We start from the raw sequence: 144,179 nt of genomic DNA, 5'->3' as shown, positions 1-144,179 counted from the left end.
AAATACATCAATGCTTCATGACTGCAACCCATACCTTAAAAACTTTAAGGGCTCAGTCAGACGGGCGTTTTTTCGCACGATTTGCGCATGCGCATGCGTCCGGCGATTTTATAAAACCATTGCTTTGCAATGGTATCGGACACATGAGCACTTTTTATGCGCTCGTCCGATAAATTATAGAACAGAAATCGCAGATCGCACCTATCTGCGATCCTCGATTCCTGTTCTCTTCTCTATATGCGCTAAATGGGGCCGGCGGCAGCAGCGCCGACCCCATTGAGAACACATAGTAGACAAATCATTCTCCTCTGTCACAGCTGTAACAGCTGTGGCAGAGAAGAATGATGTTTGCCAATTGAATTCAATGGAGCCGGCAATACAGCCGGCTCCATTGAAAGCAATGGGCTGCCGGCAAGCGCAGGATGAATTTTCGGGAAGGGCTTAAAAATATAAGCCGTTCCCTGCAATTCATCCAGAAATGTGTAAAAAATATATATATATATATATACTCACCTGGTCCCGGCAGACGGAGTTCAGCCGCGGCCGGCGGCAGTTCTCCTGAACTGCTCTGAGTAGTATTCAGCAGCCGGGGATTTAAAATCCCCGCCTGCTGACTGAGCTGCCTCTGATTGGTCACAGCCTCACCAATCAGAGGCAGCTCTCACTTGCCCATTCATGAATTCAGCTGAATGACAGCTAAGAGCTGCCCCTGATTGGTCCCTGCGCTGAGCCAATCAGAGGCAGCACTCACCCATTCATGAATTCTGGCCACTACGGATTACTGGGTGTACACACTGCTCGGCCCATGGTATAAGGAGAACCTTTCCACTCTCATTCCCGAAGAGGAAAGGGGTTCGAGAGTGATGCTATACCACAGGGCCCTGGTGGACAAACTGATGGTAAACTTCCCATCTGACAGTGCTAGCGGCAGAAGGCGCAGTTCCAAGGGCCAAGTAGCAGGGGAGACGCGGAGATCAGGCAGCATGGTTAGCGCAGGCAGGGGAACACTCTCCAAGGCCTTTGCCAGCTTTATGGCTCCCCAGCAAGACTGTGTCACCACTCCCCAGTCAAGACTGAGTCGTAAGGAGCACTGTAAAAAGATGGTGAGGGAGTACGTAGCCGATCGTACCACCGTCCTCCGTGACGCCTCTGCTCTGTACAACTACTGGGTGTCAAAGCTGGACACGTGGCACAAACTCACGCTGTATGCCCTGGAGGTGCTGGCTTGCCCTGCGGCTAGCGTCTTGTCAGAGAGGGTGTTCAGTGCAGCTGGGGGAATCATCACGGATAAGCGTACCCGCCTGTCAACTGATAGTGCTGACATGCTTACACTCATAAAGATGAACAAAGCCTGGATTTCCCCAGACTTCTATTCTCCACCAGCGGAGAGCAGAGGTACCTAAACAATCTTTTCGCTGCAACCGCAGATAAAAGCACTCTTCTCTATCACCGTAAAAAAAGGGACATTTACCTTTGTCAATCTGTCTATGATATTAGTCCTCCTCCTCCTGCTCTTCCTCCTGAAACATCCTTTCAGCACGCTGAACTGCCAACTTTTCTGCGGCCCAAAAGGCTCATATAACTTTTGTCTAACAATATTTCAACTTTTCTAACTGAAGCATTGAAACGTCAACATGAACCAATTTTTTTTAAACAGGGCTGCCTCCAGGCTCAGTTACAAATTAAGACACAGTAAGCTAAAATATTAATGGGTTTCACCTGCCCTCTCGGTTGAGCAATTTTTCTGCGGTACATTTGTACTGTTGGTACAGCAATTTTTTGGGCTACACTGTAATCCAAGTAATTTTTCTGGCCTTCGCCTACACTCATGGTACACCAATGTGTCAGGGGTTGGCCTACACTCTTGCTACAGAAATGTCACCCGGGACTGCCTACCTATACTTCTGCCACAGTAATGTTACAGGGGTCTGCCTACACTGCTGCTACTGAAATGTTACTGGAGTCTGTGTATACTGCTGCAAACGAAATGTTACTGGGGTCTGTCTATACTGTTACTACTGAAATGTTACTGGGGTCAGTCTATGCTGTTGCTTTTGAAATGTTACTGGGGTCTGTGTATACTGCTGCAAATGAAATGTTACTAATGCTGGGCTATGCCTATACTGCTGCTACGGAAATGTTACAGTCGTCTACTAGTACTACTCAAATGTTACTATGGTCTGTCTATACTGCTGCAAATGAAATGTTACTGGGGTCTGCTTATGCTGTTACTACTCAAATCTTACTGGGTTCTGGTTATACTGCTGCAAATGAAATGTTACAGGGGTCTGTCTATACTGTTACTACCGAAATTTTACTGGGCTTTGCCTACGCTGCTGCTACTAAAATGTTACAGGGGTCTGTCTATACTGTTACTACAGAAATGTTACTGGGCTCTGCCTACGCTGCTGCAAATGAATGTTACAGGGGTCTGTCTATACTGTTACTACTGAAATGTTACTGGGATCTGTCTATACTGCTGCAAATGAAATGTCACTGTGGTCTGTTTATACTGCTGCAATTGAAATGTTACCGGGGTCTGTCTATGCTGTTAATACTCAAATGTTACTGGGTTCTGGCTATACTGCTGTAAATGAAATGTTACAGGAGTCTGTCTATACTGTTACTAGGGAAATGTTACTGGGCTCTGCCTACGCTGACGCTACTGAAATGTTACAGGGGTTTGTCTATAATGTTACTACTGAAATGTTACAGGGGTCTGTCTATACTGCTGCAAATGAAATGTTACTGGCGTCTGTCTATACTGCTGTAAATTAAATGTTACTGGGGTCTGTTTATACTGCTGCAAATGAAATGTTACTGGGGTCTGCTTATGCTGTTACTACTCAAATTCTACTGGGCTCTGGCTATACTGTTGTAAATGAAATGTTACAGGGGTCTGTCTATACAGTTACTACCGAAATATTACAGGGGTCTGCCTACGCTGCTGCTACTGAAATGTGTCTGGGGTCTGTCTATACTGCTGCAAATGAAATGTTACTGGGGTCTGTTTATACTGCTGCAAATGAAATGTTACTGGGGTCTGCCTATGCTGTTACTACTCAAATGTTACTGGGCTCTGTCTATACTGCTGTAAATGAAATGTTACAGGGGTCTGTCTATACTGTTACTACGGAAATGTTACTGGGGTCTGTCTATACTGCTGCAAATGAAATGTTACTGGCGTCTGTCTATACTGCTGTAAATGAAATGTTACTGGGGTCTGTTTATACTACTGCAAATTAAATGTTACTGGTGTCTGTTTATACTGCTGCAAATGAAATGTTACTGGGGTCTGTCTATACTGCTTAAATGAATTGTTACTGGGTCTGTTTATACTGCTGCAAATGAAATGTTACTGGGGTCTGTCTATGCTGCCAACTACCGACCCATCTCAAACCTCCCCTTCATCTCCAAACTACTAGAACGGCTGGTTTACTCCCGCCTTGTAAGCTACCTATCAGAGCACTCTCTCCTAGACCCCCTACAGTCTGGCTTTCGACCTCAACACTCGACAGAAACTGCCCTTACTAGGGTATCCAATGACCTACTGACAGCTAAATCAAGGGGCGATTACTCCCTACTGATCCTCCTCGACCTCTCCGCAGCATTTGACACTGTTGACCACAAACTCCTCCTCAGTTTGCTACGCTCCATTGGCCTAAAGGATACTGCCCTCTCCTGGTTCTCTTCCTACCTATCTGACCGCTCTTTCAGTGTCTCCTTTGCTGGCTCTACCTCCCCTCCTCTTCCCCTTGCTGTTGGGGTCCCCCAGGGCTCTGTCATCGGCCCCCTTCTTTTCTCTATCTACACAGCCCCTATTGGACAAACCATCAGGAGATTTGGCCTCCAATACCACCTCTACGCTGATGACACCCAGCTATACACCTCTTCCCGTGACATCTCTGCACCTTTACTCCAAAATATCACTAACTGTCTGTCCACTGTCTCTAACACCATGTCCTCTCTCTACCTAAAACTAAACCTCTCTAAAACTGACCTGCTGGTATTTACACCCTCCACTAACCGACCTCCTCCTGACATCTCCATCTCAGTGTGTGGCGCCACCATAACTCCTAGACAACATGCCCGCTGCCTTGGAGTCATCTTTGATTCTGATCTCTCTTTTACCCCCTACATCCAATCTCTGGCCCGAACATGTCAGCTGCACCTCAAGAACATCGCAAGAATCCGCTCTTTTCTCACTGTGGACATGCTAAAAACGCTTACTGTCGCCCTCATCCACTCCCGGCTCGATTATTGCAACTCGTTGCTGATCGGCCTCCCCTGCACCAGACTCTACCCTCTCCAATCCATCCTGAATGCGGCAGCCAGGCTCATCTTCCTGTCCAGCCGCTACTCGGATGCCTCTGCCCTGTGCCAGTCACTGCACTGGCTGCCCGTTAAATACAGAATTCAATTTAAACTCGCCACCTTCATCCACAAAGCCCTCCACAGTGCAGCGCCCCCCTATATCGCCTCCCTCATCTCAATCCATCAACCAGCCCGGGCTCTCCGCTCTGCTAACGAAACCAGACTGAGCGCCCCTTTAATTCGAACTTCTCATTCCCGCCTCCAAGACTTCTCCAGAGCAGCACCGGTTCTCTGGAACGCACTACCAAAGGCTACCCGAGCAATCCAGGACTCACAGAACTTCAGGCGTGCTCTAAAAACGCACCTCTTCAGGGAGGCATACCGAATTCCCTAAACAAACACCTCTGTACTCCGCCTGATAACATGCTCCCTGACCTACTGACTGCAATCCCTGCTAGCCATCTTAAACCGCTCCTGCAGTCATACTGTTTCTGCCGTCACACGGCTAAATGTCTGACCATTGTCTATGTGTATAGCATCCCTCACTCTGCACCTTGCCATACCGTGCACACTGCCAGCCCCTTTACCTTCTGTATCATCCCATTACTTGTAGTATATAAGCTCGTTGGAGCAGGACCCGCATCCCTATTGTTTCCATCAATTGATTACTATGTAACCGTGGTTCTGTAATGTTTGTACTTTTGTCTTTCTGTATCCCTCGTCTATGTAAGCGCTGCGGAATATGATGGCGCTATACAAATAAAGATTATTATTATTATGCTGTTACTACTCAAATGTTACTGGGTTCTGGTTATACTGCTGTAAATGAAATGTTACTGGGGACTGTCTATACTGTTACTACCAAAATGTTACTGGGCTCTGCCTACGCTGCTGCAAATGAAATGTTACAGGGGTCTTTTTATACTGTTGTTAGGGAAATTCTGCGTACAGCACCAAACAGGCCCACCCCAATGCCCCGCTGCTGGCGGTAAAGAAGAGACACCACACACGGAGGTCTTTTATAGTTCCTCACACGGGGAAATAACTGTGCACTTTATTACAGATTACATGGGATTTTATACCCTTTGGTCACATCACTCGGAATAGGTAATGGTCTCATTGGCTCAAATTCACCGCATAACCATATATGTGAAGTCCGCATTTCCGCCTGAGCCAGTGATAGTTATATACGTATTTAAACAGTCGTTATCTTGATATGGCACCTCTGGGAAAACAGCCAAGCACATGGCCTTCGTATCCAGTTCTGTATCATCTCTGAATTTCTGGACACATCTCTCTCAGCCTTGCAAACCTTTGGAATATCTGATGTAAGGCGACTTATTAAGTTTTTCTCATTTTAGCATTGCATAGAACTTGCATACAGGTTCAAAAGCATAAAAAACATATGGAAATATATACATATACCCTCACAAACCCCCCTAAAAACTTAATATGGAGATCAAGCACCAGACCTTGCACTCTTCCTCGGTCGCCTCTCCCTTGCGTCAGGGTTTCCCCACTGCCCGTAAGGCCCTACTCCTAGGAGGGGGGACCCCTACCTCACCTCAGAAGGAGGCCATGGATTCCCTGGGCTCATTTCCGGGCATCCATACCCTCTATCTGTACAAGTTAACACCCCACAGAGTGCGCCCTCGCCGAAACCTAAGGTCTTCTGCACTATCCCTAGGCAAATGGGAAGTCCACTGACAATCCATCTTAGGAGATCATGTAATGGCGAAGACAGCACTCCAGGACTCTAGGATAAACGTACAATAAGTTCTTTTTAATCCTCCATAACAACCGCTGCTACGTTTCAACCTGTGTTAGGTCTTTGTCAAGCATGCAGCTCAATGATACAATACACATGTATATACAAGCCCATAACCAATCAGATGCTACAAACAATTAGAGATAAATAACATACATATGTGTCCATGATAGATCAGAGGCAAGGCTAATGAGAATAATGTTCTGTGATAATTTCTTGTAGATGGAATTTACATTCACATTTACATGTTTTGACAGGCATAAAAAATGGCTTCAGTTAGATTCCACATCTTTGGGAATGGCATATATGGATTAATAAAGCATGAATATTATACCCAATTTTTTTGATTGTGTCATGATTAGATTCTTTGTTTAGTATATGGGATCACTATATCCTTGGTCCGCTAAAACACTATTATGCACTGTTTGTGCTATGCATCAGGAGCACTGCGTGGGTTAGTATTATCACCAGGCGCCGATAGGATGCTATGACTACGCGCCCTTAGTCCTATCTGGCTTCCTCGCATGCGCGGGGACCCGACTCATACACTTCTAATGGCGAGTTAGGCGCTGCTTACATGTGCGCAAGCGCAGCGGTGATTATGCGTTGTTTTAGCTACGATCCTTGCGGGATCTATCTTCGATTGATATTTGCTGGGCCTGTGCAGTCCCATGTAAGTGGGCTGTACTGTCATGGGCAGATGACATTACAACTTCCTGACATGCTCAGTGTGTTCTGGCTATACAGGATGGGTATGCAGCTGATTGGCTGCATGGACCCTGACACGGCAGGACATTTGCATTATATGACAGCTTCCTGACTCAGAGAAGATGGCGGCGTCTAGAGGACCTTATCACTGGATGGCAGCTGTGCAGCGGAGAGCCTTGCCGCTGATCTATCATGGACACATATGTATGTTATTTATCTCTAATTGTTTGTAGCATCTGATTGGTTATGGGCTTGTATATAGATGTGTATTGTATCATTGAGCTGCATGCTTGACAAAGACCTAACACAGGTCGAAGCGTAGCAGCGGTTGTTATGGAGGATTAAAAAGAACTTTTTGTACGTTTATCCTGGAGTGCTGTCTTCACCATTACATGATCTGGTGTCTCTGCTGTGATTGGGTCAGTGAGTCCAAACCCAAAACCTATAGAAGTCTGTGCACCCATCTGTTTCTAAAAGCTCCCCCACTAGGTGGTTTACTGTGGTGTGCTGCAACCTTTCTCTTTCAATTTGAATCCATCTTAGGAGATCGGGGCGGCGCAGTACTAGTACATTTCTGCATTCTTCTGGTAACGTACCTGGTTGGCATTATTGGAACTGGCTCTTCATCTTTCTCAAACAAGGGAAACGTTGGTGTCACATTGTCCAGTCCCTTACTCATACTCTTTTTGATCAAAGGGATAATACACATACAGGAAATTACATACCCCACCTCTTTCTGCTAAAATCATATCCAGGGCCACTCTATTTTGAAACGCCATGGATGCAGTGGGCCCTAACTGGTCAGCTAACCCTTGCAAAGCATCCCTGGTGTAGTTTACAAACCTCTGCTGATTGTAATAGATATAATTCATCCAATCTACATTATTATTAACAGTGACAATAACAAATAAGGACTCAAAATCTGCTTTAACCTGATCTCTAGAATTAAATTCATCTGGCACCCCCCTTGGCACTCCTATTGCATCTATGTATGCATGTGGATTAAAGTTACCACCTGGAGCGTCAACTTCTCTCTTAGCACGATGCGGTGTTGGATTCTTACCCTCAGTGTAGTCTTCATATTGCACATTTGATTGTATTACTTTGTTCTGATCCCTGAGCTAGTGTACAGTGGTCAAAGGTATATGGGGCTACGTGTATGTTTGAGAAATTATACCATAATGTCACTTCCCCTTCATATTCTCTAGACCAGGGGTTCCAGTTCCCCTCCTTTCCTGCCCCTGAACGTGTGACAGCCACTTCCACCCAGGTCTCCCACCCTGCCCATAGCATGTAAAGGATATGCAGGATCATGATTTTTTGCAGTGAGAAGTGTGGATCCAAGTGGGCTTTCCTTCGAGCTTGACTGCAGTTGGGGTGGTGAGCAACATCTGGTAAGGACCTTCAAACCGGGTTTCTCTCTCAAACTTTTTTACATAGACCCTGTCACCTGGTTTCAGATTGTGACACTCGTCTGTAGGACCTGGGAGAAAAGCAGAGACTGCAGAATGCGTTACTGACAATTCCTTGGAGAGGCCTATGACAAAATTAACAAGAAAATCAAATTTTACTTCTGCCCTGTTGCTTACGGCAAAGATCATGCAAAATTGGACAAATAATGCAGCAGCTACAGAAAACCCAGGAGCCACCCGTCCTCGTTCAAGCACTGACATCATTGCTGCTTTGAGAGGTGCATCTTTCCGTGCATCAGCTGGGCCATCATGGGGCACAGGGACCGTGGTAGGCAAGTTCTGTTGACTGGTCTGTATATACTGCTGTAAATGAAATGTCAGTGGGGTCTGTTTATACTGCTGCAATTGAAATGTTACTGGGGTCTGTCTATGTTGTTACTACTCAAATGTTACTGGGTTCTGGCTATACTGCTGTAAATGAAATGTTACTGGGGTCTGTCTATACTGTTACTACGGAAATGTTACTGGGCTCTGCCTACGCTGACGCTACTGAAATGTTACAGGGGTCGGTGTATACTGCTGCAAATGAAATGTTACTAATACTGGGCTATGCTTATACTGCTGCAACGGAAATGTTACAGGGGTCTATCTATAGTGTAAGTTAGTGCTACTAACTTACTACTGAAATGTTACTGGGGTCTCCCTAGACTTCTTCTGCAACATAACTGTTAGTGGGGTCAGCTTATACCTTTGCAACAGTAATATTACAGGAGTCGCAGCAGGCAAAACATAAGAATGAAGCCTTTCCATATTTCTGATTGAGATGAGGAGGAGTGCCGACCTTTAGTTCCTAGAATATCCTTTTCATTGCTATCAAATGCCCCTCTTGTCTCAGAAAATACAAGCTTTTCCACATGGCTGTTGTTTAGAGATGAGCGAGCATACTCGTCCGAGCTTGATACTCGTTCGAGTATTAGGGTGTTCGATATGCTCGTTACTCGTAACGAGTACCACGCGATGTTCGAGTTACTTTCATTTTCTTCCCTGAGACATTTGCGCACTTTTCTGGCCAATAGAAAGACAGGGAAGGCATTACAACTTCTCCCTGCAACGTTCAAGCCCTATACCACCCCCCTGCAGTGAGTGGCTGGCGAGATTAGGTGTCACCCGAGTATTAAAATCTGCCCCTCCCGCGGCTCGCCACAGATGCATTCTGACATAGAGGAGGTAAAGTGTTGTTGATGCCGGAGCTGCTATAGGGAGAGCGTCAGGAGTGATTTTAGGTTTCAAGAACCCCAACGGTCCTTCTTAAGGCCATAGAAATCGCAGATCGCACCTATGTGCGATCTGCGATTTCTGTTCTCTTCTCTATATGCGCTCAATGGGGCCGGCAGCAGCAGCGCCGACCCCATTGAGAACATATAGAAGACAAATCATTCTTTTCTGCCACAGCTGTAACAGCTGTGGCAGAGAAGAACGATGTTTGCCCATTGAATTCAATGGAGCCAGCAATACAGCAGGTTCCACTGAAAGCAATGGGCTGCCGGCGATCGCAGGATGAATTGTCGGGAAGGGCTTAAATATATAAGCCCTTCCCTGCAATTCATCCAGAAATGTGTTACAATAAAAATATATACCGGTGTATAAGGCGACAGGGCGTATAAGACGACCCCCCAACTGTCACCTTATACGCCGGCAATACAGTGGAGCAAAGAGTAAAAATCATTACTCACTTCTCCTGGTGTTCTGCGCCGCTGCTGCAGGCTGTCGCTCCCTCCTGGTCCACGGCAGAGCATTGCTTTCTTTACGAAGGGCTTTAACCCATTCCCGCTGCAGGGCGTAAGTTTACGTCCTGGGAGGGGGGTACTTCCCGCAACAGGGCGTAAACTTACGTCCTGGAGATAGCGCGGGATCACATATGATCCAGCGCTATCCCGCAGCGGGAGCCGGCTGTCAGTCACAGCCGGCGTCTCGTTGCAACAGCGGGGGGACATCAGAGATGCGCCCGCCACTGTTAACCCCTTCCCTGCCGCGATCTAAGTAGACACTGGCGTCCTGTATTGCCTATGCCTGAGATCGCTGTATGAGCGATAAGGCATGGGAGAGCAGTAGCTCTGCCATGCCTTATGACAGCGATCATAAGGGCAGTGGTTAAAGTCCCTCAGAGGGACACAGTGTAAAAAAAAGAAAGATTTAAAAAATGAATTAAAAAAATGTAAAAAAAATAAATAAAAAAACCATTTTTTTATGCTTTTTCTCAGATTAGCATACAAAAAGGTAAAAAAAAAATAAAACCCCACATATTTGGTATTGTCGCGTCCGTAACGATGCGTACAATAAGTTGCACATGCTTTTGACTGTGCACGGAAAAAAACGCTAAAAAAAAAAGCTAAAAAACTGAGGCAAAATGCTCATTTTTAGCATTTTGCCTCACTAAAAATGCAATAAAAGTGATCAAAAAAGCCGTATGTACGCCAAAATGGTACCAATAAAATCTACAGCTCGTCTCGCAAAAAATAAGCCCTCATAGAGCTCTGTACATCAAAAAATAAAAAACTTACGGGACTTTGAATGCAGCAATTTAGAATAGAAAAAAGATTTCCAAAAAAAAGGGGTTTTATTGCAGAAAAGTGGGAAAACCTAAAAAAAAAGTTAGAATTTTGGTATCATTGTAACCGTACCGGTCTGCAGAAAAAATGGAAAGTCTCATTTATGCTGCATGATTAACGGTGTAAAAATTGATGCATTTTCTCTCTCTGCTATCATTAAAAAGAAAAAAAAAAAATTTACAATATAGTCTATGTACCCAAAATTGGCATCGATAAAAACTACAGTTCGCCATGCAAAAAACAAGCCCTCATACGGCCGCGTCGACGGAAAAATAAAAAAGTTATGGCTTTTGATAAACGGAGAAGAAAATCCGCCAAAAATTGTTGCGTCCTTAAGCCCAAAATAGGCCATGTCATGAAGGGGTTAAATCCCAGCCTCCAGAAACACATGTGCCTTCAGCCAATCACAGATAATGACAATGATGTCATTGAATGGCTGTGATTGGCTGAAGGCACGTGTGTTTCTGGAGGCGGGGATTTCAAGCCCTGCGTTCAGAAAGCAATGCTCTGCCGGGGACCAGGAGGGAGCGACAGCGTGCAGCAGCACCGCAGAACGTCAGAAGAAGTGAGTAATGATTTTTATTCTTTGCTCCACTGTATTGCCGGCGTATAAGGTGACAGTTGGGGGGTCGTCTTATACGCCCCGTCGCCTTATACGCCGGTATATATTTTTATTGTAACACATTTCTGGATGAATTGCAGGGAAGGGCTTATATATTTAAGCCCTTCCCGACAATTCATCCTGCGATCGCCGGCAGCCCATTGCTTTCAGTGGAACCTGCTGTATTGCTGGCTCCATTGAATTCAATAGGCAAACATCGTTCTTCTATGCCACAGCTGTTACAGCTATGGCAGAGGAGAACGATCTTTACGCTGATCGTGCGGGGGGGGGGGGGGGGCACTCTTGCCGCTATTGTGGCTTAATAGTGGGACCTGTGAACTTGAGATGCAGCCCAACATGTAGCCCCTCGCCTGCCCTATCCGTTGCTGTGTCGTTCCCATCACTTTCTTGAATTGTTCAGATTTTCACAAACGAAAACCTTAGCGAGCATCGGCGATATACAAAAATGCTCGGGTCGCCCATTGACTTCAATGGGGTTCGTTACTCGAAACGAACCCTCGAGCATCGCAAAAAGTTCGTCTCGAGTAATGAGCACCCGAGCATTTTGGTGCTCGCTCATCTCTACTGTTGTTGCTTCCGCTTGTATTATGTCGCTTTACTTTTGCCCAGTGGCTCTTAGGCGGATCTGAAGGTTTGATTTTGCCCATGGAGGCAAAATCCACGGTGGAGGCCGGGAACCCAACCTGAACCTGGGCCCGCTAACGTGGTTCCCACCAAGACTATAGCGGGTCCTAGTCATGCTGTCTTGGCCTTTTAATGCCACCTCCTCCTCCCGCTTGGGGTCAGCAGTGCGCATCATGTATTGGGATAAAGCAATATACAGTCGGTGGGTTCCAGGGAGCCGCTCGTGCTGTGGGTGCACACAGAATTCCCATAGCTGAGTAGTACCTGCCTGTGACTATTAATAAAACTAAAACCCAGTCTGACTGGGGCATGCAGTGTGGGCCGAAGCCCACCTGTATTCTATCTCACATTAGCTCTGCTGTCCGGGGCACTGCAATGGGATTTATTTATGAATGGTCGGAGGCTTCCTGGGACCCACCCATGCTGTGGGTGCACACAGAATTCCCATTGCAGAGTTGTACCTGCCTGTGTCTATTTATAAAAAACCTCAGTCTGACTAGGGCATGCAGTGTGGGCCGAAGCCCACCTGTATTCTATCTCACGTTACCTCAGCTGTCTAGGGCACTGCAATGGGATGTATTTATGTACCGCCGGTGGGTTCCAGGGTGCCACCCATGCTGTGGGTGCACACGGAATTCCCATAGGGGAGTTGTATCTGCCTGTGTCTATTTATAAAAAACCCCAGTCTGACTGGGGCATGCAGTGTGGGCCGAAGCCCACCTGTACTTTATCTGACGTTACCTCAGCTGCAATGGGATTTATTAATGTACTGTTGGTAGCTTCCTGGGACCCACCCATGCTGTGGGTCCACACAGACTTCCCAGAGTGGAGTTGTACCTGCCTGTGACTATGAAAAAAGGCCAGACTGACTAGGGCATGCAGTGTGGGCCAAAGCCCACCTGTATTTTCTCTGACGTTAGCTCTACTATCCGGGGCACTGCATTGGGACAAACTAGAGGAGCAATACAGCGCTAATGAGACGTTCACAGCCAAGCTAGCAGTGGAGTCCGCAGTAGGCCCGAGATCGCTGAGGGTTTGTGCAGAGGCCTATGTCCTGGGTGCAGTGAAAGTCCGCTTCCTGCCTAGGATTGCTGAAGCTGTGGGCCGAGGCCTATGTCGTTGGCGCGGTGCAAGTCTGCCATAGTTGGCCGTTCTGATTTATTTATTGTTCATGTCTTGGAATGCCTAGGACCCACCTATGCTGTTGGTGCACACTTAGTTCCCATCGCAGCATGTAACCCAGAAGAAGAGGCAGCGGTGTGTCCCGCGGGCAGTGCTTGTGCTTGGTTGGAGGTAGTGTGGTGCTTAGCTAAGGTGTGCCTTGCTAATGAGGGTTTGTCTGAAGTAAAAATTGTTAGGGTGGGGGGCCCACTCTTGCCGCTATTGTCTCTTAATAGTGGGTCCTGGGAACCTGAGATGCAGCCCAGCATGTTGCCCCTCACCTTCCCTATCCGTTTCTGTGTCGTTTCCATCACTTTCGTAGGTTTTGAAGATTTGCACAAATGAAAACGTTAGAGAGCATCGGCGATATACAAAAATGCTCGAGTCGCCCATTGACTTCAATGGGGTTCGTTACTCGAAACAAACCCTCGAGCATCGCGAAAAGTTCGACTCGAGCAACGAGCACCCGAGAATTTTTGTGCTCGCTCATCTCTACCCATCACCCATGTCCCCATGGATGCAAGGCATTTTTTGTTAAAACCACCTCACATTACTTCAGGGAATTAGTGATCCTCCACCATGGCTTCCAGCATTCCCTCAGAACACTTCAGCCATTGTTTTCAATGGGTAAACCTCACATCACACTCGCATGCAGTGCCGGCCCCATTGAAAACAATGGCTGAGATGTTCCGAGGGAACGCCGTAAGACAGGACACACCACAAATTTTCCCACACCGTGAAGCGGGAAAAAATCACTCATGTGTATGACCCCATTCAAGAGAATGGGTTCATATTCATGCAAGATTTGTGCAACTAGCAATGTACAAATCCCGCTCGATTTTAATCGGCTGTATGAAAACAGACTAATGTCCAATTGATGTCATATTCTTTTTCTCACTGTCTTCTGGCAACATGTGTAAAAAAAGGCAGTGAATACATATGAAATATCTATATTCACTGTGTTGTTTTTATATGCACCCATAGACTTAGACTCTGTGAATACAGACTAAAAAGAAAGCATGCTGCACTTACCTGTTTTTCACAATGAGTTTCCTTTCTCATGCATTTAAAAAGCCTCATACTTGGACTTAGTTTGCAGCTCTCCTACATTCAAGTTCCTAGCTCAGGGGTGTTCGCAGCACTAATCAGTAGGTCTGTCTCATGAATGCACACAAGCTCAGCTCTTTCTCACCTCTCTTTTTTCATAGGTTGTAGCTTAACCATACAGACTCAATACAACACAGCTATCTCTCTCATCCTCTATCTGATTCTGCTGATTCTCCCTCACCGTTGATAGAAGCAGAAAATTAAAAAGTATAGCTGGTTTTGCATCTGCGTTAGAAACTCTGATCGGAGGTGCCGTTGTAGATCTGGCTCAAAATACAGGTAGAAAAAGCACTGCATGTAATGCTTTTTCCTCAATCAAAAAGCCAGACAGCTGAGCAGAAACTGAATGGACCCCATTATATCCAATGGGGTACGTCCGGTGCTGTTCAGTTCATCTCTGAGCCGTTTGATCATGGGGATTCTTTTTCCCTGCTTCTCAAACAAAGCATGAAAAGCAGAACCCTGAACGCAGATATGAAAACACCCTGAATTAACAGCTTTCTGTGCTCTCTATCTTCACCTCCTCCACCTACCTCCAGCACTATCCTACAGCTCTCTGTAATAGTAGCTTTCTGTTCTCCCTATCCTCACCTCCTCCACCTTTCCCCAACAATGTCCTACAGCCCTCTGTAATAGTAGCTTTCTCTTCTCCCTATCCTCACCTCCTCCACTTTCCCCCAGCACTATCCTACACCCCTTTGCAATAGTAGCTTTCTGTGCTCTCTATCCTCACCTCCTCCACCTTCCCCCAGCACTGTCCTACAGCCCTCTGTAATAGTAGGTTTCTGTGCTCCCTATTTTCATCTCCTTCACCATTCTGGGGCAATGTCATACAGCCCTCCATAATAGATTAGTGGAAAGCAGTGAATGCAGGTTCACAGCAGGGAAGCGGGCTAGGAAGATTCTGACAAATAACCCGTCAGTGTACAAGGTTTGGCTGACAGAATTTGCAAAGATTTCAGTCTTCTGGTTTGCAGCACCTTGTGAAACAATACAAGCATAGAAATCAAACAACCAAAAACATTTTAATGGAAACCAATTACAAAAAGTATTCATTTTCAAAAAGCACATAGCCTATGTCTCCTTAACGCTAGATGACATAAGTTTACGTCCCGGATGCGAGGTGCATAACACACCAAGAACTAAACTTACGTTCTTTGGATGACATGGGATCAGTAGTAGAGCCCGCGTCATGCAATCCGCAGTGGGAGATGGCTGTGATGGACAGCCGGCCTCCTGTCGCAACATTGGAGATCAATGAGAACATCAATCTCCACTGTTAACCCCCTGCACGCCGCAATCTATTTAGATCGTGGCATGTATAGGGATCTCAGTGGAAGTGCACTCCCTCTGTGATGTCATTGGAGCTCCACAATGTAATCGAAGAGAAATGATGGGTTGCCATGGCAACAGGACGCTAGATACTGGTTTCCTGGCTTGCCATTGCCTATGATGACTATTGTAAGGCTGGTTTCACACGGGTGATAAAATCGCACGATTTTCCGGCGATGTGAGAGCGCTTGAAGTCGCTGTAATATGAAGCCCAGGTATTTCAATGTCTTTCCTCACATATGGGATGCGTCATGAGCTAACTTGCTGTGATGAGCTTTTTTTTATCTCGCCCATGTTTCCCTGTGGGGCCTCTAAAATATTACATCACAACGCATGAATTTGTGATGTTTGTGTAATGTGATGCGTTTTTAACATTAGCAATATCCTATTGTCTTTATGCAAGAAAATCGCTAGCGGCAGCGATACTGGGTTATTTGCAGGAAAAAGCATCGTTGACACTCAAAACACCTCAAATACAAAAATGTAATATTGTCACAATTGTTTTGTGGTGATATCGCACTCTCCCATGTGAAACTAGCCTTAGTGATAAGACATAACAGTACAGAAGTCCAGCAGTGCAACTCATAATCATAGCGATTATAGCTGTAACGGTTCAAGTCTCTGGCACCCCTGCTGAAAGAGAATGCCAGTCAGCCATATCAGTTGTATACCAAGGGGGAAATTTACTAAGCCGAGCATTTCCTATGCCGGCATAGTACAGTTTCCTCAGGCTTACGGCTCTTCGTGTATTCAGTGCATCCAGGGCAGCTCTGCGCACTTAGAGAGAAATGTATGCCACATCGGACCTGGCATACATATCTGGCATAATTTACACCAGTTTAAACATAAATTTATTGGTCTAGGGCAACCACACCCCCTCTGCAGCATCCAAGAGAGATACCCCGGACAGTTGACACATGTAGGGAGCTGGGAGGGTTAAGTGATGGCTTGTCATGGCGGCACTTACCAGGCTCCTTTCCCAGTGGGATAACACGCAGTCAAGGCCAGAGTATATCTGCAGGTCACCAAAGACACTCCTAGGATAGGGAATGCCAATCAACAGGAGGATGTGGGTAGTAGTTGTCATTGGTGACACCACCATTCCTATACACTGGTATGCTACATGACAGGGAATAATCACAGACAGTCTTGTAGTACCTCAGGTCCCCTGGAACTGTTAGGGCCCAGTATAAACTTTACTTGGATAAACTCGTAGCAAGTAATTATTACAAGGCAATTTAGGTACAGTCTTCACAGTTCAGGCAACACAAGAGATAATAGGTCAGGGAGGAAACACAGGATAACACTGGTCCTGCAGTCTACTTTATCTGTCAGGAACCACTCCTGGTAGGGGAACACTCTGGAGAAGGAAAGGGGTAGGAGTCACTCCGCAGACACTCTGGCAGTAATTATTGACTCTTAGGGTTGATACCCCACTCTGGAGACGTGTGGGTGTACCTTGGTAGCGTACTTCTACGCAGTGATCTCACTCTGGATGGCCACGTAGGAAAACTGGTAAACTTGAATTAGTACCTCTTCACTGGCCTCTCTTACAGAATTACTTACGAATGCTCTCTCTTATGCTTGGGGCTCACTCCACTTACATCCAAAAGACATTCATCATGAGATATCTTTTGTCCTCTTCCATCTTCACCAGAATGAAGCTGAAGGTGCTTCCATGTGGCTCTGTGTTTGACTCTCTCAGGTGGCAGACAAGATGGAAGCTCCTTCACACTCTCAAACACTCCTATTTATACCCTCACTTATACCACATGACATGACAAACTGATACATTTACATGCAGGCAATGATTTTATTAGAGTTAACCTCTGAAGCGCCACAGCTGTGCAACACACAAACTAGATATGACAAGACAAGCTTTGCACAGTGGATCTACATAAGACAAGCATGTATGACATTTATGGAGGGAATCAAGATGATGTACTGGGCCACTACACCTCCCTAAAACCCCACCCAGTTTTTAAAATAGTGGCCGGGCTGGCGCAGAAGGAATAAAATTTGCACATTTTTGCGCAAATACATGTTTGCACAATAATTTGCAACTTTTTTTATGCCAGAAACTGGCAGAAAACCTTTCATAAATGTGCAAAGGTCCTGTCTTTGACAATTATGAGATCGATTATAAGGCGATCATTAGATAGAAGTGATTACGGTAGGATGGCTTCTGACGCACCACATACTGTTGGAATTAAACTATTTTCAGACTCTAAGAATCAGGTGGAAGATTGAGCTGTTATAATCATGGAGATCCCAAAGCAATTCAATTTTTGCTTTTAATTCTGAAGTTTACATTTTTAAAGGGTGTTTCCGGCCTTCTAAAAGGTTCAATGATATTATGCCTAAACATTGGTTTAATCTCAGGTTATACAAACAAGCAATGAATAGCTTAACCCCTTGATCGCCTGCCCATTTTAGGCCTTAATGACCAACTAATGTTTATCCTAATCGCATTCCTAGAGCCGTAACTTTTTAATTTTTCCGTCAACATAGCCATATGAGGGTTTGTTTATTGGTGGGTCCACTTGTATTTTTTAAGGGCATCTTTTTGGGTTACATATAATGTATTGTATAAAATGTATTCATTTCTTGAAGGGGGGGGGTATGGAAAAAAAATTCCACCATTGTTTTTTGGATTTCATTTTTACGGTCTTCATTATGCAAAATAATTAATGTGATAGCATAATTCTCTGGTTTAGCACGAGTGCAGGGATACCAAGTTAACTTTTTTTATTTTTCCCATTGTACATTAAAAACCCCTTTGTTTGTTAAATATCTGCTTTTGTGCTACGTAATTTTTTTTATTTTCAAACCCCTTTTATTGAAAAGTAAATGAACTAAAACATATTTTGTAGCACTGTAGTACATCAAACGGCATGACAGATTAATGTACAGCTGAGAACATGTGCTATTTGGGTGAATTGCCCCCTTTGTCATAAGTCTTTACACAGAGGGAAAGCGAAGGAGTTTAGACATATTATCAGTGGGCCCCGAAATGTGCGTCTGAAACATTGAAGTGGAGAGTAGGATGTTAGTGGGAAACCACATCACAGATCCCATACCTTGTCAGAACTACTTGGGCATCTGTGCCCTTTATAAGCTATATAATTATATGGAATAACGGAATTGACCAATTTCCTTCACATTGACACTGGGGGCTTCCTGTGATCCATCAAATGTAATTCTGGGTTCATGTAATGTATAAAATAGCTTTTATTTAGTTGTGGCAGCATCATGTTGTGTGGGGCTCTGCTGCAGGAAAGACTGGCACACTTTACAAAATAGATGCTGTTATGAGAAAAAAAAACTATATGGGGATATTGAAGTAACATCTCAACAAGGAAGTTGAAGCCTATAATAACCCTTAGCATACTTCCAAGACTATTGCAAAGGGAAGGTAATGGAGCGGCCATCACAAAGCCCTGACCTCAGTCCTTTAGTTTTCGCTGCGGAGCAATGGAATAAAAGCAATTTCATCATTGTTTTTTGCAATTTATTTATGGGGAGCTCACCATGTGGTACAAATATTGTATTATCTTTGTCCTAGAAGTCATTATGATTATGACTAGAGATGAGCGAACATACTCGTCCGAGCTTGATGCTCGTTCGAGTATTAGGGCGTTCGAGATGCTCGTTATTCGAAACGAGCACCACGCGATGTTCGAGTTACTTTCAGTTTCCTCTCTGAGACGTTAGCGCGCTTTTCTGGCCAATAGAAAGACAGGGAAGGCATTACAACTTCCCCCTGCAACGTTCAAGCCCTATACCACCCCCCTGCTGTGAGTGGCTGGCGAGATCAGGTGTCACCCGAGTATATAAATCGGCCCCTCCCGCGGCTCGCCACATATGCGTTCTGACATAGCTTAGAGAAAGTGCTGCTGATGCTGGAGTTGCTATAGGGAGAGTGTTAGGAGTATTTTAGGCTTCAAGAACCCCAACGGTCCTTCTTAGGGCCACATCTAACCGTGTGCAGTACTGTGGAGGCTGCTTTTTGCAGTGTTGCATATTTCTTTTTTTTGGTATATCGGCCTTGCAGAGCATTGCGCCCTGCAGTAATACTCCAGGGACAGAAGTGGTGGTTAGGCAGGGACAGAAGACATATATTGTGAGGCAGGGACAGAAGACATATTTATTGAATATAGGCAGTGGGCCTTTGCAAAAACATTTGGGGAAAAAAATCTATTTGGGCTGCCTGTGACTGTCCTCAGTGTTCTGGGTCTCTGCTGCGTGTAGTAGTCCTCCTAAATCATACGCAGCCAGCTAAGTGTTACAGCAGGCTTGCGCAAAATTATTTCCTGGCTCTGTGTTGGCTGTTAAATCACCGCTGTATTCCAGTTCACAGTGCAACACTCTGCAGTTATTTGACATACTCCAGGGCCAGTAGCGGTGACGCAGAGAGAGAAGAGATATATTTATTGAATATAGGCAGTGGGCCTTTACAAAAACATTTGGGGAAAAAAATCTATTTAGGCTGCCTGTGACTGTCCTCAGTGTTCTGGGTCTCTGCTGGGTGTAGTAGTCCTCCTAATTCATACGCAGCCAGCTAAGTGTTACAGCAGGCTTGCGCAAAATTATTTACTGGTGTTCCGTAAGCGAAGTCAGCCTCCATCCACAGGCCAATAAGCGGCATATTTAATTACAGGGTTCTGTTTCTGCACTACTGGTAATACACCATGCTGAGGGGTAGGGGTAGGCCTACAGGACGTGGACGCGGGCGAGGACGCGGAGGCCCAAGTCAGGGTGTGGGCACAGGCCGAGCCAGTGCGGTGGCCAGGGGTAGAGGCAGGGCCAGACCGAATAATCCACCAAATGTTTCCCAAAGCGCCCCCTCGTGCCATGCCACCCTGCAGAGGTCAAGGTGCTCAACGGTGTGGCAGTTTTTCACAGAGGCGCCTGACGACCGACCAACAGTGGTGCGCAACCTTTGTCGCGCGAAGATCAGCTGGGGAGCCACCACCACCAGCATGCGCAGGCATATGATGGCCAAGCACCCCACAAGGTGGGACGAAGGCCGTTCACCGCCTCCGGTTTGCACCACTGCCTCTCCCCCTGTGCCCCAACCTGCCACTGAGATCCAACACCCCTCTCAGGACACAGGCACTACCGTCTCCTGGCCTGCACCCACACCCTCACCTCCGCTGTCCTCGGCCACATCCAGCAATGTCTCTCAGCGCAGCATCCAGACGTCGCTAGCGCCACTGTTTGAGCGCGAGCGCAAGTACGCCGCCACGCACCCGCACGCTCAAGCGTTAAACGTGCACATTGCCAAATTGATCAGCCTGGAGATGCTGCCGTATAGGCTTGTGGAAACGGAGGCTTTCAAAAGCATGATGGTGGCGGCGGCCCCGCGCTACTCGGTTCCCAGTCACCACTACTTTTCCTTATGTGCCGTCCCAGCCCTGCATGACCACGTCTTCCGCAACATTGTACGCGCCCTCACCAACGCGGTTACTGCCAAGGTCCACTTAACAACAGACACGTGGACAAGCACAGGCGGGCAGGGCCACTACATCTCCCTGACGGCACATTGGGTGAATTTAGTGGAGGCTGGGACAGAGTCAGAGCCTGGGACCGCTCACGTCCTACCCACCCCCAGAATTGCGGGCCCCAGCTCGGTGGTGGTATCTGCGGAGGTGTATGCTTCCTCCACTAAAGCACCCTCCTCCTCCTCCTCCTCCTCTGTCTCGCAATCAAGATGTGTTAGCAGCAGCATGTCGCCAGCAGTCGGTGTCGCGCGGTGTGGCAGCACAGCGGTGGGCAAGCGTCAGCAGGCCGTGCTGAAACTACTCAGCTTAGGCGATAAGAGGCACACGGCCCACGAACTGCTGCAGGGTCTGATAGAGCAGACCGACCGCTGGCTTGCGCCGCTGAGCCTCCAACCGGGCATGGTCGTGTGTGACAACGGCCATAACCTGGTGGCGGTTCTGCAGCTCGGCAGCCTCACGTACGTGCCATGCCTGGCCCATGTCTTTAATTTGGTGGTTCAGCGCTTTCTGAAAAGCTACCCACACTTGTCATACCTGCTCGGAAAGGTGCGCCGACTCAGCGCACATTTCCGCAACTCCAAGACGGACGCTGCCACCCTGCGGACCCTGCAACATCGGTTTCATCTGCCAGTGCACCGATTGCTGTGCGACGTGCCCACACAGTGGAACTCTACGCTCCACATGTTGGCCAGGCTCTATGAGCAGCGTAGAGCTATTGTGGAATACCAACTCCAACATGGGCGGCGTAGTGGGAGTCAGCCTCCTCAATTATTTACAGAAGAGTGGGCCTGGTTGGCAGCCATCTGCCAGGTCCTTGGAAACTTTGAGGAGTATACCCAGATGCTGAGCGGGGATGCTGCAATCATTAGCGTCACCATTCCTCTGCTATGCCTCTTGAGAAGTTCCCTGCAAAGCATAAAGGCAGTCGCTTTGCACTCGGAAACGGAGGCGGGGCAAGACAGTATGTCGCTGGATAGTCAGAGCACCCTCCTGTCTATATCTCAGCGCGTTGAGGAGGAGGAGGAGGGGCAGGAGCATGAGGAGGGGGAAGAGACAGCTTGGCCCACTGCTGCGGGTACACATGCTGCTTGCCTGTCATCCTTTCAACGTGTTTGGCCAGAGGAGGAGGAGGAGGAGGATCCTGAAAGTGATCTTCCTAGTGAGGACAGCCATGTGTTGCGTACAGGTACCCTGGCACACATGGCTGACTTCATGTTAGGATGCCTTTCTCGTGACCCTCGCGTTACACGCATTCTGGCCACTACGGATTACTGGGTGTACAGACTGCTCGACCCACGGTATAAGGAGAACCTTTCCACTCTCATTCCCGAAGAGGAAAGGGGTTCGAGAATGATGCTATACCACAGGGCGCTGGTGGACAAACTGATGGTAAACTTCCCATCCGACAGCGCTAGTGGCCGAAGGCGCAGTTCCGAGGGCCAGGTAGCAGGGGAGGCGCAGAGATTAGGCAACATGTACAGCGCAGGCAGGGGACCATTTTCCAAGGCCTTTGCCAGCTTTCTGGCTCCCCAGCAAGATTGTCACCGGTCCCCAGTCAAGGCTGAGTTGGCGGGAGCACTGTAAAAGGATGGTGAGGGAGTACGTAGCCGATCGCACGACCGTCCTCGGTGACGCCTCTGCCCCCTACAACTACTGGGTATGGAAGCTGGACACGTGGCCTGAACTCGCGCTGTATGCCCTGGAGGTGCTTGCTTGTCCTGCGGCTAGCATCTTGTCAGAGAGTGTGTTTAGTGTGGCTGGGGGAATCATCACGGATAAGCGTACCCACCTGTCATCAAGATGAACAAAGCCTGGATTTCCCCAGACTTCTCTTCTTCACCAGCGGACAGCAGTGATACCTAAGCAATACGTAGGCTGCACCCGCGGATGGAAGCAAACAGGGACCTTTTTGCTTCATCAATCTGTGTATAATATTCCTCCTCCTGCTCCTCCTCCTGAAACCTCACGTAATCACACCGAACGGGCAATTTTTCTTAGGTCCACAAGGCTCAGTCATATAATTTTTCTAAACAATTTTTATACGTTTCAATGCTCATTAAAGCGTTGAAACTTTCACCTCAACCAATTTTTATTTTAACTGGGCTGCCTCCAGGCCTAGTTACCAATTAAGCCACATTAACCAAAGCGATTAATGGGTTTCACCTGCCCTCTTGGTTGGGCATGGCCAATTTTTCTGAGGTACATTAGTACTGTTGGTACACCAATTTTTGGGGGCCCTCGCCTACAGTGTAATCAAATTAATTTTTAGCTCACCTGCATTACAGCTGACGTTACATCAGCTGTGTCGGGCACTGCAATGGGATAAATTTATGTACCGCCGGTGGCTTCCCGGCACCCACCCATGCTGTCGGTCCACACGGAGTTGTAACTGCATGTGTCCACTTCTAAAGAACCCCAGTCTGAATGGGGCATGCAGTGTGGGCCGAAGCCCACCTGCATTAAGCACGACATTACCTCAGCTGTGTTGGGCACTGCAATGGGATATATTTATGTACCGCCGGTGGGTTCCAGGGAGCCACCCATGCTGTGGGTGTACACGGAATTCCCATTGCGGAGTTGTACCTGGCTGTGACTATTTATAAAAAAAACGCGGTCTGACTGGGGCATGCAGACACCTTGACAGAATGAATAGTGTGTGGCACATAGGTTCCCCATTGCTATGCCCACGTGTGCAGCTCCTGATGGAGGTGGCACAGGATTGGATTTCTCATTGCTTCTGTACAGCATTGTGGGCTATCGCCCCACCCCTTTTAAAGAGGGTCACTGCCTAGCCGTGCCAACCCTCTGCAGTGTGTGCCTGCGGTTCCTCCTCATGGCAGACGCACTTATAAATAGACATGAGTGTGGTGTGGCATAAGGGCAGCTGAAGGCTGCGCAGGGACACTTTGGTGTGCGCTGTGGACACTGGGTCGTGCAGGGGGGGGGGGGTTAGGCAGCATATAACCCAGGAGAAGTGGCAGCGGAGTGTCATGCAGGCAGTGATTGTGCTTTGTTGGAGGTAGTGTGGTGCTTAGCTAAGGTATGCATTGCTAATGAGGGCTTTTCAGAAGTAAAAGTTGTGGGGAGGGGGGGGGGGGCACTCTTGCTGGTATTGTTGCTTAATAGTGGGACCTGGGAACTTGAGATGCAGCCCAACATGTAGCCCCTCGCCTGCCCTATCCGTTGCTGTGTCGTTCCCATCACTTTCTTGAATTGCCCAGATTTTCACAAATGAAAACCTTAGCGAGCATCGGCGAAATACAAAAATGCTCGAGTCGCCCATTGACTTCAATGGGGTTCGTTATTCGAAACGAACCCTCGAGTATCGCGATAATTTCGTCCCGAGTAACGAGCACCCGAGCATTTTGGTGCTCGCTCATCTCTAATTATGACAACACCAAATCTATAGAGATTTTTTTAATGTGTTACCAATTTTTACAAAAAAAAGACCTAGAAAATTTATCGGCAAAACTGAAAAAGCATGTGCAAACAAGGATGCCAAAAAAATTGACTCATTATACCAGTTCTGTCAGCAAATTATTGTGAGAAGTATGTGGAAGGCATCCTAAAGTGTGTGACCCAAGTAATACTACCAAATACTAACCCTGTGTAAGCAGGGTTAGATTGAAAACCCAAAGTGGTTCCGGAAACAAATTATAAAGTGGTCTTATGTTGTAGGGGGCCTAAACCAGCAGCAAGTGGGGTGAACACAAGTAGGTAGGAGTAAGTGAGGATAAGATCTCATCGCCACACAATTAAACAGAAAAAGACAGAAATACCTGTGGCTGAGCACTTTTTTAGTCATGGACATGACATAAAAGATATGAGAGTTATGAAACTAAAGGGCAGTTTCAAGTCACAGAGCCATAGAAGGAATATACATTTATAACAACTTTTGACACTTTCAATACAGGGTTAAATTCTTTATGAGGATTCATGCATAAAAGGGAGGTATGAGAAATGTATAGCACAGATAACACTGCTGGCCTGGTGACCCCCACCACCACCCCAACAGTAATTCAGGGACCATAAAACTTTCACTCCCTTATCAGTGTCCAGTTAAAAATGTTTCTGTTTCTGTTGCACTATTCTTTTAAGTGCAAACCAATCACATCCACGTATGTGCCCTGTCATAAGTATGTGTGTCATTAGTGTGTATAAATATGCATGCCTCTTCGGATCTATTTAATTTAAACCCGAAGAAGAACCCTGTGTTAGTTCAGAAGCTCGCTATAGTGTTTTTATTAGCCATTAAAAGATATCATACCTACAAGATTACTTGGTTTCTCTTGCTGAGAAAAATCACATTTTGCTCTATAGGCTAACACGGTGCCAAACCTTTGTTTTCTTTTCCATAGTGGCGTGCGAAGATAATATGTGCGACGATCATTTTCCTTAGGAGGTATTTCATTTCTCCACTGTTAGGCCTCAGTCACATGGGCGCCGATCCACCCGTGTTTCTGCAGGATAAGACCATTGCACTGAGAGGTGCAGACGACTCTCCACACCAGCCAGAAGAAAGAACACATGGCCGGCTATGGAGCCGGTCATGCAGAGAGTCGTCCGCACGTGGTGCAGCCTTCTTATCGTGCAGAAACATGAGCGGATCAGCACCAGTGTGACTGAGCTCTAAAGCAATGAAATAGGATGCCATCATATAAATATGGTCTATGATTATTCTTTGTAGCTTAGGTGGACCCTCCAAGTTCAAAAGTAGAAGAACATTCTCTGGTCGTCTGCTGACATTGGTATTTGAGATGTCCTAAGTCATAGAAAATGTCTCCCACCAATAATCACTTAGACATGGGCATTCCCAAAAAATGTGGAGAAGTGAGCCTTTATGACCACAACCTCTCCAACACGTATCATCCTCTCTCAAGCCTCTGTTTTTAAGGGCCACAGGAGTCAAGTACCAACGCATGATAATTTTTAGATGCATTTTAAGTATTCCTGCTGCTTTCGTTGCCTGTGTTGCGATTTTAAATGCGGCTTTACATGTTTCTATATTTAACACTGCCTTCAACTCTTTATCCCAATCTCACACATGAACTTTTTTACTTGGTGTGCAATTACTAGTCAAGCAGTGCTATATATCACCTATGTGAGATTTGTTTGTTGGGCGATTTATCTTTAAGAATTTTAGGGCCAATTTAGTAATCTGAACTTTATGTATGTTGGTTGAGCATAAAAAGGACCGAACTTGGAAGTACCGTAGCCTTTCACCCTTCGAAAGACCAAATTTTTCCTTCAGGGTATCAAAAGGCACGACTTCAGATCCTTCCAACAAATCAGCTTAGTGGGATATCCCTTGGTGTGCAATTACTAGTCAAGCAGTGCTATATATCACCTATGTGAGATTTGTTTGTTGGGCGATTTATCTTTAAGAATTTTAGGGCCAATTTAGTAATCTGAACTTTATGTATGTTGGTTGAGCATAAAAAGGACCGAACTTGGAAGTACCGTAGCCTTTCACCCTTCGAAAGACCAAATTTTTCCTTCAGGGTATCAAAAGGCACGACTTCAGATCCTTCCAACAAATCAGCTTAGTGGGATATCCCTTTTAATTTCCATATGTTTAGAGACATATCTTTAATGTAGAATTCTAATATTCCTATTGGCGGATTAGTTTTGACTCTTTGAAAGATGGCCTTGGATTAAATATTTACAATTTTCCATAGAGGCCAATATTGTAGGGCATATAATTGGGTAGCCAATTTTGAGTGGTGGAGCATTTTTGGAAAGAAAAATAGTGGTTGCCCACAATACAGCATTTTAAGACCTTTAGCCTACCATTGTCTCTTTATTTCCTCGCCAATCTTTATTTTTTGTTGTGGTAAGCCAATGTTTAGTTTGATTAACGATTGAGGCCCTGTGGTATTCCTCTAATTTCGGTACACCTGTTCTTCCTCTGCCCATACGTACTGCCCTCTGTCCATAGAACCTCTGCCCATTGAATGTTTAAAGCAACGTTGGGTTACTTTCCTTCCCATATAAAATCTATAATCTACCTTAGAAATTTTTTTAATAATCTTTTGGGTACTACAATTGCGAGGGTCTTGAAGACATATAACCATTTGGGAAGCATCATCATCTTTTACACTGAGATTTTGCCTAGCCATGATGACAAAAAGTGAGATTTATACAAATTTATCTCTTGCTGCAGAGATGCTAATAAAGGATTAAAGATTTTTTCCAACAAAAGTTTAAAAGGGTGGGTTAAAATAATGCATGTTCCTTAAAGTAAGGAGCATTAGCAACCTGCCAGTCAAAAGGGAATTTCCCCTGTGAGGCCTCTTTGTGGTTAGGTAAGATATTAATCTGCAGAATTTGGGATTTGCTAGTATGCAGACTGTAGTATGAGACTCTACTGTAGTTTTGGATAACATTCCACATTTCCAGTAAAGATTAAAGACATTGGACAATGTTAAAATAATGTCATCAGCAAATAAACCTAATTTATGATCACGTAGGCCAGCATCAATACCCTGCACATTAGGGTTAATTTTAATTAATTCTGCCAAAGGTTCGATAGTTAAGGCAAAAAGTAGCGGGGATATTGGGCAGGGGGGATGAGGGGATGATTCTTAGATCATTCTCTACTTTTTGGATTTTATTGGTAAGATTGTCTCTCTTTTGCTTTTTACTTTCTTATATTTGGATCCTAGTTTTATGAGAATTCCTCTCATGTAAGCTTTGTGAGCTAGCCAGACCATCATGGGATTTGACCCTGAAACAGCATTTCAACTAAAATAATTTTTCAATTCTACTAATAGAATTTCTTTGTACTGTGGGTTTTTATTAAAAAGGTGTTCATTCTTCACGCCTTAGTAGGGGGTTTAGATGCGACCAGAGAAAAGGAGGTGAAGCAAGGTGCTTGGTCAGACAATGTAGCTCTGCCTAGTTTAGAAACTAGTACATTTGGGAGTATAGACCTATTTACCAGACACAAATCAATTTTAGAAATTATTCTAGACCTATGATGGGCAGAATAGAATGAGAATTCTCACAATGAAGCATTGTTGCATCTAAAAGTATCATATGGGGGGGGGGGCGTGGCCAGCGGGCAAGATGGCTGGACGCAATTAGCTGGAGCTCCTATCAGTCGGGCATAAAAATATCCATTCCCCTGTGGAAAAACACCTAGAAGAGTGCCAAAGAATAGAAGCTGCATTACCTGGGCAGATTCTGCGGACCTGGTGACTTGAGGAGGCGGCAGGACGCGGGAATAAGCTCCGGTGACAGCCTGCTCGGAGACCCGCGAGGACACTGACTGCACGGCGCCTGGGACTCAACTGCTGCCGGACGGCCCAACGCTGAATCTCCCTGTCGCCTGCCGGAGGGAGAAGCTCAGAGCAGGTGAAAGGAGCGGTTTGGCTGAGGAAGCAGAGCGGAGGAGACACCTGCAGTGCCGATAGCTGGGGAGACCGGAACGCGGGAGACAGTGAATGGGGGAAGTGAAGGAGGAGAGGGAGCCCGCAGCAGCCAAAGCCTCTGCACGGCTATGGTTAATATAAAGAACGGGAGCAGGGGGAGATCGGAAGAAAGAGAGCAGAGTGCCATAGTCTCCCCTCTGCATGACATCTGCAAAACATCTGTATTAGATGGTGCAGAAGGAGACAGCCGTCATTTGCTGTGCCCCACGTGGAGCCGCCGATTACATAGGGCACATTCCTCTGCTCTGATCTGTCTAAAACAGTAACAAGCCGAAACACAACAGCCAACAGCACACTAACCCTGAGGGGTAAGACAGTCCCTGGAGACACCTGCAGCACATGCAACTCCTTTATAAATACAAAGGCATAGTACTGTGCGCAGTCGCACATATATTAAGAAAGAGGAGTCGCTCCACTGGGCACGGAATTTTCTCGCCCGGCGCTAGATCCTGGCTGCCATTATTAGCTTCAGATTGGCGAATAGACACTAGCAACCCGACCGTTAGAGCCAGCAGAGGTAGAGGCCTCGCCAGAGAGGGGAGGTGACGGGATCTCTGTGAGATCTGTGCTATATAGAAAAGAACCCCGGTCCCAAGAGTGAAAGAAGGGAAAAAGAGGGGGAAAAAAAAGAAGACAGCTTCATATCCAAGCATTCATTTTGAATAGCTTCTCCGTACCGTTGAAGACTATCCTATTGCCCCATTTTACACCTGAGCGGCTTTTGTTGGCAATACTAATAATGGACTTTTGCTTCATCTAGTGGTAAAATGTAATAAAACCACATATATCAGCTTCTCAAATGCAAAGACCAGAAAAAGCTGTGTCTATAAAACGTAATATGTGTATACCCCTCTCACCCTATTTCTTTCAGCGTAATTGTATTAAGACAGGCAAAATGGGGAAACCCACAAAATCTTTAGGCAGCAGCAACGCCAAGGATCTCAAAACACCTAAAAGATCTCAAGCTTTAGTGAAAACCTTCGGGTCTGCTTCACAAGATACTCCTCTCACTTTTCAATCCAAGCAGATGACATTAGATAATGAAGATAACCAAAACCACGCTGCCTCCCTGCAAGGCTCAGAAAGTGAATCAGAAGACGACTCACTAATGACCTCCAATTCAGACATAAAAAAATACATCAAGGCGCTGCCAACCAAGGAGTGCATTAAAGATCTATTTAAAGAAGTCACCCAAACGGTGAAGGAGGAGATCTCGGACCTAAGGAAAGACGTTAAAGTACACGCCAAAATCAATACCCTTGAAGATTCTTGCACAAAGATAATCAACCGCACAGAAAGGGTTAAAGATATTCTGATTGACAAACCTAAAGAAATGTACTTCCAACGTTTACATATAGACGATCTGGAAAACCGATCAAGACGCAACAACATCCACGTACGCAGCATTCCGGAAAGCATCTTCGACAAAGAGATCTCCACCACTCTCTACCGAATTTTCAACAGCCTCCTGGAAAGGGAAGAGGACGCACACCTCAGTCTGGAAAGAGCCCACAGAGTCTCCAGGCCCAGATCAGTGAAATCAGACAAACCCCGGGATATCCTCTGCTGCCTTCAGAGCTTCAAACTCAAAGAAGAAATCATCAACAAGGCCAGATCCGCAAAGAAAATAGAATACAACAACAGCGAAATCCAAATTTTTCAGGACCTTTCCAAACTTACTCTAGACCTGAGGAGGCAATTACAACCACTCACAAGAGAATTGAGAGGCAAAAACATCTCCTATAAATGGCTTTTTCCATTTGGACTAGCAATCTCAAGCCCAAACAGAACCTGGGTTATTAAAACCCCAGAAGACCTCCCCTTGGTTCTCAACAAGCTAAACCTCTCCCATATTCAAATCTTGGATTGGACATCAGCAGAAGACTCATTGGCCCTTCCTGCTCTTCCCAAAATAGTATCTTGGACTCAAGTCACCCCAAACAAGCCCAGGAAGTCGAGGAGAATAGAGAAGGACTTCACAAAGTCCCCTAGAAGAGGCCTCCTACCAGACGCCACCTGACAAGATGGGACTCTCTACTCCACTTCGCCCCCTTCTCTCCTCTGAGGAGATAAGTATAGGCCTCGTGTTTTTCTCTTCATTTGCACTTGCCTGTTTTACCTTTGTTTTTTCTTAAGTTATACTGATTGCGCTGGGAGATCTGATGGGAACAAACCCAATTTGGTCTAGTCAGCTCCTCCCACCGGTCTTTGCTAAAGTTGGATCCTACTTGATCCCTCTTTGTTTGCGCCCCCCCCCCCCCCACAAACTTTGATTGTTTGCTTTTGAACCTGAGTGTGAGTGGACACTGTCTAAATACTCGCGCTCAGCTGCAAAACGTTACCAATTGTTTATCTTCTTTTCTCATTTTCTTAAGAATGATGAAACATTGTTGTGTTTACCCCTTTGTTGATTCTCTCACCCTAAGTAGCTCTGCCGATCCTACCACATACCAAACACCCATTACAAGACCTAATGGCTAAAATACAAATTACCACCTTTAATGTCAAAGGTATTAATGTCCCCCATAAGACATCCCAAATTCTCCACTACCTAGAGAAACACCAAACTGATATAGTTTTCTTTCAGGAAACGCATTTCAAAAAAGGCTACACACCCTTATCCAAAAATAAAGTATTTACTAAATGGTATAACGCCTCTTCCCCACTTAAACGACACAGAGGAGTGGCAATAGGTCTAAATAAAGATCTACCATTTCAATTCATCAATGTTCAGCCTGATCCAGAGGGAAGATATATCTTCCTTAAGGGCACTCTGTACAACAAAATCTACACGCTGGTCAATATCTACGCTCCAAACAGCAACCAAGTAAATTTCTTCCCCTCGGTTTTCGACCGCCTGGAAAAATTCAAAGAAGGGCAATTATTTATAGGCGGCAATTTTAATGTTCCACTCCAACCCTCCATGGACACATCAAACGGAACGTCTTCAATTTCCTACCTTAAACTCAAAAACATTAAAAAATTACTAACTGACCTTAACTTAGTTGACCCATGAAGAATACACAATCCCTCTACAAAAGATTTTTCCTTTTATTCACCCGTAAACAAGAAATACTCTAGGATAGACTACCTATATATTTCGCATCAGTTATTGGGTTTGGTGACCAGGTCTGCCTATGATGTAATCCTCTTTTCAAATCATGACTTCTTTTACTTGAACTCTCACTAGCAACAAAAAAAGATGTCCAACCAATTGGATATTAAATGATAGCATCCTACTTAACAAGGAGGATGTCTCCTCCATTAGGCAAAATATCCAATTATACTTCACTGATAACGCCCAACACTCCTCAAAGCCCTAAATTCTGTGGGAAGCCCACAAGGCAGTAATCCGAGGTCTCCTCATACAAATAGGTTCTAGAAGGAAGAAGGAAAGGGAGAAAGAGAAAACCGACCTTATTAAACAAATCAAAAAACTAGAATTACAACATAAAAAAACAATCTCGCGCGCCCTGGAGAAAGACCTCTTTTAATTACGCTCCAAGCTAAGACAATTGCTTAACCTAAACACGGACAAATATCTATATTACACCAAATTCAAGCACTATTCTTTAGCAGACAAATGCGGGAAAAGATTAGGCTCCTTAATTAAAAAACAAAACTCCAGATCTTTCATCACGAAAATTAAAGATAGGAACGACCAACTCCATCATACAACAGACGCTATAGCTAGAATCTTTCAATCGTATTATTCGGATCTATAAAACATAGATAATCTGGAGATATTAAATACACAGAGAACCAAGCATATTCAGAGAACCCTAAATTCTATCAATCTTCCACAGGTTTCAGACTCCCAGAAACTAACACTAAGCAACCCAATCTCCCTAGAAGAAATAGAGGACTTTATTAAAGCCCTCCCCAAAGGCAAAAGCCCAGGTCCAGATTGGTTTAGCTCCACATATTACAAAACATTCAAGGATATCTAAACCCCGGCCCTGCACAAGTACTTCAATCATATCAACGCCACAAACGACTTCCCAAAAAAAGCACTCACTGCCCACATTTCCTTAATTCCAAAGGAAGGAAAAGATAACTCCCTTTGTAGTAGTTATAGGCCAATTTCATTAATCAACAATGACATCAAACTTTATGCTAAAATTCTAGCTAATAGAATCAAGCCTCTTCTCCCAAATCTTATCAATTCAGAACAAGCGGGTTTCACGCCCTCTAGAGAAACAAAAGACAACACCACCAGACTGATCAACGCGTTACACCAAGCGAAGAATACCAAATTTCCCCCAGCGATCCTTACAACTGACGCAGAAAAGGCCTTTGATAGGGTTAACTGGCTATTTCTTAAAAAAGCCCTTTAAAAATTCGGCCTCCCTGACAATTTCATTGACAAAATTATGTCACTATATAAAAAGCCCTCAGCTAAGATCAAAATAAATGGAAGCCTTTCCTCGGCCTTTAACATTAGGAATGGCACGAGACAAGGCTGCCCACTCTCCCCCCCTTCTATTTGTATTGTCAATGGAGGTGTTCCTGAAAAGAATAAGGCAAAACTCGCGAATTACAGGCCTCCGTTGCGGACAGATTGAGCATAAAACAGCTTCCTTTGCTGACGATGTTTTGATGATAATATCCCAACCACAACAATCTCAGGTTAGCGGATACACGCCCTTTCTGAATCTATTACCAAACAAACTAAAGAGGCTTAAAAATTATCTCTCACAACACTCTAACCTGCACATTATGCCTGCATCGAAATTATTTCATAATGACTCGTTCACCACTTACCAGGAGCTCCAAAACATACTCGGTCTGCCGCAACTTCATTCTAAAGACTACAAGACCATCAGGGACACACTGTCCCTCTTTTAACCAGACATTCTGAGCACTAATCACAACCTACTCTCTCATAAACTTCTCAGGACATTTCGCCCCTTTAAGGGGATCACCTCAAAAATCTACAATACTCTCATTCATAATAAGGAAAACCCCTCTTATATCTCCAGCTGGGGAAAAGATCTCTGCACCACATTCTCCCAAGAGGAAACGCTGATCATCTTAAGTAATTCGCACTCAAGCTCGGTTTCAACAAAATACCAAGAGCTGAACTACAAAATAATTTCCAGGTGGTACAAAACTCCAGAGCTACTCCATAGAATAGATTCAAAATATCCCTCGACCTGCTGGAGGTGCTCTAAAGCAGAGGGATCTCTCTCACACATTCTATGCTCTTGCCCAGGGCTGACCCCCTTCTGGCAGGAAATACAAAAGACGCTAAAATCAATCCTGGGTTATGAAGTAAATCTCACACCCAAACTGCTCCTCCTAAATATATTCCCCCAGAAGGCATCAGGAAAAAAAGACCCGCTGCTCCCTCTTCTACCGGACGCAGCGAAAATACTAAGTCCGAGACATTGGAAAGAGGTAGACCCCCCCCCCCCAACATCCATGAATGGTTGAATGAGGTTAAAGGGGTTGTCCCGCGCCGAAACGGGGGTTTTTTTTTTCAACTCCCCCCCGTTCGGCGCGAGACAACCCCGATGCAGGGACTTAAAAAAAAAACAGCACAGCGCTTACCTGAATCCCCGCGCTCCGGTGACTTCTATACTTACCAGTTGAAGATGGCCGCCGGGATCTTCTTCCTCCGTGGACCGCAGCTCTTCTGTGCGGTCCATTGCCGATTCCAGCCTCCTGATTGGCTGGAATCGGCACGTGACAGGGCGGAGCTACACGGAGCCCCATTGAGAAGAGAAGAAGACCCGGACTGCGCAAGCGCGTCTAATTTGGCCATTAGACGGCGAAAATTAGACGGCAACCATGGAGACGAGGACGCTAGCAACGGAACAGGTAAGTGAAAAACTTTTTATAACTTCTGTATGGCTCATAATTAATGCACAATGTACATTACAAAGTGCATTAATATGGCCATACAGAAGTGTATAGACCCACTTGCTGCCGCAGGACAACCCCTTTAATTTAATAAATAGCTATGAAAACCGAGACGCCTACAAGAAGGAGAACCAGAAAAGTACTTCAGAATCTGGAATAAGTGGATCTCTTATGGGAACAAAAAATCCTCCACTTAGAAATACACTAGTCAGCCTGCCCCTCGCATCAACACAATAAACCTATTCTATTTCTTAGAACGACCTACAATTTGGATCATAAAGCAAGGTACTAGAAAACCGATCCTGTTTTTTTCCCCTACTCCCCCCATTCTTATCTACCTTTATTCTTTTACCCTTTAACCTCTCTTATAATATGCAACTCATTTACAAGGTTTAAATGTATATGTGAACAAACCTCATTGCATTTTATCGCTGTACATTCCCCTCCCCCCTTTTTCCTTTCTGTACCCAAGCGAAAACCAAAATAAATAAAGAATTTATAAAAAAAAAAAAAGTATCATATGGCCCTCATTTTGTAATCATTGGCCAAGAGATGGACTATATCTACTGCAAACTCCTGTGGTATCAATGTCTGGCATTATATTCAAGTCCCCAAAAATAATTATGCCACCTTTTAGAAAGCTTCCCCACCTTCCCCATCACCTTATTTAAGAAGTGGATTTGCGCATATATATTAGCTAATGTCACCGGGACAAAATTGTTAGTAGAAGATGAAATGATATAGCGCCCCCTAGGTTCTACTAGTTTTTCTTTAAATGAGAATTTTAAAGGGTCTCTTATGGCTATAACTACTCCTGCCTGTTTTTTGTTGGCATTTGCGGTAAGAATAATTGGGAATTTCAGGTGTGACAGAATGGGAGGTGCAGAAGCTTTAAAGTGAGATCAAACTACATCTGCTCCAAATTTTAAAGCTTCTCTCCACGCGGATCTTCTTTTAAATGGAGAGTTCAGGCCCCTTGCATTAAAGGATACAATAGTTACTGTCATTTAAATGTACATGTACAAAGCATCAAAATGAGGAGCAGCTTTGTTACTGACATTGAGAGCATAAAACAATAAAAAATAATCAGAAAACAATTTGTTTAGAGGCCCACCTGCCTACCCTTAGAGAAACCCGGACCGAGGTCCGATGCTCCAGTAGTAGACCCGCAAGCCTCTCAAACCAGAATGGCGTAATAACATGGCAGGCTTAAAACCTGCAATCAGTCGGGGATGGAAAGTCTCTCACATTGCGGCAACTTCCTGTAGTATAAATGACAGTTAACCCCTTAACGACCAGCCCATAGTGTTTTTACGTCCTCCCGAAGTGGGCTCTATTCTCTGAGGACGTAAAAACATGCTTCCTGCAGAGAATAGTGCCCCTCGGGCTGTGGACGTCACAGCTCCATGCTGTCGGTGTCCGCAGGTAGCTGACAGCATGGAGCTGTCATCCCGGGCTGTTCGGAGCCCCCCCCGGCATTGCGATCGGCGCTATGCAATGTATAGCGCCGATCGCAAAAAAGTAAACAAAACTGCAAAAAAAGTGACATATTCAGCTGCTCTGATGGATCGGATCCATCGGAGCAGCTGAAACTACTTACCGAGGTCCACCGCACGGCTCCCCGCTGTCCCGATGCTCCGGGCCCCGCAGCCGTCCTTCTGCGCATGCGCGCCAGGCGGCATTACGTCAGCAGCATGCGCAGAAGGCCCGGCGGCGCGGGAAATTTAAAATCTCCTGGCTCCCGGCTCCAGTAGGTAGCCGGGAGGCAGGAGATGTCAGCGGGGACTGCGGTGAGCGGTCCCCGGTACCGCGATCACCATTATCCAATGGATAATGGCGATCGCGAAAAAGTTAAAAAAAGTTTTAAAAAAGTAAATGTTTCAGCTGCCATCATGGATCGGATCCATGAGGGCAGCTGAAAATACTCACCTCCATCCTCCACGATGTCTCCGGTGATCTGGAGCCGCCACGGGCTTCTGCGCATGCGCGCCGAGGGGGAAATGGCGGCGCATGCGCAGAAGCGCCGAAGCGGCGCGAAATTTTAAAATCCCCTGTCTCCCGGCTACCTTCAGTAGCCGGGAGACAGGAGATGTCACCGGGGACCGCGGAGTGCGGTTCCCGAGCACGCGATCGCCGGTATCCAACGGATACCGGCGATCAAAAAAAAGTTGAAAAAAGTTGTAGTTTCATCTCCCCTCATGGATCCGATCCATAGGGGGAGATGAAAATGCTCCCCCAAGGTCCCCAAAAGCCCCCCCAAAGCACAGGGCATTACCCTCTACTGCGCATGCGCAGTAGAGCCTAAGGCAAAAATTGCCTTAGGCATAGTTACTTGCAGGGACCAAAGTAATTGGTCCCTGCTGACATGGGTGGCTGTGATAAACCTATCACAGCCACCCATGTCTTTTGTTTAATAAATATGGCACACAGTTAGTCCTGGTATCTCTCCCCTGTCACTGAGAGTGATTTGTGACAGGAGAGAGATAGCTGAGAAAAATCGTGTGCCATATAGAGAGTTAAAAAAAGAAAAAAAAAAACCCGTTATTGCCCGCCTTCACCTTCCCTTATACCCCAATTACCCTATTTTATCCCTGTCCACTTTTTTGGGGGCTATTTTTTTTTTTTTTACCCCCCATTAAATTTTTTTTTAATAAAATGGAGCGTAGGCGCTACACCACCGAGCAAGCGTACGCGCTGCTCATCGCTTCAAGCTCCGGTAGCGATGCTACCAGCGAGTCGGAGGAGGAGGAGGTTTTTTTTGAGAGTGACAACTCTGCCTCCAGCGCTATGGAGGTAGAGGAAGTCGTTGGGGCAGCGGGGCCAAGTTATGCGGCGCCCACCACTGTGTGGAGTGCCGCAAGTTTGTTTGCGCCCCGCATCCCAGAATTTTTAGCGGCTCCAGGCGTTAATCTGGACGTCGCAAATTTCACCCCGTATCATTTTTTTAATTTATTCATTACTGACGATGTGCTGCAGTTAATTGTCCAGCAGACAAATATATACGCTGGACAATACATGACCGCGCACCCCACGTCGGTTTATTCCGTGATGTGGACCGCTGTAGATGTCCCTGAGCTAAAAAAATTTTTGGGACTTATTTTACTAATGGGACTCGTAAAAAAGTCATCAATACGGTCCTATTGGTCCACGAGCGCCATTCACGCGACGCCCGTATTTGCGTCGATAATGCCCCGACGCAGATACGAAAACATTCTGCGTTTTCTTCATTTTGCGAATAATACGCAAATCCCCCCAAGAAGTGACCCAGCATACGATAGACTGGGCAAATTAAGGCCCCTTATATCGCTATTAAGGGACGCCTTTAAAAACATTTATACCCCCAAAAAAAATCTGGCGGTGGATGAATCTCTGATGAGTTTCAAAGGGCGTTTATCTTTCCGCCAGTTTATTCCCTCAAAGCGCGCAAGATACGGCGTCAAGCTGTACAAAATCTGTGAGAGCGCCACAGGTTATACTTGCGACTTTTTTATTTACGAGGGCAGGGATCGCCAATTAAACCCCCCCAACTGCCCTGAAGACATTGGCATCAACGGGAAAATTGTGTGGGAGCTCGTGGGCCCTTTTTTAAATAAGGGGTACCACGTATATACTGACAACTATTATACGAGCGTCCCCCTTTTTAAAGCGTTACACGCTGCAGGTACAGGGGCCTGCGGAACTATCCGTAAAAATAGGGTAGGATTCCCACAGCCCCTTGTTTCCAGGCGTGTCGACAAAGGCGCGTCTTACGCACTGGCCTATGACCCCTTGCTGGCAGTTAAATGGCGTGACAGAAAGGACGTCTTTATGCTGTCCACTGTGCACGCAGACACCTCCGTTACAGTTAGGGAGAGGGGGGCTGCAGCGGAGAAAATTAAACCAGTCTGCGTCACAGATTATAATAAATTCATGGGGGGCGTCGATCTGTCAGACCAGGCGCTACAGCCCTACCTTGTAAAACGTAAAACGCGAGCGTGGTACAAGAAGGTAGCCATCTACCTTATACAGATGGCTACATATAACGCTCACGTGATTTATAAATCGTCCGGGGGCACGCTGAGCTTCCTCCAATTTCAGGAGGAGCTCGTAGAAAATCTTTTATTTGGGACCACCGCACCACAAGACGCATTGCAATCGGAGGAGGTGCGGAGGCTAACGGAGCGTCATTTTATGAATCCCATCCCCGAGACTGCGAGCAAAAAATACCCCCAAAAAAAGTGTCGCGTCTGCACTAAGCAAGGGAGGAGGAGAGATACGCGTTTTTATTGTCCCACGTGCCCATCCCACCCTGGCCTTTGTAATTACCCCTGCTTTGAAATTTACCATACAGTTTTACATTATTAATTTTATTTCACATATAAAAAACGCCAAAAGGGTGTGTGGGTGGGGTGGGGGTCTTTTTAGGGAATCAGTTTTACTTTTATTATTAGTCCGTCTCCCCAGTTTTTCCTGCTTGAAACAAAAAAAACGGTCCTAAAAGTGTCAAATTTGGTGAAAAAAATGAAATCACATTTATATTTCACTCACATTATAATTATTTTAAAAAATAAAAATGTAGCGTCAGAATGCCCAGTACACCCCTAGATAAATTAACTAAGGGGTCTTGATGTCAAAATTGGGTCACTAGTGAGGGGCATTTTATTATTTTGGCAGTTTACTATCTCTACTAGTGTGCAATGGGCCCTGTAAATTATTCAGTTGCGCCCTAAAATCAAACGGGTGCTCCATACACTATAGGCCTAGCCATGCGCCCTCTAAGAAAATTGGGGCTACAATGGGTATGTTTCTGAGCAAAGGACAAACAGGGGTACCCATTTTGGGGTGCAGGTCTTTATTCATATATGTGCTGTACAAAAAAAAATTCGCTTTTAAAATGACAGAATTACCAAAAAAATGAAAATCGTAATTTTTTTCTTCTGCTTGGCTTAGATTCATACAAAAACCATGAAGTCAAAAAAGACATTGTACCCCTAGATAAATTCGTTAAGGGGTCTAGTTTTCAAAATGGGGTCACTTGTGGGCGTTCTCCATCGTTTTGGTCACTCAAGGGCTCTACAAGTGTACAATAGGGCCTAAATCTCATTCAAGCAAATTTTCTGTTCGAAAAGTCACCGGTTGCTCTTTTCATTTTGGGCCCCATTGTGCATTCAGACATAAGATTAGGGCCACAATGGGTATATTTCTGAAAACAGGACAAACAGGGGTATGCATTTTGGGGTGCAAGTCTTTATTCATATATGTGCTGTACAAAGAAAACGCTTTTAAAATGACAGAATTACCCAAAAAATGAAAATCGTAATTGTTTTCCTTATGCTTGGCTTACATTCATTCAAAAACCGTGAAGTCAAAAAAGACATTGTACCCCTAGATAAATTCTATAAGGGGTCTACTTTTCAAAATGGGGTCACTTGTGGGGGTTCTCTATCGGTTTGGTCACTCAAGGGCTCTACAAGTGTACAATAGGGCCTAAGTCTCCTTCAAGCAAAATTTCTGTTCCAAAAGTCACCGGTTGCTCTTTTCATTTTTGGCCCCATTGTGCATTCAGACATAAGATCAGGGCCACAATGGGTATATTTCTGAAAACAGGACAAACAGGGGTATCCATTTTGGGGTGCAAGTCTTTATTCATATATGTGCTGTACAAAAAAAAAAAAAAATCGCTTTTAAAATGACAGAATTACCAAAAAAATGAAAATCGAAATTTTTTCCTTCTGCTTGGCTTAGATTTATTCAAAAACCGTGAAGTCAAGAAAGACATCGTACCCCTAGATAAATTCGTTAAGGGGTCTAGTTTTCAAAATGGGGTCACTTGTGGGGGTTTTCCATCGTTTTGGTCACTCAATGGCTCTACAAGCATACAATAGGGCCTAAATCTCCTCCAAGCAAAATTTCTGTTCCAAAAGTCACCGGTTGCTCTTTTCATTTTGGGCCCCATTGTGCATACAGACGTAAGATTAGGGCCACAATGGGTATATTTCTGAAAACAGGACAAACAGGGGTATCCATTTTGGGGTGCAAGTCTTCATTCATATATGTGCTGTACAAAAAAAAACTGCTTTTAAAATGACAAAATTACCAAAAAAATGAAAATCGGAATTTTTTCCTTCTGCTTGGCTTACATTCATTCAAAAACCGTGAAGTCAAAAAAGACATTGTACCCCTAGATAAATTCGTTAAGGGGTCTAGTTTTCAAAATAGTGTCATTTGTGGGGGTTCTCCATCGTTTTGGTCACTCAAATGCTCTACGAGTGGGCAATGGGGACTAAATCTACTTCAAGCAAAATTTCTTTTCGAAAAGTCACCAATTGCTCCTTTCATTTTGGGCCCCATTGTGCATACAGATGTAATACTAGGACCACAATGGGTATATTTCTGAGCACGGGACAAACAGGGGTATCCATTCTGGGGTGCAAATCCTAATTTTCATGTGTACTATAGAAAAAAGTCCTGTCTTTAAAATGACATATTTGCAAAAATATGAAATTTTAGTTTTTCTCTTCTAAATTGCATTGACTCCTGAAAAAAAACTGTGGGGTTAAAATACTCATGGCACCCCTCAGTGAATACGTTAAGGGGTGTAGTTTTTAAAATGGGGTCACTTGTGGGGGTATCTATCATTTTGACTCCTATGAACCTTTCCAATCTTGGCTTGGTGTAGGAAAACAAAGTGTTCCTCAAAATGCTGAAAAGTAATGTTAAATTTGTATGTCTCCTAAATGGTTAAAAAAAAACAAAAGTTTTTCCAATGTGCACCCAAAATAAAGTAAACTGATGGAAATATATATCTTAGCAAAAATTTCTATATTATGTTTGCACATTTTTGAGATATTGCAGTTGGAAATGTGAAAAAATGACGATTTTTTCAAAATTTTCCCTATTTTGGCGCTTTTAATAAATAAACACAAATTCTATTGGTCAATTTTTTCCGCCTAAATGAAGTACAACATGTGGCGAAAAAACAATGTCAGAATCGCTTGGCTATGCAAAACCTTTCTGGTGTTTTTCCATGTTAAAGTGACACATGTCAGATTTGCAAAATTTGGCCTGGTCATTAAGGCGCAAACAGGCTTGGTCACTAAGGGGTTAATGTGATCAGCGGGTTTGTTACTTGCGGTTCCAGTCATGATTACGCTTTGAGGATTTCGATTTTGAATTTTCTTGAGTGACTGAACCTAGTTTTAAGGATTTCTTCTGTAGCTAGATTAGGAATGACATGTACTTAACAGTCCTTATTTATTGTTAATTTAGTAGGGAGCCCATGTGCACTGTCATTAAAGGGGTTCTGACACGAATAAGGTTTTTATGCTTTAACAGCCATTGTTCTCTGGTCTGCCTAATGGACACAGGGAACCCACAATTAATGGCTGCTAAAACATAAAAACTTAATAGTTACCTTTTCTTCTGTTGTTGTTGTTGTCATCTCCCAGCGGGCTTTCTTCTTCCTTAAAAGAGCCAGGATGGGTCGCCCCCTCTCCGGGATTGCGCGCAGGCGCAGAAGACAGGTCGGAAGTCAGGACAGGCCACCTCTCCACTGCGCACGCGCAGACCTTTCAGCTCAGCCAGGACGGACGGCTGACAGCAAGCACTGCTCGTGACATGGCGCCCATCCGTTCACCTCGGATTTAGCTGATGGACGAAGCAGTGCAGAAAGCGGTCATTTTGACGGCTCCAGCTTGGCTTCAAGAAGCTAAAGAAGAAGATGCCCGAATGAGGGGAGATGCCTGACGATCGGTCCTGGCCAGGCAAGGTAAGTTAACTTTTTTTTGTCATGTCAGAACCCCTTAGGATTAGGTGTTTTATATATTCCTGTAGATCGGATGCAGGGATGGACTCAGGGATGCTACGAGATGTAACATTGTTGCGTCTGCTGCGATCCTCTATATCTGCTATTTTTGCTGTCAGCAGCTAAACCTCATCTTCTAGCGAATAGTTGGCATCAATTAAGTTGTAGTGGGGTTTTGTGAGTTCAGACATTTTATTTTCACATGGTCAACTCTTTCACCCAGTTCCCGAACGGATCTATTAAAGGTAGAGCACATGACCTTCATATCTGTGTGAATAGAGTCATTTATAACCAGTATAATACTCTTAATAACATTTTCAGTGGCCGGCCGGTCTCTAGAGGGCATTTTCTCGATTTGCTCTTTTGATATTTGAGCCACAGAGTCTCCTGTTAATATATCACAGTAGTCCCCTTGCCTCATTGTGGTACATTGTGTTATGGGGAATGTACTGCCAAGAGGAACTATCTCAGCCAATCCTGTGGCTAGATAACTTAGAGATAGGAGCTACACAGTATGTTCCTTTGATGTTGGAGCCACAGTGTCCCTTAATAGTGCTGTGCCAGAGTCCTCCTGCCACCCTGCAATAAGTTGCGCTTTGGGGAAAATGTTGCCAGTAAGGACTACCTTAGTAGCCCCTTCAGATGCACTGTCAGATATTATTTTTACAAGACTTTATTGCTTTATTGAGGCGGTGGGGAGAGCCGCGGCCGGTGCTGTAGAAAATGAAAGTAACATCTCAGCTGGCCGTTTACTGCCAGGATTCCCCCTCTGTTCCATTGTGCTTTAGAGGGGGATCTGTCAGTAGGAGCTATCTTGGCAGCCCCCTCAGGTCCACTGTCAGGCACTATTTCTGCAAAACCTTGCTGAGCAGAGCTGGCAGCAAGAGCCGCGGCCATCACTGTAGAAAGAGAAAGTAAAGTCTCGGCCGCCCGCTTACTGTCAGGGATTCCCTCTGCATCCCCCTTTCCACCTCTCTTCTCCACCCCTCTTTGTGGTTGTTGTGGCATGGGGGTCCCTTTACCCTTTGTGGACTCATCCCTCCTATTTATCTTTCCTGGCACACTATCAGGTTGGGACTGCGGAGAGCCACTAATGCTGTTTTCTTCTTCTGCTGCTCCGAGCACCTGTGAATCATCCGACACCATCTTGGATGAGATCTCCCGTGCTGGGAAGGACTCATTAAGCTTCCTCGGGTGGGCTTTAAGTGTCTTCTTCTTGATCTGTCTCTCTGCGTTCTTAGGCAGGTTACAAACAAATGTCCAGCTGTTCTTGGCGCTTTAATCTTGCTGTATAGGAGGTTATCACACGGAGCTCTTTTTCACATGTCCATCCTGCTCTCTGTTCAGGCCATGCCCCCTGTTACATTTACTTTCTGAGAGGAAACAGATACAAAATAGGAATTAAAAAGTTCACCCTTCTCAACATCATTACAAAAAAATCATTAAACTTAGACTTTAAGCTCAAGGAATAATAGAGTTTACATAAGGACTGGTCCTAAAAAACCCTGAGCAAACTCAACGGAAATTATAAAGGTACTCGAACTCGTCCTAAAACAAAAACCAGGTAAATAAAACAGAAAGGAACCAAACAGGGGAGACACAGGGTAAGAATGAGGGAGAAAGGGTGGGGGAGGTGGAAGAGAAGTAGGGGAGAGGAGTTCCCTCCTGAGACACATTAGGTAATTTACTGGGACAGCGCTCTACCTAGGTAGGAGCTGGAGGTGGGGGGGGGGGGAGGGGGCGTTGAGAAATGAGCCAAAAAGCATTAGCCTCACAGGCCAATCCAAGGGTAGTAGAAGCATCTTCCAGAACAAGTTGAAGTCTCACCTCACTGAACATACAGGCAGCCAGACCTTAGTGGAATTCTCCCCTCAATAAATGCCAAGGGCTCCAGATCTTTAAGAAAGTGTCATGGGTACCCTTAGACCAACTAGACAGCTCTTCTAGGTTGGAAAGGAGGTCTACTTTCTCTTTCCATAGAGCTAAGAAAGGGGGCTCCTTCTGATGCCAAAGCAAAAGAATGAGAGCCCTAGCCGCATCGAGCAAAAAGGCCACCAGCCTATGTTTATAGGGGGTGCAAGGATGCAGAGGGCTTCCACAGGAAAATTATTTCAGGAGTAATGGTTAGGTTCGGGGATAACTTGCTCAAGACCCTCCCAATGTCACGCCAGAAGGGGGTCACCACCAGGCATTCCCAACAAAGATGTAAATAGGAGCCTATACCTGTATCACATCTCCAACACCTGTTATGAGAGGTCAGCTTGTATTCAAAAAGCCACTGAGGTGTCCTGTATCATCTCACCAAAAGTTTGTAGTGACTTTCTTGTGACAGGATGCAAGGGGACAAACCAAAGGCTGTTATGAAGATGAGTTTAGTATCCCTCAAAGAAAGGGATATACGCAGCTACCTCTCCCAGGAGATGAGAAAAGCAGGTTTGGATGTCATCGGAGGAGAAATGAAACGTTTGCGTATAAACGCCATTTTCCTAGTGGCCGGCTTATCATCTCTCAAAGCTTTCTTGAATGGAGTCAGGGGTCTAGTAGATTTATATAAGCTGAAGAAGTCCCCAAACATACTGGCGACATGAGCTAACTGTAACAGGGGGAGGGTCCGGCTGGGAAGAAGAGTTTGCAATATGTCTAAGGGGGGCTTATGGACCAGCATCTGCAGGTCGCCAATACTTTTATGGGCGAATTTCCCCCAGAGACTGGCTGTACATGGGTCAAGGGAGAAGTCCAAAAGTTTATAAGTTTATTATTTATAGTGCATGTAGCGGGGTGACCAAGGACGGTCTAGGTGCCAGAACCTCCCTTAAGCTATCTCGAATGGGTCCCCTAAGTAGGGGGTTGAAACCCCTTGTCCTGACACGTGTTTTTCCTGGGGAACCAGAGATCTTCTAAAACGGTCGATCCACAAGTTTCTTTGGCCAGTGGATGTATAAAGCGGTCCCTAATAGGGTGGACCAGCTCCATCCAGTAGCTAAGTGGGGAGGCTAGGTAAAAGTCATGGATGCAAAGCAAATCAATTCCTGCTTTCGTACCCCTTTTGACCATTATATTGTAGGCTAGTCTTGGTGTCTTCTGTCTCCAGACGTAACCAGAAAAAGACGAGTGAAGGGCTTTAAAGAAACTCACAGGAAGATGAATGGAGAGCATACGAATCTTATATAGAATAGTAGGAAGAACATAGGATTTCACAACGTTTTTTTCTACCAAACCATGATATAAAGGGTAGGTCATATGAGCGGAGGTTTTTCATCTAAGCGATAATGGGCAGGAAGTTAGCTACATATAAATCTTTTGCTTTTTTGGTAAGCTTAATGCCAAAAAAATCAACTGCGGTTTCAGACCAAGAAAAGGGGGAGTTGGCCCTCAAGACTCTGCAGCGGGCTAGAGGAATGGAAATAATAATAACCGTAGATTTCACAAAATTAATTTTAAAGTTGGAGAGGCCTCCAAACTCCTCCAGGAGGCAGATGAGTCTAGGTAGGCTTCTCTCTGGGTCCGTTATCAGGAAAGTGATGTCATCCGCAAAGGCAAATCCCATATGCAGATGTCCGGCAGCAGTCAAACATGGATCCCAAACTGGGGTGAGGCCTAATTATGCAAAGCCACCTAAGAGTGGGATCGTGGACCTTCAATCCCCAAGATCAATCCATAATAGAGAAAGATGGCGGGAGCATCAAAGGTGTAGAGTAAAATCCAAGTTCCTTTATTGCTCCATGTCACTTAAAATGGCAACGTTTCGACTACATGGCTTGATAAAGACGTATTAGAAACGCCGATTAGTGCTAAGGGATTTGAGCATATCTCTCCACATGCAGTAGCCGAAGACCATTATCCTTACCCTCTTTCCCCCTTTACAAAGCCCTCCTGCTCTCAATTTATCAGGATGGGAATATGCTCCTCTAGTCTTTTAGCAAGAGGTTTGGCCCACAGCTTAACATTGAAATTGAATAGAGATATGGGTCTATAGCTTCCACACATCTCTAGGTCCCTGTTGTCCTTCTGCACTAACGTAATATGTATAGGGTAGTTTTAAAGGATTTATAGTAGATTAATGGGAGGCCATTAGGGCCTGGGATTTACCTGCAGGGGATGAAGTCAGGGGGTTTCTACTTCCGGAGCAGAGACCGAAGATGTGAGTATTGCTACTTCACTTTCATCTAAACTGGGAAGGTTCAGCTCTTTTAGGAAGGAGTCAATCTGACTCCTTGTACTCAATCTGAACACTAGTGTCATTATATCCTTAAGGTTATATAGGTGAGAATAGAATTTCTGAAATCTCTTAGCTTCATCCTGACATACCCCATTTGAAGGTAAAACTGGAGTAATCATCGTATAATGCAGAATATGGTGGAAAAACACCCAATACAGAAAGGTAAAAAGCAGAGGATCCCTTAGAGTGCCTTCAGGAGTAGCTCAAAGCCAAATCAATCAGTGACCAAGTGTGCCTACATCTACTGCATGACTGGGTCCACTTTTTGAAGTGTTTTTGGAATGGTATTGCCATTCAGAGAAATGACCTAATTCTAGGTCTAGAAAGATCATTGATACCTTACTGATGTCAAGTGTGAATGTTAGACCCCAGTTTTTCTCATTGAGAATCTCGGTGAAATTCTTGGCTTCAGTAATACTCCCTTGCCAGGTCATCATCTATACACCTCCACTAATTAATAACCCTCTCAGCAAGGACACTAATTGATGTGATAAAGGAGTATTTTTCTAAAAACTGTCTTCCAGGAAGGGATAAGCTTCTACTCCCGTTAAAATGTGTTTCCTGTAAAAAACAATCTTGGTATCATACCTTTTTAGAAGAAGAGCTATGTGGTGTCTCTTGAAGGGCAAGTTGAGGCCCCTCATGGTAAACAAGGTTAGACAAAGAGGTTTATCCATAACGGTAAGGCAGTGGGAGCATATGAGTTACTGTCAAATATACAGAAGAGAGGAGAAGCGTTAGATATAGGCAGATAACTGTTGCTCTACTGGAGTAGGCAGGAAAAGGGGGAACACATAGGGGGAAAAAAGACAGATAAATCACAAGGAAAAAGCAGATAAAGGGTAAATTCTATATATCTCGTTAACAGATGGAGGTGAGTTCCTAGCCTTCAAAATCACCTCCAAGTAGAGGGCGAGATAACAGAACTGCAAAGTAGCAGAAAACAGTTAACTGTGCATACAGCCTGATCTGACAGGCATGATCGAAGACCTCTTTAACCTGAGGAGTAAATTACAAAAAGAAACCTCAGGCGAGAGAAAACAAGTAATAACAGTGATAGCATAGTTGAATTGGAGTTCCGGAGAGAGCTCGGAGACATCTTTCTATGGGATAAAAGGAAGATCAACTGGAGGCCTAACTTCCAGGGTCGTGAAAGTCTCTTCCGTACTCCACCATCTCCAAGGACTAAAACAAAACAACAGTCCCTACCAGGAGCAAGCTAGAGGATGAACAGGGGAGAGAGCCCTAAAATTTAGGTATCACAGCCCTGTATAGAGTCCTTATTCTTTTTCTTCTTGCCTCTTGGCGATTCAGAATTGTTTAATTGCTGCCAAAACTCTAGCGCAATCAGCCTTGGAAATTTAGGGAGCTCTGGAAGTGAAAGCCAACAGGGAGGTCAATTGGGTCCAGGTCCAGGTGGGCCAAGAAGTTCCGCAGATCCTCTGGTGAGCGAATGATTCTACACCCCTCGTCAGTGATTCCCAGGCCAAGGGGGAAAAGCCAAGCATTCTATATGTCCCTATCCCTCAGAGCATCCAACAGAGGGTGGAAGAGGCGACGTTTGGTTAGGGTAGACAGGGCCAGGCCTTGAAAGATTTGAAGAGGGGCATCCGCATATCTAAGATCTCTGTGACTTCTTGCTGCCTTCAATATGGCGAAGGATCTCGCTTGAGGACCTCGGTGAAATTCTTGGTTTCAGTAATACTCCCTTGCCAGGTCATCATCTATATACCTCCACTAATGAATAACCCTGTAAGCAAGGACACTAATTGATGAGATAAAGGAGCATTTTTCTACAAATTATAACTTGACAGAAGTTAGTGAATAGAGATGAGCGAACGTACTCGTCCGAGCTTGATATTCGTGCGAATATTAGGGTGTTCAGGATGCTCGTTACTCGAAACGAATACCACGCGGTGTTCTGGTTACTTTCAGTTTCCTCTCTGAGACGTTAGCGCGCTTTTCTGGCCAATTGAAAGACAGGGAAGGCATTACAACTTCCCCCTGTGACGTTCAAGCCCTATACCACCCCCCTGCTGTGAGTGGCTGGGGCGATCAGATGTCACCCAAGTATAAAAGTCGGCCCCTCCCGCGGCTCGCCACACATGCCTTGTGACTTAGCTGAGGGAAAGTACTATCGTGCTGGTGCTGCTGTAGGGAGAGCGTTAGGAGTCAGTGTAGGCTTCAAGAACCCCAAAGGTCCTTCTTAGGGCCACATCTACCTGTGTGCAGGCTGCTGCTAGCAGGGTTTTTTTTTTTTTCTTCTCAAAATCTGCAGTGCAGAGCATTGCACCCGGCATTAGGGACAGAAGTGGTGCATAGGCAGGGAGAGTGTTAGGAGTGAGTGTAGCCTTCAAGAACCTCAACGGTCCTTTCTAGGGCCAAATTTAAGCGTGTGCAGTACTGTGCTGGCTGCTGTTAGCAGTGTTGCATATATTTTTTTTTCTAAAAATCGTCTGTGCAGAGAATTGCACCCTCCATTGATACTACAGGGACAGAATTGTGTAGGCAGGGCCGCAACACAGTTATTGTTCATTGAATATACGCAGTGGGTCTTTCCCTTTGCAAAAAAGGAAAAGAAATTATTATATTTGGCCAGCCTGTGTCAGTCCTAAGGTCTCCGTGTACGTGTGTGCTGCGTGGACAACGTACAAAAATCAGACGCAACCAGCTACGGTTTACAGCAGGCTTGCGCCATTGTCTTTCCTGACTGGCAAATACCTGCTCTGCTAGAGTTAATAACTCTGCTACACTAAAGTTGTGTGTCACTTTTTCAGGGCCACACTACAGTTCTAAAAGTTATTGTTCATTGAATATACGCAGTGGGTCCTTCCCTTTGCAAAAAAGGAAAATAAATTATTATATTTGGCCTGCCTGTGTCAGTCCTAAGGTCTCCGTGTACGTGTGTGCTGCGTGGACAACGTACAAAAATCAGACGCAACCAGCTACGGTTTACTGCAGGCTTGCGCCATTGTCTTTCCTGACTGGCAAATACCTGCTCTGCTAGAGTTAATAACTCTGCTACACTAAAGTTGTGTGTCACTTTTTCAGGGCCACACTACAGTTCTAAAAGTTATTGTTCATTGAATATACGCAGTGGGTCGTTCCCTTTGCAAAAAAGCGAAAACATTATATTTGGCCTGCAGGCTTGTGCCAATTTATTTCCTACCTGGGAAATCAAATCACTGGTAATACAGCATGCTGAGGGGTAGCGGTAAGCCTAGAGGACGTGGACGTGGCCGAGGACGCGTAGGCCCAAGTGAGGGTGTGGGCACAGGCCGAGCTCCTGATCCAGGTGTGTCGCAGCCGACTGCTGCGCGATTAGGAGAGAGGCACGTTTCTGGCGTCCCCACATTCATCGCCCAATTAATGGGTCCACGCGGGAGACCTTTATTAGAAAATGAGCAGTGTGAGCAGGTCCTGTCCTGGATGGCAGAAAGTGCTTCGAGCAACCTATCGTCCAGCCACAGTTCTGCGCCGTCCACTGCTGCAAATCCGAATCCTCTGCCTGCTGCTCCTCCTTCCTCCCAGCCTCCTCACTCCACTACAATGACACCTGCTCAGGAGCGGGAACACTCCCAGGAACTGTTCTCGGGCCCCTGCTTAGATTGGGCAGCAGTGGTTCCTCTCCCACCAGAGGAGTTTATCGTCACTGATGCCCAACCATTCGAAAGTTCCCGGGGTCCGGGGGAAGAGGCTGGGGACTTCCGCCAACTGTCTCAAGAACTTTCTGTGGGTGAGGAGGACGATGACGATGAGACACAGTTGTCTTGCAGTGAGGTAGTAGTAAGGGCAGTAAGTCCAAGGGAGCAGCGCACAGAGGATTCGGAGGAAGAGCAGCAGGACAATGAGGTGACTGACCCCACCTGGTTTGCTACGCCTACTGAGGACAGGTCTTCAGAGGGGGAGGCAAGGGCAGCTGCAGGGCAGGTTGCAAGAGGCAGTGCGGTGTCCAGGGGTAGAGGCAGGGCCAGACCGAATAATCCACCAAGTGTTTCCCAAAGCGCCCCCTCACGCCATGCCACCCTGCAGAGGCCAAGGTGCTCTAAGGTCTGGCAGTTTTTCACTGAGAGTGCAGACGACTGACGAACAGTGGTGTGCAACCTTTGTCGCGCCAAGATCAGCCGGGGAGCCACCACCACCAGCCTCACCACCACCAGCATGCGCAGACATATGCTGGCCAAGCACCCCACAAGGTGGGACGAAGGCCGTTCACCGCCTCCGGTTTGCACCGCTGCCTCTCCCCCTGTGCCCCAACCTGCCACTGAGATCCAACCCCCCTCTCAGGGCACAGGCACTACCATCTCCTGGCCTGCACCCACACCCTCACCTCCGCTGTCCTCGGCCCCATCCACCAATGTCTGTCAGCGCACCGTCCAGCCGTCGCTAGCGCAAGTGTTGGAGCGCAAGCGCAAGTACGCCGCCACGCACCCGTACGCTCAAGCGTTAAACGTTCACATTGCCAAATTTATCAGCCTGGAGATGCTGCCGTATAGGGTTGTGGAAACGGAGTCTTTCAAAAATATGATGGCGGCGGCGGCCCCGCGCTACTCAGTTCCCAGTCGCCACTACTTTTCCCGATGTGCCGTCCCAGCCCTGCACGACCAGGTCTCCCGCAACATTGTACGCGCCCTCACCAACGCGGTTACTGCCTAGGTCCACTTAACAACGGACACGTGGACAAGCACAGGCGAGCAGGGCCACTATATCTCCCTGACGGCACATTGGGTGAATTTAGTGGAGGCTGGGACCGAGTCAGAGCCTGGGACCGCTCACGTTCTACCCACCCCCAGAATTGCGGGCCACAGCTCGGTGGTTGTATCTGCGGCGGTGTATGCTTCCTCCACTAAACCACCCTCCTCCTCCTCCTCCAACACAACCTCTGTCTCGCAATCAAGATGTGTCAGCAGCAGCAGCATGTCGCCAGCAGTCGGTGACGCGCGGCGTGGCATCACAGCGGTGGGCAAGCGTCAGCAGGCCGTGCTGAAACTACTCAGCTTAGGAGATAAGAGGCACACGGCCCACAAACTGCTGCAGGGTCTGACAGAGCAGACCGACCGCTGGCTTGCGCCACTGAGCCTCCAACCGGGCATGGTCGTGTGTGACAACGGCCGTAGCCTGGTGGCGGCTCTGCAGCTCGGCAGCCTCACGCACGTGCCATGCCTGGCCCACGTCTTTAATTTGGTGGTTCAGCACTTTCTGAAAAGCTACCCACGCTTGACAGACCTGCTCGGAAAGGTGCGCCGGCTCTGCGCACATTTCCGCAAGTCCCACACGGACGCTGCCACCCTGCAACATCGGTTTAATCTGCCAGTGCACCGACTGCTGTGCTACATGCCCACACGGTGGAACTCTACGCTCCACATGTAAGCCAGGCTCTATGAGCAGCGTAGAGCTAGAGTGGAATACCAATAATTTTCAGAAGAGTGGGCCTGGTTGGCAGACATCTGCCAGGTCTTTGGAAAGTTTGAGGAGTCTACCCAGGTGGTGAGCAGCGATGCTGCAATCATTAGCGTCACCATTCCTCTGCTATGCCTCTTGAGAAGTTCCCTGCAAAGCATAAAGGCAGACGCTTTGCGCTCGGAAACAGAGCCGGGGGAAGAAAGTATGTCGCTGGATAGTCAGAGCACCCTCCTGTCTATATCTCAGCGCGGTGAGGAGGAGGAGGAGCATGAGGAGGAGGGGGAAGAGACAGCTTGGACCACTGCTGAGGGTAGACATGCTGCTTGCCTGTCATCCTTTCAGCGTGTATGGCCTGAGGAGGAGGAGGAGGAGGAGGATCCTGAAAGTGATCTTCCTAGTGAGGACAGCCATGTGTTGCGTACAGGTACCCTGGCACACATGGCTGACTTCATGTTAGGATGCCTTTCTCGTAACCCTCGCGTTACACGCATTCTGGCCACTACGGATTACTGGGTGTACACACTACTCAACCCACGGTATAAGGAGAACCTTTCCACTCTCATACCCGAAGAGAAAAGGGGTTCGAGAGTGATGCTATACCACAGGACCCTGGCGGACAAACTGATGGTAAAATTCCCATCCGACAGCGCTAGTGGCCGAATGCGCAGTTCCGAGGGCCAGGTAGCAGGGGAGGTGCGTAGATCGAGCAGCATGTACAGCACAGGCAGGGGAACACTCTTTAAGGCCCTGGACAGCTTTATGGCTCCCCAGCAAGACTGTGTCACCACTCCCCAGTCAAGGCTGAGTTGGCGGGAGCACTGTAAAAGGATGGTGAGGGAGTACGTAGCCGATCGCACGACCGTCCTCGGTGACGCCTCTGCCCCCTACAACTACTGGGTGTCGAAGCTGGACACGTGGCCTGAACTCGCGCTGTATGCCCTGGAGGTGCTTGCTTGTCCTGCGGCTAGCGTCTTGTCAGAGAGGGTGTTTAGTGCGGCTGGGGGAATCATCACGGATAAGCGTACCCGCCTGTCAACCGACAGTGCCGACAGGCTTACACTCATCAAGATGAACAAAGCCTGGATTTCCCCAGACTTCTCTTCTCCACCAGCGGACAGCAGCGATACCTAAGCAATACGTAGGCTGCACCCGCGGATGGAAGCATCGTTCTCTATCACCATCAAAAACAGGGACATTTTTGCTTCCTCAATCTGTGTATAATATTCATCCTCCTCCTCCTGCTCCTCCTCCTGAAACCTCACATAATCACGCCGAACGGGCAATTTTTCTTAGGCCCACAAGGCTCAGTCATATAATTTTTCTAAACAATTTTTATACGTTTCAATGCTCATTAAAGCGTTGAAACTTTCACCTCAACCAATTTTTATTTTAACTGGGCTGCCTCCAGGCCTAGTTACCAATTAAGCCACATTAACCAAAGCGATTAATGGGTTTCACCTGCCCTCTTGGTTGGGCACGGGCAATTTTTCTCAGGTACATTAGTACTGTTGGTACACCAATTTTTGGGGGCCCTCGCCTACAGTGTAATCAAATGAATTTTTAGCCCACCTGCATTAAACATGACATTACCTCAGCTGTGTTGGGCACTGCAATGGGATATATTTATGTACCTCCGGTGGGTTCCAGGGAGCCACCCATGCTGTGGGTCCACAGGGAGTTGTAACTGCATGTGTCCACTTCTAAAGAACCCCAGTCTGACTGGGGAATGCAGTGTGGGCCGAAGCCCACCTGCATTAAACATGACATTACCTCAGCTGTGATGTGCAATGCAATGGGATATATTTATGTACCGCCGGTGGCTTCCTGGCACCCACCCATGCTGTCGGTCCACAGGGACTTCACAATAGGGAGTTGTACCTGCCTGTGTCTATGAATTATAAACCCTGGTCAGGTTGGGGCATGCAGTGTGGGCCGAAGCCCACCTGCATTTAATCTCACGTTAGCTCTGCTGTCCAGGGCACTGCAATGGGATACATTTATGTACAGCCGGTGGGTTCCAGGGAGCCATCCATGCTGTGGGTGCACACGGAATTCCCATTGCGGAGTTGTACCTGCCTGTGACTATTTATAAAAAAAACGCGGTCTGACTGGGGCATGCAGACACCTTGACAGAATGAATAGTGTGTGGCACATAGGTTCCCCATTGCTATGCCCACGTGTGCAGCTCCAGATGGAGGTGGCACAGGATTGGATTTCTCATTGCTTATGTACAGCATTGTGGACTATCGCCCCGCCCCTTTTAAAGAGGGTCGCTGCCTAGCCGTGCCAACCCTCTGCAGTGTGTGCCTGCAGTTCCTCTGGCAGACGCACTTATAAATAGACATGAGGGTGGTGTGGCATGAGGGCAGCTGAAGGCTGGGCAGGGACAGTTTGGTGTGCGCTGTGGACACTGGGTCGTGGGGGGGGGGGGTTGGGCAGCATGTAACCCAGGAGAAGTGGCAGCGGAGTGTCATGCAGGCAGTGATTGTGCTTTGTTGGAGGTAGTGTGGTGCTTAGCTAAGGTATGCATTGCTAATGAGGGCTTTTCAGAAGTAAAAGTTGTTGGGAGGGGGGGGGGGGGGGGGCACTCTTGCCGCTATTGTGGCTTAATAATGGGACCTGGGAACTTGAGATGCAGCCCAACATGCAGCCCCTCGCCTGCCCTATCTGTTGCTGTGTCGTTCCCATCACTTTCTTGAATTGCCTAGATTTTCACAAACGAAAACCTTAGCGAGCATCGGCGATATACAAAAATGCTCGGGTCGCCCATTGACTTCAATGGGGTTCGTTACTCGAAACGAACCCTCGAGCATCGCGAAAAGTTCGTCTCGAGTAACGAGCACCCGAGCATTTTGGTGCTCGCTCATCTCTAGTGATGAGCTTCATCGCTCATCTTTTATGCTGCATAAAAGATGAGCGATGAAGATCATCGCTCATCGTGCAGTTTAAACAGCCACGTTCCATAGCGAACATCCTTGTTTCCAAGGAATCCATAATTTGAGAAATGAGGGATGTGATTGGTTTGTCCAACTTAGTAATTCTTCAAAGACAAAAATTTGGTTTACCTTCTCCCTCCATAAAGGCACGCAGGTGGTGGTGGTGGTGGTGGTGGTGGGGGGGGGGGGGGGGGTTACTCCAGAGAAGGAGGATCAACATGTTTGTTGCAATCAAATATATCGCTAACCTATCTTTCATGGGGTTCACGGAAGCATTGGGTCTGCCAAGGATGACCAGGTCAGGAGCGAGCTGTATGTTTTTCATTAGTATACTTCCGATTTCAGTCGCGACCTCTGCCCAGTATTTTTTATTGTTCAATCATTATTTTTAGAATTAGCATTTTGACATGTTATGGAAAAGGTGTGCATTACAGGATAATAATCAGATTGAGAGAGAATGACATGCTAGAAATTTACATAATTTAAGACATTAAGCCTTGAAATCACATTGAAGAAATTCTTGAGGAATATTTCTTGGCTTAAACTAAACAAGCATTGGAAGATAGATAAGAAGGGAATGGAGAGGGGAGGTGAGGGAGGAAAGGGAGGAAGGGATATGACAGGGGGGGGGATAACGGGAAGCAGGGAGGAGGGTAGCTGGGATAAAGGAATTAGGAGAAGGATTGAGGGATCCAATTCAATGTACTCATGCATATTGGAAATTTAAAGTTAAAGGTAAATACTCCCAAGAGTAAGAGATGGGGATAGATATACTTTAACCTGAATGTTTATCTCATATCAAGCTTAAAGATTAAGATTTTCCAGTTGGGAATGATTCAGCCAGGGCCCACAGGTCTCCACGAATTGTTCCAGTTTATCGTTTCTATATGCAAATATTTTTTCATATATGCAGTGTTCCGAGAGTAGATGAGTTATATCCGACAATGTGGGGATGCGGTTCGTCCTCAATTTCTTGCCATTAATAGTTTAATGGAGAGGAGTCCACGAGAAACCCACTTTCTAAAACTGGTTGGGATATCTTTGATTCCTATCAGGAAAATCGCTAATTCTGGAACAGGAGGGGATTCTGAGCCCAATTATTTTTCCAGGGAAGAGAAAGAACTCCTGCCATACTGGTTGTATAATTGGGCAGCTCCAAAAGATATGCATTAATGTGCCCCTCCGCACTCCCTCCAGCATTTATCAGAGTAGTCTGGAAAGAAGTCAGAGAGCTGAACTGGGGATCTGTACCATCTAGTAATGACTTTACTGTGAACTTCCATCAGAGAAGTGCAAGAGGAAGCTTTGATAGCCCATCTATGTGCTACATTCCACTGTTCGGTTAAAGAGGAACGCCCCAGTTCTCTCTCCCAATTTAAAAGGTGGGCTTTTTTATGTAATCTGTAATCAGTATTGCTCTCTCCACAAAAAATCTCATATATAGTCTTGAGTTCCAGTTTATAAGGGGGGCGATTAAATAGAAATTTGTATAGATATGTTGGTAACAAGAGTTTCAAAGTTGGGAGGGAAGCCCAGATACTGGATATTTGTAAATGTAAGAAGAGATCTCTATCCGAGAGGTCAAATTCTAAACTAAGGCGTTTGAAAGATTTCAACTCTTCCCCTGTTGCTAAATCCGAGAGTGAGTAAATTAATACATTTAACTTTCCAATTGTGTGTGTGTTTGTGGACCAAAACACTAAGATTTCTATGAGGAAGGAGACAAATTTTCTAGGATAGTGGTCCTTAGATATTTGTAGTAGGAGTCTCCATATAGTGATTTCTGAGACTATCGTGGGGCTCTCTGGGGGCACCACCTTAGGGTCTAAACTAGCCGCTAACAATAAATAACATAATGATTTTTTGCCTAAAGCGCTTTGCTCGATATTTGGCCTACTAATCCCCAGTTGAGGGACGCACCATGCTCTTATTTGTTTGATAATATTAGCTTTATAATAGGCTTCTATGTTAGGGACTCCCATGCCTCCAAATCGTCTAGGGCTGTACATTATGAATGCGACCACTCTTGGTTTTTTATGGCCCCATATAATTGTTCTGGTAGGGAAAAGAGTTGGAATAGTACGAAATCTATATAATATTTTGGGGAGGACCATCATTTTATAAATGGCAATTCTCCCCAGCCAGGAGAATTCAACTCTGTTATAGGCTTCTAGACATTCCACTATCTCATCTATCAAAGAGTCTATGTTAAGTTTCATTGTGTGTTATGAAGACTATGTGATTGGTATTTCTAGATACTGAGTTCCTATCGGTTGCCCCCGTATGGAAATTCTTTTTTGATTTGGGACTGGAGCCTGGCTGAGATGTTAATTGTCAAGATTTTAGATTTTGTTGGGTTAATTTTATAATATGAAATCTCACCAAAGTTGAATGAGAGATCAGATGCAGCTCTAAGAGATTCGTCCACAAAAAGACTAATTTTGTGTGCTGTCTAGAAGAGAGAGACCCCCCCCCCCCCCCGATGCCTGGCTCCATACGGATTGCCTCTGCCAGAGGTTTATTGATGAGGACAAATAAGGTGGGAGACAGTGTGCAACCTTGTCTGGTCCGATTTGTAATTTCAAATGGACTGGAGACAGCTCCATTAATTCAATTTTTTGCAGTAGGGGATCGATACAACGCTTGAATTGCTCCAAAAATTGCTGCACAGAACCCAATCCTCCTCAACATTGAAAAGGCGTATCCCCAATGGATTCTGTTGAATGCCATCTCCGCGTCCAAGGTTAGGAGCAGACAAGGCCTTCAAGAGACCTCCATTTCTTTAAGTATATCCAGTAGTCTTCTAGTCGCATCAGATGTTTGCCTCCCCCTGACAAAGCCCGCCTGGTTGCTGTGTATAAGATCGGGGGTTACCTCCAATAGTTATAAAGCTAAAATCTTTGCGTAGAATTTAGTGTCCTTATTAAGTAAGGATATTGGTCTAAAGTTGGCAGGGGAAGATGTATTTTTACCTGGCTTGGGTATTGCAACTATGTTTGCTCCTGATAGCCTCCTGATATGACTTGGTTGAATACGTCTGTCAACTGAAAAGCCAGTGGAGTTTTTAAGAATTTGTAATCCTTGTTAGTAAATCTGTCTGGACCTGGAGCTTTATCTTTTTTGGAATTATTAATAATTTTTCAGAGTTTCCTGTATGGAGATCTGAGAGATTTGTTTATTTAATTGGGTTTTGTTTAATTTTGGTAGTTGGATTGATGATGGAAAATGATCTATCTTTTCTTCAGTGGGTTGCGAAAGGGAGGGATCTTTATTGAGGTTATACAATGATTCGTAGAAATTCTGAAAAATTTTGGCAATCTCTAGTGGATTAGAGGTTTTTCTACATGAGATTAGGTCGATTATAACTGGGATCTTTGATTTGTTTCTTTTTTGTTTTACCCTATTGGCCATTGTGCAGGTGAATTTATTGTATCCTGTATAAAAGGAGAATTTTAGGCTTTTTAAGTTTTTCTCATGTTTTTCTATGAGGATATTTTGAGCTTTAGTTCTTATTTCTACAAATGTGTTGTGTAAGGTAGTAGATGGTTTATTTTGTAACTCTTTTTCTATATCCACTAGACGTAATAGGGTATTCTTGAGTAAATGAATCCCTGCTGAATCATCAACCCCCTGATTACAGATTTATGTGCCTTCCATAGGGTAAATCGACACGTTTCTGGGGAGTCGTTAAGTTTGAAATACTCCTCTATTGCTTATTTAACTTTCTTTTGATAGTTTGGCTCCTTCATTAAGAAAATGTTATTTCTCCAGTTTTCAAATGATGGAGTTTGGGGGCTCAACTTCAGTTTAAGAGTAATTGGAGCATAGTCTGACCATGACGTCATTCCAATTTTTGCTTCTTGGACTCTCTTAAGAATTGGGAAATTCACCAAAAACATGTCGATTCTAGAGAGCGATTTGTGGCGAAATGAGTAGAAGGTATATTCTCTGGAATCTACATTTAAACATCTAAAGAAATCAAATAGGTTTGCTCCATGGATCCAGGAAGATAGAGTTGGGTTTCTTCCTCTGCATAGAAAGCTGGAATCCAAAGTATCATCTGCTATTACGTTGAAATCCCCGCACATCAGGAGGCTGCCCTGCTGGGCTTTTTTAATTATTCTCATCACTCTCAAATATCTGATTTGCTTTGAATTTGAAAAATATGCATTGACTAGCGTCATGAGGAGTTCTTTAATTTTACAAATCAATATAAGATATCTTCCTTCAGCGTCTATTATCTCCTCAATTAGTTGAAAGTCCACTGAATCTCTTATGGCCACCATTACTCCCGCCTTCTTATTGATGGCATTAGCTAGGAATATCTTGGGGAATCTGGAATCGGATATGTTGGGGTTTCTTGTCTCAGGCGAAGTTAGTCTCTTGTACACAGACAATGTCCATCTAAGAATCATTGGCCTCTCTCCATAGGGCCGATCTTTTGAAAGGTGTGTTAAGACCTCTGGAGTTTAGAGATAACAAATTCAACTCCATTTGGTTTTTGAGAAGGGAGCTTTATATATCAAGTGTTTCTTCCTGAGAGTACGCTTGGGTTGGTTTTGGGTGCTTTGATGATATAGCAAAGTCTGAAAGAGAGTGTCTTGAGAATGGATCCAATTTTGGAGGGGAAGGGATAAAACAAAACGTGTCGAAACAAAACTAATGGTTCTCATTTTTTGAGTAGCCATCTTGTGGTAGTTTAGCAAAAACGGGCCTATCCGGAGCTTGAGATCAACCAAAGCCTGCGTAGAAAAGGCCATAAATTGGGGTGTTTAAAGTTCAACCAGTGTTGGATGTCACCCTTTTTTCCTTTGTTCTGCAGACAAAAGGTTAATAAGGAGGTGTAGATGCCGGTACACCTAGCAACTGGGAGAGAGTTGCTTATTGGTTCTGTGACCTTGTTTCTGGGACCAATCCTTATTGACATGGGAAGGAGCAGCTTCCTATGGGACAGGAAGTCTCCATTTTCTCAGAAAGAATAAGCCTTTTCCTTTGTGGTAATGATGTTGGTGTTACTGTCTTTATTAATGATGAGCTTGGTAGGGAAGCCCTACCTGTAGAGAATTTTATGTTCCCTAAGGACTGCTGTGAACATTGAGAATCTTTTCTGAGCTAACATTGTGAGTTGCGAAAAATCTGAGTGTAGTTTGATGTTATTAAATGGTTAGGGTAATTTCTCCAGGTTTCTCGAAATTTTCATCAGCTTGTCTTTAATTTGCTAAAAATGCACTCGATTACGTCTCCAGGAGCGTTATCTTGGATGTTCCTTGACTTAGGAAGTCTGTGTATTCTGTCTAGGATACGCTCCCGTGGATTAGAATTTGGGAGGAGGGTGTTTCTGAGCCCTTGGACATATTTATTGAGCTCTTCTGGTCTCACTACTTCAGATATCCCTCTAAATTTGATGTTATTGCGCCTATTGCGGTCTTCCAAATCCACCATTTTTTGTTTAAGCCCTTCAACTTCATCTTCTAGTTTGTAGTGGGCATCTATCAGATCGTTATGTGAACTCGTGATTTCACTACTTTTGTTTTCTAAATGGTCCACTCTGTCACCAAGATTCGCTATAGCGGAGCTAACTCATTAGCTTGTTAATTTCAGTTAAGTCGTTTTTTAGTGAGCCTCTGAGTGCCAGCACCATATCCTTATAAAAAAAATTGGCTGCTGTTTGGCTGGTGCACTCTATATTAAGTATAGGGTCTGTAGCATCTTTATCAGCACTACTATGATGTATAGTAATGTTGGGTGTCGTTTCCTCTATCCTTTGCCTTCTCTTCTCTGGACTGTTGCTGGGGGAAGCTATGGTTGCATTCCCCTCTCCCTGTTCAGTTTGAGAAGCAGAAGATGGAGCTGTACTGCCAGGCCCCTCCCCCTTCTTCCTTATGCTGAGTGGGGCCATTTTACCTTTCCTTGTTATTTTCTGCCCTGTTATTGATGGCTCTTAAGGTGGAGACTCTGCTTGCTAGATGTGGTGTGTGTGGCTGGAAGATGAGGGACAGGAGGAAGCCCGCTTACCACTTCTTCTGGGCGCAGGGTCCCCCCTGCCTGCCGCCCACGTCTCCTCACCAGTCAGGTCTCTGTCTGCTGCATCCCCCATCACCCGCTCCCCTTCTGCATTACGTGCTGAGAAGAAGTTGGTCAGGCGCTTGAGACTCGGCTTGGTTTGTCACCTCCGTGATGTCGCTAGATGCCTCGTTCCCTCCAGCAGCTATTGCTGGTGAGTTCTTCCCTCTGCAGTCGCTTTGAGTTGCTACGGGTGAAGTGTTCTAGCGGAGCTCACAGAAAGACGTCCGCCATCATTATGTAGCTATATGTAACAATATAGCTGAGGATCAGTTCAGGGTAAGTAATGCAATGCAGTTAGCCAGTTCTAGGTTGTGCAAAGATCTAAGTCACCTGTCATTACCCACGCTATTTGTGACAGATGCCCGAGATCTTGGGAAACACTGAGGTTACTTTGCTGTAATCCAGCCTAAAGTGCAGACCTACTGTAATCACCTGATCTGAACGCCTCTTGCTTTATACACGGTGAGCAGATCCGGTGTGCATCTTCTCCTGCTCTGCCTTACAATGAAGAAATGCTCCTTGCAAGATGAAGTTTGTGAACAGACAGCACACAACAAGGAGCACACAGGCTGCAGCCCAGGGGACTAGGAAGATTTCTGGCTATATCTGAAAGATGAAGCTATTAATGAGCATCTAGCTGAATACTCATACAATATTTTACTTCATTTCTTTCTTACAGGTTTAAAAGACCAATCAATGGTTACATTTGACTTAAAACAGTTTTCAGATCTTTTAAAAACCCCAACTAGTACTAAACCTTCTGTTGTACTGAAACATCCCAATTTTTCCTGTGTTACTGCTACTGGGGAACAAGATACATCAATTAATGGGAAGGTTATTTTATACTTCCGGGTAGTCTGTCCAGAGAAGGAGGATCATATGGAGTACAGAATTCACCTCTACCTGCTTCATCCTGACATACCCCACCTGAAGGTAAAACTGGAGTAATCATTGTATAATGCAGAATATGGTGAAAAACCACCCAATACAGGGAGGTGAAAAGCAGGGGACCCCTTAGGGTGCCCTCAGTGGTAGCCCAAAGCCAAATCAATCAGTGACACAGTGTGCCTACAGCTGATGTGTGACTGTGTCCACTTTTTAAAGTGTTTCTGAAATGGTATTGCCATTAGGAGAAGTGACCTAATTCTAGGTCTAGAAAGGTCATTGATACCTTACTGATGTTGGGCGTGAATGTTAGACCCCAGTTGTTGTCATTGAGGGTCTCCGTGAAATACTTGGCTTCAGTAATACTCCCTTGCCATGTGGTCTATATACGTCCACTAGTAAATCACTCTCTCAGCCAAGGACACCAGTTGATGAGATAAAGGAACATTTTTCTACAAATTATAACTTGACAGAATTTAGTGACATCTACAAAAATGTTGATTTTTATGCACAGACATCGATTCACAGCATTCCTTCTAATCTTAGAGAAAACCCATGAGCCCCAATGTAACTGGTACCTGCCCCTTTTCCATAGAGTATTGGGTCATGTTCATAGGTGATTGCACACAATCCATCTACAATGTACATTTCTGTATCTATCGCTTGTCATAGCTTTCTTTTTTCTCCCCAGGACCTTGATGACCTGAAGAGAGATCATGGGTTTAATAGGATTGATAAACCATCCCAAACCACCGGCAGTGTGTACACCGAAACAGACTACATGATCAATCTGATTGGTGAAGAACTGAATCCAGATATACAGCCCAAGGTAACAGTAAATGTATGAATTAGTGCAACACCCCAGAGGGATACCCCAGACACTTGACGCATGGGGAGAGCTGGGAGGGTTAAGTGTTGGCTTGTCACGGTGGCAGTTACCAGGCTCTTTTCCCAGAGGGATGATACATAGTCAAGGCCAGAGCAGGGTTGCAGGCCACAGCTACACCCTTAGGATAGGGAATGCCAATAAACAGGATGACGGGGTAGTACCATGTTTCCCCAAAACTAAGACCCTGTCATATTAATTTTTTACTCAAAAGCGGTGCTAGGTCTTATTGTTTGGGGATGTCTTATTAAACTTACCTAGCAGGCTTGGTCCTCGTCCCTGAGGCTTGGTCCTCATCCCTCGTCCCTGAGCATTGATTGGCCAATTCATAAATTCCACCTCCACAATGCGATGGCCGTGATTGGTTCTCGAGCACTTCTCAGCCAATCAATGCAGCGCTGGATAAACCGATCACAGCCATCACATTGGTTCATTGAGTGCTGCATTGATTGGCTGAGCAGTGCTCGAGAACCAATCAGAGCCATTGCTTGCTGGAGGCGGGATTTATTAATCCTGTAACCAGGAAGTGATCTTCTGTTGGCGGATGAGGACTGCAGGAAGCATACTAGAACTCCAGAGAGCAGTGGTCAAGACCCAGACCAAGCCTGCTAGGTAATGTATTGCTTTTAAAAAAAAAATGTAATGCAGCTAGGGCTTATATGCCGTGCCTTCCCGACAAACCCTGAAAAATCATGGTAGGGCTTAATTTTGGGATAGGTCTTATTTTTAAGGAAACAGGGTAGTTGCCACAGGTGATGCCACCATTCGCGCACAGCGGTATCTTACACAGCAGAGAATAAACACAGACACTGTTTTTCTAGTACCTCGGGTACCCAGGAACAGTTAGGGCCCGGTATGAACTTTACTTGAGATATCCCAGCAAAACAATTATTACACAACAATTCAGGTATAATTCTTCACAGTGCAAGTAAAAGAAAGAAGATATCAGAGGTCAGGGAGGATACACAGGATGAAACCGGTCCTGCAGTCCACGTTATCTGCTAGGTGCCACTCCTGGACAGGGAGCACTCTAGAGGAGGAAGGGGGTAGTGGTCACTCCACAGACACTCTAGCAGCAGTTTATTAGCTTTCAGTATTTACACTTGGCGCTGGAGACACATGGGTGTGAAACCTTAAGTAGCGTACTTCTACACGGTGATCCTGACTTTAGACGGCCGCGTAGGAACAACTTGAAAACCTAGATTAGTACCTCTGCACTGGCTTTTTCAGGAAAAGTGATTACATACAAAGGCTTTCTCTTGCACTTGGGCTCACTCCATTCTCATTCAAACTCAATCGCTACAGGATATCTCTCCTCCTCTTCCACCTCCCACAGCCTTGTCCTATTAGGGTACTTTTACAAGGAAAACTCTTGGCCCCTTAAACACCTGACAGCCGTCCCAATGCACTCTAATGCTGTCACCCAGAGGCGATAGTCATTCAGTGGATGGAGGTGGATCAACCAGGTGTCTCTTCATGCTTTCTGCCTCCATTCAGAGTAATCAGCAGTAGTTCATAGATGAAAGCTGCTTATCTTGGCTCAGACAGCACAATGGATTTGCCATTCTTCCTTTTGTCATATTGTCATAATGATGTGATAACATTCAGTTTCACTGTGGACTGAAGTATGATATGAACCCATGTTTTATTTTATCATGTAACTTTTTCAGGAGGAACCCATTTTGGGCTTTAACCCCTTAGTGACCATCAATATGTGTTTTAACTGGGTGATGTCTGGACTTTATTCTACAGGGCTGTAAAAACTAGCTGGCCCTGTAAACTCAAGCTCCAGGGTTGGGGAATGTGACAGCTCCCTGCTATCTGCTGCCAGAGGTAGACAGGAGCCTGGAGCTGTCATCGAGGGCCACAGTGTGCAACCCCCAGTCATGCAATCTATTGGATAATCACAATCATATGAAAGTTGTTAAAAAAAAAAAAAGTTTCATCTCTTCTCACGCATCCGATGAAACTATTCACGTCTGCCCTCCGCAATGTCCAGCAACAAAATGGTACTACAAGGACCTGCTGCAGGCTTCTGTGCATGTGCTCCACCGGGAAAATGTAAAATCTCCTTGCTTATGGCTACCAAAGGTAGCTGAGAGCGTGGAGATATCACAGGGGGCAACGGTACGGGGTCCCTAATCACATGGTCACTGTTATTTAATTTATAATGGCCACCATGTAAAGGTTAGAAAAAAATTTAAGTTTCAGCTCCCCCCATGGATCGGATCCGTGAAAGGAGAAGAAATTACTTACCTAAGTCCCCCAGATTTGTCATCTGCCGGCATCTTTATCCACGGGCCTTTTCCTGGCTTCTGCACATGTTTGTTGGCAAAATAGTGAACGCAAGCGCAGAAGCTGGGGAGGGCCCTGAAAATTTTAAATCTCCTTACTCCTGGCTACCAAAGGTAACCAAAAGCCTGGAGCAGTGCCCAGGGGCCGCGGTCATCGGTCCCCGATCACGTGATCGCCGTTATCCAATGGGTTAAGGTAATCACATAAAAGTAAAAAATAGTTAAAGTTTTACCTCCCCTCACAGATGAAACTTCATACCAGAGGCTTATAAATTTGTCCCCCAATGCAATCATCTTTCACGGACCCTCCCCGCCTTTTGTGCATGCACCTGCCAGTAAAATGGCGTATGCAAACGCAGAAGCTGAGGAGAGTCCAGGAAATTAAAAATCTCTTGCTCCCAGTTACTAAAGGTAGCCGAGAGCCTGGAGCAGTGAGCGGGGGCCTCCTTGAGCAAATAGGAATTGTGAATTCCACACACATTTGATACCCAAATATACACAGATCAATCAAATGCTTTGGATTAAACAATTCCGTTCACATAAGCAGGTCGGAATAACGTAATCCACTCGCAGAAAATAGAATTCAGCATGTTCTATTTTACCACGGATATCTGCAACATAGAGACCATTGTGCTCCATAGTCGTGAATATACCCACAGCCCATACGCAGCAGTGCCGATCCCATTGAAAGCAATGGAATAGAATGCCGCGGACTTCTGCCACAGCTGTGACAGCTGTGGCAGAGGATTCCTTCATCCCCACGGGCTGCAAACGGACCTTGATAAGCTGGGGGCTTGGGTAGAAAAATGTCAAATTAAGTTTAATATTGATAAATGTAAGGTTATGCGCATGGGCAGGAGAAACGGATGTCACAAATATACACTAAATGGGGTACTGCTAGGGAAAAGGGATATGGAAAAAGACCTTGGGGTACTAGTGGACTGTAGACTTAACTGGAGCAATCAATGCCAATCAGTTGCTGCAAAAGCAAATAAAGTCTTGGGGTGCATTAATAGAGGCATAGGGGCGAAGAATAAGAACATTATTCTTCCACTATATAAGGCACTTGTCAGGCCAAACATTGAATACTGTGTACAGTTTGGGACTTGAGGGGGTTCAAAGAAGGGCGACTAAGTTAATACACAGAATGGGAGGACTGGAATACCAGAGAGACTATCAAAATTGGGAATATTTACTCTGGAAAAATACGGTTAAGGGGTGATCAAATAACTATGTATAAGTACATGAGGGGACAATACAAGGATCTCTCCCATGATCTGTTTATACCCAGGACTGCGATGGTCACAAGAGGGAATCCTCTATGTCTAGAAGAAAGCAGGGTTCATCACCAACACAGAAGGGGGTTCTTTACTGTAAGAGCAGTGAGACTGTGGAACTCTGTGCCTGAGGATGTGGTGATGGCAAAATCCATAGAGGAGTTTAAGAGAGGACTTGATTTTTTTCTAGAAAGCTATGATATTACCGGATATAGACATTAGGTGACCAGCGGGGTTGTTTATCTCAAATGTTGGTCCAGGGATTACTCTGGCTGCCATTATGTAGTCAGGAAGGAATTGTCTTCCTCTGGACCAACAAGGAAGGGGTTGAAACTGGCTGAACTAGATGGACATTGTCAGTTTAACATACTATGTTACACAAATTCTATTGGTCTATTTTTACCACCTAAATGAAGTACAATATGTCAAAATAAGGGTGGCTTCACTTGAGCATGTTTTTGTGCATACATAGGTGTGTACGTGAGTGCGCACCCATGTACGTGCAAAAACACTCATGAATGCAGGTCCGTGCATTGCCTTCAATGGAGCCATGGCTGCAGATGTTTCCTTCATCCCTGCAAGGAAAAAGAATTCCCTGCTGCACCTGCCACATCTGTGACAGATGCAGCAAAGGAATTCTTCATCCCTGGGGGAATAAACCAGCTGTCGGCATCCTGCAATTGTTTTTCACGAAAGGGCTTTAAATATAAGCCCTTCCCTGAAAAACAAGGAAAAGAGGTGTAAAAAATAATAAACACCCCATAGTCACCTTCCTTCAGCTGCCGGGGCTAAGCCGTGTCCTTTCAGCACTGTCCCCGACTCTCCAATGCAGTTCTTTCAGCAGCCAGGGATTTAAAATCCCCGCCTGCTGAAAGAGCTGCTTCAGATTGGCTGAGGTGCTCAGCCAATCACAGGCAGTTCTCGCCTGTCAGTCATTCAGTGAGCTGCCTGTGATTGTCTGAGGTGCTCAGCCAATCACAGACAGCTGCTTCTGATTAGCTGAGTACCTTCTGAGCACCAGCCTGCTGAAAGAACTGCATTGGAGAGCCGGGGACAGAGCTCAGAGGACGCTCCTGAGCCCCGGCAGCTGAATGAAGGTGAGTATGTGGTGTTTATTATTTTTTACACCACTTTTCCTTGTTTTTCAGGGAAGGGCTTATATTTAAAGCCCTTCCCTGAAAAACAATTCAGGGGTGCCGGCAGACCATTGTCTTCAATGGAGTTGCCGGCAGCAGCCGCAGCTCCATTAAAGACAATGCGTGCATTCCCTGTGGTGCACGCATGTCCTATCTTTGCAGGCACATGCCTGTAAAGCACAGATATGTGCACACACCATCGGGAATGCATTGGTTCTGATAGAAGCGTGTTTTGTGCATGTGTGAAGCCACCCTTACTTGGATATGCGAAGCCTTTACAGAGTTATTTTATGTGACACATGTCAGTGATGTAAAGTGACATGTCAGATTTCCAAAGTTTGACTTGGTCAGTAAGGCGCAAACAGGCTTCATGACTAAGGGGATAAAGACAAAATATTCCGTTTTTTTTTATTGTCACATTTCAAAAACCATAACCTTTTCATTTCTTATTTACATTGCTATGTACATTGTATGAGGGATAATTACGATAACATTGTTTCTTTCTTGTTTTTTTCATACCATGCATTGCAGGATATAAGTAACATTTTAATTTCATTTTAAGGGTCATTACATTTACGTTGATACACGAGGTGTTTAGATTTTTTTCTGCTTTACATTTTACTACTTTTGCATGATAAAAGCATTTTTCATAGAAAATTACTTTTTGTAGCACTACATTTAGAAAACCATACGTTTTTTTTCCTTTCTCTGCGGATTTAGCTTTCTACGGCCTCGGTCAGACGGGCGATTTTTGGTGCGATCTGCGCATGCGATCGCTGTTTTTATAGAACAATTGCTTTGCAATGGTATCGGACACATGTCGCTCATCTCTATTCGTGTACATTATATCCTTGATTTTGCTGATGTTCATATGTGTTTTGTTTCCATTACAAGCATAGATATGGTTACATCAAGGAGAAAATGTGTTCATCTTCCTGATGTTTTCTGTTTTCATTGGCGCGGAATACACATTCCCTCAGTAGAGACTAGCTGTAACGGACTTTGTGAAAAGAGCTTATTTAGCTTACTCCACAGTGAAACTGGGGGACCAAAATGAGTCGTGGGCACCACATATTGTGTGCAAAACATGTACAGAGGAGCTGCAACAATGGTGGAACAGGAAAAGGAAGTGCATGAAATTTGGTATAGCAATGGCATGGCGCGAGCAGAGCAACCATAGCGATGACTGTTACTCTTGTGTGGTCAACATAAAGGACATCAATGGGAAAATATTTGGATTCAGCCTACACTAAATGCCCTGCAGCACATTCAGAAGATATACCTGTCCCAACATGTAGCAGCCTTCCAGAGCTCTCCGAAGACACATAAAAACCGGCTCTGCTGAGCAACATGACAGTGTTTTCAACGGGCCTTCATAAGCTGCATCAGGTTTCAATCAAAGAGAACTGAATAAACTTATAAGAGACCTAAATCTTCCAAAGAAAGCATCTGAGTTTTCAGCTTCCCAGCTGGCAGAAAAAAGTTTAACCGTTAGCGGGAACTAAAATAACAGCATACCTCAACAGAAAGGAAGAGTTACTGCCATTCTTCACAAAAGAAAATGATTTTGTTTTCTGCAACCATTGCCGAGGGTTACTGATGAAACTGAATGTGAGCGAATACACACCAAGCTAATGGTGGCTGTTCTTAGATAGCTCCAAATGAAGCCTAAAATGTGTACTTCTGCATTACGGAAACAGATTCAGGTCAATTCCTGTTGGTCACTCAGTTAGTATGTGGGAAGATCAGGCGACAATAGCCACAGTCCTATAGAAGATAGCGTATCACAATCACCGATGGGTCGTCTCTGTGGATTTGAAAATGGTGACTTTCCTTCTAGGACAGCAGAGCGGGTATACAAGTACCCATGTTTCCTACATCTGTGGGACAGCAGAGCTAAAGATCAACGCTGGGTGAGAAGACAGTCCTTGGAGAGAAACATGGTTCCTGAAGAAAACAATATGACAGAACCTTTAGTGGACAGAGAAAAGATCATATCTAGAGATGAGCGAGCGTACTCGTCCGAGTATTAGGGTACTCGATATGTTCGTTACTCCAGACGAGCACCACGCGATGTTCGAGTCACTTTCATTTTCTTCCCAGAAAATTTTGCGCCCTTTTCTGGCCAATAGTAACACAGGGAAGGCATTACAACTTCCTCCTGTGAAGTTCCAGCCCTATCCCACCCCCCTGCAGCGAGTGCCTGGGGAGATCAGGTGCCACCCGAGTATCTAAACTGCGGACGGCCGCGGCTCGCCACAGATGCATGCTGAGAGACATTAGGGAAAGTGCCGTCTTGCTGTAGCTGCTATAGGGAGAGTGTTAGGTGTTATATTCGTCTTCAAGAACCCCAACGGTCCTTCTTAGGGCCACATCTGACCGTGTGCAGTACTGTTGAGGCTGCTTTTAGCAGTGTTGCACTATTTTTTTTTTTGTATATCGGGCATGCAGACCATAGCGTCCTCAGTCTGCAGTCATTTTACTGAGTATAGGGGCAGTACTGGTGAGGCAGGGACAGTGGTACAGGGAAAGAGATATACTGGCTATATAGGCAGTGGGCTTTTTCAAAAAAATTGGAAAAAAAAGTCTTTGGGCTGCCTGTGACCGTCTTCAGTTTACTGCGTGTCTACTGGGAGTAGTAGTCGCTCACTTATTACCCAGCTAGGTGTTACTGCAGCCTTGCGCATAATTTTTTCTGGCTGCACTGTGCTTTCAATAACCACAGTCATCCTCCAACAGGGAAGTCCATATACAGGCTATATAGGCAGTGGGCTTTTTCCCCAAAAATTGGAAAAAAATACAATATTTGGGCTGCCTGTGACCGTCTTCAGTTTACTGCGTGTCTGCTGGGGGTACTAGTAGTCGCTGATTATTACCCAGCTAAGCGTTACAGCAGGCTTGCGCATAATTGTTTCCTGGTTTCGCTGTGTCCGTTACATGATCGGGAGGGAAACAGTATACATATATACGCTGCATACGGTGTCTGTCTGGCTTCTCACCTCACCATTTAAAAAAATTGAAGCAAAATACTTAAGGCCTACCACTGGCCTTTGGCCACTTGACTGTTTCTTCGCTGTGAATTCCAGTAGCTGATTGATACGCACCTACGTCTCACTACAGGCTTGCGCATAATTGTTTCCTTGCTCTGCTGTGTCCGTTACATGATCGCCGTCATCCCGCCACAGGGAAACAGTATACATATATACGCTGCATACAGTGTCTGTCTGGTTTTTCACCTCACCATTTTAAACAATTGAAGCAAAATACTTAAGGCCTACCACTGGCCTTTGGCCACTTGACTGGTTCTGCGCTGTGAATTCCAGTAGCTCAGTCATACGCACCTAGGTCCCACTACTGGCTTGCGCATAATTGTTTCCTGGCTCTGCTGTGTCCGTTACATGATCGCCGTCATCCCGCCAGAGGGAAAGAGTATACATATATACGCTGCATACGGTGTCTGTCTGGTTTTTCACCCCACCATTTTAAACAATTGAAGCAAAATACTTAAAGCCTACCACTGGCCTTTGGCCACTTGACTGGTTCTGCCCTGTGAATTCCAGTAGCTCAGTCATACGCACCTAGGTCTCACTACAGGCTTGCGCATAATTGTTTCCTGGCTCTGCTGTGCGTTCTGTAAGCGAAGTCAGCCTGCAACCACAGGCCAATAAGCGGCACATTTAATTACAGCGTTCTGTTTCTGCTCTACTCGTAATATACCATGCTGAGGGGTTGGGGTAGGCCTAGAGGACGTGCTCCCCCTATACTGCTGCTAGTGATATGTTACTGGGGCCTGTCCCTAATGCTACCGCTGAAATGTTACTAATTCTGGGCTCTGCCTATACCGCTGCTAATGCTATGTCACTGGGGTGTGGAAACGGAGGCTTCCCAAAGACATGATGGTGGCGAGGCCATTTCCCACCAACACAGTTACTGTTAAGGTGCATATAACCATGGACACGTGGAGAGGACACGTAGTGCCTCAAAAACATCCCTCTCCTCCTCCAACAATGAAAACATTCTTTCCAAATACCTTTGCATTGGTCCGTCTGGTGGCAGTTCAAGAATTTCACCTTTAACGACACAACAAGAGAGCCCCCCGCCACGGCCCACTTAATCCTGGCCACATTCCGAAAACCAACTAAATAAAACCGCGCTACTAGGTCCGCAGTCGCGACCACATTCCCACCAACGCGGTTACTGTTAAGGTACATATTACCAGTCTGACTGGGGCATGCACTGTGGGCCGAAGCCCATCTGTATTGTATCTGACGTTAGCTCTGCTGAGCAGGATACATTTATGTACAGCCGGTGGGTTCCAGGGAGCCACCCATGCTGTGGGTCCACAGGGACTTCACATTACGGATTTGTACCTACCAGTGTCTATGTATTAAAAACCCCGGTCAGACTGGGGCATGCAGTGTGGGACGAAGCCCACCTGCATTTAATCTGATGTTACCTCAGCTGTGCTGGGCACTGCAATGGGATTTGTTTATGTACCGCCGGTGGCTTCCTGGGACACACCCATGCTGTCGGTCCACACGGACTTCACATTAGGGATTTGTACTTGCCTGTGTCTATGTATTAAAAACCCCAGTCTGACTGGGGCATGCAGTGTGGGCCGAAGCCCACCTGTATTTAACCTGACGTTAGCTCTACTATCCGGGGCACTGCATTGGCACAAACTACAGGAGCAATACAGCGCTAATGAGACGTGCACAGCTACGCTAGCATTGGAGTCCGCTGTAGGCCCGCGATTGCTGAGGGTTTGTGCAGAGGCCTATGTCCTGGGTGCAGTGAAAGTCCGCTTCCAGCCTAGGATTGCTGAATCTGTGGGCCGAGGCCTATGTCGTGGGCGTGGTGCAAGTCTGCCATGTTTGGCCGCTCATATCAATTTCTTGTTCATGCCTTGGGTTTCCTAGGACCCACCTATGCTGTTGGTGCAAACTTAGTTCCCATTGCGGTGTTTGACCTGTCTGGCACAAAGGCACTGACTGACTTGGGTAGGGGGCAGAGCGCTGACGGCTTTCCCCTTGTAGTGTGGATTGAGCTATGTGACACCTTGACAGAATGAATAGTGTGTGGCACGTGGATTCCCCATTGCTATGCCAACGTTTGCAGCTCCTGACGGAGGTGGCACAGGATTGGAGTTCTCATTGCTTCTGTACAGCATTGTGGGCTATAGCCACGCCCCTTTTAAAGAGGGTCGCTGCCTGGCCCTGCCATCCCTCTGCAGTGTGTGCCTCCGGTTCCTCCTCATGGCAGATGCACTTATAAATAGACATGAGGGTGGTGTGGCTATGAGGCCAGCGTGTGGCATGAGGGCAGCTGAAGGCTGCGCAGGGACACTTTGGTGTGCGCTGTGGACACTGGGTCGTGCGGGGGGGTTGGGCAGCATGTTAACCTGGAGAAGTGGCAGCGGAGTGTCATGCAGGCAGTAATTGTGCTTTGTTGGAGGTAGTGTGGTACTTAGCTAAGGTATGCATTGCTAATGAGGGCTTTTCAGAAGTAAAAATTGTTGGGAGGGGGGGGCACTCTTGCCGCTATTGTGGCTTAATAGTGGGACCTGGGAACTTGAGATGCAGCCCAACATGTAGCCCCTCGCCTGCCCTATCCGTTTCTGTGTCGTTCCCATCACTTTCTTGAATTTCCCAGATTTTCACCAATGAAAACCTTAGCGAGCATCGGCCATAAACAAAAATGCTCGAGTCGCCCATTGACTTCAATAGGGTTCGTTACTCGAAACGAACCCTCGAGCATCGCGGAAAGTTCGACTCGAGTAACGAGCACCCGAGCATTTTGGTGCTCGCTCATCTCTAATCATATCGCCACCATTGTACATTAAACTTGATTTGATGAAGCAATTTTTAAATGCTCTCAGAAGAGATGGAACGTGCTTTGACTACATATGTAGAAAATTTCCTATGAACATGAGTCACGTGCGCGGTTATCATTCTGTATGGTTGTAAAGAATCGCCGCTAACTACAGGCACTCGTGGAGAATATGTTTGTTGCATATGAGTGTCAAGTTGCGCTGTCTGTATAGTCATTTGGATTGATTTCTGTTAGGTCTTGATGATGTCAGCGGCGAACAGCGGGAACAATTTCACCAAGAAATAAGGAGACTTCCAGTCCGGTGCTACCTTGTGAGGAGGCCGAGTAGGGAGCTCCCACACTATTCAAGGCTGCAGTAAACCGCCAATCAAGGCAACACACATCTACTCACTCCCATTGGAAGAGATAAAGTGCAGAAGATATAGAGGAAGCATTTCGGGTGGTTTATGTACCGTTACTTACTGTGGAGCCATCAGAAAGCTCATCCAGCACATTCATTACACAGCTGCGACAAGATGGCGCATACACAGGAGCTGGTCAACATGGTGGTGAGCAGAGGTGAGGCAGAAAGCGAGCAGTAGAATTTACAATTAACCCCTGCAGCTGAGGTGAGCGGACATCCTCCTGACTTTAAGCAACTAGCACAAGAAGTGGCACAGTAGATAGCTCCAGACATACAAAAAAACACCGGAGCGTGCCCTGCAGTCCCCTCTAGCACACCTTCATGAGGAAATTCCATCCACTGTACAGAGAGTGAAGGCGCTGGTGCAGTCCGTACAGGAGCTGCACAACATGGAGAATGGGGTGGAACTGCCCAGGAGAGAACAGTCGCTTACTACCCAATGCATGGCAGATAAAATAGACGACCTGGAAAGCCGCTCACGCAGGAACAATTTGAGACTAGTAGGATTATGAGAAGACATAAAGCAACCAGGTTTGTTTAATATATGTGAGAAAGAGCTCCGAAATGCTCTTGGAATGGATTACTATTGCAGAGGGTAAAGGGTTCACCATATAGGTTCGGAGCTGGCAATACGGAGGGGCTCCCCCAAGGAAAACACACAGCAAATTCGTCCGCGCCAAATTATTATGCGCCTACTAGACTTTAATGATAAAGTTGCACTCCTGTGGGCTTTCGGTGCCAGAAAAAAGCCCCTTCGCATAAACAATGGCAGAATCCTACTGTTTGAGGACAACTCTGTGGAGGTAGTGAGACGCAGGAGAGCGTTCAGTAACATCTGTACGTCACTGTACAAGAAAAAGAGCAGGTTTAAGCTCCAATATCCAGCAGTGCTTAAAGCGTTCAATGAAGATGGCAATTTCAGGGTTTTCTCAACCCCAGAAGCTGCAGACTCAGGAGTACTACAGTCTTCACATAGGGGCGCACACCAATTTTTCCCAGAGGGGCTTGATACACCAGAGGCCAATGCAGAGGCGATGTATAACACCAGAGCCCCCAACGGGGTAGTAACAAGGGTACAGATAGAGTACCAATCTCTTCTTCAGCCTGAGAGTATGCAACATTGTCTGATCCACTGTAGTAGACTAACTAAATTTGTGACATTACAGCAGGCACGGCTGATTACTACAACTTCATGATAAAAATATCACAATGACTTTCTGGCATTGAAAATATCAAAAGATGGTGAGTTAAAGGAGTGAAAACTCTTGGATCACTTCTCCTTCCGTAATTAAAATACTGAACAGCCAGAGATTAAGTGGCTGTATGCTAGGTTTTAAAGGGTTAACAGGGGTAGTTGACAGCCTGGAGGCAGTTCTTTCTGTTATTTGTTGCACTTCCATAGTTTTTTTCTTTTGTGATAAGCTATAGTAATGGAGTGGTTAGAATCCAGCCTGAGGGTAAAGGGTCCTACGTGGCAAAAAAAGGTAAAGTCCCAAAGCTAACGTGAGAGCACTGCAAAACACCACAGGGTTAAAAACAAGATCTGGAGAAGGAGGTGTAGTAGTGCAATCCTTCTCCAAACAATACATCCGGTATAACTCAGGTGTGACTAAGAATCGTGAGCTAAACACTATTGGGACTGGGAATAAGTTGATAGTTGGTAACCAGACCGAGTTATAAACTAGGTGTTTTCTGGACTTTTCCTTGATCTTCACTCTTTTTTTCTCTCTTTCTCCCTCTTCTCTTTTCCCCAGATCTCAGGAGGGACTCGGCTCACTTATGCTTCTGAAAAACTTCACACTTGAACAGAGGCAGCAGAGATGGGTTGACTCTCTATTCCAATTTGGTCAGATTTAGTATTGTTCTGTCTTCTTACACGTTCACACAGTGTGCAGTCTGACATTCAGTTTAACCATTTCTGTCTTCCAAATAAACAAACTGTTCTTCTTAGTCTGACAGGTTTATTGGATAACAGATCGTAGCATACGAGTGTGCATTCGATGCAATTGATTGCTTGTGATAAATGTAAAACTATAACAATACAGATAATTGACATAAGTATGATGCATAGGAAGCATGCATAACATTACATAACAGTAACATGAAGGTACATGGTAAAATGGCTGCTACACATAGTGCTGCATGGCTAACTAAACAGTTACAACTCCCTGAGTAACAACACAACTGACCACTGAACAGCTCTGCATAACATATTGTCTCAGAAACAAAGGTAGCTTTCTTACCAGATATACTTTTATAAGGATAGTGGAAATTGAAGAGGAGGGTGCAAAAGGCAAGTCTGTCTTGAAGCTGGGAGTTCCTTCTTCCCACAATGCCTTGCAAACTAACCATAATGCATCAGTCTTTGATAGAAAAACAAGGTGTCATACACTTTTAACACAGCTAGATGGTGCTGTAACCACTAAACACCTAAAATAGGCTATTATGTTACTTCGATTTCTGCTGGGCAGAACAAGTATAATCTATATATATATAAAGACGAAAGCCCTCACTCACTCGCCACTAATTCTCCAACTTCCCGATGTCGTAGAAACTTGAAATTTGGCACGAGAATTGATTATGTCATAAATAGGAAAAGCTAATGGGTCCCAACTCCATTATTCAATTCTAGCGCAAAAGAACTAGCGTCCAAATTTTATGTATAGAATCTAATTCTCTCACTTCCCGATGTCATAAAAACTTTAAATCTGGCACGAGCATTGATTATGTCATAAATAGGAAAAACTAATGGGTCCCAACTCGATTATTCAATCCTAAGCTCAAAAGAATTAGCGTTCAAATTTTACGTACGTATTCTAATTCTCTCACTTCCTGATGTCACAGAAACTTGAAATTTGGCAAAAGCATTGATTATGTCATAAATAGGAAAAGCTAATGGGTCCCAACTCGATTATTCAATTCTATGCGCAAAACAACTAGCGTCCAAATTTTACGTATGGAATCTAATTCTCTCACTTCCCGATGTCATAGAAATTTGAAATTTGGCATGAGCATTGATTATGTCATAAATAGGAAAAGCTAATAGGTCCCAACTCAATTATTCAATTCTAAGCGCAAAAGGATTAGCGTCCAAATTTGACGTACGTAATCTAATTCTCTCACTTCCCGAAGTCATAGAAACTTGAAATGTGGCACGAGCATTGACTATGTCATATTTAGGAAAAGTAAATGTGTCCCAACTTGATTATTCAATTCTAGTGCAAAACAACTAGCGTCCAAATTTTATATACGGAATCTAATTCTCTCACTTCCCGATGTCATAGAAACTTTCAATTTGGCACAAGCATTGCTTATGTCATAAATAGGAAAAGTTAATGGGTCCCAACTCGATTATTCAATTTTAAGCGCAAAAGAATTAGCATCCAAATTTTACGTACATAATCTAATTCTCTCACTTCTCGATGTCATAGAAACTTGAAATTTGGCACAAGCATTGATTATGTCATAAATAGGAAAAGTTAATGGGTCCCAACTCAATTATTTAATTCTAAGCGCAAAAAAATTAGCGTCCAAATTTTACGTACGTAATCTAATTCTCTCACTTCCTGATGTCATCTATATATATAAAATTGAATGTATGCGTGTCTGTCTGTCTGTCTGTCTGTGTGTTTGTCCTTTATGCGCTACTACACCTTTCATCCGATCGCCATGAAACTTTGGGAAGTTGTTGAGTACACTCCTGGGAAGATTATAGGCATAGTACAACTATCCTACGATAAATGGCGCGCGTGCGTACGTCTTCGACAGTTACGCCCCCCCACGTAGATCGTTCGATTTCCATCACTGCCACTTATTCTCTCACTTCCCAATGTCGTAGAAACATGAAATTTGGCACGAGCATTGATTATGTCATCAATAGGAAAAGTTAATGGGTCCCAACTCGATTATTCAATTCTAAGCGCCAAAGAATTAGCGTCCAAATTTTACATACGGAATCTAATTTTCTAGCTTCCCAATGTCATAGAAACTTGAAATTTGGCACGAGCATTGATTATGTCATAAATAGGAAAAGTTAATGGGTCTCAACTCGATTATTCAATTCTAGGCGCAAAAGAATTGGTGTCCAAATTTTACGTACGGAATCTAATTTTCTCGCTTCCCAATGTCATAGAAACTTGAAATTTGGCATGAGCATTGATTATGTCATAAATAGGAAAAGTTAATGGGTCCGAACTCGATTATTCAATTTTAAGCGCCAAAGAATTAGCGTCCAAAATTTACGTACGGAATCTAATTTTCTCACTTTCCGGTGTCATAGAAACTTGAGATTTGGCAGGAGCATTGATTATGTCATAAATAGGAAAAGCTAATGGCCCCCACTCCATTATTCAATTCTATGCGCCAAAGAATTAGCGTCCAAATTTTACGTACGGAATCTAATTTTCTCACTTTCCGGTGTCATAGAAACATGAAATTTGGCACGCGCATTGATTATGTCATAAATAGGAAAAGCTAATCGGTCCCAACTCGATTATTCAATTCTATGCGCAAAAGAGTTAGCGTCCAAATTTTGCGTACGGAATGTAATTTTCTCACATAGAAACTTGAAATTTGGCACGGGCATTGAATATGTCATAAATAGGAAAAGCTAATCGGTCCCAACTTGATTATTCAATTCTATGCGCAAAAGAATTAGCGTCCAAATTTTATGTACGGAATCGAATTCTCTCGCTTCCCTATGTAATAGAAACTCGAAATTTGACACGAGCATTGATTATGTCATAAATAGGAAAAGTTAATGGGTCCCAACTCGATTATTCAATTCTAGGCGCAAAAGAATTGGTGTCCAAATTTTACGTATGGAATCTAATTTTCTCGCTTCCCAATGTCATAGAAACTTGAAATTTGGCACGAGCATTGATTATGTCATAAATAGGAAAAGTTAATGGGTCCCAACTCGATTATTCAATTTTAAGCGCAAAACAATTGGCGTCCAAATTTTACGTACGGAATCGAATTTTCTCGCTTCCCGATGTAATAGAAACTTGAAATTTGGCACGATCATTGATTATGTCATAAATAGGAAAAGTTAATGGGAAGTTGTTGAGTACACTCCTGGGAAGATTACTGGCATAGTACATCTATCCTACGATAGGTGGCGTGCGCGCGTGCGAGCATCGTCGTCCGTTATGACCCCCCCCCCAGACAAAGATTGTTTGATTTCCATCTCAAGCACAAAAGCAAAAGGCATTACGAGCAACGGGGTGCGTGTTCAACTACAAAATGATGCATCCGCCGAACGTATCACAAGACAATTCCTGGATATTGAGAATGCTGAGGTAAAATAAAAGCTGTGCTGTGATTGGTTGCTATTAGAGATGAGCGAGCATACTCATCCGAGCTTGATGCTCGTTCGAGTATTAGGGTGCTCGAGATGCTCGTTACTCGAGACGAGCACCACGCGGTACTCGTCTCGATTAAACGAGCACTGACCATTGAATTCAATGGAGCTGGCAATACAGCCGGCTCTCTTGAAAGCAATGGGCTGTCAGCGATTGCTGGATGAATTGTCGGGAAGAGCTTAAATATATAAGCCCTTCCCTGCAATTCATCTAGAAATGTGTAAAAATAAAAAATATATATATAATCACCTGGTCCCGGCAGAACGATGTTAGCCCATTGAATTCAATGGAGCCGGCAATACAGCCGACTCCATTGAAAGCAATGGGCTGCCGGCGATCGCGGGATGAATTGTCGGGAAGGGGTTAAATATATAAGCCCTTCCCTGCAATTCATCCAGAAATGTGTAAAAATAAAAAATATATACATACTCACCTGGTCCCGGCAGACGGAGTTCAGCGCGGCAGGCTGCAGTTCTCCTGAACTGCTCTGAACAGCTGTGAGTAGTATTCAGCAGCCGGGGATTTAAAATCCCCGCCTGCTGAATGAGATGCCTCTGATTGGTCACAGCCTGACCAATCAGAGGCATCCCTCACTCACACCCATTCATGAATTCATGAATGGGTGAGTGAGGGCTGCCTCTGATTGGCTCAGCGCAGGGACAGCTGTGTGTCTGTCTGTCTGTCTGTGTTTGTCCTTTATGCGCTACTACACCATTCATCCGATCGTCATGAAAATTTGGGAAGTTGTTGAGTACACTCCTGGGAAGATTATAGGCATAGTACAACTATCCTACGATAAATGGCGCGCGTGCAAGCGTCGTTGACAGTTACACCCCCCCCCCCCACGTAGATCGTTCGATTTCCATCACTGCCACTAATTCTCTCACTTCCCGATGTCGTAGAAACATGAAATTTGGCATGAGCATTGATTATGTCAAAAATAGGAAAAGCTAATGGGTCCCAACTCGATTATTCAATTGTAAGCGCCAAAGAATTAGCGTCCAAATTTTACGTACGGAATCTAATTTTCTCGCTTCCCAATGTCATAGAAACTTGAAATTTGGCAGGAGCATTGATTATGTCATAAATAGGAAAAGGTAATGGGTCCCAAGTTGATTATTCAATTCTAAGCGCCAAAGAATTAGCGTCCAAATTTTACGTACGGAATCTAATTTTCTCGCTTACCAATGTCATAGAAACATGAAATTTGGCACGGGCATTGAATATGTCATAAATAGGAAACGCTAATCGGTTCCAACTCGATTATTCAATTCTATGCGCCAAAGAATTAGCGTCCAAATTTTACGTACGGATTCGAATTCTCTCGCTTCCCAATGTAATAGAAACGTGAAATTTGGCAGGAGCATTGATTATGTCATAAATAGGAAAAGCTAATGGGTCCCAACTCTATTATTCAATTCTATGCGCAAAAGAATTAGCGTCCAAATTTTACATGCGGAAGGTAATTTTTTCACTTTCCAGGTGTCATAGAAACGTGAAATTTGGCACGAGCATTGATTATGTCATAAATAGGAAAAGCTAATGGGTCCCAACTCGATTATTCAATTCTATGCGCAAAAGAGCTAGCGTCCAAATTTTGCGTACGGAATGTAATTTTCTCACATAGAAACTTGAAATTTGGCACGGGCATTGAATATGTCACAAATAGGAAACGCTAATGGGTCCCAACTCGATTATTCAATTCTATGCGCAAAAGAATTAGCGTCCAAATTTTACGTACGGAATCGAATTCTCTCGCTTCCCAATGTAATAGAAACTCGAAATTTGGCACGTGCATTGATTATGTCATAAATAGGAAAAGTTAATGGGTCCCAACTCGATTATTCAATTCTAGGCACAAAAGAATTGGCGTCCAAATTTTATGTACGGAATCTAATTTTCTCGCTTCCCAATGTCATAGAAACTTGAAATTTGGCACGAGCATTGATTATGTCATAAATAGGAAAAGTTAATGGGTCCCAACTCGATTATTCAATTTTAAGCGCAAAACAATTGGCGTCCAAATTTTACGTACAGAATCAAATTTTCTCGCTTCCCGATGTAATAGAAACTTAAAATTTGGCACAAAAATTGATTATGTCATAAATAGGAAAAGTTAATGGGAAGTTGTTGAGTACACTCCTGGGAAGATTACTGGCATAGTACAACTATCCTACGATAGGTTGCGCACGCGCGTGCGAGCGTCGTCGACAGTTACGCCCCCCCAGACAAAGATCGTTTGATTTCCATCTCAAGCACAAAAGCAAAAGGCATTACGAGCAACGGGATGAGTGTTCAACCAGAAAATGATGCATCCGCCGAACGTATCACAAGACAATTCCTGGATATTGAGAATGCTGAGGTAAAATGAAAGCTGTGCTGTGATTGGTTGCTATATATTATACCGCTGAGGTAGAATGAATGCTGCGCTGTGATTCGTTGCTTTTTTTTTATATTGCTGAGGCAGAATAAAAGTTGCGCTGTGATTGGTTGTTATTTCTCTTACTGCTGACGTAAAATGAAAGCTGCACTGTGATTGGTTGTTATTTCTCTTACTGCTGACGTAAAATGAAAGCTGCACTGTGATTGGTTGTTATATTTTATACTGCTGAGGTAACATATAAGCTGCGCTGTGATTGGGTGTTATATATTATAAAGCTGAGGTAACATGAAAGCTGCGCTGTGATTGGTTGTTATATATTATACCACTGAGGTAACCTAAAAAAGCTGCGCTGTGATTGGTTGTTATCTAGATATATAAAAACGAATGTATGTCTGTCTGTCTTCGCAGTAACGCGCGACGGGTAAGCTACTTTTATATAAAGGAAACGTTGCATGGTTACCTCCACATGGTGTTGTCTGGGTAATGCAAAGAACCCTGCAAAATGGTGAACATATTTTTTTCCTCAGTATCTCTAAAGTAACCACGACTTCAGAAGATTTTCCGTGTTAACACCAGATAAACACGAGTACTAAATTAACTTGGGCGAAGGTTGGTATATCAGCTAGTCATTTAATATCTGTTTAAATATGCATGTCATAACATGGAACATGAAGGGCTTGCGATCCCTGGAAAACGAACTAAGATTTGCACCATCTCAAGAGGTTTAAACCAGATATTGTAATGTTATTAGAGACACCTAGTAGAGTCTGATTTTTACAGAATGAAAACGTTTTGGGTGGGTGAGGTTCTAGGCTCTTCAGCAAGGGAGGGTAAGGCAGGAGTGATAATTCTCAGTAGTAGGACTTGATTTCTGAACATCAGGACCAGGAGGGACGTTGGTCACACATGGTACTTGCCCATGACGGTAGCAGATATAGCTTATATAATTGGTATGCTCTGAATGGGGAAAACCTGTAATTCAGTAGTAACTTATCACGGCAAACAGCGCTGAACTATCCAGCCAGAATTCTCACATAGGAAATATGGTGTACATCTAATGCCAAAACCGCCTCCCTTCTCTTTGGAAAGGGAGTATTCTATATGGGCACCTGAGTGAGGAGATTATTAATAGCGCGATGGCTTGCACGATACTCATCTACACGGGTATATGTTAACCCCTTCAGTACTGGACATAAAAATTGACAGTTAATTTTGTATGAGAGAGGCACTAGGTGAAGTGTCGGTTTGGGACTGCATAGATGCCCACTCTCACGGTCCTAATCAATTTAACCCCTTAATGTCTGCTTTTTGTGACCCAGGGGTTAAATTAGCCAACTGGGGAAACAATAGAGTGTAGCTTGTATATCACCTAGCGCGCTTATACATTTTTGCTTTCCCTAAAAGTTTGATTAGTCCCCAGGAACTAATCAAATCAAGTTGTGGATTTTTTGGGGGGACCAGCCTTAATATCTGGGTATTCTGTTACTGATCAGAAATAAGGGGTAACATAATTAATGCAAAGACTGCTAACATATACATACAAAAAAGTGTATTTGAGTCTGGAAGGCAGTGTTGGCCTATATATAATATAAAGAACCACTGCTGATCTCTGATCTGATGGATTAATTGAAATTTATATATATGCAGGTTGTCTCTGTACAATCTGTAGTCTGTAAAGCTAATAAGGAGGATCTCAGACAATAAAAAGGAACTGCCTTCCCAATCCAGTGATATCACATTGCAGTGTCAGGGTTTTCCACATATCGCACCAATACCTATACTGGTTGGGTGGATGTGTGGTACCCGTAGCAAAGTATAATCACGAGGTTTGGGTTATGAGTTGGTAGGATTTCTGGTTTCTATCCATTATCTAGACTCACTTTACGTATATGTAAGTCTGTCCAAAATTGGTGTTTTTTTAAGTAATATTTTAAAAAGTTAGTAATTTTAATTACATTTCTTTTTCGGTGACTAGAATGGGGAAAATGGATCATTTTTCAACCGGATTGAGCAACTAATCCTTAGTGACCCAGTTAAATTGTAGAGGGGGACGACATGAACACAGTGATGTTTTCTCAAGAAGACCGCAAAAATCCAGAGAAGGAAGTATGTCATGGGGACAAAACCCCTGACCCTTTTACAGAGTCCACTGGATTTGTAGAAATTTGGCGATTACACCATCCAGACGCGAGACAATTCACTTTTTTTCCCCATGCTCATCAAAGTTGGTCACGAATAGACTATATGCTGATACAGGGGCAGATGGTCCAGAAAGTAAAATCAATTGAAATTCTGGACATGGTCATTTCGGACCATGCCCCAAGTGTTACTAGATTTGCGAGATAGCTACCCTAGAGGTGATGACTTTGCATGGTGCTTTCTCTCCTTCTTAATCAGAGATGAGAACTTTGTTGACTTGCTCAAGCACTGGTGGCTGGAGTATGACTTTGACGATAAGGAACATAGAGAAGATGCAATATTGTATTGGGAGACAGCAAAGGTCGTATTAAGGCGATGGTTACTGAGCTACATGTCTAGCTTGCTTAAACGTATACATCAGCAGTATAGCACAGCAAGTGATAACATGCGCAAAGCCTATACTACCTTTCTACAAAACCCAAACCCATGGCATAAAGAGACTTGGAATATGGTAAGGGTTGACTTCCATCTGTGGTTGGATAAAAAGGAGAGAGCATATAATCACGATTACCAGGCAGAAAATTATAAGTTTGTGAATAAGGAAGGGCACCTACTGGCACTGCTGGCAAAAGGCGGGTACTCACCCACCCACATCACATCTTTGAAGGAAAAAAACAGATGTGTGGGCACCCCCAACAGATAAATGAGACACTGCAGAAATTCTTTGAAGCACTATATGAGCCCTCAAAACAATATGCTGAGGAAGGTAGACAGTATCTAGAGAAAATTAAACTACCACGTCTTGATCCTTCACAAGCGGAGTTGTTAAATGTAAATAAAACAAAATCAGCGCCTACTCAGTCATAATAAAATACAGATTTCCAGCGTGAATACTAAAAAGCACTCACCTGGTGCTCGGTGTGATCCACTGGCTAGAGGATCCACCGGCACCTGTGTCCTTGTTCACTTGTATTGCTATCCTGCGGTTTCCTATCCGGTGATCACCGGAGAGCGATCATCGGGGAGACAGCCCAAATCCGGCTGTTTGCATGCATACGTTCCCAAAACGAAAAAAGAAAACCCCAGCGCTCACGGATTCCCAGGATATTAGCGGACCCAAATGTCCATAGAATATAAATTATATTTTTATTATAATAGACGTTTGTACGCGTTTCGGCGGACTGGACCGCCCTCTTCCGTGAGCGCTGGGGTTTTCTTTTTTCGTTTTGGGAGTTGTTAAATGGAGATACAACAGAGGAGGAGGTGACCCAAACAATACAATCTTTACACAATGGCAAGGCACCAGGTCCGGATGGGTATACAGGAGAGTTCTATAAGACACTAAGGGATCATATTGTACCCACTTTAACAAAATGTTTTTACAAATTGTTACAATCTGGGGGGATTTTGCAGCAATCCCACACGGCACACATAAAACTAATACCTAAGCCCGACAAAGACCCCTTTCTGCCAGGATCGTACAGACCAATATCTCAAGATATAAATCAAGATCTCAAGATATTATCTAAACTTGTAGCAGACAGACTGAGCATTCTGATGCCATCACCGATAGGCCCTTCACAGGTGGGATTCATTAAGGGGCGATCGGCAGTATCAAACATCCAAAAGGTCATGGCAGCACTAGACATGCCACAACAATATAGAGGATCCAAATCCTCCACAGACTACAAACCTATATTACTTTCTATGGATGCCAGAAAGGCTATTGACAATTTCAGATGGGATTGGCTGAAGATGGTCCTAGATAAACTGGGATTTTAAGGCCCCTGCAGACAGTTCTTGTTTGTTCTTTATAGGAATCCCATGGCTAGAATTCACACACCGGGCTTTTTATCTACAGAGGCACAAGACAGGGATGTCCCCTCTCCACCCTGATGTTTAAATTATCCCTGAAACCTCCAGTTTAATATCTTGAAAACTTAAATCTGTATCGGGGGATACATATAGGCACCCATGAGCTGAAGATGACTCTGTTTGCAGATGATGTCCTGATATTTATGTCCAAACCTGCGAGACATCTAAGACCGCTCCTTGAGGAAAATACACGCTTTGGTTCCTTCTCAGGATATAACCTTAATCCAGCAAAAAGTGAAGCAATTGAGCTAGGCAGGCCATGTCCACAGCAATTTTGGACATCATTGGAAAGAGGAAAACCAGTGGTCAAACCATACATCACATACTTGGATATGAAAATTGGGAGAACATCTAGCTCAATTTACACCTAAAACTATCCTCCACTTGGAGTAGAATGGAAGGAGGCATAAATTTCCCCAATATTAGGAGCTACAATGTAGCCTGTTTAATGCATCATGTTGCTGATTGGTTGAAGGGTGCAGATTGTTTTACTTGGCGTACAACTAAATCTAACCTTGCTCACTCATAGAATTTAGTCGCTGTTTTACATATGAACTTCTCTTGTCTGCCACCACAGATGGAAGGCTCGATTTTACTTCGGGACACAATAATGGCCTGGAAGGATATAAGTAGAATATCAGGCCTTCCCTATTTGCCGATGATAGGCCACCCAGAGTTTCCTAGGGGGATTGATGACTGAATTTTTCTGAATTGGAAGGAAAGGGGCCTAAGTACCGCTAAACACTTGATGCATGAAAGCAAAAATAGATGGCTTAAGCCTCACAAATTGAAAGCCAAATTCAACCTACCAGATTCACATTTCCTGCAGATAGGGCAGGCTCTTGCATTTTGTAGAAGTAGGCTAGTAAATCTTCTTAAAGAAGCAACAAGCACGGATTTTGATATATGGTTGACTTCCCTTGTGGGGAGACCTTCGCTGTCTCGCATACAGGAAAAAATTAAGCGACTATTCCCTCATAGTATCTTTCAGCGCAGGGAAAAAATAATGCAAGATCAGGACATAAGGCAAAACATTTTACAAGGCTGGTTAAAGGTTAAGAAAGGTATAGTGGGGGAGGCCTGGAGGGAATCTTTTTTTAAGATAATGCATAATGCAGTCTATGGTTTTAATCTGCCAGCCACCAGTGTCTTCCCAGAACGTATCACACATTGCCCAAAATGTAAAACCCCAGCAACAGATCTTGCACGTAGGTTTTGGTTTTGTGATTGTTCGCAAGAGTACTGGGACTGTATTCTAAAGTATATCAAAACACGTTGGAAAGTGGAACTCCAGATGAATATCCAGACTGATATTCCATTATACTCCCACAGAAGCCTCTGTTCCCCAAAATACACACAGTATATCACCATTTATACACATGGTGCTATGTATAGCATAAAGGGCACTTTTATCAGATTGGCTAAAAGATACCATCCCGTAATGGAGGAAATTATTACACAACTCAAAGCTTTGATGGGATTTGATCGCATAGAGGTGGAAAGGCACAAAGAAAGAGGAGCAAAAAAATTCTTTGGGAAATGAAAACCTTTTTTGATCTTCCATTTTACGGATACGGAAAAAGCAAACATTGTGACACCTTTCCAATATACAGCGTGGAACCTCAGGGAAGACTTGAAGGCGTCTCTGGTTGAGACTCTACAATGGGCAGTGGAGTAAGTAGAGACATTGAGTATTGTAACAGGATCTTTTGAAGTGATATCCTTTTCTCTCCCCCTAATTTTTTTCAATCTTTTTTTCTTTTCTTTTTCTCTTTTCCCCTTTTATTTACACTTTTCTGTGAAAGATGAATGTTCAACTCTGGTTTAGAAGATACAATAATAAAGGAACTGTTCTTTTGAAGATTACCATATGAATATGGATCCTGTGAGACTGAACTCATATATGTAAACAAAATGTTGGCCCTATGTGGCTTTCACCGATCTTGTAGTATTTTTATTTAAAATGTTGTATTTTGACAAAATATTTTGAGGAAGAATAAATAAAAAGATGTTTTTTAAAAAAGTAAGAACAATACTGTGGATGATGGGATGCACATATAATGGCAGCATACTGCTGGAGCATCCATTGCGAATGTCCAGGAACATCACATCATAGGAAATCACAGAAACGAGGGTTCAGTGCCGTGTCCCAATGAAGAAAGTTTTGTTTGTAGTTTGTTTTCTAAGCTTCATGGAATATAGCCTTACAATATCATAATTTTTAAATAATGTTATTAATAATTAATGGTGATATAATATTGAAATAAAACAGTTTGCAGGGAAAAGGAGACCTAATGGGCAAAAACTAATGCCATTTTCAGAATTTACGACCCAGAAATATCCAAAAAACTGTTCTAACATCTTCAACACCAAAAGTTGTGTTCCCCGGTGTTATCATTCAGTGTAAACGCTGCAGCGATAAACAATAATTTGTTTGCTTACCATTCATTGTTCAGTTTGTACAGACATAAAAATCAGATGCCGACCGGCCGGTGTAGATAGGCCATCGTTCGTTTAGAAACGACAGCCTGTTTACTGTGAATGGAGGCGGTTGGTCAGGGCGATCTCCGCCTGCTGTGCCTCCATTCACTGAGCCATCATCGTTCTTTTGTGAAAACAAGAGGCCAACAATTATCCTGTGTATATGGATTCTTAGTCATTGTTTAGCTTTTATTGATTCTTTAGGGGGGTAATGGAGAGGAAACAGTAATTACGCCATTGTTTTTGGCACTCTTTTTTACAGCGTTCACAGATTTGTTTTTCGTGATAAAAAGTGTACTTCGTGTTCCGAAAAATGGAGTAATTTTTAGTCGCACGATGGGACTCAACTGTGTGATTCTTTGATTGCTTCACTAATACACTTCATTGCAATAGTCCTGTTTTGCAATGTATCATTTCCCATCAGTGTCATACAGACAGACAACCTACTAGGCGGGGTCTAATAGGCAGATACATTTGGCAGACACAGGGGCCTTTGTCATGCCCCAGGCTGCCATGCCCGTCCAATGGTACATTTTAATCATGTAATTGCAGCACTGATGGGGAAACGGGGGAGCCAAGCCCCGCTGCTAAACTGCTTAGATACAGTGGTTGCTATTGACCATAGCATCTAGTATTTAATGGGACACTCTGGAGAAAACATATTTTTCCATGCCTGCCCCCCTTATGTGATTGTCACACTCTGAAGGTCTTCTCTGTGTATTCTAGCCACTTCCACGCCTGTATGATACTTGTCAGGCACCATCTTGAGAATGAAAGTCAAAGTAAAATATCTCAATCAAATGATGCATTAGTACAGCAGGTTATATTCTTTTTTTCCTGCTGGGGGTAGTATAATTACCATTACCTTCTATAGTTACATAAATAAGTTACAGGCAATCATTATACAGTTAGGAGGATGAGCTGTGATCTCCTGTATTATAACTGTGTGACGGGAGCTGTAGGATCATCGTCAGTAACTGTCATAAGAGATTCTGTATCCCCTCAACACAGCTTCATTGCTAAATCTCTGTAACAGCATCACACAAGTGGACAAATTGACTAGAAATGAATCTTTAACCTCCCAGCAGATCTAAACTGGTCAGAACTGCGATCACATGACCATCTGAGGAAAAATAGGCCAGAAGATTCAAATAGAAAGGATTAACTAACCAAGATAAGACAAGCGCACTCATATATACTGGGGGGGAATATTTACATGGTAAGTGAATTTAAAAAAATCACAGAAGAGGCCCTTTAAATGACTGGGATATAAGTTAGCTCTGATCCCAATCACTGTATCTTACAGCTAACACCCACTGACGATAGTGTAGAGTTATTTCCTGTGTCATCCCTGCAATGTGCTGTAACTTTAAAAAAGTAGTCGAAAGAAACACAAATGTGATATTGTCAGAACCTGCCTGCACTATAAAGTGGCCAGCCAGTATTAGTTCAGACCTGATAAACACTGTAGAAGAGGGTTGGTCACAGAATCAACATTTGACAGGAAGACTTTAGCGCACTTCCATAAATGAAAACTGATGGTAAAATTGTGACTTCTTTTTATAAAGATGCCCCAGTGTCTTCATGGTAATGCATTACACATTTCTTGTGTTTTTCATAGGTCTTGCAGTTCATGCTTCATAAGGAGATCAACGATCACCCCTTCTCAGAGATCAACATCCCAAAAAGTGCAATTCAGATTTCATTACAAGTGATGGCAGAAGACCATTCAGAGTTGGAACCTGTGTGGGAATGTCGGCTTTCAAGAGGTATCACAATATTTATACATGTATATGGGATTCATTGTACTGTTGTTCAAAAAGGGCCGTTCCTTATGTGCGCACATTTCCATTTCCCCATCTGATCATATTATTTCTTGCCCAGCTACGTCCCTGGTGTAATCATAGGGCGGTTCAAGTGAAAATGTTGGCGAACGGGATTTTATGTAAACATGGTTCTTATTGAAATGGATAGTAAAAGTAGTCCTGGTGTCAAGTTGAAGTTGCTACAGCCACTTATGATAGTAGAACTGGTCAGTCCCTTACACAGTAAGAAGTATCACCTATTTTGGGTTCTGAATTGCATGGCCCAATAACTGAGCAGGAGTATTTCACTGAACGTTCTTTTGCCCAATCATTTGGCCATGTAATAGTGCAAACGGTCAGCCGGCGAATGAGCAACAGCTGACTCATACGAGCATAAAATGATTGTTCGTCAGCTGTACTTCTCCCCATGTAAAGGTTTGTTCTGGTAACAACGCCAGTCAGTAAGTTCAGTGTTTGTCTACCTGGCCAATACACTGGCCGATTCAAACTGTATTAGGGGACAAACAATTGTTACTACTGTGGTGCCCCAGTGGTCACCCAGACATGAGGCCCATACTGAGGTGCTGGGAGGGTAGAGTTCGCACTTGTCATGGTGGCTCTTACCAGTCTCCTCCCTGGTGGACCGTATGCCACCTCAGCCTAAGTACCGCTAGGCCTCTTCCAGACAACCGTGAGACAAGGATTGCCTGTATACGTGAGGTGGACTGAAGACTTGTCACATGTGATGCCACCCTTCCTTGCACACCGGAATACTCCTCCGTAGAAAAATGAAGGGAGTCTACAGACACAATTAACTTAAGTACCTTAGTCCCTGGAAATGGTGAGAGCTGGCAAAACTTTACTTGAAACTTGGCAGCATACACACCAGTGCATGACAGTAGACTTGAGGTCAGGGAGGAGACACAGGATGACACCGTCACCTTCAGTCCACCTTATCTGTATGATACTGCTCCTGGAAGGGCACACTTTCAGGGAGGAGACACAGGATGACACCAGCCCTACAGTCCACGTTATCTGTATGGTACCGCTCCTGGAAGGGGAACACTCTCAGCGAGGAAACACAGGATGAAACCGGTCCTACAGTCCACGTTATCTGTATGGTACCACTCCTGGAAGGGGAACCCTCTCACAGAGGATGAGGGTAGGATCACTGCACAGACACATACTTGATTCAGAACTTGGCTGACTACACGGTGGACTTCTCTCTTCACTCAGCTCTCACTCTTAAAAGGTTCCTGGAAAAGGGACATCAGAGTACCTTTCTTCCGCCTCCATTCTCTTCAACACATGCGGGCTGAAGGCACTCTCATTCCTCTCGCTACTGTTGAAGATTATGGGACTCTTTCCCGCTCTCAAGCATTCACATTTATAGTGTCTAGCATACCACATGACAGGAAATAAATTGATATTTTTCCAGATATATCCCAACCACATTCAGACATTAACACTTCACTTGCTGCAGCTGTGCAATACACATAACAAGAGACAAGACATTTTGCACATCCTACCTTCCGGTTACTTATGAAAAGATTAACCCATTCTGGTGTTCTTTGATTACTAGAGAGTGGGTTCAAGGGTTGAGGGCGGGTGAAGAAGGGGATTATGGGCAATGAGAATGAGGGAAGGGGGGAAGGAGGGTGGAGGTTAAAGATGAAGAGAGTTGAATGCTATGGATTACAGTGATACTTCTGGCTTAACTAAAAAGACTAGAGAACGAGAATCAAATAGAGTAATGGCTGAGGCCCATACTGTAGCCTGGAGTATCAGCCATTAGCTGCTAGATACATGTGAGGGCAATATAATTTGTACCAATTATAGACTCAAATGCTTCCTACTGTTGTTTTAGTAATATAAGAAATTTAGTGCGTAGTGTCCATAGCAACCAGATAGATTTAAATTTATTATGAGACTTGTTAACCCAACTTGACAATTCCTCAAACCTGCGAATTTCGTTAACTTTCGCTACCCATTGGTTGAAAGAGAGAGCTATAGGTTGTAGCCATAGAAGTGGAATTGAAGACCTAGCTGCCGTAATAAGATGTGTGGTAAGATTTCTCCTAGATGGCTTGTAATCTGCAGAGGGTTTGGAAAGGATGACATATTCAGAGGAAAGTCTGAAAGAACGGTCAGCTAAGTCACATATTGTTCTTTCAATCTGGTGGCAATATGTTTTTAAAGCTGGGCAAGACCACCAGATATGTGCTAAAGAGTCCACTTGCTCGTTGCAGCACCAGCATTGATTAGATTCAGATAATTTATGTGTGAAAAGCCACTCAGGTGACCAGTACCATCTTGTCAGCAGCTTATAATGATTTTCCTGTAGCCTAATGCATTTAGGGTGGCCATGAGAGCTGCCTAGGAGGGACCCCACCTCTTTGTCTGACAACTTACCACCAAGTTCCCTCTCCCAAGATATAATAAAGGGCGTGGAATAATAAATTTCCTTTTAAGGAGTGCTATCTTCCTACTGGCGCTATACTGTGCAACCGTAATGCGTTCAAGTTCTGTGAGTGGACGAGAAGACGAGAATACAATGTTGAATCTGCACAAAGCTTTAAATGAATCGAATGTAAGGGGTTCATTGAAGGAGTTGTCGTCTGAGAGAGTAGGCTCTCCAAGAGCTGCTCACTCCTCTGAGTGCGTTGCGACCAAAGTTCTGCGATTGACAGGTAACTTAACAGAAGCCTTATTTGCTTTGTATGTATGTCTAAATCTAATCCCAAATAGTTTGGTATTAAGCTTAAAGGGGTGATTGGGGATGGGAGAGGGGCTGATTCCCCTCGGAGAGAGTCTCAGATCTCGCACACACCCCTCAACAGTGGGTCGAAGGATGACTTCCCATATATTTTCTGTGAAGGAAGCCACATATCAGTAATAAATGATGCTCCATAGGATGATTGAGCTAGGAGACTCACAGCTCGTTTTTTTGAGGGCTTTGTCCATTCCATTCATCTATTGAGTTGGATTGATTGATAGTAGTGGGCCATATCTGCTAGGTTTATCCCGCCTCACTCCCTCCTCTGAACCAGTATACAGTAGGCCAGACAAGGCCACTTATGTCTCCAAATAAATCTAGAGAAATTGTGATCTGTTTAACCCCTTAATGACGCGGCCCTTTTTTTAATTCCATTTTCGTTTTTTCCTCCCCCCTTTAAAAAAATCGTAACTCCTTTATTTATCCATCGACGTCACTGTATGAGGGCTTGTTTTTTGCGGGACGAGTTGTATTTTTTAATGGTGCTATTTAAAGTACCATATAATGTACTGAAAAACTTTTAAAAAATTCTAAGTGGAGTAAAATGAAAAAAAAAAACGACATTTCGCCATCTTTTAGTGCGTCTTGTTTCGACGGCGCACAAACAGAAATAAAAATGACATGATAACTTTCTTCTATGGGTCGGTATGATTACTACGATACCAAACTTGTATAGGTTTTTCTTACTATACTCCTCTTTTTTTTTCAAAGACATTTAATTTTTTTCAATTATTTTCTGCGGTCATTTTGTGCGCGCAATAACGTTTTTATTTTTCCGTCGACATAGTTCAGCCAGGGCTCATTTTTTGCGGGATGTTCTGTAATTTCTGATAGTACCAACTTGGAATACATACGACTTTTTGATCGCTTTTTATTGCGTTTTTTTCTGGGAGACAGGGTAACTGAAAAAGTGCATTTCTGGCGTTCTTTATTTTTTATTTCGGATGACGTTCACAGTGCAGGAAAAATAATGCACTACTTTGATAGATCGGACTTTTACGGACGCGGCGATACCAAATACATATTTTTAATTTATTATTTTGATTTTTTAATAATAGATATGGCAAAAGGGGGGTGATTTAAACTTTTGCAACTTTTTTTTTTTTCAATTTAAAAAAACTTTATTGATTCTTTGTTTTACATTGCTTTGAAGTCCCCCTGGGGGACTTTAATATGCGATGCTTTGATCGCTCCTGCAGTATGACGTAATGCTATAGCATTACGTCATACTGCATTTTGACAGGCAGCCTATGAAGCCACCCCACGGGGATGGCTTGATAGGCAGTCTGTTAAGGCATCCCTGGGGCCTTTCATTAGGCCCCCCGCTGCCATGATACCTGCACGGCTCCCCCGATCTCACCGCGGGGGGGCCGCGCGGGACCCCCGAACATCGTTCGGGGCATTTAAATGGTTAATAGCCGCGATCGGCCACGCGGCCGCTCGCGGCTATTGCCCGCGGGTGTCAGCTGTTATAAACAGCTGACGCCCGCACTGTATGAAGAGAGGTTGCCACGCAACCTCTCTTTATACATACCCAGACGCTCCATGACGTACCTATACGTCATTGGTTGTTAAGGGGTTAAAAAGGAAACAGGTCACTAGATCGGGAGCATTTGCAATTTGTACAATATTTTGGGGACTACGTATGTTTGTAAGAGGTTTTTGAGGAGATTACTGGCAAATCATATGTTTTCAAAAGTAATGCTATTTCTTTTAGAAGGGGTGCAAAGTTATTATCGTATAGCTTCCTTAGGTATTTGGTGATTTTTATCCCCAGATATTCAATATAAGTTTCAGCCCAAGTATGCTGGGTGAATGACTGCAGTTTTTTTAGCTATATCTGGGGGTAGCGTGATATTAAGCGCTGTAGACTTTGATACGTTTACTTTAAAATTAGAAATAGAGGCGTAAGTTTGTAGGATCTTGAGGATTGGCAGGCTTTGCTCCAGATTAGTTAATACAAATAAAATATCATCAGCAAATGCTACAGCTTTGAATGAAAGCTGCTTGATTCTGCTTGATTCTGATTCCCTCTATCTCTTTACTCTGTCTTACCAGTTGTAACAGAAATACTAACGAGAGAATGAAAAGAGTAGGGGACAAAGGGGAAACCCTGCCGAGTTCTGTTTGTGATGAAGAAGGGGGGTGAGAAGGAATCATTGACCTTGATTTTGGCGTGGGGGGCTGAATATAGCGAAAAAATAGCATTGATGTTACAAGGGGGAAATTAATTTTGTTCAGCTTTGAGTAGAAGTCGTGAAAGATTTGAGCAATTGTTTTTGTTTCCTTGTGAGTTATCCCCATCAGGTCGTTTATACCTGATATGTGCGTTTTCCCCCTAGCTTTTTTTTAATTAAATAGGATATTAATCGGCCTCCTTTATCACCATGGGAGAAAGTTGGTGTTTAAGATATAAAAGGGATTTTGCAAATCTGTTATTTAAGATATCCTTAAGACTCTCTCAGTTCAGTTAATTTTGTTTGGGCCTCTTGGAGCTTTTTTTGTTTTGACAACTGTTCTAATTTAGCGATTTGCGTTAGTAAATCCTCTATCTACTTTTGATTTTGTTTTGTTTTTGTGCGGTCCCCGTAGCTATGCATATGCCTCTAATATACGCCTTTTGAGTCTCCTAAACTAAAGGGTGTTTGTCTGGAGATAGATTGTTTTCTCTAAAGAATGTTTCTAAATGTGAAGCTATGTTTTTGACTACTTCTTGATTCTCCAAAAGAGACTCATTTAATCTCCAGCTCCACTCTCCATGCCATGAAGAGGTGGGACTAAGAGAAATCAATACGGGGCATGGTCAGAAACAGTTACCTTGCCTATGTTTGAGCTCCTAATAATAGAGGAGGAGACAAATATATAGTCTATTCTTTGGTATGAACCATGCACTGGAGAGTAAAAAGAGTAGTCCTTCATTGCTGGATTTAGTGTTCTCCAAGCATCTGAGACCTGCAGATTCTGTAGCATTTGATGGAGTTTTTTGCGAGCTTGTTGGGAGATCTGAGACCTCCCGAGGAGGAATCCAGTAGGGGATTTAGGCTGAGGTTTAGGTCTGAGCCTATCTCTAATTTACCTTCCGCAAAAAGAGCAAGTTTATTTAGAGCATCCGTAAGCCAAGTTATCTTGTGTTTGTTTGGCACATATAGATTAACTAGGGTGTAAGTTTCTGCAAAAATTTTGCCTTTTAGGAAAAGCATGCGCCCCTCCATGTTGGACAAGCTGCTGTCCAATATAAAAGGGACTGCTGTGCGGAGCATTATGGCCACTCCTCTTGCAGCGCTCGTGAGATGGTTGCTAAAATATCATCTACTGAAAGGTTCTTTTGGAAGCTTAGGGACTGTGTTTCCTTTGAAGTGGGTTCATTGTAAGAACTCTATAGATGTTTTCAACTTCTTTAAGAGCCACAGCACTCTACTCCTCTTTTGCATAGAATTTAAACCTTTTGTGCTCAGCGAAGTGAAAGTGATTTCATCCATTTTTTTTTTAAAATTGAGTGAGATTCTAGGGTAGGATTGAGGTAAGACCAGCAAGTGTGTCTCACTGGTAACTTCTAGTGGATTCAACTCTTTTCCGTGGGGATTAATGGATTGGGTACAAAGTGAATAACTGGGTATAAAGAAAAAATTACGTTGCACCACGTATCTAACGTGGGGAGCTCAAACATTCGCAGCATTTTCGGACAACGAGTTTGTTGGGGGAATAACTTAACATTTAATCAAGGTATATCTTGCACCTACTATAACAGCAAGCGATTGCTTTGAATAGAGAAATTTTCCTATCCTAGAATTCCTTTTGGTATTAAACTTTACTTCCTCTCCTTTTAAACAAAACAGATAAACCGTAAACTATACATGAGGAAGCTTAGCATAAAAGGCTGTTTTGTGTGGCTACATGCAACACATCAAGTTCGCTCAAAGGCAAAGAGGCATCAATAATAACCATAAGAATATAAATCAAGGGACCTCTGTGTCTCCAAAACAGAGAATCGAGTGAGGGCCACTTCCGCACACTCTGGTGTGAGTGCACAGTCCTCTCCCCTGCCTCTCCACCCGCAGCAAGGCAGATACGATCAGGACGACCGAGGCAGAACAAAGGGATAACTGGTGAGCCGACCGAGCCACCTCAGAACCAGAGGCGAGGAGGCCAAACCCAGCAATCCACTTGTTCATCAGCTGGGTAAGGAAAGCGTAACAAGTCGTAATACAGGCTAAACAAAAAGCAGAAAAGGCAATACTTATCAATAGAAACAGTCCATAAATCAGGTCCACTAGTGTAAACTAAACAGTTCTCCAAGCGGTTGAGATGTTGCCCACAGTAGACAGGACCTGGGTTCTTTAGCTGCAAGAGAAAGAACACAAGCACAGATAAAGAAAGAGGGGAAGATGTCCCGCATGGACACCTCCCAGCATCAGTTCCATCTATAAGTTTGTATCTTCTGTCTGTTTAAATCTTTAGCAGAACATGACCCGCCCACTATGAGGCGATAAGATGTAGCTCAATCAGATTTTGTGTGATGGTGTCGCGATTACATTTTCACTTTGTGAGAAATTAAGCCTAGTACGCAGTCTTCTATTCCATGGGGACCTGGAGCGAGGCACCGTCTTCCATGCTGTTTGCTCTATTGCCCTAGAAGGCCTCTCCTTTTCGCCTAGTGGCATCCAGGAAGGGATCTGTATTGGAGATAAGTCCAGTAAGGCCCAGGCCCTCTCCACTTCTGCTGGGGTGTGTATATAAATGCGCTTGCCATCTTTATGCACTGCCAATCCAAATGGGAAGAGCCAGGCATACCGTAGGTTTTTGGCTCTTGGGGCTTCAAAGAGGTTTCATAAGCCTTCACTTGGCAAGGGTGGAGGGAGCTAAGTCCTGGTAGATCTTAATTGATGACCCTTGGTAAGTTAGTGAATCTCTGTCTCTGGAAGCGAGTAGAATTGCTTGGATGTCATTGAAGGAGAGCAGCCTGCAGATTATATCACGTAGTGGGTCTTCTATTTTTGGTTTGGGGCACAGTGCCCTGTAAATTCTCTCAATGATAACAACATCAGCTTTCTCCTCTCCCATGAGATCAGCAAATAAGGTGGACACCATCTTCCTGAGCTCATCTAATGCATGGGACTCAGAGAGACCCTTTATTCTGATGTTACGCCTCCTTCTTGTGTTCTCTTGGTCCTCTGTCAAAGTCAAAGCTCTGTCGATTTGATCTCTCTGTATCTCAACGTGGTCAGTTAGATCATAATTGTTTGTGTGATGATAGCAGCATGGGAATTCTCCAACTACTCCACTCTGTTGCCTATGTGTAAGATCTCTGTTTTTATGTCATTTAGCTCTGAGAGATCCGGTTGAATAGCTTGGGCTAGGGCTTTTTTGAGGAATGCTTGCGATATATTGGATCTCTGTGGGTCGTTCTGTTCCCTCTCAATCTCACTCTCCATGTGAGACCTGTGGGACTTCTTCATTCGCCAGTGATGGGTTCTTTTTAGAGGTGCCAGCAGGGGAATGGGCACTTCTCTGTTTTAGGTAGTATTGTAAGTCCCCTTGATTTTTTGATATTAGCTGCTGCCTTGAAGCTAGACTTTTCCGCTTTCCCAGTCATTCCCATCTTGCTTCTTGATAGAGTAATTGCAACTTAGGGAGACGTGGGAAATGGAGCTTTATTGATGTGAGCCACAGTTATGAAGTAACACTGTTCTGATGTAAGTGGAGAGTGAGGTTGTCTGTCAGCTCACTCTACTGTAGCGAGAGGAATAAAAATAAGAGAGCCACTTGGAGCAATGGGACCTATCAGGGTTGGCAGTGCAGGGTCTTGGATGAAGGGATTTTTTTTTCTTTTTTCAAGCTATTATGATGCTGTATGGGCGTAATATATGAAGATAGGAATCTTGATCTATAACATTGCTGCTATGTAGGGCACAAAATGGTGAGCATCTTATAACATTCTCCGTATTAGCTAGGTTTTGTCCAGAATTGGATCTTCAAATACTTTTTCCTGTGCCAGCTAGGGTGTTTTAGTGACACTAATGTTCTGGATTGAGCAGGTATCAGGATAAAGATAACAGTCTATTTAGTATCAGCTCTCCAGGTTCTATATTGGTGTGACCCAGTACTTCTCAATATATTTCTGTGAGGAGGATGGGGGTCGCGAGGGGGAGGTTAAGGGAAGCACTGGGGCTTTTCTTATCAAGCCTTCTATATAGATAACTAGGTAGTTCAGTTCAGCTGTAGTTGCTGCATGATCAGTCAGTTCAGGTTTCCTTTCAACCTCCCTGCTATGGGAGACTCTCTCCTAGCCCATGCTTCTCAGACTAAAGCTGCACTTCACTCCAGGGACCGCCCCCAGTGCTCCAGATGCTGCAGTGCAGAGCTCTGGATCCCAGACACCCTCATCAGCCTTCTCACCTCTCCCTGGAGTCGGCACTCAGGAAGGAAGCTCTGTTTTTCCCTAGGTGAGCTGCTTCTATCCTCTGCAACTCCAGCTTGTTTGCGGTGCTCTTGCGCGGCCTCCTCCAAAATCGATACCCCTGTTTCCTGCTGCGCTAGGCCCAAAGTGCCACAGATGTTCTGAGCAGCCGGGGAACGCTGTAAGACCCTCTTCCTGCAACCCTACACCTCCAAAGGTCACCTGCTTTACTCTCGGTGGGGTGTAGGGCTTGAGAACCTCTAACTTCAAGGTTATTTGAGGAGCTCCACACCCGCACGTCTGAACATGTTGCCGCTTTAGCCACACACCCCAAATCATTCTATTATGACAGTGCATATAAAATTATGACTTGCAAGTACATTTGAGAAAGTTTCTACTAGGCTGAACAGAATTCAGGATGCATTAGTATAGCTATGAGGCACATACATGGCTCTTCTCCTCAAAGACAAAAGATATGAGGCAAATGGAATGAACATCCCTTCCTCATACAAAAAGAAGATACATGCTGATGCAAAACGTCAAAATAGAGAAGGGTGACTGGCAGGAAAAATAAGAGATGAGTGGAATGATCATCACTCTCCCTGAAAAAAGTACTAGACTCCATGACGGGTGGTAGCTTAAAGGGGTTGTCTCACGGCAGCAAGTGGGGTTATACACTTCTGTATGGCCATATTAATGCACTTTGTAATATACATCGTGCATTAAATATGAGCCATACAGAAGTTATACACTTACCCCCTCCGGTGCTGGCGTCCTCGTCTCCATGGCGCCGACTAAAGCTGCCTTCTCCTTCCATTAGACGCGCTTGCGCTGTGCGGTCTTCTGCTCTGTTGAATGGGGCCGCTCCGGAGTGCTCGCGCCGCCGAGGTCTTCTGTGCATGCGCAGACCAGCTCTCTGGCGCGAGCACGCCGGAGAAGCCCTATTCAACAGAACAGAAGACCGCACAGCGCAACCCCTTTAAGTTAATACCCCCTTGTCCGGGACTAAAGATAAAGTAAAGAGATGCTTTACCTACTGGTACAGACTAGGACAGGGGACAGACACTGGCACCAGACGCAACATGGGGAACAAAAGACCTCCAGCCACACACCTAAAATCATGCATACCATTCATACAAGCTCATTCAGACGGGAGCATTTTGTGAAGCTAAACAATTTTTATTTTAGATAAATAAGCATAGTTAACTACTTCCTCCGGCACGTTGCATAACATCTGGAACATTTTTTCATTATGAAATAATAACATTAGCAGCAAACTATGAAAAAGGGAATGTATGTAAAATAACTTTTCAGTCCTTTTTAACTAACAGAGGATTAATGGGGAAAAGCAAATGTCTCTTACGAAAAGAGTCCTAGAATTGAAAGTGATTTCTTGGCCGGACCAGACTGGCAAGGAGAATTTCTTGAGGGTCCTCACTTTCTGAGTCGGTAATGACAATGGGTGTTGGCAGGTTCTCTATTATGGGAACTTCAATTACCAAGCTACCTGATGAACTTGCCTGGTAAATACGGCTTATCTCCTCATCACACTCATCGAGAGGTTCGGACACTGTATAGATGACCGTAGAGAGTGACGTCAGCATAGAGTCCTCCTCTGAAGAAGAAATGTTCTTCACAGTGATGGGGAATGTCATGGGTCCACTCCAGTGTGACCGCTGAGGCAGGTTTGGCAGAATACGGCATACTCCCATAAACAAGAAAGAGAAATTGTGGTCCTCATATTCCACGATGAAGTGCCTCGGGAGCTCTGGTAAACAGTCCCTTACAGCAGAGTTGCCAAGGTGAATGAGAATCCACGGCGGATATTCTGCTTGAGCCAGTGTATCTGCCGCCCGAAAGTACAGATGGGGCGAGTAGGCCCTGTAGCTGCTTCAGCTTCTGCATCTCCGGCTGGTCCATCAGGTGGCAGAGAAGTGGGTGAGTTTCACGGAAGCAAGGGAAGCAGCTGGGGGTTTTCTCCCCAATAATACTGGGGTCATCTGGTAGGAGCTCCAGGCAGCACATCTCCGGTAGGGTGTAGTTGCAGTTCTCTGCGTAGAGGAAACACCTCTGTAGCAGGCTGACTGAAGGCATTCTGCTGAGACAAGTCCAGAGGCTCCACTCTTGTAGTAGATTCCACCCCCTAGGGGCGGGCTTGAGATTGTCGCCAAACTTCCTGAGATGGGGTGGTCCTCCCCTCTACTTTGCAAACAGCCAGAGTAGAAACTTCCTGGCGTAAACTTTTTGGTGGCAAGGTTTTGGCAGGAACCCTTTGTGGAGAAGGAAGGAGACATAGTGGCTGAGTGCTATCTTGAACAGACATGCTGTAACTCACGTGGGGCTCTGTAGCAAAGTCCATTAACTTGACATGATCCAACAGGATTAGTACACTCACTTTTTTAGCGTAATATTTTCTTGTTACTGCCACTGGAGAGGAAAGTTCTTTTATAACTGTAGACATGGTAGGAAAAATTGACTTGGAGGTTTTCTTTCGCTCCTGACTTCACAAGAATGTTTTTCTTTTTCTTTTCTTGAGTACCTCTGAGGTAATGCAGGCAAACAGATATGGTATAGAGAAATTTGATCCTGTTCCTGACACCAGAAGAAGAGCTGTGGTGCCCCAGGGGCCACCCAGACACGAGGCCTGCACTGAGAAGCTGGGAAGGTAGAGTTGGCACTTTTCACTGTCGCTCTCACCAGACTCCTCCCCAGAGGGACATACACCACTTCGCCCTAAGTACCGCTACGCCTCTTCCAGTCAACCCTCAGACAGGGATTGCCTGGATATGTGTGGTGGACTGAAGACTTGTCACATGTGACGCTACCGTTCCTTACACACCAGAATGATGCTCAGCAGAGAAATTAAGGGAGTCCACACACACAATTAACTTTAGTACCTCAGTTCCTGTGGATGGACAAGGACTGGAAAAACTTTACTTGAAGCTTGACAGCATACAGCTTAATACACACCAGTGTATGACAGTAGACTTGAGATCAGGGAGGAGATACAGGATGACACCGACCCTACATTCCACGTTATCTGTATGGTACTGCCCCTGGAAGGGGAACACTCTCTGAGAGGATAGGAGTAGGATTACTCCACAGACACTCACTCAGGGTACGTTTCTTCAGCCTCCCTTCTCTTCACAACATGAGGGTTGAAGGTACCTCCATGTGGACGGCATGCTCACACATCTCGCTACTGTTGAAGATTATGGAACTCTCTTTTCCGCTCTCAAGCACTCATATTTATAGTCTCTAGCATACCACGTGACAGGACATACATTGATACTTTTCCAGACATATCCCAGCCATACTCAGACATTAAGGCTGCATGTCCACGGCCATTGCAGAATACTGCTAGTCATATTTCTCCGCCCGGGAGCAGGGGAGAAAACTGTCAGTTTTCCAGTGTCAGCCTATCTCACAAATAGGCTCACCGCGGAGAATTGCGGCAAATCGCGGTATGCCGCGTTTTGAATCCCACGAGAATGATTCTCCGTTCGTGGACAACGGGGCTGCACTTTCCGTAGAAATCCAATGGAAAGAACGCACTGCCGGATTATCGCTGCAGATAACGCAATGCAATAACGCCCGTAGACAGGCAGCCTAACTCTTCACTTGCTGCAGCTGTGCAATACACATGACAAGAGACAAGACATTTTGCACAATGCATCTACACAAAAGACATGACATGTATGACATTTATGGAGGGGCCAGGAATAGGTGTTTCGGGCCAATACACAACCACCGTTCATCCCCCACCGAACTGTCATTTATTGGTTGAAAACAATGGACCAGCGAGCATTTTTATTCTCTCATAAGCTGATGAGCTGACAAATAAGCATTTGTTCATTTATCTGTTGATCATTTGCACTTATACAAGGACATTTATTATGTGTTACCATAACATTTTTACATTCTTACTTTTCTCTTGGCGGAGCTGTGTGGAGGCATGTTTTTCGCCAGACGAGCTGTATTTTTATATGAGTACCATTTTGTGCCACATATGACTTTTTGATCAATTTGTATTTCATTTTATGGGATGCAGGACAATAAAAAAAACAGCACTGCTGACGTTTATACATTGTAGAACAGCATAGCTCATCAATTTGTGCAAAAATCTGAAGTTAGGCTACGTCTACATGTAGCGGACTTCTTGCAGTGGAAGGTGGTCTCTGGTGCAGATTTGCACTAAAATCCACGTGTTACATAAGGAGTTTGGTGCTAGTTTTGATTCTGGTTTCCTATTAAAATCCTGATCCGAAAAGATGACACCACTCACGTCTTATTTAAACCAGAGGATGCTGCTCATCTCTTCAAATTATGGGGAATTGACTTGCCGGATACTCCTCGCCCTCAACGAGCCCCCAAAACCCCAAGAAAACAACCACATGAATGGTCGCAGAAATGAACCCCAACTCCGGGGTTGGATCCCGAAAACACCTATTGACTAGGTGACTCTGGAAGCTCTGTCCCAGGTGAACTTTCCGTCCCCCTTTTATAGAAGAAACAGGACTGACAATCCGTCAATCCTCTAGTTTCTCTTACTTTTTGTTAATAGAATACCCAAACTTTCTTTGCTGTAAGTGTTTAAGCCTACTTCCGCACCCAGTTTGAAATCTAATTATTAGGAACCTACTGGGTACAAAAACTTTGTACTGATATCTGTTTTGTTGTATAGCTTTATCGAAGCCCTACCAATTTAGTTCCCCTTTTATCTACAATACTCCACATATCCATATACCTAAAGTGAGATACTAAAATGACGATTAAAATACTATCGCTGAATACCAACGGGTTGAATTCACCATACAAAAGGTCTTCACTTTGGAAGGAGGCCTTGAAATCTAAGGCGGATATCTTATGTGTGCAAGAAACCCACTTCGCAGCCTTTGCCACCCCAAAGTTTGCCCACAAAAATTTTCCAAAAATTTTTCTTGCCTCCTCGCCTAAAAAGCAAGCTGGTGTTTTAATAGCCATTAAAGATTCAATACAATTTGATATTATATATCAAGAAACAGACCCAAAAGGTAGATATCTGATCTTAACAGGCCACATAAACCAAAAGCCTTTTACACTCATAAACTTGTATGCCCCAAACAAAGGTCAAATACGCTTCTTAAACAAAATCATCAAAAAGATCAGGAGATGCGAGACCGGTGACCTCATTATTTGCGGTGACTTTAATGCGGTGCCCGACAAACTACTAGACTCCACAAGAGGGCCCCTGAGATCGACCCATCCTCTTTCACCCTGGCTTCACAAAGAAGCATTATATGATTCTTTTAGATGTCTGAATGCCTCCTCAAAGGAATTCTCCTTCTACTCTCCCAGATACAGGTCTTTTTTGAGAATAGACCTAATTCTAGCAAATAGATCCGCTCTGTCTCAAATTACTTCAGCCCAAATCGACAAAACTACGTGGTCCGACCACGCGCCAGTTGAGATCTCTATTTCAATGACAGAGAAGACACAAAAACCAAAAAACTGGTAAACAATGTTTTTCTTTTAAAATTACCCAAATATACCAATATTATCTCGTCTGCTCTGGAAGAATATTTTTAAAATAACAACATCCCTGAAACTTCTCCTCTGACCATCTGGAACGCCCATAAGGCATTCATCAGGGGAGTACTCATTAAAATAAGCTCCCAACATAAAAAAGAAAAAACTCGAAACATCAACAATTTGATTGACCAAATTGCCTCCATAGAATCCAGGATATTAAAAGACCCCTCTGAGTCCCTTCATAAAGAACTATTCAATTTCAGGCAAAAATTAAGGACAAACTTAAAGGGGTTGTCCGGCCATAAACATTAGGTCTCATTACTTCTGTTTGCCCAATACAATGCACTTTGTAATATACATTGTGCATTGTAAATTAGGCAAACTGAAGTTATTCACTTACCTTTTGGACTGCCCCCCCCCCCCCCGTGTTGCTCCTCGGTTGCCATGGGTTCCGACAAGTCTCTTGTCCTCTTCTTGTCGGGACGACGGAGACACGCTTCTCCAGCACAGCTCTGCGCATGTGCAGAAGAACTTCAGCCGCTGGGAAGCTCAGTTCTGCCTGCAGGGGAGGCGTGGCTGCTGGCTCTTCATCTCCAAGGTAAGAATGAGTGGAGGGGCGGGCTCTCGCGCGCGGGGGGGGGGGGGGGCCGGGGGGTGGAGAGGGAGAGATGGATGGATGGATGGATGTGTGCAGGGGGGGGGGTGCAGTGATGTGTGTGTGTGCTAGTGGTGTCTGGAGACCCGGCTGTCAGAAGTCCCGGGGGAAGGGGGGGGGGGGGGCGGAAAGGGAGAGATGGATGGATGGATGGATGTGTGCAGGGGGGGGGTGCAGTGATGTGTGTGTGTGTGTGCAGGGACCCGGCTGACAGAAGTCGGGGGGGGTCATTGTGAGAGGGGTCGCTGTGGGAGGGGCACTATGAGGGCATGTGTGTGTGGGGAAATGTTTTGTTTTACTTTACTTTAGCAGGGTGGGGGGGGGGCAGTAGGTAGCTTTGCAGTGGGGGGCTGCAGGAGAGTTCTCTCTCGGCTCTCCCCAGCCCCTCTCCATTCACTATACACTCATGGTAGGATTTTATCGTGAACCATGAGAGTATAACAGTCTCCCCTGGCCACAACCCCTCTGATTATAGTATGCAGCAGGGGGGGGCCTGGGCGGGGAGAGACTGTAGATCAGTTCAATAGAGGTGGGCGTGTCGTGGGCGTGGCTAGGACATAAGATGAGGGAAATCCTGCCTTTTCATGTCTCTTACTACCATCGAGAGCGCACACACAGAAGAGGGAGAGCGCAGAGCATTGTGGGAAGGCAGCACAGAGGCGCCATCTTTGAAAGCTGCAGTGAAGATCAGATTCTAAGGTAAGAAACTGACATTGCAGCTGATCTGCCGGCCGGTTTGAGCCCCTGTATGCTGTCTGTTACTATCCTTACTGAAAGGAAAGCAGCAGCATTATAAAAAATTTTACCCTGTGTGGCCGGACAACCCCTTTAATGGATAATTACGATAGAGAGATGAAATCTTCACGAGCAACATTTTACGCATCCAACAACAAACCCTCACGCCTGATGGCCAAAATTGCCAAAAAACAGATGCAAAAATCCAAAATTCCTTATGTTCTTGACCCAAGAAATCCATCAGTTAAAATATCCCATCCCTCCCAAATTATAGACTCCTTTCGTCAATACTACGAAGAGCTATACAACCTGAAGGATGATAACAACAGCCCACAACCCTCTACCCACTCCATAGAAAATTTCTTAAAAGAAATAAACCTTCCATCTCTTTCTCAAACTCACTTAAAGTCTCTAAACTCTCCGATACTCCCCTCAGAGATCACAAAAACTATTAAAACTTTAAAACCTCAAAAAGCCCCTGGACCTGACGGGTTCTCTAATGATTACTATAGAATATTCTCCACTATACTGGCACCTCATTTGTCCCAAGCTTTCAACCAAGGAATTGCAGATGGTTCTTTCCCCAAAGAAACTTTGGAAGCAACAATCGTAACTATCCCTAAACCAGGCCAAGCTCCTAATACCCCCTCCAATTTTAGACCCATCTCCCTATTAAATTGCGACATTAAGATTTATTCCAAAACCTTAGCACAAAGACTCCTAGACATTTTACCACATATAATACATTCCGACCAGGTGGGATTCACGATGGGTAGGCAAGCATCTGATGCAACCAGAAGAATTTTAAATCTTCTATATAAACTTGAACGAGACAAAAACCCAGCAGTGTTGGTTACGCTTGATGCTGAAAAAGCATTCGACCGACTGCATTGGGAATATGCATTTGCCACTCTTCGTAAATTCGGATTCTTAGGCAATATCTTTAGAGCAATCAAAGCCCTCTACATTAATCCTTCGGCAAAAGTCTTAGTTGATGGTACGCTTTCCAACTCTTTCCCCATAACGAATGGTACTCGGCAGGGATGCCCGCTTTCACCATTACTATTCACAATAATAATGGAGCCCCTAGCCGAAAAAATAAGAACTGACCCGGACATCTATGGCATCCCTGCAGCGCATAGACAACACAAAATCAGTTTATTTGCCGATGATGTCCTTCTTATTTTGACAAAACCTCTCCATTCACTGAAAGCCACCCAAAATATCTTGTCACAATTCACGGAAACATCCTACTATAAACTGAACTCCAATAAATCCCAAATCCTTGGAATACACCTTAAAGAAAGACTAAAGGAAGACGTACAAAGAGAATTCCCATTTCAATGGCAAAAAAACACCATTCCCTATTTAGGAATAAAACTCTTTCCCTACTTCTGACTTGATACTAGCCAACTTCCCCCAACTCCTCGCAGATATTCAAAAAGACCTTGCCAACCTCCAATCTCATCGCCTGTCGTGGCTAGGCAGAGTCACCTTATACAAAATGATAATATTACCAAAAATTCTCCATTATTTCCGTACACTCCCTGTGCCAATTCCAAAACATACCTTATTGAGCTTTCAGAAACAATTATCTAAATTTATATGGCAAAATAAAAGACCCAGAATAGCACTATCTATTCTAACCCTCAATAGATACCAAGGTGGTCTGGGCCTTCCCAGCATAGAATCCTACTATAAATCCACTCTATTAAGCCAATTACTTCCCTGGGCACGACACAATTCAAAACTTAATTGGCCATCAATAGAATTGGAACTTAACAAGCAAAAACCACTAAAAACTCTGTTAATTGCTTCCACCATCTGCACTTATCTACCTTCTCTAACGAAATTCCTGAAGTCCATACCCATGTCACCCCCAATGAAAGCTTCGCTAGAGGCGTGGAAAGATCTAACACAAAAAGACAGTCAAAATTCACATAATACCCCTCTAAGGATACCACTGGAAACGCTGGAATACTTTATTCCTAATCTACAATTGAAGTCATGGTCTAAAAATAATATAAACTATATCTCTGATCTCTACACAAAAAACACCCTCCACACCTTCAATTCGATGACGACATTGTACAACATACCAAGCAATGAGGCTTTTAAATTCACCCAAGTGGCTTCCTTCTTACACACCTACAACCTTCAAGACATTAGAACCCCTGACATAATTCTCTCTTTCCTAAACTCCAATATCAAAAAGTTCCCTACTAGGTTATTCTACGACATCTTTTCGGGAAATCTGAAAACCCCTGGAAAATGTCATCTTATCAATTGGGGAAAAGACTTAAACCAAAACGTCCCTATTACTAAATGGCTCCAAGCTTTTAAATGGGCGGGTCAAGCCTCACAAGGAGCTGCCTTGATCGAAACCCATATAAAAACCCTGACACGTTGGTATTACACCCCAACGATTCTGAACAGCAGAGGTCTTTCAACTGACAACCAATGCTGGAGAGGCTGCGGACTTGCAGGATCCATGATACATATTTTTTGGTCATGCCCACGTCTTCGCTCTTTCTGGATAGACACTTATAACCTTATCAACAAAATATCCGGTATCAAGCTACCCTTCTCTCCAAAACTAGCCCTTCTACTACTTGACCCTGGTAATATCCAATTCCCCTTGAAAAAACTTATTGGTCATATTTTACTAGCTGCCAAAAATCTAATTGCTAGAAAGTGGAAGTCCAACACAACCCCGAATGTAAAAGAACTGACCCAACTTATATCCGAACATAGCATCTTTGAAAAGATTATAGCTCTTCGTAACAACAATATCTCACACTATTACGATATGTGGAATCCATGGTTAAAAATCTTCCCCGGTTAAATGTAGTTTCTCATTAGATAAGCAAATTTGGGCAGACCTTGTTTAGGTCTTAAAGTCAAGGCTTATCACTTTGTTAATGCATATCCCTTACCCTTCCCCCCCTACCTTTCCTTCCCTCTCCCCCCCCCCCCTCACATTACCCCCCCCCTCCCATCCCTCCCCTCCCTACTTTCCCTAACGCTCCCCCCCCTCTCCACTTAAAGAAATAAAGATATGTGCCTTCTATTCTAACTGCTTAGTACACTAGTTATACAATGTTGTATCTTACGAGAGAACCTAATGTTAGAAAAGCTGTTACTGGAAATGTTTTTATATATATATATATATATATATATATATATATATATATATATATAACTTGATTGTATATCTCTGCACATATTCAATAAAAAATTATTGTTGGAAAAAAAAGAAATAACTGAGGGTTAATACTGCACACAATACACTAAATGGCACCTTTATTAGAGCCCCCATCTAGTGGCACGTTGGACCTCCTTTGGTCTTCAAAACTTCACAAATTCACTGCAGTGTCCATATAAAGTTATCAAAGAACACGGGATGCCAAGAAAACCCTCCCCACATCATTTCTCCACCAACAGCAGCCTGGCACGAAGGGGTCAATGTTGCAGGTAGGCAACGGACAGGGGTTTACAGCTCCGACTGTCACCAACCTGTGAATACAACATCCAGGAGATACCGCAGGGTCGACCTTTCCAGCTGTTCAGACTACAGTTAGATGTCACTCTGGGGTCTAACAAATTTGAGAGAGGATCGCCTTCGTTATAAAGCCTCCATAGAGCCCCCCTCTTTTTACATCATCGATAGGCATGATGAGTATATGCGTAGATTAGATCATCTGTATAGAGTCCCGATTTAACATTTCTGCCATATTTCCCCAGGAGGTGCTTCAGTAGGGGAGCTATGGTCTCCATGATTAATATCATAAATCCACCTACTTGCAGATACCAAACAGCAAATGCGACAGATGATCGACTATGCATATATGCGATTCTTTGGGTTCTGGGGTCACACCACGACGGGAGTAAATGCACTGCTTCCTAGGTACACTCAAGGCTCAGAAACTATAACCACCATTGGGCTGGGACCTCCAGATGACCCATAATACACATTATACATTTTTCCTCTGATAAATACAGCATGAAGGCTGGGTGCCACAATGTCTGGTTGGTGTATACTGGACACAGGATGAAGGACAAATGGTTGGGGGAATGTAGTAATTGGCATCCACGTGTTGCTTGGTAACTTCATTAACTTTACAACAAAGCGTTTTCTTGCTGATCCTAGAAAGAGCACATGGCCTCATACCCCCTCTAGTGCAGGTGTGAATGAGGGGGGATGAATATTGATGAGCTCTGTTTGGCAGAACATGCACTTCCATCTGCTAGGTCAACCCAACTTTCCCCAGACCAGAAAGGTGGCAGATTGACATAGAAAGATAGGTGACTATCTACCAGTATTATTACATCATAGTTATTAATTCATGTTGCCCGTGCCAAATTCTGACCCTCCCATCAGCACGGTGCAACAGAAATCTGGATCCATCTGACCAGGCGAGGTTTTCCAGTGCTCAGTGATACAATTTTTTCATTCTTTTGCCCGCTGGATTTTGCTTTTCTGTTTCTGTTAGACACAATGGCGCTGCAAATGGTCATCTGCTGCTATGGCCCATCTGTGATAAGGAATGGCGCGTTGTGTGTTCAGACAAGTTAGTTGGATTACTCAGCTGCTTTTATCTGTGCAGCGCCAGTTGGTCAGAGCGATTCCTAACATCCTCCTTTGACCCCTTTCGGCGAGGAGTTGTTTCCGTCCACAGGATCCCCTTTTGCTGGATGTTGTTCCTCGCTCACGCCATTCTCAGTATACGCTCCACACCATTACACAAGAAAATCCTACGCAGTTAGTAGTGAAATCCCGGCCCCACCACTAGTCTAGCACCGATGACCGGGCCTTGCTGAAAGTCACTCAAATCGCAGTTTTTTTTCCCATCTAATGCGTATTCACACTGAAGCTGATCCATGGAAATCTTGCATGTGATTTTATGCCGCGCTCTAGGGTTGTGACTCTAATTTCCATACAGGGAAGCTCCAATTATGAGAGACGGGGGTCTAATAAAGGGGCCATCCAGTATATGTCCAAGCTACCTGTACAAAAGTTATAATCTTGCACCTCTATAATTCACATATAATCCTGATGTTCTCCTCTGTCTGGTCTATAAATGTATTATTTTCATTAGCAGATATAGAAGAAGCGTCAGGACAAGCCGTCCAGAGAGGTAACACTATCCTACTCTAATAATGTTGTGTCTCTTTATCCAGCATCCTGCTATATGATCTGAAGCTCGTGGCTTTGGGTCCATTTACACCCAAAAGGTATAATTTGAACAAGCGAATGACATCAGAGTTTCGCTCATGCAGACTGTTTATACTGCTGATACATTGTTCGCTCGTTCAAACAAGAACTGCATAAGTGACTGAGAAGAACTGACTGATGGCCATATAAACTGAACCATAAGTGAATGAGCCAACCAGGATTTTATGGCTGCATAGAATGAACAATGAACGAACCGTGAGCCATCATCATTCAGTCGTTGGCTGCCTTTAAACTGAACGTTCACCATTCACTTTCGCTCATTTTAACACATTTTTGAACTATAGCTGTGGGCTGCTTGTAGTGGCTAAAAGGTGAGAAGCAGAGGGCTGATCTTCAGGGAAAAACATCTATCTATCTATCCATCCATCCATCTATCCATCTCCTTTTCTTGCATCTGCTGTATTGTATAGTCTTATAGTCTGTTCACATAAAGAGCTGTAGACAATTGAGGAGATGGGTTGTTATGTTCATTATATTCTGATATTTGTAGGTATTCCTCCCGAGCATTTCGTGGATAAACATCGTGTACAGCTAATACAAAATGTGAGATACATCAAACCTGTTCTAGATGACCTCAAGCAGGAGAAACTCCTGGAAGAAGAACAGTGCAATATCATAACAAGTCAAAAAACACCTGAGGATCGGATGAGAGAACTCCTAGACTCTGTGCGGTCGTGGGGCCCTAAAGAGACGGATACATTCTATAAGATTGTAAAGAACCATAATGGGCCAATCATCAAAGAGATGGAAAGAAAAAACTGAGACCACAATCAACATCCGGTTCAACTAATGATCCCTGATGAAGAAACTGATATTCCTTCTGTAAAGTACACTGTTACTACAGACTTAGAACTCCTTTACACGGGAGCTGCACGGCCGAAAATCACATAAATGAGAGGCAGCCATGATCAAGTCATGGCTGCATCTACCATTTATGCACCCGTTCAGATGGCCCGAGTGTGGCAAATATACACCGCACCCGGAATATCGTTGGGCAGGGGGAGAGAGTTTAGTTTTGCTAACCTGCCTCCCCCTTTCCAACCCCTCGCCAGCTGTTGGCAAGAAGGGTGGGTGGGAGCTAGTGTGCTGAACTCCTGCCCCCTTTCATTGCTGGCAGCCCAGATGGGGTGAAAGTATAGCACACTAGCTCCCACCCTGCCCCACCCCCTTTCCTTGCCAACAGATGTTGAGGGGGCGGAGAGGGGGAGGGAAGTGTAGCACACTAGCTCCTGCCTCATCCTGGCCCCTCCCATTGCACACAGCCGGTAAGAGTGTGTTTAGCAGAACCTCCCTTTTTCGGCAACCCATAGGAGTCTATGGGATCGGCTGCTGTATTCCAGCCAAAAAAATAGGTCCGGTCAGCCGCTTTTACGCAGCGGAAAATTGACTATCTTTAGTGATGCATTGGAACCCAATGCATCAAACGGTTACGTACATCGTCCGGCCATGAAAACGCGGCCAATATACGCTCGGTGAATAAGCTCTGAGGATCATGTAATTAATAGATGATGTTCTGTCTGTTATAGTTTAAGATGATCCAGCTTTAAGGCCGCTTCCACATGGATGACTTTATCATGCAGCAGTGCTACAAATCACATATATGTAGAGCCCATGCTATCCTATTGGTCTTTCACACGAGCGATGTGTCGTAGAGCTGTCTAGTGGTCAACAAGCCCTACAAGCAGAAGAAAAGATCACTACACACAAGGAGCCTCCGAGAGGCTCCTTGTGTGTACTGACCTCTTCTTCTGCTTGTAGAGCTTGTTGACCACTAGACACCTCTACGACACATTGCTCGTGTGTCCAAGGGGAAACCGCTTATAGGGCCTCAGGTGGCAAGACCATTAATCCAAACACACCACAACTCTGATCATTTGCATATCTGCCTGAGATGGAACTGCATGCTGAGATTTGCAAAAAAAAAAAAAGACAACTTCTTCTAGGGGCTTGCTTTTTTGGATAATGTGTGTATTCTCTCAATGCCTACACTGCTTTCTATGACACCCACACTAGTTGCTATGTTGAGAAGTCTCCACTCCGCATCTGTAGTTCCTGGGATCTATGCTTCGGCTAGAATTTCAGCATACGATATACTGTAGACTCGGCTATTCATCATATAAAATATGTTATTGGTAAGAAAAAACATTTAAAGACTTTCCTATTGTATTGAGGCCATGCTGAAATGTAGGGGGATGGGATTTCTTATACAAATACCTGACATGTTCTTGGTAATGAGTTGTAGTATAACAGGTCTTATTCTTCTGCTTGTTGGTGGATGAAAGAGGATCTGAGAAAACTGATGTATTTAACCTAAAATACTGTAGTAGAAAATGTGGCTGAAATGTCATCGGTGCAGGTTTACATATTGTTTATTTTTTCTAACTCTTTAAACTTTGATCTTACATATCAGTGTTATGTATTGTATCACAATAAATGTATATGCCGGTGGATACTTATGTTTTATGTGTTTTTCTTCTATTCTTTTGTTATTTGTAATATTTTTTCGTCACAAACATTCACACAATCGTGATTCACATCCATGTATATCCAGTATATACGTATATCCAGTAGACTTCACAGATAACACACAGATCGATAATAGCCAAGTAAGCTACTTACATATGGCTTTTTTCACATAGTCTGATTGTCCACGTGAAAAAAAAAAAAATCACAATTTTGGTCCAATTTATATACAGGAATAGACCATGCAAAGGTAACAGATCAATGAAGATCACATAGCACACAGATCACATTGACAGATGGCAGACATCAAATGGAACCAGCATGAGATGCCAAGCACTGCAACCAGGGACAGACCAGAATCAGAAATATGAGATATCAGGAACCAGGAGACACCAGAGGCAAAATCCTCTGATGGACCCTGAATAGCCGCTATGTGTCCCTTGGGTTAAGCTGTCCCGAGTCAGTAAGAATAGGAAGTATTACTAACTGGGGCAATAAAAGGGGGCCTTATTATTAAGTAGGGCCATAAAAGCGGGCCCTATTATTAAAAGTGACTCCATAAACAAGCTGGGCCACAGAAGGGGCTCTTTAATCTATTGAGGCCACAGACTGGGGCACTATAATTAAGTGGGGACACTGAGAGGAGGGGGTAGTAGCATGATGGCAAGTTTGTGTTCAAAGGCAACTTATGGCTGGATGAAATCTCCGTGGTAGTCCAGTGTCAGATGAGGAAGAAAAGCAAAAGAGAACATCATCAATCAAAGAAGAATCCACCTGTGATCACTGGAGGTAACTGCATTGTAATAAAAATCACTGGAGGTAACTGCACTGTAATGATTATCACTGTGTACAGCTGGCATCTGACTATTATATAATGACTGCAATTTAGAAATATATTAGAGCTGAGCCCTTTTATCTAAGTCTACCATGTTATAAAATTTGTCTTATAGAATATATGAGTTCTGTGTCTTCCTGGGAGTGAAGAACAAAATCTGCAGCATCTGCCTTGGAGCTGGCTGGATTTGGAAGATACTTAAAGGGGTTGTCCCGCGCCAAAACGGGTTGTTTTTTTTTTCAACCCCCCCCCCCCCGGTCGGCGCGAGACAACCCCGATGCAGGGAGGTAAAGAAAGCTTACCGGAGCGCTTACCTTAATCCCCGCGCTCCGGTGACTTCAATACTTACCGCTGAAGATGGCCGCCGGGATCCTCTGTCTCCGTGGACCGCAGCTCTTCTGTGCGGTCCATTGCCGATTCCAGCCTCCTGATTGGCTGGAATCGGCACGTGACGGGGCGGAGCTACACGGAGCCTGCATTCTGCACGAGCGGCTCCATAGAAGACAGGAGAAGACCCGGACTGCGCAAGCGCGGCTAATTTGGCCATCGGAGGGCGAAAATTAGTCGGCACCATGGAGACGAGGACGCCAGCAGCGGAGCAGGTAAGTATAAAACTTTTTATAACTTCTGTATGGCTCATAATTAATGCACAATGTATATTACAAAGTGCATTAATATGGCCATACAGAAGTGTATAGACCCACTTGCTGCCGCGGGACAACCCCTTTAATTCTGTACAGATGTAAGAAAGCCCTCCAATAATATCTTCTGGTGGGCCCAAGGTAATCCAGTCCAACACTGATCAAGGATGGTGATATATAGCTAATATGAAAGGGGACGGAGCTTGCTGATGCCTGGGCAAGACGTGCACTGGCCAAGCTCCTGCTACATCCACCGGTAAAACCCAGCTTACCGATTATCAGATGGCACCAGAGGATCCCCAACAGGTCCATGGGGAAGAAAAGAGTCACAGAAAGGGCACAGGAGGCAATGGAGGATGAGCCACAGACAATCCAGAGGTACTTCGGGGGCCGTGGGCAGACAGCTCCTGCTTCCAAAATGGCGCCAGACAACGTGTGCTCAGCTTCTAATGCAGCCAGCGGCAGCAGAGAGGAGACGCGCGGCACAGAGGACATGGGATCTCCTTCATCCAGAGGAGCAGATAAGTCTATCAAAGCTCTCAGAGCTGACAGGACTATAAATGAGGACAGTGTCTCTATTCCCAGGTCTGACACTGCACATACGGAGGACTGTAGCGTTCTCTCCCTATCTGACACTCTACATCAGAGCTACATACTCACAGGCTGCAGAGCAGCAGGCAGCCTCCACACAGAGCACTAATAGCTCTAATTACTTCTTGGACTTGGGCGGTGTCACTGATGAGCCAGGTGTCGCTAGTTGGGAGAGTGGGCCGACTCAAGAGGTCTTCAGCTGTGGTTTAGTCCAGTATTTGAATGTGACCCAAATCTAATTTGGTCAGAACGTGAGGAAGGTCTTCAGGGGTTCTGATGGTCCATGCTCTGTTGGGTCCTGATATTGCCAAGCTGAAAGGGAACAGCCATTTATAGACTATAGCTTTTCCCTCAGAGCCTTTAGTGAGAGGCTGAAGCTGTCTTAGGTCTTCTTAGGTCGAGAGTCAATTTGGACAAGTCTTGGAATATCAGGATCTCTTTGTCAGCATATTCAATCTTTCTTGCCAGCCTAGCTTTGCACAAGATCTCTTCCTTGATTTTAAAACTTTGCAGGTAACATAATCTATATCTTGGCTTATCTGCATCGATTGATCTCAGCCTAAAGACACGATGGGTTCTTTCCTTGCCGAGGTCAAAATCATCTGTTTTGTCTAGGAGCTCGGTAAAAATAGCAGACAAGACTGATTCAAGGATTCCTTTAATTTGTATATTGTTTCTCCTTAAACGATTTTCGAGGTCGTCGATTTGTAATTTTTGGAAATGGGATTCTTTCTGTTTGTCAATGAGAATCTCTCTCTGAATGGTGAACTACCTGGGTCTAAGTGTCCTCCAGGGTTTGTACTCTTGAATAGATTTGTTTGACATCCTTTCTCAATTCCGAAATTTCCTCTTTAATTGTCTGAGTAAATTCCTTGAAAAGATCACTTATAGTCTTTGGTTGTTAATAGAGATGAGCGAACGTACTCGTCCGAGCTTGATATTCGTGCGAATATTACGGTGTTCGGGATGCTCGTTACTCGTAACGAGTACCACGCGGTGTTCCGGTTACTTTCAGTTTCCTCTCTGAGACGTTAGCGCGCTTTTCTGGCCAATTGAAAGACAGGGAAGGCATTACAACTTCCCCCTGTGACGTTCAAGCCCTATACCACCCCCCTGCTGTGAGTGGCTGGGGTGATCAGATGTCACCCGAGTATAAAAGTCGGCCCCTCCCGCGGCTCGCCACACATGCCTTGTGAGTTAGCTGAGGGAAAGTGCTGTTCTATTGGAGTTGCTGTAGGGAGAGTGTTTGTAGTGAGTGTAGGCTTCAAGAACCCCAACGGTCCTTCTTAGGGCCACATCTACGTGTGTGCAGGCTGCTGTTATCAGTGGAAATTTTTTTTTTTTTTTCTCAAAATTGGCAGTGCAGAGCATTGCACCCGGTATTAGGGACAGAAGTGGTGCTTAGGCAGGGAGAGTGTTAGGAGTGAGTGTAGCCTTCAAGAACCTCAACGGTCCTTTCTAGGGCCACATTTAACTGTGTGGAGTACTGTGCAGGCTGCTGTTAGCTGTGTTGCTTTTTTTTTTTTTTTCTCAAAATCGGCGGTGCAGAGCATTGCACCCTCCATTGATACTACAGGCACAGAATTGTGTAGGCAGGGCCACAACACAGTTATTAGTCATTGAATAGACGCAGTGGGCCTATCCTTTTAAACAAAAGGGAAGAAAGTATATTTGCCCTGCCTCTGTCAGTCCTAAGGGCTCTGGGTACGTGTGTGCTGCGTGGAGAACGTAAAAAAATCAGACGCAACCAGCTACGGTTGAGTGCAGCCTTGCGCCAATTTCTTTCCTGCCTGGGAAATACCTGCTCTGCCACAGTTAATAACTCTGCAACAGTAAAGTTCTGTGACACTTTTGCAGGGACGCAACACAGTGTCAGTTATTAAACTTATTATTCAGTGAATAGACGCAGTGGGCCTATCCTTTTAAACAAAAGGGAAGAAAGTATATTTGCCCTGTCTCTGTCAGTCCTAAGGGCTCTGGGTACGTGTGTGCTGCGTGGAGAACGTAAAAAAATCAGACGCAACCAACTACGGTTGAGTGCAGCCTTGCGCCAATTTCTTTCCTGCCTGGGAAATCAAATCACTGGTAATACAGCATGCTGAGGGGTAGGGGTAGGCCTAGAGGATGTGGACGCGGCCGAGGACGTGGAGGGACAAGTGAGGGTGTGGGCACAGGCCGAGCCAGTGCGGTGGCCAGGGGTAGAGGTAGGGTCAGACCGAATAATCCACCAACTGTTTCCCAAAGCATCCCCCTCGCGCCATGCCACCCTGCACAGGTCAAGGTGCTCTACAGTGTGGCAGTTTTTCACAGAGACGCCTGACGACCGACGAACAGTGGTGTGCAACCTTTGTCGCGCCAAGATCAGCTGGGGAGGCACCACCAACAGCATGCGCAGGCATATGATGGCCAAGCACCCCACAAGGTGGGATGAAGGCCGTTCACCGCCTCCGGTTTGCACCACTGCCTCTCCCCCTGTGCCCCAACCTGCCACTGAGATCCAACCCCCCTCTGAGGACACAGGCAGTACCGTCTCCTGGCCTGCACCCACACCCTCACCTCCACTGTCCTCGGCCCCATCCAGCAATGTCTCTCAGCGCAGCGTACAGACGTCGCTAGTGCCACAGTTTGAGCGCAAGCGCAAGTACGACGCCACGCACCTGCACGCTCAAGCGTTAAACGTGCACACTGCAAAATTGATCAGCCTAGAGATGCTGCCGTATAGGCTTGTGGAAACGGAGGCTTTCAAAAGCATGATGGCGGCGGCTGCCCCGCGCTACTCGGTTCCCAGTCGCCACTACTTTTCCCGATGTGCCGTCCCAGCCCTGCACGACCACGTCTCCCGCAACATTGTACGCGCCCTCACCAACGCGGTTACTGCCAAGGTCCACTTAACAACGGACACGTGGACAAGCACAGGCGGGCAGGGCCACTATATCTCCCTGACAGCACATTGGGTGAATTTAGTGGAGGCTGGGACAGAGTCAGAGCCTGGGACCGCTCACGTCCTACCCACCCCCAGAATTGCGGGCCACAGCTCGGTGGTGGTATCTGCGGCGGTGTATGCTTCCTCCACTAAAGCACCTTCCTCCTCCTCCAACGCAACCTCTGTCTCGCAATCAAGATGTGTCAGCAGCACGTCGCCAGCAGTCGGTGTCACGCGGCGTGGCAGCACAGCGGTGGGCAAGCGTCAGCAGGCCGTGCTGAAACTACTCAGGTTAGGAGAGAAGAGGCACACGGCCCACGAACTGCTGCAGGGTCTGACAGAGCAGACCGACCACTGGCTTGCGCTGCTGAGCCTCCAACCGGGCATGGTCGTGTGTGACAACGGCCGTAAGCTGGTGGCGGCTCTGCAGCTCGGCAGCCGCACGCACGTGCCATGCCTGGCCCATGTCTTTAATTTGGTGGTTCAGCGCTTTCTGAAAAGCTACCCCCACTTGTCATACCTGCTCGGAAAGGTGCGCCAGCTCTGCGCACATTTCCGCAAATCCCACAAGCACACTGCCACCCTGCGGACACTGCAACATAGGTTTAATCTGCCAGTGCACCGACTGCTGTGCGACGTGCCCACACAGTGGAACTCTACGCTCCACATGTTGGCCAGACTCTATGAGCAGCGTAGAGCTATAGTGGAATACCAACTCCAACTTGCGCGGCGCAGTGGGAGTCAGCCTCCTCAATTATTTACAGAAGAGTGGCCCTGGTTGGCAGCCATCTGCCAGGTCCTTGGAAAATTTGAGGAGTCTACCCAGGTGGTGAGCGGCGATGCTGCAATCATTAGCGTCACCATTCCTCTGCTATGCATCTTGAGAAGTTCCCTGCAAAGCATAAAGGCAGACGCTTTGCGCTCGGAAACAGAGCCGGGGGAAGACAGTATGTCGCTGGATAGTCAGAGCACCCTCCTGTCTATATCTCAGCGTGTTGAGGAGGAGGAGGAGGAGGAGGAGGAGGAGCATGAGGAGGATGAGGAGGAGGGGGAAGAGACAGCTTGGCCCACTGCTGACGGTACCCATGCTGCTTGCCTGTCATCCTTTCAGGGTGTATGGCCTGAGGAGGAGGAAGAGGAGGAGGAGGAGGATCCTGAAAGTGATCTTCCTAGTGAAGACAGCCATGTGTTGCGTACAGGTACCCTGGCACACATGGCTGACTTCATGTTAGGATGCCTTTCTCGTGACCCTCGCGTTACACGCATTCTGGCCACTACGGATTACTGGGTGTACACACTGCTCGATCCACGGTATAAGGAGAGCCTTTGCACTCTCATTCCCGAAGAGGAAAGGGGTTCGAGAATGATGCTATACCACAGGGCGCTGGTGGACAAACTGATGGTAAACTTCCCATCCGACAGCGCTAGTGGCAGAAGGCGCAGTTCCGAGGGCCAGGTAGCAGGGGAGGCGCAGAGATCAGGCAGCATGTACAGCGCAGGCAGGGGAACATTCTCCAAGGCCTTTGCCAGCTTTATGGCTCCCCAGCAAGACTGTGTCACCGCTCCCCAGTCAAGGCTGAGTCGGCGGGAGCACTGTAAAAGGATGGTGAGGGAGTACGTAGCCGATCGCACGACCGTCCTCCGTGACGCCTCTGCCCCCTACAACTACTGGGTGTCGAAGCTGGACACGTGGCCTGAACTCGCGCTGTATGCCCTGGAGGTGCTTGCTTGTCCTGCGGCTAGCGTCTTGTCAGAGAGTGTGTTTAGTGTGGCTGGGGGAATCATCACGGATAAGCGTACCCACCTGTAAACCGACAGTGCCGACAGGCTTACACTCATCAAGATGAACAAAGCCTGGATTTCCCCAGACTTCTCTTCTCCACCAGCGGACAGCAGCGATACCTAAGCAATACGTAGGCTGCACCCGCGGATGGAAGCTACGTTCTCTCTCACCATCCAAAACGGGGACATTTCTGCTTCATCAATCTGTGTCTAATATTCCTCCTCCTCCTCCTGCTCCTCCTCCTGAAACCTCACGTAATCACGCTGAACGGGCAATTTTTCTTAGGGCCACAAGGCTCACTCATATAATTTTTCTAAACAATTTTTATATGTTTCAATGCTCTTAAAAGCGTTGAAACTTTAACTTGAACCAATTTTTCGTTAAACTGGGCTGCCTCCAGGCCTAGTTACCACTTAAGCCACATTAACCAAAGCGATTAATGGGTTTCACCTGCCCTCTTGGTTGGCCATGGCCAATTTTTTGGATGTACATTAGTACTGTTGATACAGCAATTTTTGTGGGCCCTCGCCTACAGTGTAATCAAATGAATTTTTAGCCCACCTGCATTACAGCTGACGTTACATCCGCTGTATTGGGCAATGCAATGGGATATTTTTGTGTATCGCCGGTGGGTTCCAGGGAGCCACCCATGCTGTGGGTCCACATGGAATTATAAATGCATCTGTTTCCACTTCTAAAGAACCCCAGTCTGACTGGGGCATGCAGTGTGGGCCGAAGCCCACCTGCATTAAGCACGACATTACTACCTCAGCTGTGTTGGGCAATGCAATGGGATATTTCTATGTACCGCCGGTGGCTTCCTGGCACCCACCCATGCTGTGGGTCCACAGGGAATTATAAATGCATCTGTTTCCACTTGTAAAGAACCCCAGTCTGACTGGGGCATGCAGTGTGGGCCGAAGCCCACCTGCATTAAGCACGACATTACTACCTCAGCTGTGTTGGGCACTGCAATGGGATATTTCTATGTACCGCCGGTGGCTTCCTGGCACCCACCCATGCTGTGGGTCCACAGGGAATTATAAATGCATCTGTTTCCACTTGTAAAGAACCCCAGTCTGACTGGGGCATGCAGTGTGGGCCGAAGCCCACCTGCATTAAGCACGACATTACTACCTCAGCTGTGTTGGGCAATGCAATGGGATATTTTTATGTACCGCTGGTGGCTTCCTGGCACCCACCCATGCTGTGGGTCCACAGGGAATTATAAATGCATCTGTTTCCACTTGTAAAGAACCCCAGTCTGACTGGGGCATGCAGTGTGGGCCGAAGCCCACCTGCATTAAGCACGACATTACTACCTCAGCTGTGTTGGGCAATGCAATGGGATATTTTTATGTACCGCCGGTGGGTTCCAGGGAGCCACCCATACTGTAGGTGCACACGGAGTTTAACCTACATGTGTCCACTTGTAAAGAACCCCAGTCTGACTGGGGCATGCAGTGTGGGCCGAAGCCCACCTGTATTAAGCACAACATTACTACCTCAGCTGTGTTGGGCAATGCAATGGGATATTTTTATGTACCGCCGGTGGCTTCCTGGCACCCACCCATGCTGTGGGTCCACAGGGAATTATAAATGCATCTGTTTCCACTTGTAAAGAACCCCAGTCTGACTGGGGCATGCAGTGTGGGCCGAAGCCCACCTGCATTAAACATGACATTACTACCTCAGCTGTGATGGGCACTGCAATGGGATATTTTTATGTACCGCCGGTGGGTTCCAGGGAGCCACCCATGCTGTCGGTCCACAGGGACTTCACAATAGGGAGTTGTACCTGCCTGTGTCTATGAATTAAAAAGCCCGGTCGGACTGGGGCATGCAGACACCTTGACAGAATGAATAGTGTGTGGCACATAGGTTCCCCATTGCTATGCCCACGTGTGCAGCTCCTGATGGCGGTGGCACAGGATTTTATTTCTCATTGCTTCTGTACAGCATTGTGGGCTATCGCCCCGCCCCTTTTAAAGAGGGTCGCTGCCTAGCCGTGCCAACCCTCTGCAGTGTGTGCCTGCGGTTCCTCCTCATGGCAGACACACTTATAAATAGACATGAGTGTGGTGTGGCATGAGGGCAGCTGAAGGCTGCGCAGGGACAATTTGGTGTGCGCTGTGGACACTGGGTCGTGCGGGGGGGTTGGGCAGCATGTAACCCAGGAGAAGTGGCAGCAGAGTGTCATGCAGGCAGTGATTGTGCTTTGTTGGAGGTAGTGTGGTGCTTAGCTAAGGTATGCATTGCTAATGAGGGCTTTTCAGAAGTAAACGTGGTGGGAGGGGGGGGGCACTCTTGCCGGTATTGTGGCTTAATAGTGGGACCTGTGAACTTGAGATGCAGCCCAACATGTAGCCCCTCGCCTGCCCTATCCGTTGCTGTGTCGTTCCCATCACTTTCTTGAATTGCCCAGATTTTCACACATGAAAACCTTAGCGAGCATCGGCGAAATACAAAAATGCTCATGTCGCCCATTGACTTCAATGGGGTTCGTTACTCGAAACGAACCCTCGAGCATCGCGATAATTTCGTCCCGAGTAACGAGCACCCAAGCATTTTGGTGCTCGCTCATCTCTAGTTGTTAATGCTTTATTGTAGTCTCTTATTTCCGAGTCATCTCATGTGTATGTGTCTCTTCTTCAGGATCACTATCTAAGGGTTCAGTCAGACTGACGTTTTTATGTGCGCAAAAACGCATGCCTAAAATAATTTGCGTAACTGAAGCGGGCGTCACGCTGAAAAAGAACTGCACTTGGCCGCGTTTTTGCGCACATAAAGTGCGCTGCCTGCTATCCCCTGCTGCAGCTGTGACAGCTTGTTGCCTTAACCCCTTAAGGACGCGGCACTTTTTTCCCCCAATTTTCGTTTTTTCTTACCCCCTTTTAAAAAATCATAACTCCTTTATTTATCTATTGCCATAGCGATATGAGGACGAGTTGTGTTGTTCAATTTAATTTTACTATTTAATGTACCATATAATGTACTGAAAAAGTGGAGTAAAATGGAAAAAAAAACGACATTCTGCCATCTTTTAGTGCGGCTAGTTTCTATGGCACACAAACTGCAATATAAATGACATAACTTTATTCTATAGGTCAGTACAATTACTACGATACCAAACTTGTATAGTTTTTTTTTTTTTGCTGTACTGTTATTTTTTTTTAAAGATATTTAAGTGTTTAAATTATTTTCTGCAGCCAAATTCTGCACACATTAACTTTATTAAATTTCCTTCGACGTAATTGTGCGAAGGCTCATTTTTTGTGAGACATCCTGTAGTTTACGTTGCTACCATTTTCAAACACATACGTCTTTTTGATTGCTTTGTATTGCATTTTTTCTGGGAGACAGGGTGACCGAAAAAGTGCATCTCTGGCGTTCTTAATTTTTTTTCTATCGACGTTCACCATGCAGAGTAAATAATGCATTACTTTGATAGATCGGACTTCTATGGATGCAGCGATGCTAAATATGTGTTTTTGTTTTTTTATTTAGATTTTTTTTATTATAGATATGGCAAAAGGGGGGTGATTTAAACTTTTATTACTTTTTTTTTACAATTAGTAAAACTTTATTGATCTTATTTTTACTTTTTTTTTAGCCCCCCCTAGAGGACAACAACTTGCGATGCTTTGATCGCTCCTGCAGTTTGATGTAATACCATAGCATTAGATCATACTGTGATCAGGCAGACAGTCTATCAAGCCACCCCACGGGATGGCTTGATAGACAGTCTGCTAAGACAGCTCTTGGGGCCTTCCAGAAGGCCCCTGGCTACCATGACACCCGAACGGCTTCCTGCGATCTCATCACGAAAAGGCCGTATGGGACCCCCAACATCATTCAGGGCATTTAAAAGGTACTAATGCTGAACAGCTGCGTGGCTGATTGCAGCTATTGCCTGTGGGTGCCCCGCGATCTCTCTTCATACATACCCGACACTGCAGGATGTAAATGTACATCCTGGAGCATTAAGGTGCTAAAATAGAACTGGGTATGCTCTGAACTGTTTTGAGCAAACTGGATTTCACCCTTTTTGTATGACAGCAAGAGGCTTTTTGGTTGAGGTTCTCTAGCTACATTTTCCAGCCCCAACAGTATTAAACAAGCCGCTTTAAACTTAATTTGTGCTGATGTGCTGCAGGATTGAGAGCTCTGGGGGGAGGTGCCTGCGGATTTTCAATGCTCGTCCAGATCCTCCTGATGAATCCCCAGCTGTGTGCAGTCTCCTTCCCCCTCCACTTATGTCAGGGAGTTATATATATATTTATTGCAGCTCCTCTCCCCCCCCCCTCCTTCCCTGCTCAAGGGCAGTGTGGTGAACCCTCTTGTCTGAGGTCTAAAACAGCGGTTGCTCTGCAGATCAGTAGGTATTATTGTATCTTGACGCCACCGGAGGCTACTGGTTTGACAGCAGGAACACCCCTCTCACTCCCCCATCTCTCGATAGGGTCAAGGCAGAAAGGTCCTAGTAGCAGAGTGTGCATAAATACTGCCATGTTACAGCGGCATTAAATGTAATAATGTAAGCCTAGCAAGTAATGTTACCCTCACCCTAAGGTCCCCCACTCACAGCTGGCGCCCTCACTGTTTGTGTTTCGCTGCTGGAACTGTCAGCTCCCTGTTGGCCGCTGTCCCGCTCACAGCTGCCGCTCTCAGCGCTTCTGCACCTCCGATGGGACTCTCAGCTCCATGGCCGCTGCTCCCCCGCTGACAGCTGGCACCCTGAGCACTTGTGCTCCGCTTCCAGCACAGTCAGATCCCTGCTACCTGGTCCTCCGGTGACAGCTTGCGCCGTCAGTGCTTGTGCTTAGGGAAAGCCACCTAAGGTGGGGGCGGAGGCCGCCAGCGTGTGCTCCTGCACTGTGCGGCTGCCGCATAAGACTCTCTGCACCCCCGGCCCTGCATCGGCCAGTATGTCAAACTGAAATCGGGTGGGGAAGCCTCTTGTGGTGCGCCGGCGGCGGCGCAGGAAAATCTGCTTCATAACGCTTTTGGCTCATTGCTACAACAGTGAGCCGGGTTCCCTCCAGTGTCTTGGTGCCTCGGCTGTAGCTGTGGCAGTGCGTTAGCACCAGGGCCCGCTGTATGTATTTTCCTTCCACTTTGGCTCCGCTGTATGTATTTTCCGTGCACTTTTAGTGGCCTTCCAGGACCTTTTTGCAAGGCTGCTGTGCAGCCAATCAACATCACAGGGCCTCACCGCCCTGTCAATCCTGGCTCCACCAGGACTTCCTGGTATACAATAATACCAGAACCACCGAAAGCCCTGAGGAGCATCCCGTGTGCAGCCCCTCGCTAGCGCTGGCTCCGGAGGGCAGCAGGGACAGGATTGACCTTGGAGAACCCAACAGGAGGAAGACCGCTCCCCAAAGAGGAGTAAGCTGTGCAGCGGGCTGCTGGTGGCTGCGAGAATTACAGGAGGCGGGGCTCTGCTCTGATAGGCCGGGGGGTTACCTGGTGCTGCCACTATCCTGTATGGACACCGCAGGCTGGGGATGTGTGCAGCCGTACAGGCTTTGCTGAGCCGCGGCACGCTCAACCTCCATGCTCCACAAAGCCCCACAGTAGCAGGAGAAAGTATCCAGTGGGCTCCTAGCAAGTGTGCGGTGTCCCTTTTCTGTTGAGGCACCTGGATTCGGGGCAAAAACTACGTCTCACTGCATCTGCCATACTGGGGACAACCAGTGTTTGAGGCCTTCTCAGCCTGCTAAAGAGCGGTCAGCCAAGCGGCCCCTGAACCTTCTTTTAAAAAGTTCATTAGCCCAGATAAAAAGAATAATAAAGGTGATGACCGTAGAAAGCCAAGATCTTTTAACAACTGACAGCAGGCATTCTTTTTGCATCTGTATTGTCTGAACGATCTTCTATTCCTGTGTCAGATTTGTTTCAATATATTTGTAGTGACCCTAAGGGTCCTCCCAAATAGCCACACATTCATTGTCCTGTGAAGACCTGTCTATGTGCTCATTCAGGAGACATAGAAGGTGCCGCACATCGGAAAGCCCTGTCGTTCTCCCTTTCTCTCAACAAGCTTAACTAACTGCTTGGCAATAGCTGTCTGCTGATTGGCTTTTGCCACACAGAAACTGATTGGTAAAGGGTAGAGATGAGCGAGCACCAAAATGCTCGGGTGCTCGTTACTCGGGACGAAATTATCGCGATGCTCGAGGGTTCGTTTCGAGTAACGAACCCCATTGAAGTCAATGGGCGACCCGAGCATTTTTGTATATTGCCGATGCTCGCTAAGGTTTTCATTTGTGAAAATCGGGGCAATTCAAGAAAGTGATGGGAACGACACAGCAACGGATAGGGCAGGCGAGGGGCTACAGGTTGGGCTGCATCTCAAGTTCACAGGTCCCACTATTAAGCCACAATAGCGGCAAGAGTGGGCCCCCCCCCCCTCCCAACAATTTTTACTTCTGAAAAGCCCTCATTAGCAATGCATACCTTAGCTAAGCACCACACTACCTCCAACAAAGCACAATCACTGCCTGCATGACACTCCGCTGCCCCTTCTCCTGGGTTACATGCTGCCCAACTCCCCCGCATGACCCAGTGTCCACAGCGCACACCAAACTGTCCCTGCCCAACCTTCAGCTGCCCTCATGCCACGCGACCCTCATGTCTATTTATAAGTGCGTCTGCCAGAGGAACCGCAGGCACACACTGCAGAGGGTTGGCACGGCTAGGCAGCGACCCTCTTTAAAAGGGGCGGGGCGATAGTCCACAATGCTGTACAGAAGCAATGAGAAATCCAATCCTGTGCCACCTCCATCTGGAGCTGCACACGTGGGCATAGCAATGGGGAACCTATGTGCCACACACTATTCATTCTGTCAAGGTGTCTGCATGCCCCAGTCAGACCATGTTTTTTTATAAATAGTCACAGGCAGGTACAACTCCGCAATGGGAATTCCGTGTGCACCCACAGCATGGGTGGCTCCATGGAACCCACCGGCGGTACATAAATGTATCCCATTGCATTGCCCATCACAGCTGAGGTAATGTCGTACTTAATGCAGGTGGGCTTCGGCCCACACTGCATGCCCCAGTCAGACTGGGGTTCTTTAGAAGTGGACACATGCAGTTACAACTCCCTGTGGACCGACAGCATGGGTGGCTCCCTGGAACCCACCGGCGGTACATAAATATATCCCATTGCAGTGCCCAACACAGCTGAGGTAATGTCGTGCTTAATGCAGGTGGGCTTCGGCCCACACTGCATTCCCCAGTCAGACTGGGGTTCTTTAGAAGTGGACACATGCAGTTACAACTCCCTGTGGACCGACAGCATGGGTGGCTCCCTGGAACCCACCGGCGGTACATAAATATATCCCATTGCAGTGCCCAACACAGCTGAGGTAATGTCGTGCTTAATGCAGGTGGGCTTCGGCCCACACTGCATGCCCCAGTCAGACTGGGGTTCTTTAGAAGTGGCCACATGCAGTTACAACTCCGTGTGGACCCACGGCATGGGTGGCTCCCTGGAACCCACCGGCGGTACATAAATATATCCCATTGCAGTGCCCAACACAGCTGATGTAACGTCAGCTGTAATGCAGGTGGGCTAAAAATTCATTTGATTACACTGTAGGCGAGGGCCCCCAAAAATTGGTGTACCAACAGTACCAATGTACCTGAGAAAAATTGCCCATGCCCAACCAAGAGGGCAGGTGAAATCCATTAATCGCTTTGGTTAATATGGCTTAATTGGTAACTAGGCCTGGAGGCAGCCCAGTTAAAATAAAAATTTGTTGAGGTGAAAGTTTCAACGCTTTAATGAGCATTGAAACGTATAAAAATTGTTTAGAAAAATTATATGACTGAGCCTTGTGGCCCTAAGAAAAATTGCCCGTTCGGCGTGATTATGTGAGGTTTCAGGAGGAGGAGCAGGAGGAGGAGGATGAATATTATACACAGATTGATGAAGCAAAAAGGTCCCCGTTTTTGATTGTGATAGAGAACGATGCTTCCATCCGCGGGTGCAGCCTACGTATTGCTTAGGTATCGCTGCTGTCCGCTGGTGAAGAAGAGAAGTCTGGGGAAATCCAGGCTTTGTTCATCTTGATGAGTGTAAGCCTGTCGGCACTGTCGGTTTACAGGTGGGTACGCTTATCCGTGATGATTCCCCCAGCCACACTAAACACACTCTCTGACAAGACGCTAGCCGCAGGACAAGCAAGCACCTCCAGGGCATACAGCGCGAGTTCAGGCCACGTGTCCAGCTTCGACACCCAGTAGTTGTAGGGGGCAGAGGCGTCACGGAGGACGGTCGTGCGATCGGCTACGTACTCCTCACCATCCTTTTACAGTGCTCCCGCCAACTCAGCCTTGACTGGGGAGCGGTGACACAGTCTTGCTGGGGAGCCAGAAAGCTGGCAAAGGCCTTGGAGAATGGTCCCCTGCCTGCGCTGTACATGCTGCCTGATCTCTGCGCCTCCCCTGCTACCTGGCCCTCGGAACTGCGCCTTCGGCCACTAGAGCTGTAGGATGGGAAGTTTACCATCAGTCTGTCCACCAGCGCCCTGTGGTATAGCATCATTTTCGAACCCCTTTCCTCTTCGGGAATGAGAGTGGAAAGGTTCTCCTTATACCGTGGGTCGAGCAGTGTGTACACCCAGTAATCCGTAGTGGCCAGAATGCATGTAACGCGAGGGTCACGAGAAAGGCATACTAACATGAAGTCAGCCATGTGTGCCAGGGTACCTGTACGCAACACATGGCTGTCCTCACTAGGAAGATCACTTTCAGGATCCTCCTCCTCCTCCTCTGGCCATACACGCTGAAAGGATGACAGGCAAGCAGCATGTGTACCCTCAGCAGTGGGCCAAGCTGTCTCTTCCCCCTCCTCCTCATGCTCCTGCTCCTCCCCCTCCTCCTCCTCCTCCTCCTCTGGCCATACACGCTGAAAGGATGACTGGCAAGCAGCATGTGTACCCTCAGCAGTGGGCCAAGCTGTCTCTTCCCCCTCCTCCTCATGCTCCTCCCCCTCCTCCTCCTCCTCAACGCGCTGAGATATAGACATGAGGGTGCTCTGACTATCCAGCGACATACTGTCTTCCCCTGCCTCCGTTTCTGAGTGCAAAGCATCTGCCTTTATGCTTTGCAGGGAACTTCTCAAGAGGCATAGCAGAGGAATGGTGACGCTAATGATTGCAGCATCCCCGCTCAGCATCTGGGTAGACTCCTCAAAGTTTCCAAGGACCTGGCAGATGGCTGCCAACCAGGCCCACTCTTCTGTAAATAATTGAGGAGGCTGACTCCCACTACGCCGCCCATGTTGGAGTTGGTATTCCGCAATAGCTCTACGCTGCTCATAGAGTCTGGCCAACATGTGGAGCGTAGAGTTCCACTGTGTGGGCACGTCGCACAGCAATCGGTGCACTGGCAGATGAAACCGATGTTGCAGGGTCCGCAGGGTGGCAGCATCCGTCTTGGACTTGCAGAAATGTGTGCTGACCCGGCGCACCTTTCCGAGCAGGTATGACAAGTGTGGGTAGCTTTTCAGAAAGCGCTGAACCACCAAATTAAAGACATAGGCCAGGCATGGCACGTGTGTGAGGCTGCCGAGCTGCAGAGACGCCACCAGCTTACGGCCGTTGTCACACACGACCATGCCCGGTTGGAGGCTCAGCGGCGCAAGCCAGCGGTCGGTCTGCTCTGTCATACCCTGCAGCAGTCCGTTGGCCGTGTGCCTCTTCTCTCCTAAGCTGAGTAGTTTCAGCACGGCCTGCTGACGCTTGCCCACCGCTGTGCTGCCATGCTGCGCGACACCGACTGCTGGCGACAGGCTGCTGCTGACACATCTTGATTGCGAGACAGAGGTTGCGTAGGAGGAGGAGGAGGGTGGTTTAGTGGAGGAAGCATACACTGCCGCAGATATCACCACCGAGCTGGGGCACGCAATTCGGGGGGTGGGTAGGACGTGAGCGGTCCCAGGCTCCACTAAATTCACCCAATGTGCCGTCAGGGAGATATAGTGGCCCTGCCCGCCTGTGCTTGTCTACGTGTCTGTTGTTAAGTGGACCTTGGCAGTAACCGCGTTGGTGAGGGCGCGTACAATGTTGCGGGAGACGTGGTCGTGCAGGGCTGGGACGGCACATCGGGAAAAGTAGTGGCGACTGGGAACTGAGTAGCCGCCATCATGCTTTTGAAAGCCTCCGTTTCCACAAGCCTATACGGCAGCATCTCCAGGCTGATCAATTTGGCAATGTGCACGTTTAACGCTTGAGCGTGCGGGTGCGTGGCGGCGTACTTGCGCTCGCGCTCAAACAGTGGCGCTAGCGACGTCTGGATGCTGCGCTGAGAGACATTGCTGGATGGGGCCGAGGACAGCGGAGGTGAGGGTGTGGGTGCAGGCCAGGAGACGGTAGTGCCTGTGTCCTCAGAGGGGGGTTGGATCTCAGTGGCAGGTTGGGGCACAGGGGGAGAGGCAGTGGTGCGAACCGGAGGCGGTGAACGGCCTTCGTCCCACCTTGTGGGGTGCTTGGCCATCATATGCCTGCGCATGCTGGTGATGGTGGCTCCCCAGCTGATCTTGGCGCGACAAAGGTTGCACATCACTGTTCGTCGGTCGTCAGGCGTCTCTGTGAAAAACTGCCACACCGTTGAGCACCTTGACCTCTGCAGGGTGGCATGGCGCGAGGGGGCGCTTTGGGAAACAGTTGGTGGATTATTCGGTCTGGCCCTGCCTCTACCCCTGGCCACCGCACTGACTCGGCCTGTGCCCACACCCTGACTTGGGCCTCCGCGTCCTCGCCCGCGTCCACGTCCTCTAGGCCTACCCCTAACCCTACAGCATGGTGTATTACCAGTAGTGCAGAAACAGAACGCTGTAATTAAATGTGCCGCTTATTGGCCTGTGGTTGGAGGCTGACTTCGCTTACGGAACGCCAGGAACTAATTTTGCGCAAGCCTGCTGTAACACTTAGCTGGCTGCGTATGAATTAGGAGGACTACTACACGCAGCAGAGACCCAGAACACTGAGGACAGTCACAGGCAGCCCAAATAGATTTTTTTCCCCAAATGTTTTTGCAAAGGCCCACTGCCTATATTCAATCAATATGTCTTCTGTCCCTACCTCACCGCTACTGGCCCTGGAGTATGTCAAATAACTGCAGAGTGTTGCACTGTGGACTGCAATACAGGGGTGATTTAACAGCCCAGACAGAGCCAGGAAATAATTTTGCGCAAGCCTGCTGTAACACTTAGCTGGCTGCGTATGAATTAGGAGGACTACTACACGCAGCAGAGACCTAGAACACTGAGGACAGTCACAGGCAGCCCAAATAGATTTTTTTCCCCAAATGTTTTTGCAAAGGCCCACTGCCTATATTCAATCAATATGTCTTCTGTCCCTGCCTAACCACCACTTCTGGCCCTGGAGTATTACTGCAGGGCGCAATGCTCTGCACGGCCGATATACCAAAAAAAAAAAAAAAAGTGCAACACTGCAAAAAGCAGCCTCCACAGTACTGCACACGGTTAGATGTGGCCCTAAGAAGGACCGTTGGGGTTCTTGAAGCCTGAAATACTCCTAACACTCTCCTCTATGTCAGAATGCATCTGTGGCGAGCCGCGGGAGGGGCCGATTTATATACTCGGGTGACACCTGATCTCACCAGCCACTCACTGCAGGGGGGTGGTATAGGGCTTGAACGTCGCAGGGGGAAGTTGTAATGCCTTCCCTGTCTTTGTATTGGCCAGAAAAGCGCGCCAACGTCTCAGAGATGAAAGTGAAAGTTACTCGAACATTGCGTGGTACTCGTCACGAGTAACGAGCATCTCGAACACGCTAATACTCGAACGAGTATCAAGCTCGGACGAGTACGTTCGCTCATCTCTAGATGCTATCCTGGAGGACCTCATGGAAAATAGCTGTATAATTTCATATCAGCATGGGTTTATGAATGATCGCTCCTGTCAGACCAACCTGATCAACTTCTACAAGGAGGTAAATTCTAGAATGAATAAGGGAAAGTCACTAGATCTTGTGTATCTGGACTCTTTTTTTTTTAAAGTTTGATACTGTGCCGCATAATAGGTTGGTATAAAAAAAGAGAATGTTTGGTCAGGGCAAGAATGTGCGTAAGGGGGTAAGTAACTGGCTTAGTGATACAAAAGCAGAGGGGGGTTATTAATGGTAAATATTCTGGGTCTAGTGGGGTAGCACAGGGGCAGTATAGGGCCCTATTCTTTTTAATATATTTATTAATGACCTGGTAGAAGGATTGTGCAGTAAAATATCAATATTTGTAGATGATTCAAAACTATGAAAAGTAACACAAGAGAGGACAGAATGTGGGTACATATAGATCTGTATACGGTTGTGTAAAGGACGCCATTTGATTATGGACAATCATGGACTGAGTAATATATATTGTGAGAGACAGTGACTGGCAAAGTACTGGAGGGCAGACATGTTTCACCTAGAGTGCTCATATGTGGCTTTAGGGAGCACATCGGCAGATGCGTGTCACCGAGCAGCCTGGGCTCAGTGGAGGAAACCAGCATTTGGGTGTCAGTAACATTAAGTTACTGACACGTTGTATTTTATGTAGTGGTTCCAAGCCGCATAGTCCGGGCCGGCTTTTCCTGGAGTGGTCAAAGAGAAGGGTGGGATGGCCACTCCCACGTACCAGGTGAGGCTGGTACCAGGCCTTATAAAGCCTGGGCCTGCAGGTCTTGAGAGACAGGGGGCTGAGAGAGAGCCAGGAAAGACAGCTCGGTGGAGCTGCAGGGTCTGGTGCAGACCAAGAAGCCTGAGGTTGACAGGGTGACGCCCCTAACCTTCACACCAAGGAAAGATGTATGGTGAGACCTTTGCAGGTCTGAGGACCGGACTGGCTGTGTGCCGCAAGCGTTTGGTTTTGACAAGTGAGTAGTCAGGGCCGGACTCTGTTTTAGTGAGCGCTCAGACGAGCAGGTGTTATTTTTTGTTGGCCTGAAGTCAAGGCCTGTTTTGTTTGTTCATGCTGCAATAAACCCAGGCGAAGCCTGGACCAAAGAACTTTGTTGCCCGGTGTCACTGTCTCTGGCCGCGGATGCCCACGCTGCTACCTATCCGAAATGCTAATCCCTCACAATATATTTAAGTGATGTTTGAATTTAAACTACGCCACAGAGTAAGAATGTAGGCGAAAGGTCGCCAGAAGTTTCAGAAGGCAACTAAAGCCATCGAACATACTAGATAGACCACATGGCTGCAGTTTTCGCTATGAACAGGGACACAAATGTTGAGATAACATAAGAACTTTAAGAACATTTACTGCGTCACTTGGAACTCTGTCAAGAAAGTCAGAATGTATCCAATAAATGCAATTTAATGTCTAAAGTAACAAATCAGATGTTGGATTGAAAGCCATCCAATGATATAGTGACACCCCAATTTATGGGGGCCATAAATAAAGCTGCCTGATTCTGGTCAGGTAGGAATATTTTGCTGAAGCCATGCTTGTGTGGGCTCTGTTATTTTATTCCTCCGTCATACGACGTCGTTTGCTGGTTACACTTAGCTTTCCCTATAGTGGTTTTTGCCGCGACAGTTGCAAATGGATCTGGATAAGTTGGGGGCAGAAAAGTGGTAAATGATGAGTAACACGAATAAATGTAAGGTTCTGCACACGGGCAGAGGAAATACATGCCACCATTACACACTTAATGGGAAACCTCTAGGAAACACTGACAGGGAGAAGGACTTGGGCATTTTATAACGGTAAAAATATAACTGGAGCAACCAGTGTCAGACAGCTGCTGCCAAGGCAAATAGGATCATAGTGTGCATCAAAGAGATCTAGAGGCACATGATGAGAGCATTGTTTTTCCTCTTTATAAGTCATGGGTCAGACCACACATGGAATATTGTGGACAGTTTTGGGCAGCGGTACTCAAGAAGAACATATCAGAGCTTCATTAGGTATAAAGGCAGTGTTTTGTTTGCACAAATAGCAATGCACACCCCGCCCAGGACAAACACAAATCCTTATTATATACTAGCTTACCCGTCGCGCGTTGATGCGAAGACAGACATACATACATACATTCGTTTTTATATATCTAGATAAGAACCAATCACAGCGCAGCTTTTTTAGGTTACCTCAGTGGTATAATATATAACAATCAATCGCAGCGCAGCTTATATGTTACCTCAGCTTTATAATATATAACACCCAATCACAGAGCAGCTTTCATGTTACCTCAGCTTTATAATATATAACACCCAATCACAGCTCAGCTTATGTCACCTCAGCAGTATAAAATATAACAACCAATCACAGTGCAGCTTTCATGATACGTCAGCAGTAAGAGAAATAACAACCAATCACAGCGCAACTTTTATTCTGCCTCAGCAATATAAAAAATAGCAACCAATCACAGCGCAGCATTCATTTTACCTCAGCGGTATAATATATAGCAACCAATCACAGCACAGCTTTTATTTTACCTCAGCATTCTCAATATCCTATTTATGACATAATCAATGCTCGTGCCAAATTTTGCGCTTAGGATTGAATAATTGAGTTGGGACCCATTAGCTTTTCCTATTTATGACATAATCAATGCTCGTGCCAAATTTAATGTTTCTATGACACCGGAAAGTGAGAAAATAACATTCCGTACGTAAAATTTGGATGCTAATTCTTTTGCGCATAGAATTGAATAATGGAGTTGGGACCCATTAGCTTTTCCTATTTATGACATAATCAATGCTCCTGCCAAATTTCGAGTTTCTATGACACCGTGAAGAGAGAGAATTAGATTCCGTACGTAAAATTTGGACGCTAATTCTTTTGCGCATAGAATTGAATAATCAAGTTGGGACCTATTAACTTTTCCTATTTATGACATAATCAATGCTCGTGCCAAATTTCGAGTTTTTATGACATTGGGAAGCGAGAAAATTAGATTCCGTACATAAAATTTGGACACTAATTCTTTTGTGCTTAGGATTGAATAATCGAGTTGGGACCCATTACCTTTTCCTATTTATGACATAGTCAATGCTCGTGCCAAATTTCATGTTTCTACAACATCGGGAAGCGAGAAAATTAGTGGCAATGATGGAAATCGAACGATCTACGTGGGGGGGTCGTAACTGTCGACGACGCACGCATGCGCGCCATTTATTATAGTATAAATGTACTATGCATATAATCTTCCCAGGAGTGTACTCAACAACTTCCCAAAGTTTCATGGCGATCGGATGAATGGTGTAGTAGCGCATAAAGGACAAACAGACACGCACGCAAATTCCGTACGTAAAATTTGGACGCTAATTCTTTGGCGCTTAGAATTAAATAATCGAGTTGGGACCCATTAGCTTTTCCTATTTATGACATAATCAATGCTCGTGCCAAATTTCAAGTTTCTATGACATTGGGAAGCGAGAAAATTAGTGGCAATGATGGAAATCAGTAAACGTACTATGCCTATAATCATCCCAGGAGTGTACTCAACAACTTCCCAAAGTTTCATGGCGATCGGATGAATGGTGTAGTAGCGCATAAAGGACAAACAGACACACACACAGACAGACACGCATACATTCAATTTTATATATATAGACTAGAGGGAAAGGATTGGGACAGGGGTATAGGAATATACACTGAACACCATAACAACGTGAGTTGTTGGGGGCGTGGCCTAACCAGGGACCAGGACGGAGGCTTGAGAGAGAGCTCCTCAGTGAACAACGCTCATTAGCTACTGCACAGCAGTATTTGAACAGCTCTGTCTGTCACATTAGGGATAGGAGGGACTGGGGATTACAATGCCAACAAGAAAGAAGCAGCCCAAGCTTCCTCCACGCAGGCTGGAGGAGTTTTTCCCAGCACTGGAGGAGGCATCCAAGATGGCACCTGCCATGCGTTGAGTGCTGACAGTGCTGCTAATACAGAGGAAGAAGTGGATGGAGGCTCAGTGTATTCCTTACCAGAGTCACGGGAGTCCAGACAGACAGAGGAAGAAGCCAACATGTTGATCAGCGCAGCAGGAGTACATGGATTGGTGAGTGTGGTGAGTGCTGGCACTGGGAAGAGACTTTACAAGTTGGCGCTGGCCACGTGGGTGTGTGCTGTGGGCACTGCTACAACAGAGGAGGAGGACGGGGATCCGTGTGCTCTCAGCCAGAGAGACAGGACATCACACTGTCAGGGGGAGAGGACTTTTTATTAGTGGGTGCAGAAAACGCAAGAGGTGCGCACTGTGTGAGAACTGCAAGCGGCGAGCGGCTGATGGCTAAGATGGCACCGACACAGAGGATTCAAACTAATGTAGCTCCGCCCACTAAAATTGCATCAACAAAGCCACATACCCCTGCCGGGTCTAGCAAGGAACAGGTACCCAGTGCAGCGGGGCACTCTGTACCAGGGATACACAGTGTGCAATCAGTGCTGACACTCCCTGAGCAGTCAGCCACTGCTGAAAAGACCTTGCATACAGGAAATGTAAAATGGAATTAGCCTGATGAAGAGCCCGAGAGGTTCGCAAGCTCGCTATAACATCATGTATTTTTGTTAGCCATTCAAATGTATCATATCTACAAGATCACTTGATTTCTGTTGCTGGGAATAATCACATTTTGCTCTACTGGCGACACCAGACCAAACCTTTGTTTACATTATAGCAACAAGCAGGCACACAGCTCAGAGGGACATAGTGTGCAATCAGCACTGACACTCCCTGCACTGTCAGCCACTGCTGGAAAAGCTTTACCTGCAGAAAGTGAGGGAGGCAGGAGAAATCTAAGACTCTGTTAGCAATGCGTGCACATGCCAACGATGCCCGCCCACTAAAGCAAACAAACCCTCACAGAAGACAATGTCACCAGGGATGCTGAGGGGTGAGTCCTTCCAACTCCTCACTGTGTCTAACAATGAGCAGATACTTGTCTCAGCAGAGGGACAAAGTGAACTGTTAATCCTTGCAACCCTGATCTGTCAGACTCTGCTGCTGGTGACCCTATCAGCCAACTCCACACTTTAATCAACCAGCCACTGAAAATTTCATTAAAGAAACTGTTATGGCACTGAGAGATGCATTACAATTTGAAATGAGAAGTCTATCCAACTCAGATAACTCCTCCATTAGGGATCTAAACAACAGAGTTGAGCATACTGAACTGAAGATGTCTAAACTGGTTAAATCTCATAATGACTTAATTGATGCACATTATACCTTAGAGGAGGAAGTGCAACAATTGAAAAACAAACTTGCAGACATTGAAGACCTCAGCAGAAAGAACAGTATTAAAAACTGCGGAATTCCAGAGTCGGTCCTCAATCAGGAAATTCAGGAATTTTTAAAACACCTGATTATAAAAATCCTACCTGATACTCCTTCAAATGAGCTAATAATACATAGAGCCCATAGGCTGCCGAGACCAGCTTCTTCTCAGAGAAAACGCCCAGAGACACAATAGCTCGCATCCATTTTTTTCATGTTAAAGATGCCTTAATGTTTGCAGCCAGAAATATGGACTATCTTCCAAGCCCCTTTCCAGAAATACAGATATTCACCGACCTCTCGCAAGCAACAATCCAAGCGAGGCTCACATTTATCTCAATCACTACATCGCTTAGGCAAGCTGGAGTCAAATACAAATGGGGCTTCCCCACAAAGCTGATTGTAAATAAAGACGGTAGATTCTACTCAATCAATAAGTCAACATACGGAGAAGTGATTCTCAAATCTTGGGGGATTCCGCTGTGCAAACCACCTAGCCATTCACTGTCTGCCAAACCCTCAAAACAAGGAAGAGAATGGTCCCACAAGAAAACCATACGTTAAGTTCATGTTTAAAAGAACTTTGTGTGATCGCTGATTGAAATACTCAAAACCCCTCAGCCTTCCAAATATTGATGCAGCAACAAGTTCTCCTTTATGTGAGTCTTTGATCACTGTTCCTGAGAGACTTTCCACTTCGAACCATCGCAGGTTTTGTCCTGACATGTTAGTAGTTAATTCATGTGGGTCTCGGGGGGGGGGGGGGGGGGGTCTGCCTCCTGGGGGGTGCCCCTACTCCTGCTAGGGTTTACCTGCTGGTGGGGGGATTGGGTCTCAGATCGAATGTCAGTTTACAGTTGTTGCTATGTTTATTTTTTAGTGATAGTGTTTAACTTCCTGCTCTCTTTTTTAGTATGCCAGATACTCTTTTTGATCAGTGCATTGCCATTATTTTCCAATGTCGGTTAACATATTGACCGTGAATGGTCTGAACTCCCCTTTTAGAGGAAGATCCGCATGGAGGGAGGCGTTAAAAGCAAGGGCAGATGTGGTATGTTTACAGGAGATGCATTTTGTGGCTTCCGCACCTCCTAAAATGTCCCACATAAAGTTTTCTACAACTTTTTTTGCTAATTCAAATAAAAAAAACAAGCAGTTCTCATGATAGATGTTAAAAACTCCCTAAAATTTTCTGCTGTGGAGCAAATTTTAGACACAAAATGACGTTTTATAATCTTATCCTGCACCATCGACTCCACTCCGTCGACATTGGTGAACGTGTATGTCCCCAATTCCAAACAAGTTTATTTTTTAAACAAGCTAATGAAAAAGGTTCGTAGAGTAACAAAGGGAAACATAGCAGGGGATTTTAACACAATACCTGACAAAGCCTTGGACACAAACAGGAAGAGCAGCAGGCATGGTCTCACTCTGAACCCCTGGATTCAGAGTGAAGCCCTATATGATACATTTAGATGTAAGAATGCTTCCTCCAAGGAATTCTCCTTTAATCAGCTCACCACAAAACCTTCACAAGAATGTATTTATGTCTTGTTAAGAGGTCACTGCTTCCCAATGTGTCCACCTCCAAACTGGGCACCGGGACATGGTCAGACCATGCTCCTTGCACCACATCTTATTAAAAATCCCCAAGTACAAGAAAATAATTATGGAGGAGCTAGAAGATTACTTTAAGTGCAATAATACAGAAGGGATAAATCCAATGACTATTTGGTTAGCACAAAAAGCGTATGTAAGAGGGACTTTGATTAAGCTAGGCTCACGATACAAAAAAGAAAAAGCATTGAAATTAGACAACCTTACAAAGGCTATCAAAGAAGTAGAACTTAATTTGAGGACATCCCCTTCGGACGCAAATTACAAACTTTTTAAACTTAAAGAGGAACTGTGAAACACTCTATTAAGTGATTACGATAGAGAGCTCACAAACTTTAGGGCCACTATGTATACTTCAGTAGGGAAGCCATCTAAATGGTTAGCAATCAAAGTAAAGAGAAAGGAAGCTAAAAGAAAAATACTGTATATCTGGGACCCAGGAGGCAAGAACCACAAATTATCACACACAGAACAGATGGCAGAAGTCTTTAAACTCTCTTACGATAAATTATATAAATTGAATAGGGACCCTAACACGTTCCAACCCAATAATAAAAACATTTCGGACTTCCTCCAAATCTCCCTTCTAAAAATATCTAAAGAAGACAACATGAAATTAGGGGCCCCAATACTACTGGCAGAAATAGTCGAAGCAACTAACAAATTGAAACCCTCTAAACCAGATCGATTTTCTAATGAATATTTTAAACAGTTTGTTACTAGAGATGAGCGAGCACCAAAATGCTCGGGTGCTCGTTGCTCGAGTCAAACTTTTCGTGATGCTCGAGAGTTCGTTTCGAGTAACAAACCCCATTGCAGTTCCCCTGAGACATAGGCCTCGGCCAATAGCTTCAGCAATCATAGGCAGGAAGTGGACTTTCACTGCACCCAGGACATAGGCCTCTGCACAAACCCTCAGCAATCGCGGGCCTACAGCAGACTCCAATGCTAGCGTAGCTGTGAACGTCTCATTAGCACTGTATCACTCCTCTTGTTTGTCCCAATGCAGTGCCCCAGATAGCTGAGGTAACGTGAGATAAAATACAGGTTGGCTTCGGCCCACACTGCATGCCCGAGTAAGACTGGGTTTTTTTAATAGTCACAGGCAGGAGCAACTGTGCTATGGGAAGTCTGTGTGCACCCAGAGAATGGGTGGCTCCCTGGAACGCACTGTCGGTACATAAATAAATCCCATTGCAGTGCCCCGGATAGCTGAGCTAAAGTGAGATAAAGTACAGGTGGGCTTCGGCCCACACTGCATGCCCTAGTCAGGCTGGCCTTTTTTCATAGTCACAGGTAGGTACAACTCTGCTATGGGAAGTCTGTGTGGGCCCACAGCATGGGTGGTCCCAGGAAGCCACCAACGGTACATAAATAAATCCCATTGCAGTGCCCCGGATAGCTGAGCTAACTTGAGATCAAATACAGGGTGGCTTCGGCCCACACTACATGCCCTAGTCAGTCTGGGTTTTTTGGGGGGGCCAGATACGTAGAACACCGCAATGGGAAAACTTAGTACACCCATACTATGCACAGACCCCTGTAATATTCCTGTAGCAAAGGTATAAGCTGACCCCACTAACAGTTATGTTGCAGAAGTCTAGGTAGACCCCAGTAATATTTCTGTAGTTAAAGTATAGACAGACCCTAGTAACATTTCCGTAGCAGCAGTATAGGCAGAGCCCAGTAACATTTCAGTAGCAGCAGTATAGGCAGAGCCCAGTATTAGTAACATTTCATTAGTAACAGTATAGACAGACGCCAGTAACATTTCCATAGCAGCAGTATAGGCAGAGCCCAGTATTAGGTACATTTCTGTAGTAACAGTATAGATAGACCCCAGTAACATTTCAGTTGCAGCAGTATAGGCAGAGCCCAGTATTATTAACATTTCAGTTGTAACAGTATAGACAGACCACAGTAACATTTCAGGTGCAGAAGTATAGGCAGACCGAAGTAATATTTCTGTTGCAGAAGTATAGGCAGACCCCTGTAGCATTACTGTGGCAGTAGTATAGGCAGGCAGACCCGAGTTACATTTCTGTAGCAAGAGTGTAGGCCAACCCCTGACACATTGGTATGCCATGAGTGTAGGCGAAGGCCAGAAAAATTACTTGGATTACAATGTAGGCGAGGGCCCAAAAAATTAGTGTACCAACAGTACAAATGTACCCCAGAAAAATTGCTCAACCGAGAGGGCAGGTGAAATCCATTAATATTTTAGCTTACTGTGGCCTAATTTGTAACAGAGCCTGGAGGCAGCCCTGTTAAAAAAAATTGGTTCATGTTGAAGTTTCAATGCTTTAGTTAGAAACGTAGAAATATTGTTTGAAAAAAGTTATATGAGCTTTTTGGGCCGCAGAAAAATTGGCAGTTCAGCGTGATGACATGATGTTTCAGGAGGAGGAGAAGGAGGAGGAGGAGGACTAATATGATACACAGATTGACAAAGCTAAATGCCCGGTTTTTCCGGTGATAGAGAAGAGTGCTTTTATCTGCGGTTGCAGCGAAAAGAATATTTAGGTTCCGCTGCTCTCCGCCGGTGGAGAAGAGAAGTCTGGGGAAATCCAGGCTTTGTTCGTCTTTATGAGTGTAAGCATGTCGGCACTGACAGTCGACAGGCGGGTACGCTTATCCGTGATGATTCCCCCAGCTGCACTAAACACCCTCTCTGACAAGATGCTAGCGGCAGGCAAGCAAGCACCTCCAGGGCATACAGCGCGAGTTCGTGCCACGTGTCCAGCTTTGACACCCAGTAGTTCTACGGAGCAGAGGCATCACGGAGGACGGTGGTACGATCGGCTACATACTCCCTCACCATCTTTTTACAGTGCACACTCCGACTCAGCCTTGACTGGGGAGTGGTGACACAGTCCTGCTGGGGAGCCATAAAGCTGGCAAAGGCCTTGGAGAGTGTTCCCCTGCCTGCGCTGAACATGCTGCCTGATCTCGGCGCCTCCCCTGCTTCTTGGCCCTCGGAACTGCGCCTTCTGCCACTAGCGCTGTCAGATGGGAATTTTACCATCAGTTTGTCCACCAGGGCCCTGTGGTATTGCATCACTCTCGAACCCCTTTCCTCTTCGGGAATGAGAGGGGAAAAGTTCTCCTTATACCGTGGGTCGAGCAGTGTGTACACCCAGTAATCCGTAGTGGCCAGAATGCGTCTCACGCGAGGGTAATGAGAAGGACATCCTACCATGAAGTCAGCCATGTGTGCCAGGGTACCTGTACGCAACACATTGCTGTCCACACTAGGAAGATCACTTTCAGGATCCTCCTCCTCCACAGGCCATACACGCTGAACAGATGAGAGGCAAGCAGCATGGGTACCCTCTGCAGTGGGCCCAGCTCTCTTCCCCCTCCTCCTCCTCCTCTGGCTCCTCCCCTTCCGCCTCCAAAACACGCTGAGATATAGACATGAGGGTGCTCTGACTATCCAGCAACATACTGTCTTCCCCCGTCTCCTGTTCTGACCGCAAAGCGTCAGCCTTTATGCTTTGCAGTGAACTTCTCAACAGGCATAGCAGAGGAATGGGGATGCTAATGATTGCAGCATCGCCGCTTACCATCTGGGTAGACTCCTCAAAGTTTCCAAGGACCTGGCAGATATCTGCTATCCATGCCCACTCCTCTGTAAAGAATTCAGGAGGCTGACTCCCGCCCATGTTGGAGTTGGTATTCCATTATAGCTCTACGCTGCTCATACAGCCTGGCCAACATGTGCAGTGTAGAGCTCCACCGTGTGGGCACGTCGCACAGCAGTCGGTGCACTGGCAGATTAAACTGATGTTGCAGGGTCCACAGGGTGGCAGCATCCATGTTGGACTTGCGGAAATGTGCGCAGACGCAGCGCACCTTGCTGAGAAAATCTGACATGTGCGTGTAGTTTTTCAGAAACCACTGAACCACCAAATTAAAGACGTGGGCCAGGCATGGCACGTGTGTGAGGCTGCCGAGCTGCAGAGCCGCCACCAGTTTACGGCCGTTGTCACACACGACCATGCCCGGTTGGAGGCTCAGCCACGAAAGCCAGTGGTCGGTCTGCTCTGTCAGACCATGCAACAGTTCGTGGGCCTTGTGCCTCTTCTCTCCTAAGCTGATTAGTTTCAGCACAAGCTGCGGATGCTTGCCCACCGCTGTGCTGCCGCTGTGCCGCTGCGCCACGCGACACCGCCTGCTGGCGATGTGCTGCTGACACATCTTAATTGCGAGGTAGAGGTTGCGTAGGAGGAGGAGGCATACACCACCGCAGATACCAGCACCGAGCTGAGGCCCGCTATTTTGGGGGTGGGTAGGACGTGAGCGGTCCCAGGCTCTGACTCGGTCCCAGCCTCCACTAAATTCACCCAATGTGGCGTCAGGGAAATATAGTGGCCCTGCCCGCCTGTGCTTGTCCCATATCCATTGTTAAGTGGACCTTCCCAGTAACCGCGTTAATGAGGGCGCGTACAATGTTGCGGGAGACATGGTCGTGCAGGGCTGGAACGGCACACCGTGAAAAATAGTGGCGACTGGGGACCGAGTAGCGCGGGGCCGCCGCCACCATCATGTTTTTGAAAGCCTCCGTTTCCACAAGCCTGTATGGCAGCATCTCTAGGCTGATCAATTTGGCAATGTGCACGTTTAAAGCTTGAGCGTGCGGGTGCTTGGGGGCGTATTTGTGCTTTCCCTCCAACGCTTGTGCTAGCGACAGCTGGACGCTGCACTGAGAGACATTGCTGGATGGGGCCGAGGACAGCGGAGGTGAGGGTGTGGGTGCAGGCCGGGAGACGCTCGTGCCTGTGTCCTGAGAGGGGGGTTGGATCTCAGTGGCAGGTTGGGGCACAGGGGGAGAGGCAGCGGTGCAACCCGGAGGCAGTGAACGGCTTTCGTCCCACCTTGTGGGGTGCTTGGCCATCATATGCCTGCACATGCTGGTGGTGGTGAGACTGGTAGTAGTGGCTCCCCGGCTGATCTTGGCGTGACAAAGGTTGCACACCACTGTTCGTCGGTCGTCCGCGCTCTCAGTGAAAAACTGCCACACTTTTGGGCACCTTGGCCTCTGCACGGGGCTTGGCACGAGGGGGTGCTTTGGAAAACAGTTGGGAGATTCTTCGCTCTGGCCCTGCCTCTACCCCTGGCCACCCCACTGCCTCTTCCAGCCTGTCCTGCT

At 45.5% G+C, this 144,179-nt stretch overlaps 1 protein-coding gene across 1 annotated transcript; it reads left to right on the top strand.

The window, feature by feature from the left end:
- Nucleotides 1-61,550: 61,550 nt before the first annotated feature.
- Nucleotides 61,551-112,596, top strand: LOC136577248 (NACHT, LRR and PYD domains-containing protein 1b allele 2-like). The gene is made up of 5 exons (XM_066577072.1): nt 61,551-61,799; nt 62,443-62,580; nt 89,442-89,589; nt 110,799-110,837; nt 111,426-112,596. Exons 1-5 carry the CDS (start codon nt 61,563-61,565, stop codon nt 111,695-111,697), a joined length of 834 nt encoding a protein of 277 aa, XP_066433169.1. The 5' UTR covers nt 61,551-61,562; the 3' UTR covers nt 111,698-112,596.
- The last annotated feature ends 31,583 nt before the right edge of the window (nt 112,597-144,179 follow it).

This window comes from Eleutherodactylus coqui, chromosome 8 (genome assembly GCF_035609145.1).
Source record: "Eleutherodactylus coqui strain aEleCoq1 chromosome 8, aEleCoq1.hap1, whole genome shotgun sequence".
Classification (NCBI taxonomy): domain Eukaryota; kingdom Metazoa; phylum Chordata; class Amphibia; order Anura; family Eleutherodactylidae; genus Eleutherodactylus; species Eleutherodactylus coqui.
Note: the sequence above shows the minus strand (reverse complement) of the source record. Positions and strands in the feature narration are given on the sequence as shown.

What these genes read in the sequence shown, in the direction of transcription:
- LOC136577248 (XM_066577072.1), top strand. Translation starts at nt 61,563, where the DNA reads ATGGTTACATTTGACTTAAAACAGTTTTCAGATCTTTTAAAAACCCCA. An exon ending in CTGACATACCCCACCTGAAG is followed by an intron (nt 61,800 to 62,442) that starts GTAAAACTGGAG and finishes TTTTCTCCCCAG; the next exon opens with GACCTTGATGACCTGAAGAG. An exon ending in ATCCAGATATACAGCCCAAG is followed by an intron (nt 62,581 to 89,441) that starts GTAACAGTAAAT and finishes TGTTTTTCATAG; the next exon opens with GTCTTGCAGTTCATGCTTCA.